The 126538-nt window shown below is 38.3% G+C and overlaps 2 protein-coding genes across 2 annotated transcripts; one reads left to right on the top strand and one right to left on the bottom strand.

The window, feature by feature from the left end:
* Nucleotides 1-26622: 26622 nt before the first annotated feature.
* Nucleotides 26623-65562, top strand: LOC149772977 (uncharacterized). The gene is made up of 4 exons (XM_089947005.1): nt 26623-26730; nt 37231-37416; nt 54253-55842; nt 57154-65562. Exons 1-4 carry the CDS (start codon nt 26706-26708, stop codon nt 58758-58760), a joined length of 3408 nt encoding a protein of 1135 aa, XP_089803131.1. The 5' UTR covers nt 26623-26705; the 3' UTR covers nt 58761-65562.
* A 55329-nt stretch (nt 65563-120891) lies between these two features.
* Nucleotides 120892-122851, bottom strand: LOC149772976 (uncharacterized). The gene is made up of 3 exons (XM_089947006.1): nt 122652-122851; nt 121573-121717; nt 120892-121134 (listed from the first exon to the last, which is right to left on the bottom strand). The coding sequence occupies exons 1-3, from the start codon at nt 122712-122714 to the stop codon at nt 120962-120964; spliced, it is 381 nt and encodes a 126-aa protein (XP_089803132.1). The 5' UTR covers nt 122715-122851; the 3' UTR covers nt 120892-120961.
* Between the last annotated feature and the right edge of the window lie 3687 nt (nt 122852-126538).

The raw sequence follows: 126538 nt of genomic DNA, 5'->3' as shown, positions 1-126538 counted from the left end.
ACGAGCAACATCGCATGACGCAAGGTCAACAACAGAAAAGTTTTTGACAATTATTGCTATTGTGCTCTACCTTTGAAAATCTCGTGCGCACCAACCTCCCCAAGTTTATAAAGGGAAGAAACGATGCCGTTTTTGTGGCCAAGGTTCCAGGAGGACGTGAAAACATATTTCAGTAAACTCTTCCGGATATTGACCAATGAATCCAGAAACCCATTTACAACACATGGAGCGAAGAAGATATTCAACATAACGGAATAGCGGAGACTTCCATTGGTATGCCACGCTGATGGCTGAAAATGTTCCCGGGATACGAAGGGCAATTTCTGCAGCATTGTAACGAATGCCCCAAAGTCATCATGAAGGGAGTAAAAATCATCACATGCAAGTGAGACAAGCAGAGTATTCAGTGAATTATTTGGCCATGCCTTTGAGTCAAATGCCTAAAACGTTTTGAATTACAGAACTGGCTATAGGGTATTTTCCCCACTTTTTCAATATTAAAGCGAATCAACACGAAGTCTCGCCCGATTTGCATGATGCTCACTATTACTACCGGACAATATGCACAAAGAACAACGAGAAGCCTTCTTCGCCTGCTACCACACTCACGTTTCCAATCCCTTCCACTTTCAGCAATAAATGTTAAAGCATTGCCGATCCGATGTGAATATTTTAGGCTATTGCTGTGGAAAAGTTTGACAATTTGTTTATGGAACACAAATGAATCGAGCCTTCGAAGGAATCCTCTACAAAAACCAAATTAAACTTCTTAGTGCACAACACATTCATGCATGAGAACACACTGGATATCATATACTCTCAGACTTTCCAGTTCATCAATCGTGGATACTCGACCGAAGCTTTGCGTTGGCTACATTACGGAGGAGGTGAAAACAAAATTTGAAATGTTTCGGTGGATCGCTGAAATTTAGAAGGCTCGAAGGGCGTCTACGAATTTCATGGATGCTTATTTAACGGATGCCCTACCTGCCACCCTCAGAGACAGGAGAAAAGTCAATTATCAGACAGCATCAACGAAAAATTGTACGAGAGCACATACCAACGACACATGAAGTTAGAATAACAAGTATACCGAGTAATAGAAATGTGTGAGCACGGCTTTACTAAACTGATCTAGTGGTATTTGGAACCTCTGGATCTCAACGACCGTTTATTTTGGGGAAGAACGAAAGCTACACGCTTGCTGAATGATGTGGACGAATCTCAAGGAGAAGAAATCAAATACCTCGTCGTTTGTTCGCTGTATCCTTGGGTGTGCAAATGTTGTTACTCTACAATTGGAAATCCTCAGATACTTTATTACCCTCGGTCCCAAACATTACGGCCACCAAAACCGCGACCAACGATGAGAAACGGATGCCAACTGCAGAGCAAAAAACATGACACTGAACTATTGAACAGATCAAATGTTGAACTTTGGCTTGCTGAAAGAGGTTCTACAGTCTGGAGAGGATAACCACCTTGGATCCCCACAAAATCGTAAGGTTAGAAAACCAACGAATCGTTAGTCACCCTTTGAAAAAAAATTTCAAATCATGAACCAGAAAAGAGTGTGATTTCCAGACTTTAACACTTTACATTACGGACATGCTGATATCCTTCGGTATAAAAAGGGAAGACTTCCAAGACTAACTCTTTATTGGAGACTAAAAACGGAGAGCTAGAAAGATGAACCATTCCATCTATTACCTCCTAAACAAGGACATTTTCTGTGAATAACTAAGGACATTCATAATGGCCTGATATGGGTATAAAAAATTGTCACCATTCCACGATCTTTATAAGAGGTGTTGCAACAGATCCCGTGGAAGGAAATCAATGACCGAATTTAGACATTGGAGGATTACCAAATTAATTGTACAGTATTTGTTTCCATTGCATGTAGGATGTCACGTGGTGTGTGCGTGTTAGTGACTACGTTTTTGGGATTTCGTTTATCATCAGATTCATTGTAGACTATTCAAGAACAGTACTCGCAACGACATCATGGTCACTAAACCTTTAAATGAACACGATATAATAATTCTGTTAAAAGCGTTGCGCTTTCTGAGTTATACTTCCCTACCTCTTTATGAAAAAAAAAATCGAGATGCTTAACACTGGAAAGATGTGTTAGTTTCGATACTTGGACGCAAGAAGTGACTGACAATATCTGGCATTGACTTAAAGACTAAGTGAACATGACATTCACAATCGTGTTATAGACAGTGGTAGAAGAACCCAACACATAGGAAAACCATGTTCAGAACAGTAACGTCGTCGACATCGACATCTTCAAAAAAAATCATTCGGAGAGGAAAATGAGAGACTGTGTGTGGTGTAGAGATTCAGACAAAAATGACAACTTGTCCCTAGAAATTCTAAAGCACACTTTAAGAAACAATAGTATTTAATAGGAGCATTTTGGGGAAAATGAAAATCCCAGTCAAAAAGGTCGTGGGACCTGTATGAAAGGCTATCTTGAGTGGGATTGGACCGAACACGCACTCAAGGTAAATAAATGTCTGTGTGTCTGTATTACTGCATAATAAGACGTATCACAGGATAGGGCACTGATGTTATGACGTCACACCGGTTCCGTGCGTAAACGCTCATCGGGGCACCTGATTTATGGACGAGTGGGAATCGGCGAACACACTCGTCTTTTAATGTCCGAATAGGCAGAGAGGGAGGAATTCAGAAAGGAGGACCAAACATCGCAGGAATGTATCTGAAACGCCACAATACTATTGCCAAATTCAACCCAGTTGCTTATATACTGGGTGTTCCCTATTACCAATTCTGTATTAGCCACAATCGTAATTACAGTCTCTTAATTAAGTTTTAAATTGTTCTATGTTAACTACTTCCAAAAGCACATAGTGTGCATTAATTTATTTAAGTCAAAACAAATTTAGGTCTGAGAGACCAGTGGAAATTTTTTAATGTCAAGTTAGGTATTGTGGTTTTGATTTTGAACGCTGATCAAAGGATCATATTAGGTTATCATAGTACTATCAAGTCGAGATTTCAAGCTAAATTGAAATATCTTTTTAGAATGTCAATTTTTTGTTTAGGTCTCCCAGGACATAGTTTTTCCATTGATGGTGTGTTTTGATTGGTTTTGTCTGCACTCCATGGAATTTCAGAAGCTCTTTTATCCCCATCACCAAGATTGTTATTGGGCAGTCATAAAATTCTTCTCCCCGGGTGCTGATATCTACGATGGCTTCCTTTACATCTTCAAATGTTTTCATGTATTTCTTTCCTCGTGTTCCTTCGTAGTAGATTTTTGGTGGGCCTCTAGTATTGTCCGGAGTGCATCATTAAAGTATGTAGCTGCTTTGGCATTTTCTAGTAAGTCAAATAGGTCGGCCACATAGTTGTCCACGTTTGTTTGTGGAGTTGTGGCTTGGACTGTCTTGGTTGGGATATTTCTTGTTTTTGTGGCATTGGTTTCTTTGTGTCGTTTTTCGTAGCTAGGTGTTGTGTTTTGCTTTTATCTCGTGTTGTTCCGATTTGTGGTCTGGCACCAGGCATTGATGACTTTGTTGTAGTTTCGTCTGTTGAGAGTGTGGTACGTTGTTTTGTTTTTGTGTATGCTCACTAGTTTCAGTTGTTGTTACTGCTATTGAAACCTTTCCAGCTTTTTTCTGCTCTCTTCTTCTCATATTAGCATAAGTGTAGTTCGCTTTGCTTGGGAGCGAAGGCTCGCTCCCGTTGCGATTTGGAGGTTTACCCCCCTTATCACATTCAACGCTTGTTGTGGGAAACATCCTTCCATCTCTGACTGTCTTAATGCTAATGCTGTACGTGCTGCTCGCCGCTGGTTTAGTCGACGAATCAGAATACTCCACACAACCATCAAAGGGAAAGCAGACGGCTACCCTGTGGGTTCCTGGGGTATGACTCGTTTTTGTTGATGATATAAGCTTCATGGTCTTGAGGTTTGCGATGAGGCAGTTCATATTTAGCATACACGACAGGATTCCAAGTAGCAGTGTACGAACTGGGGTTGAAAAGGTATTAAAGTTCCCAGGAATCTATTTTTTCTTTCTTGTGTTTTTTTCATTAATTCAATCCGAACGTTTTGCTTGAAGATCTCTGACAAGTAACCATTTCTTTGCCTTGTCTCTGCACTGTGAGACAAGAGAGCTTCGATGTGATGGATCTCTAGAGTCATCAATGGAGGAGAGGAATGTTCACGCAAATTTGTATACTACTGATGCAGCACAGCTTCTTCTGAGATGAGGATCCAAGCTTCGTCTAGATACTCGCCGGAACTTATAGGGTGAAAATGTCCCTCGTAGCTGCCTTGGTCTGGAGTGAAATCAAAAGCCCACAAAGCGTAGTCTCCTGCATAATCGCCATATGTAATACCGTGACTGGTGTTGGTCCCTAACTGTCCAGTGGCTTCGTATAGGGACAAGTACGATCTCAAGTAATTCTTCCTCTTAAAGTCAGGTTCGAAGGGTATGGTACACAAGGTCTTGCCATCGCGACTGACTTCGATCTTTTTTTACGTTGAAGTGCTAAAAATTTAAATATTTTTTTCCGAAGGCTCTGTTAAATGCTGAATTCTCGACGATACCAATGGTTAAATGTTTGGGTAACTGCTCTTGGAACAGATGATATTCGATCATGGAACGACGATTCTTGGAAATGGTGAATGTTTTCACTTCCACGCATCTTATCGGATACTTGGCGGTCGTTCTGCTCTAAATGTGATTGATGTCGTTTCCCACTTTAGGTAACACTTCCACGCGACGCACGTAGAGTTTGACGTCGTCGATTTCGGTTTTGCAATTAGAATCATCAGCCATCAAATGGAAAACGATACTGCTGCTATTCAACCTCAGGAGGACATCCACCCCGTTCAGTATATACTTCCGTTGGAACCACATGTCCAAATGCAAGCGATCCATCAGTCCTAAAATCTGCCCCTCTTAATTTTGTTTAGTCGCTCTTCAAATTCATCATTCTCTTTCAATAATGTGTCAAACTGGTCCGCGTCATCAGGTTCACAAAGCACGCATGCACCCAGATGGGTGTTCTTCACGTCTGTTCCGTAAGTCAAGAGCCTTTCCAAGTAGGCACGCTGCTGGTGACTAGTTTGTTATTCAAGTACAAGTCCACTCCGCTAAACAAGGAATGCATGAAATTGTTGACGGAAGCTAATTTCTCATCGCCGTTTATATTACCGCCATTCTTATCTACACTTTTGACTTAAAGGTACAAGTACCTGCTGTTGAGATCAATGTAATCTTCGGGCTGTCCATTGATTTCAAACTCGATTGGACCTGAAACCGTTAAAGAGGAGACGGGATGAAATTCTACCCATTGGGATTCTTGCATCGTCATCATAGTGGGTGGTATGGCAAACAGATCCAGTTCCTACTTGGAACAGGCGCAAGACTCTCCGTGCATCGTTTTCTTTCTTTCTTTCTTTTTTCTCTCTGTATTTTTTTAAATAATCAAAAAAGTCTCGTACGAACATAAAGACCTCTGAAGTGGTATTTTCGTCGTCTATTTCTGCGTTGTCCTTGCTGTTGCGTCAGCGAAGCAAGAATTCCTGACTCAGCAGTGTCCAGGGCATTTATAGGAGTTTCTCGTCGGCCCAATATGTCTTTAACAGTTTGCAGCAAGACACTTTTGCCTGATCTCAAGAAAGTTTCTTTGGGGTTTTGTTTGTCGATGATGACATTTTGGAGAAATTCTTTGACGTGCGTCAAAGTTGCATCGTTCAAGACGCACAATCCTTGTGTCACCATCGGTTTCAAAATGAAGGCCACCGAACGAAAGGCCGATTTTAACATATCTCATAAACCACGTCCTTGTAGTCGAGCGACTCCTGGGTACGCATGATACATGACTTACGAGTCGTTAGATAATCGATTTTTCGAAAATGGAGTTTCACTATGACTTTTCCTTTGGAGAATGGAATATTTTGTTCCAGATCTCCTTATATAGCAATGTTGACAGTGTCGAAGTACGACTTACTGACGGACAAATAATGAGGATGTACAAATATGCGGTGAATGTGATAGGTATATCCACCGTCCCGGTCATTGGTCGTGACAGAATCCGCTTTGAAAGGAATAAAACGCAGGAACGTTACGCAGGTGTGTCCAAAACGTTGTACTCCACCACATCGGTGTACACAAAGATTAAATTCAGTCCTTGGTTCTTTTCAACATGGGATTTAAAATACTTAAAAAATCGATCGCTGTTGTTAATGTTTTTTGAATCGGGGGCCCATATGAGGTCTCCACTCAAAATGGCAACCACTTCAGGACAAATTGTAATGGACTATTTTTTCATCCTCAGATTTCGTCAGCAGGGGACGAGCTACATTATGGTACTCAATTGTGACAGGTTTGTTCAATTTAGTCAGGACTTTGCCAAAATGAGCGTTGACAATACTGTCAATCGTGTCCACCAAATGTTTACCATATGTTTATCACTAATAAGGCAGCCTGCCGGAATTTCCATTTTATAGATGCTTAAGTTAGCTTTGGCTAGTGATGACTTTTTCTCTTTGTAAACATTGTTATCTTCAGCAATCAACTCTTGTTGCGCTTCATCGTTCAGGATTTCGACGTGACAAGTGCTTTGATTTTTAATTATGTTTTGGATTTTTGCTGGGTGAATCATTTCCACCAAAGCCACTCCCCAACGGGCTTTTTGATCTAATTAGATGGCCTGGGCATAAAGTGTTGTTGGGAAACACCTCCATGGAACGGTCACTAGGTAACTCTAGGTAAATTTGGTTGCTGTTGTATATAATTAGAGAGTTCTGCTGATGTCCAAGGGGTCACTCGAAGTCAGTGGAGTGTGCCAAAGACGATTATTGTGTTTGTTGTTGGGGTGGTGCCTGTCGTTAACACAAGACTCCTGTTGTTTCCCATTCGAGGAGTATTTCAAGGAAGGATTGGGAAGAAGGTAACCGATGCAAATGCACAGTCAAATGGTCCGCAATGTTTTGTCTCCTTGTTGCCAACTCAAATTGGCAATAGCCGCACCGATGACACAATACACCACAACTATTCGGCATAAAAAGACGATTTGCGTTTTAGGCACACGATCTCCACACCACACACACAAGGGTTGTTTTTGTAGATCTTGCAGAGGAGAACTCGGTGAAGTAGCGATCACTGCAGTGGTAACGGTTGATGATGTGTATAGGAGCATTATGATCACTTCTTTTAACAGTCGATGATTTGCGAAACGTCGATCCAAGAAGCAAAACTTGGAGGATATCCCTTTCCAACGCACATTGACTTATTTGACACATTGTTTTCCCACTTTACGTCTTCTTCGTTCGAGAATGCTTCTGATGTCATACACTTCGTCTTCTTTTTAGTTACACGTTGTAACTCGGGCATGTAAACCGTTCCTTTTAACACTTCTCCGTTCATGTCTTCCAATTTATAGACGACAGTTTGACGGCCAAGTACTCGTCCAGTGACACGAAACAATTCGTTGGTTGTAGTCATTGTAAGAGTTGGTCGTACTTTTGCGATCCATCAACGACTGCAATTCGTTTTATAACTGAGACAGCTCAGTCAAAGTCGGATTGGGAGGCAAATACGGGGTCCGCTATTCCTGGCAACGAAGGTATTCCATCCATTGTTTGTAAGACACTAGAGCCAGTTTTAGTCCTTCCATTCGATTTCAAGGGTCACGTATGAGATTTGTGGAATCCAGAGGTCCCTTTCATCTTCTTGGTCCTTTTTTTTTTGCTCCCACGAGTCCTCTCAGCATCGTTCCCATTACTCCTTTCTGCAAGGGTCCTAGCAACAGGTGCAAAATTCCTCCGCGTTGTACTAACATCGTCTTCTTTTGACGAATGGGTATTTTCTTTTGAAACATTTGGCGAAGAACGTGACAATGTTTGACTAAGCATTTTTTCTGGTGTTTGGACAAAGGCATCGTGCCTTTCAAGACGTTCAAACAAGATTCGCACACGGTATCGTTGACATCTTTGAAAGCGGTTTGAATGCGTTCTTTTCCCGCTCGGGTGGAGTAGCTTTGGACAGAACTGACAGCATGTCCCCATGTTTGACTAAACGAGGAGAACGTCATTTCTTTTTCTTTCCTTTGGGTTTAGAAGAGGAATGGATTCTGATGGGTAACATCTTTGGGTCTTCAGAAGCACAAAAACACTGATGCCCATTCTTTTCCTCGGGTCTTTTTATTACTGGAACGCGTCGCCACTGATTGTCTTTACGTCGTATCAACTTGATGAGAGGCATCACGCGTCGTGGAGGGGTTCGCAAAGGACTGAATCGTGACAGTTCTTGCTTGGACAAATCCAATAAATTCCGTAACATGACCGATCATTCTTGGACTTGGATTTTAGAAGTCGGTACTTTCTGAACAGCTGACACTACAGCTAAAGAGGAGGAGGGTTTCACCCCTCTGGATATTTTTGGAGAAGTGGGTTTCCATTGCTGCATCAAATGAGGAAAGACGGGTGTCAAATTGGGTTTGGCTGATATCACCAGCAACGGAGAAGTGGAAAAACCCGAGCCTACTGGAGACTCTGTCACCGTCGCTACAGGTCGTAGTTTGCGAATGTAAGGTTGCGTTCTGGTAGAAGTGTCTCTCTTGCGGGTAGAAGCTGTTTTCTGAGGGCTTTTCTTTTTCTGGGGACTTTTCTTTTTCTGTGGGCTTTTGTTTCTGGGACTGTGACCTGGTCTTGACACCATTGCTCTTTTTCTTCTTTGGGCTTCGTTTGGCATTTTTGGGAGTGGCTTATTCTTGTGGAGAACTTTGGGAGCTTTAGAGTCCCATTTTAAGAAGGAGGGAGTGATGGCATCTCCTAGAGAACCGCTCCCTTCAGGATTCAGAATTATTTGCTTCTTGGTTTGAGTGTCGGTGCGAGGACTGGACAGCTGTGTCAAGGCTACTTTGATCTGTCAAAAAAGCGTATGATTTGATGAGGAATGTGAACGATGCCTTGCAGTAATTGACGTGCTGTCACCGTAAACCGTCGTACGACTTCTTTGAGACTGGCTTCTAAGACGCGAGCACGTATTTGTGGATTTTTCTCGCAACTGATGCCATACAAGGCACGAATCGATTTGACGGGAAGATAAGACTGATGGGACGTCATATTGACGATGTGTGAGACAGCCCTGAAGTGTCCGAGGTTTGTATAGATTTGTGTTTGGTTAAGTCGACGACCGGGACGTGTACAGAACAGGCCCTCCGTCTTGACACCAGTGGTGGATCAAATGTGTACAAAATCGGAAATAATCGGGAGGGGGGTCTTGGTTTTAAATCGACGAGCAGAGAGGCCTGTGGAGTTTGAGTGGCATCGTCGTATGCATGAGTCAGCCAAGGTGTTCCTGACTGTTTGGCTAAGACTTGTAATTGCGATGTATATATAGAGCATTTAAACAAGACCACGTAATTAGCATTGAGATGCTGCGATGGGCTTTACTTTGTTGAAACATTTTTTGAGTAATGTAAATGACACTGGCATTTCGATGATGCCCTTTGCGCGTAAACCACAGTTTAATTTCTTCTTCGTCTTCTCCGAACATGTCGAAAATGACCAGATGGGTTTGACTGGGGTCAGACACGATTCCGTCGTCCTCGCTAGGAATGCCTTCCACAAACACGATGGAATCGCCTTGATGTTCTCGCAAGAGATTGTACGCCGATTGCCACTCTTTGTAACACCACACGATCCGTTGAGGTGGACGATCGATCAAATGATGTTTATGTTCGATCAAACTGTTGACAAACTCGGCTTTGCCTGAACCGCTAGGTCCAGCAATTAACATGTTAAAGGGATGGCGAAGATACAAGGCATCTCAACTGGCACGACCTAGGTCTTAGTCGATGACTTTCAAAGTGGAGGAAGAAGAAGTAGAGATAGCAGAGGTAGCCATAGTGCAAGGAATTTCACTTTTGACACGACGGCCGACAAGACAAGAGTTTTTATAGTGTTTTCAGGATTCGTTTATTGCAATATAAAATGGTTCAACACGAAAGACAAAAATACATAAAAGCCGAATGGTTAAGTAGAACGATAAAATACACATCAAAACATTCAAATTGGCACATAAACAGGTCACTGTACAACATGCTATTTTGGTAACCAGGATGTCCTAGAGACAGTGTGTAATGTTATTACAGTCTGTACATAGGGTACAGTCATACAGGTGTCCTCCCGGAATAGTCTTTTGGGAATATCCATGACAGTCCTGTCCTGAAGGGAGTAGGTGTCCTCGGTGACGGGTTCTTCTAGCACTGTCACTAACGCAGGTTTAAAGGTTACGGTTTTCCCTGGTCGTTTGAAATTAGGATCACAGCTCTTGAGCATAATTGGCCACTTCTTTGGTCCAAGCCTCGAAACCCCTATTTTTCCAGTCACGTAATCTATCCAATGAGGGTGTAAGTCACAAGCTACATACACATCTTCATACACATAATCGGTACCTAAAAATTGGCGAATCATTTTTCCCTTACAGGTCGAGAAGTGTCCTGATGTAAACGCAAGGCTTTCAACCAAATAAGTTTCTCTAGGACATTTAAAGGGACCACCTTCATGTTGTTTCCCATTCGGGTATTTCAAGGAAGGATTGGGAAGAACTGTCCGAGGTTTATATAGATTGTTTTGTTGTTGTTGTTAAGTAGACGACGCAGACGTGCACACGACAGGCCCTCCGTCTTGGCATCAGTGGTGAAACAGATGGGTACGAAATCGCAAATAGTCAGGGGTGGTAGGTTTTAAATCCACGAATTGGTGGGGTTCGAGTGGCATCGTCGTACGCATGAATCCGCCAAAGGCGTTCCTAACTGTTTGGCTAACACTTGCACTTGCAATTTATCTTTAGGGCTTTTAAACAAGGCCACGTAATGAGCATTAGGACTGATGGTGCGATAGGCTTTACTATGTTGAAAACAAATTTTGAGTGATGTAAATGACTCTGGCATTACGGTGATGCCCTTTGCGCGTGAACCACAGTTTAATTTCTTCTTCGTCTTCTATAACATGTCGTCGAAGCTGACCAGATGGGTTTGACTGGGGTCAGACACGATGCCGTCGTCTTCGCCAGGAATGCCTTCCACATACACGTTGGAATCAGCTTGACTTTCTTGCAAGAGACTATAGGCCGATTGCCATTCTTTGCTACAAAAATTCGGTTTTGGCAGAACCGCTTGGTCCGGCAATTAACATATTAAATGGATGGCGAAGATACAAGGCCTCCCTACTAGCACGATATAAGTGTTCGTCGATGACTTTGAAAGTGGAGGAAGAGGGAGCCGTAGCAGTGTAGGTGATGTCACTTTTGACACGAAAATCGACAAGACAAAAGTTTTTATACATTTTTCAGGGCACGTTGTTTGCATCTTTAAGATGAAAGACAAAAATACATAAAAGCTAAATGGTTAAGTACAGTGATAAAATACACATCAAAACGACCAAAGTGGAATATAAACAAGTCTCTGTACAACATGTTTGATAACAAAAGCGTCCAAGGGACAGTGTGTAATCTTCTTACAGTCTCCACATTGGGTACAGTCACATAGGTGTCCTCCAGGAATGGTCTTTCGGAAATGTCCATTAGAGTCCTATCCTGAAGGGAATAGTTTTCCTCGGTGACGGGTGTTTCTTCCGGCACTGTCACTAACACAGGTCCCTCGTCGTTTGAATTTAGGATAACAACTCTTGATCATATATGGCCACTTCTTTGGTCCAAACCTCGAAGCCCCAATCTTTTCAGTCACGTACATCTGTCCAGTCAGGGTGTATGTCACAAGCTACACACTCATCGTCGTACACATCTTCAGTACCTAAAAGTTGACGAATTTTTTTCCCGTAGACTTCGAGAAGTATCCAGATGAAAACGCAAGACTTTTAACAGAATCAGTCTCTCGTATTCATTTAAAGGGAGCACTTTCATGTTTTACTTGGTGGTAAGTACTGTTCTTAAAGAGTCCACACGGAATCGGCTGGTAAGCGAAATCCCAGAAAGCATGTCACATAGACACACACACCACACGACGACCCCAATTCAACGGACACAGTTCTTGTAATACACTTTGGTATTCTTCCACTCTTTTAATAATCTCATTGATTTCCTTCCACGGAATCTGTTGTATAACTTCTGATAAAAGTTGTAGCATGGTAGCCCGTTTTACACCCTCTTTTGTCAGAGGTAATAAGTGTACTTTTTGCAGAGAGATGATCGTGTGCTCAGAGATGATCCAGTGACGAATATAAAATTTTAGTCACTAGTTCACACACTACACATCGCATAGAATTTTCCTCTAAAGACAAAATTTCGAAAACGTAAAAGATTTTGGTAATCCTCTAACTCTTCCTCTGGAACTCGTTGTAGTATGACCAACATGTAACAAGTAGGTCGAGTATACACTAAAGTCTTCTGGTCCAGTTGAACAATGTCTGACCACTGGAACGTTTTCAAATGAATCAGTCCTCTTACAACATTCAGGTACCAGTGGTTCAAAGACGAATGTTCTCTTGTAAAGTATCCATGATCACATTAGTCAATATTATTTTATTTAAAATCTTCTCCTAGAGCGAAAGTAATGAACATAGTGTGCAATTTCTGACCACTGCCAATCAGGGTAACGGTCAAGAATGTCTATAAAATCTTCTGATGTAAACGGTCTAAATAATAGGATGAACGCATACTTGATCCAGAAAAATCTGACGCGTTTGTTGACTTTTTCTATTTTCCTCTTGTGAATTTCTCGACACAAAAGTTCTACAGTCACTCATTGAGATTTTGCTCTAGCAAGTACATGCCAAACTTCCTTGAATATTATTTTTAATGGGGTTTAAATACTTGTCTAGGTGTTGTCCAACATTTGATTTCTAGTGGTATGCTACTTCAATGACTCAATTCTACTAAAGGTAGGTAGTGCCGATTCGGAGACCATCGAGCATGTTCCAGGTATACCGAATCATGATGTTCCCACTGGTGTAGTGACACAACACAACCGAAGCACTTGACTTTATCCCCTTCGTCCAAGTATAAAAATCCAGCTCTGGCTAATTCTTCGGGGGTAGGTCCTTCTAGTTATTTAAGCCATTTTCCTTTAAAGGTTAAGAAACGACTTTCAAAGTTGCAGTATTCAGGCAAACGCACAGGGAACAAACATTCGTCTTTGACAGGTTCGTTTCGATGAGGGTAGGGTGAAATCGACACGAGTTTTATCAGCTGTGGATGAAATCTGTAGGGTGGTAGACGCATGGTCTCACGTGAAGGTTGATATCCATAATGAAAACCAGTAAAGGGTTCACGATAACGAGAGGCATCGCTTTCGCATCTGTCAGGTTTGACACGGACAGCATCACTTTCCATGGTAGGTGTAGTGGTAGTAGTAGGTATAAAAAAAATTCCCATGATGCTTTGCCGCATCGCTGAGGTCACAGCGTACGGCATCGCTCTCATCGCAAGGCATAGCATCGCACTCATCTTCAGAATCACCGAACTTGAATGATGTCTGTTTAAAAGGATACATCTTTCTCGCTTGGTCTTGGTAGTTACAATGAACTATCGGTCTTGGACATTTTCCATTTTTATACTAGCCGTAATGAAGTATCAAGCTTGTACATCTTTCCTTTTTTATGTCTAGTTTATAAGTCTTCCTTTTTTTCTTCCTGGACAACGGTACTACCTTCTCTAAGGTACCGCCATAAATGTGCCGCAGTGTTATAGGTGGAAAGGCCCTAGAAAGGTAAGGACAGTGCGGAGACCATCGAGAATTCCAGACTAGCTGAATCTTTATAGATAGATCGATCCATTCGCAATTTCAGACCACAACTGAAACACTGTACTTTGTATCCCAATCCAGTCTCAGGTCCCAAGTAGACAAATCCTGGTCTAGCTAAAACATTCGAAGTAGGTAAACTCTCCCTATCCGTGGGGCATTTCTTAAACGTTTCTAATCCACGAGCACAATTACAATAGTCAGGCAAGAAGACAGGAAAATTGTATGGTTTGAACTTGTAGTTCTCACTGAGCCTCTCATTCGATTTTTGCTGTGGCAAAGTCATCCTTCTTGTTGTTGGCTATCATCTTCGAACCATTTGTTTTATACCGACATGTGCATGCGGTAAAGTGAAGTGATTGGGAAGCCGAACTCGCTTGTAATACACGATTTGAAACACCTTTTCCAAAGGACGACTGACGATTTGGTGAGTGGGTAAACGTACAATCTTGTGTGGTTCGTAGGTGGTCACCTTAAAGCTTCTTTCAATACGCCGAAGTTCACCACTCGACTGGTGCGATAATTGAGAGTCAATGTGCACTTCTCCTTGTTTCTCCGGGCATACGTAGCCGTAAATTTTAGGACAGCCACTAGCAAACCTTAGAATCTTCACGTCGGGGTGTTGTCTGTCCAGGGTCCTAAACGGTCCCCTTCGATGTCAGGGTGACGTTGAACCGGGCGATCGATGTAGATGCAACTGTCTGGGTCAAAGTACAGGACACGATCACGTAACAGTTCTAAAGCTTCGTACAATTTTAAGCGAACATGGGCTGTCATGTAAGCCGCAATGATGACATTTCCAAACGTCGGCTTGCACACAAAGTCCAGTTCTTCTTCGTACTTGACTAAGATCAAGTCCTCATGAACTACGTCCACGTGTTTCATATATTTGGTTTTGTCGGTAATCATCTGGAAGAACCGGGAAGGTTCTGTCAAATAACCGGTCTTGGGGAAAAGAGGTCGTTGTACCATTTTGCTCCACATGCAATTTAACATCACTTTGACAAACGATCGCCTTTCTTCGTTTTTCTCCACGTGGTCTAAAGTAACGCCTTTTTGCTCCCAATGTGACTCTTTTAATTTATTTTGGTCTTCGGGAGTTTGGCACCAGGAAGGATAGTCGCTGACTTCTTGTTTCCGTTTCAAAAAGCATCCACCAAGTCTGCGAAAATACCTTTCTGAGTCTCGTCGCCCTTGTGGTACTGTTCTGTCTTGGGAAAAGTGGTAAATTTCGTACACTTCTAACAGTTGGTATCCCATGTCCAGAGCTTTTTACAACTCCACGCTGACCCACGTTCACGTCAAGGCGAGTTCTTCCTGGGTGTGTTGACAAGGCTGGTCTTGGTTGCACATTTCGGCAAGAGTACGGCACAAGAGAAACATCATTTTTTGGAAAAGTACGGCACAATGCAAACATCAGTTTTCCTTGGCAGTGTTGAGGTAAAATTGGATGGTACAAGTCCGTGGGAGGCAAGAGTTTGCACTTGATCAATCCTTCGTATTGTCGAATGTTCTCCAAGTCGATGTGTTCCGTCAGCGATTGCGGGTGTCTTGTGGGAAAGCGACAATATTCGCACACGTTAAGATACAGCGAACACATGTCCAATTATTTGATTTATTCTCCTTTCCCTTCGGCATACTCATACAGCAAACAGGTGGCATTCGTCCGTCCTCCGCACAAACTATTACGCGGGTTCAGTGGGTCAACCAGCTTGTAACTTTTCACAATGCGTTTAAACTCGGGATCGGTTTTCAAACGGTGATCGTATTCGTGTTTCCCAATTTTCCCCACTTGCTATCCTTGCTGTTCTAACTTCAAGCGCCGCTGACATGTGGCCTGGTACAAGTCTTCCATGGTCTGTTGTAAAAACTGATTTTTGGTGTCACGTTCAGGGTAACAGAGAGGACATCCGTGAAAAGCAAACAATCGTTAAACTCGGACACGATCATGGGGTTTTCTAAGTCCCAACCATCCACCGAATACGTTATGATGGTCTTTTCGCCTCCTCCACTGCGGACGTGCTGGATCCATTTGGATCCATTTGTCTTCCTTGTCGCACAAGTAATGTAGCCAGCGTAGGGCTTTGACCGAGTATTGACGTTTGACAAAGTTTGTCTTTTGAGAGCTAATGAAAGCCATCGTGTTTTCGGGCATAACTCGTTGGCAGTAAACTAAGGAACACGCTTTGGCAATGGTGTGTGCTTTTTTCAAAGGATCGACCCCTCCGTGTTCCATGAACAGTTCTCAAAATTTTCTACAGCAACCCCGTAAAATGTCCACGTCAGAACGAAACTACTTGAACACTTATTCCTGAAAGTCGAAGGGGTCTCAGGCGCAAGCCTGGTACCAAGCGTAGAAAGCATGGTGTCGGGGTCGTAGTCGTAGGCCTCAGGCAAATGGGGCAGAAATGCATGTTGATTCGCTTCGGTATTGAAAAAGTGCGGAAAGTAACCTTTGGCCATTTCTGTCATTCTAAACGTTTAATGCATCTGACTCAAAGGCATGCCAAGGGCTCATCAAAAATTTAAACTGCATTTGGCCCACTTGCATGTATATGACTCTTGGCTCCGTTCAAAGTCACTTTCGGACGTTCGGTAATTTTTTCCGTATAGTATCTCAAAAAGCCTGCCCATCGTATCCCGAGAAATCGTGAGCCATCTGTGGCATGGCGATGATAAATCTCTATAACGTTCGATGTCCACTTGGCTCCACGTCTCGTCGATGGGGTCTAAGATCCATTGGGCGATATCGGCTAGCGTGTTCGGTCCCCGAAAGATATTTTCACGTACTCCAGGAATCTTGCCACAGTGAGGGAAATGACTAAAGATAGGCTCTTGGATGCACTTCTTGCACGCTCGAGGAGCCACTCAGAAATTTGGAATGTGAATGACCTCTCTTGTATGCATTCATAATCGAAAAAGATGCAATTTCCTTTCATCTGGTCATCCTCCTCTTATTTGGGATGGTACGTTTGAATGTAGCATTCGTGTTCAAAATCCACGATTTGATGACAAACGTGATATCGTTCCTGTCCTCGACATACATAAAACTTGGCACTGTTGGTACGTATGCCTTGTCTACATGTAGGACACAATCTCAGGAGTTGACAAGCACTTTTCTGCTGTGAACCTTGTGTCTTCATATGTTGTTGTTGGTAACAGGCAGGGCTGATAAAATTGCGCTGACAAACAGGGCAATGCACTCGTGGTTGTCCTTCGTCCAAACAGGCTTGAGAGGCCAAACATCCCTCACATTTTGATCCACAATGCTTGTGTTGCTCTCGATTGTTATAGCAATAGTCACATTTCTCACAGTAAAAGCCATATCCCAATAGTGTTGTGATACTGATGATGACATCGAAATGTTCATCGTGATAATAAATGTGAATGTATTTTCCGTCTTTGAAATCTTTGCCCCGAAACAACAAAGGTCCGTGCACTTCTTGAATGTACACTTTCAAGGTGTAGCGTAGAGCTAGGACATCTTGCAATTTTTGTATTTCAGGAATACCACAGTTTGTGTCTTTGGATCGCTCTGCTTGCTGTAACAGGAGTTCTGCTTCACTTCGTTGTTTGGCTCGGTTCGATTTTTGAATGTTCCCCCCAGTCTCTTTTCCATTCTACCGTGTCGTTCTTTTCGTTGATGTTAACAAAAACCAAATGCCCACTAATATGATTCGAAAAGATTTGCTTTCTTGCCTGAAACATTATTTAGTTATTTGTATAGTTGTTTGTATAATGTCTATTGTCCGAGTTATATCTGTCTCTGTTTCGCCAGCCCCGTTCTCGTCAAGCGTTCTAGGTTTTTCCTCCGCTGTTTGGTCCGATTGAGGTCAGCCCCCTGCTACATTGTTGCTAATCGTCAGTACCGTGACGTCACCTCCCATGTTCCATTCCTATTGTCCCTGACAGTCCCAATACTTTTTTGTCCCTCTATAGCCCCACCCATGTTAAATTTCCCATGTTCAATTCCCCTTGACCCTATATCGTCGCACGACTTTTTTGACTGGATTTTCCATAGTTCCTATATCGTCCCATTAACTAGTGATATCTTCACGAATCAAAACCCAATTTGGAACTCGTACTGCCTTCAAAGAAAATTGAAATCAGCACTTAATATCAAAGGTTTCAAAGATAATCAGAAAGCTCTGTTTTATCTAGCAATAAGGAAGAGATATGATTGTCCTGATAGTGGATTATTAGAACGTTTACCTCGAGCAAACAGTGCTTCTGTGGTGGATAAGATGTCGGAACATATTTATACTATATTCCATCAGCGAAGGATAGAATAATTACATTGGTATGAAAACCTGCATATCTAAATGGGCACTGAAGCATACTTATGAAACAACTTCCTCCCAGCTTTTGACTTCTGTTCGCAGCGATATTATACCACAAAGTCCGAAAGCTTCAGTCAATTATGACGCTTTACAGAGCAAAAATGAAGAATCTGATTGAATGAGCACAATATTTACACAGCTAGCGACTATGAATTAGTAGTTTGAAGAAGAATTGTTCAAAGAAGGCAATATTGCTACACAGAGCGAAAATTAGATAGAAAACAAAAGACAGATTTAATGGGGGGAAAAGCGAAGAAACTTGAAGACGCTAACGCTCAGATAGAAGAAATAAACTTAAAAGAGGAATAACTATCGAATGATATATAGTACAGGAGGATAACAAAGGAGTGTATATCGACATATAAACAATGGCAACCAGGGAAATCGAGTTGAAAGGAATCACTACACATGTACATAAACATCTAGGTGTAATCCTGAAAAGGATAAACTCTTTTGAGAGAGAGTTAGACACAAGGATGTGGAAGAAACGTAGACTTGCAAGTGAAAGAAAATCATGAACTATCAGCATGCAAGGAGAGTATTTATAGTACCTCTCCTTTTGTTGATCAAGAAAATGTATATACGGACAGAAATAGATACACAAAGAGTCTGCTAAAGCTGTTGGATCAAATTAGTCTGCTGTGTTTACACTGAAGGATTTCCCGCCACTTTCGCGGAATGACTGGATTAACATAATAGCAAATGCGAGACATAATCTGCAAACAGAAGTAACATCTAAACACGCAAGAGATAGTAAATCAACTGAAAACCAGCAAAAGGGGTCAACATATGAAGAAAGAACCAACATACAAATGCCTAAAAATAGCACAGATAAAGCACAAAAGGGTACATCAAATCGCCAGATCAAAGAATGCTTCCGAATGACGAGGAGAACCAGGAAAAGAAAGATAAATCGCATGTACCTATTGAGACTATACTTACCATACCCAATCAGTGGGATGTAGAATTGGATGCTTTAGAACCAGTCTTAAGAAACAAACATAAGACTCATTCCTCTGTCCAATGTCAAATCAAGAAAGTATATAGATGCTGTAAGGACAGCTATAACAACCCATTGCAAGGAGGAAGGCGGGATGGCAACATTATATATATATATATATATATATATATATATATATATATATATATATATATATATATATATATATATATACTGGACAAAGATTTAGATCTGAGGATGAATAATGCATCATTTCAGAGTTCTGGCATAAAGTATATGGAATGGATATCAAATAGAAATGGCGAGATGTCACGAAACGTTTGAGAAATATAACACGTAATGCTAATGAACATAGCTATATGATTGGTAATTGCGTCCTAATTTTAATTATGCTCATCATCTCAAAATGGAATGTACGTGGTATAATGTCTAGCACGCAGAAATTAATTAAATTGTTGCCAGAACAGATGTATTTGTTATTACTTTAACATTTACTTTGTACAGAGAATTTAGCGTGTTTAGATAAATTACATGCAGATTTGAAAGCAGTAGCGCTTCCTACTGAATACATATCACAATGTTACAGAGGTGGTGGCGAAGATGCCTTATTTTACAGACAACCACTATGCAAAGTATACACTTTACAAACTAATTTGCCTAATATTATGGTGGTGAAAGTCTTTGTCAGAGAGTTCGAACCTATAATTTGGATTAAAACTTACTTTCCCTCAACAACCAGAACTGATGATGCATATAGCATAGCGTGTGTAAAATTTCATCCAAAAGAGACCGTTCTCTCAGGAAAAGGATAGAACAGAAACATTATTCTTACTTCAGTGATAAAACCTCGTGAAGATCACGTGTAGATCAAAAGACATGTTACAGACGTCACATTTGATTCTATACTAATACCTGAAATAATCATCCGTGGTGTAAAAAGACACATTGTCAACGGCAGAATTGATTTCGCGATATAGTAGCACCTACCTGTTACAGAAACACTTTGCAAAAGATATGTTGAAAGAAAATATCAAGACACGTTTATTTCCAAAAATTAAAGGGAACTTTTCGAATCCATTACAGATGAGCATGTATAAACCTGACGTTGGTACATTCTTGAATTTCACTTGTAAGAGTATAAAGGTAGAAGGTATATAGAGGTATATTGAATTAATAACTAAGAGTGGAATAACTGCATCAGACAGATATATTCCAAAGTCTAAATTCACAGTGCACTTGAAAGGATATTGGAAGAAATGTGGCCTTGAAAGTTACATCAGGAATGTGAAAATCGCGCGGAGAATGGGCCAAAGCATGAAAAGCTAGAAGCACAGACTATAACAGCATGAGAAAATACAAGGACTCAGGAAGGGTTTAGAAAGAAACACATGCTACAGATAAAGGTGCATAAAGAGTGATTATTTGAAGAGATAGGAAAGAGTGCAGAAATGGGACTACACGAATGCTACGCAGTCATACAGAAAAGTAGGAAAGTTAAGTCAGATTATGGTAATATTGTATTCGGATGAGTAGACTCAAATAATTTGGATGAATGTGTCAATCTATGGAAACTATATTTTCTTAATTAAATGTTACAACAGACGAGGAATATAGTGATTGTGTCAAGATGAAGAATATGTACGAACAAAAGCAAACAAGAGACTGATAACATAAAATGTGATCCTATTACAGAGGAGTAGGTATTGCAGCATATCATGTCCCTAAAAAAAATCACCAGTAATTGATTGCATACCGAATAGGTATTTAAAGTATGGTGGAAAATATTTAACCATACATTTAATTGTCCTTTTTAACTGCATGATCCAGTTTGAGCATTTGCCTAAGGTATATAGATGTGGGATGATTCTACCGATATGCCAACAAAATGGTAAAGATAAAAAGGGCCCGGTAAATTATCATAGTTTAACACTGACAATTTGTCATGGGAAAACTCCTTGAAAATATATTGATGACCAGAATTCAGAAGTATTTTAGACAAAATAAATTTTCCACTTCCTTATCAGTTTGGATTTCGTAAGGCGGCTGGAACTATCTCTGCTGCATTTACCAATCAATATTGTCTGATATACTAATTATAACTCTACTGCATATGCTGTGCTTTTTCTGGATAATGAAAAGGCATTCGATAGACTGTGGCATTGTGGACTATTAACAAATTAAAAGATTTGGGAATTAATGCAGACAAATGGAGAATAATCGCCCATTTCTACACACAGTCAAGTGCCTATGTAGTATGTACAGGACGTATGTCGAACACATTTCCGTTACAGAGTGGCGTTAGTCAAGGGCGTGTGATGTCTGCCTTTATCTTTCTCGTGTACTTAAATAATCTACTGAATGAACTATTAATGACTAATTGCGGATCAACAATGAATGTGATGAACACACCTGGCATGCATTTAGCATACAACACTACTCTACTAAGCTCGATCGACTACTGATACTCGTGAATAATCTTATCAGTATGCATCGAAGAGGAGTATGAAATATAATCCGTGCCTATTTGGATGATATTCAGTAGAATATAAAAAAGGAAGTGTACTCGTGAAATGGAATTACTTTGGGATTACAGGATATTTCCAGCGCAAAAACGTGAAGTATTCAGGAGTTACCTTTTCCTAGTCAATGAAAATTAATGATCGTTTGGAACATTCTTGCGATAAAGTTAAACGTGTAATAACTCACTATACTCAATTGAATTAAATGCAAATGAAACGAATCATGTACTTTCCCTGAAAGTCTGTGAAAAGGTTATATTGCCGTCTTTTTTGTATTTTATGGCTCAGGACTCTGGTTTAATATGACATATCAGAGTACCGAAATTGGAGAAAATTCAACGATATTTCGCCCGGAGAGGACTAGGTTTCTCTCAAAGATCCCTGTTGGATCTACCACTTCATATTTGGGGATGAATTCAATGGAAGCTCGCATCGATAAGCAAAAACTTGTATTCCTGTTTCGCATATGTACCACACCGGCAAACTTAAAAGCTAAAATGTTTTTTCTTTGGGCTGTTGGATATTTGATCTTTGACCCCATTATGGCTACAGTTCTTTTATATATGATAAATACACTGTACTCAAAAAGTATGATTTAAAAGACTCAATGAATTTCTTTTGACTGGAAAATTTCCAGACAAAAAGCATATAAAACTTAATTGGGACAAGAATACAGGTATTCGAGGAAAGAAAACATGAAATGATCATCAGAAATCCAACGGGCGGATTTGGCCGATTTTTAAAACTTATTCCTGGACTAAAAATGTACCATTTATGGAAAAAACGCTTACACAGAAAATTGGAATATGGGACATTTTAGTTCGTATTGAAGGAATGCATGCAAGATCTGGACCGTGTCCCCTACGTGGCAAAACATGTAATATTCGTATTACACACATTTCGATGAATTGTCCCTTAACCTTAGAAGACAGAAACCATTTGATGGAAAATCTATAATTAATGTGATCAAACTATCTACCAAGTAATTATTGGAACTCGAATCATGGATTAATGTGATCAGACTTTCTACCAAGTATTTCATTGGAACTTGATGCATGGATTAACGTGATCAGACTATCTACCAAGTATATGATTGGATCTCGAGGCATTGATTAATGTGATCAGACTCTACCAAGTATTTCATTTGAACTTGAGGCATGGATTAACGTGATCAGACTAACAACCAAGTATATGATTGGATCTAGAGGCACTGATTAATGTGATCAGATTCTACCAAGTATTTCATTAGAACTTGAGTCATGGATTAACGTGATAAGACTGTCTACCAAGTATTACATTAGAACTTGAGTCATGGCCTAACATGACCAGACTGTCTACCAAGTATTTCATTAGAACTCGAGTCATGGATTAACATGACCAGACTGTCTACCAAGTATTTCATTAGAACTTGAGTCATGGCTTAACATGACCAGACTATCTACCAAGTATTTCATTGGAACTTGATACATGGATTAACGTGATCAGACTATCTACCAAGTATATGATTGGATCTCGAGGCACTGATTAATGTGATCAGACTCTACCAAGTATTTCATTTGAACTTGAGGCATGGATTAACGTGATCAGACTAACTACCAAGTATATGATTGGATCTAGAGGCACTGATTAATGTGATCAGACTCTACCAAGTATTTCATTAGAACTTGAGTCTTGGATTAACGTGATAAGACTGTCTACCAAGTATTACATTAGAACTTGAGTCATGGCTTAACATGACCAGACTGTCTACCAAGTATTTCATTAGAACTCGAGTCATGGATTAACATGACCAGACTGTCTACCAAGTATTTCATTAGAACTCGAGTCATGGATTAACATGACCAGACTGTCTACCAAGTATTTCATTAGAACTTGAGTCATGGCTTAACATGACCAGACTATCTACCAAGTATTTCATTAGAACTCGAGGCATTGATTAATGTGATCAGACTGTCTACCAAGTATTTCATTGGAACTTGAGGCATAGATTAACGTGACCAGACTGTCTACCAAGTATTTCATTGGAACTTGAGGCATAGATTAACGTGATCAGACTATCTACCAAGTATTTCATTGGAACTTGAGTCATGGATTAACGTAATCAGACTGTCTACCAAGCATATCATTAGAACCTGAGTCATAGATTAACGTGATCAGACTATCTACCAAGTATTTCATTGGAACTTGAGTCATGGATTTATGTGATCAGACTATCTACCAAGCGTATCATTGGAGCTTGAGTCATGGATTAATATGATCAGACTGTCTACCAAGTATTTCATTGGAACTTGAGTCATGGATTAACGTGATCAGACTGTCTACCAATTATTTCATTAGAACTCGAGGCAGGGATTAATGTGATCAGACTTTCTGCCAAGTATTTCATTAAGATAAAGGATATCATATATTCGTTTGATTAGAGAACTTATACGGAATATAATGAAAGAATTAATTGTATTGAACTGCAAAGTGAGTAAAATGCTAATTATTTTCGTTGTCTAGTTCTATTTTCAAAAGTTGGAACATATTGTAATCTATCTTGTTTAGTTCTGGTATTAATTTATTTATTAGTTTGCCAATTATAAGTAATTCACAGGATTTCATAAGTAACGACTGCACTATGTTCGTGACTCTCTATGTATTCCATTTCATTTCTTTAATTTTTCTTAAAACCTTCAGAAAATGGAGGAATTAAAGAATCTCTCTCTCTCTCTCATATCCTCCGTTTTAACACCGTTTCAATCTGATGTGAAACAGTTTTAAGTTTCTCATATATTTCACTTTTTCATTTTCCTCTGTCACTTTGTCTGCATGTTATTTGCAGTTTAATAACAGTGAATGAATTTACAGTGTACGTTTTACTGACACGATTGGAATTTGTCTGCAATACTGAGCATTTCATCTATGAGTGTATATTAATTTCAGTTACTGGAATCTGACCTAAAATGATAGCCTCGTTGTCTTAGTTCAGTTAGGTGGGTATACCTTTTCGAAAGTCATTGTTATTTTCTTTTTAATTCTCCCTGCTTCATTCGTGTTCCAGAAGCACCAGTTGTCATGCAACCGAATTGATTTATACATATTTGTGTCTGTTTTTATTTTTGTGTGCTTCAAAAGGTGTTATGCCATCTGTTCATTGATCAGCGTTTAAACCATGTCTTACCGTTTGTAAAGAGTCAACCATTTAAGTTGGATTTTGCTATTTCCACATTCTAGTCTAAGGTTTTGTGTAACCACTTCACCCATGATACTATTTGGCTAAGGTTTTGTGGAACCACTTCACCCATGCTACTATTTGGCTAAGGTTTTGTGGAACCACTTCATCCAGGTTACCATACGTTGAATAGTTTTCAGTGTTTTCATTTTCAAATAATTCCTTGACGTTTTATTGTCAAACTCCTTTTTTTCTTCCATCTTTATCTTTAAGGTTTTCTCTCTTTAAATATGTATGTAAAGGCATATCTTTACTTGTTTTCGGACCAGTGATATTTGGAGGCAAAGTGCATATCTTTATTTGTTTTCTAACCAATAATATTTGGAGAAAGCATCCATCACTGTCTAAATGTATATGCTTCCATAGCTGTATTTTCAGTATTGTGCATATAAAGTTGTGCATATAAACAACGTCTGTCTGTAACAAGTCATCCACGTACCTATCAACGACCTTTTCTATTCGAAAATCTTTCTCTCGCTTGCTTCTATAATGTGTTGGTAAAATGCTTGCTTGACCATGACTAATACTGTATTAGAAACTGAACATTGGGAATTGCAGTTTAAGAGAACTTCGAATTGTACTGGATGGAATCAGCCTGAATGTTATCAGCATGACTGTTATCATTATATCTTTGTATGCTTTATTTCAACTCTTGTACACATTTATTACTTAACTAAATGTTATCAGTATATTTTAATGCCTTTTTATCAACAAATGTAAACGTTTATTCTCTTTAATGTTGTTCGTAAACGCAACTAGCTTTGACCTAACTTGAATACTGTCCAATCGAATAATAAATAGAGATTTCCACAGAAATTGATATTTTATATTAAACTTATGAAACATGTTAATCACGCCAGTGATATAATTCAATACAATGAAACTTTCGTCCATTATCTATTGTAGGAGTCTCAAACAAACGGCCCGCGGGCCGCATGCGGCCCACTAAGCCATATCATGTGGCCCGCAAAATGATTGGCATCACAAGGTGTCATGAGAGTTAACAAAGGTGGTGCGGCCCTTGGGCCATCGAAAATGTCCTCATGCGCCCTCAGGATGGTTTGAGTTTGAGACCACTGATATATTGTGTATACACAATTTACAATTATTATTTTGTGCTCGCTTTGTAGTTGTCGCCCCGCAACAATGCTTAACTATTTGGTAACATGCTATTCTCACTGTCTGGCTGCGCCATAAATTTATGGATGGGATTCTTTCGTTTAAGTGTGCTGTAGATGATCTGTAAAAAAGTTAAAACAAATCTATGCGCTAAATTAAGTATATTACGGGGTTCATGTAAAAAATAGTATACGCAGTGCCATCTAAATTACAGATAGTCATTTACAAATCCCTGCCACTAAGAAAGATTATAATTTAAATTAGTACATTTAGCAGATATATTATCTTAGATCCCTTTTATCATAGAGCCAACATTTGTGAATAGAAGAAATTTTTGGACTAATGAGTGATAAAGAAAATATGATTTGAATTATGTCGTATTCTGTAATTGGATGGTTTGCGTGATATATATATATATATATATATATATATATATATATATATATATATATATATATATATATTATATATATCTGATAAAAACCGAAAGTCTAAAATGAAAGTGGTGCATGGACATTGTAAATGGTATGTCAATCAGTACGCATTTTATTGCGAATCTCGAAACCAGTTCCTTACTTTGGTTACAGCTGGCCCGGTATCGGAATTCGAGCAATTACTGGATGTCGGTGTAATACAGATTGGGTCCCTACATGATTTATGTATATAACTATAGTGTCGTCTACATTTCTAATGATTAATGAAAGGGTCCCAGTCTGAAGTATGGATCAGAAGAAATTATGAGCGATACTTTCGCAGAGATATTTTGAGTTCTTTTTAATTAATTAGTTTTAAAAATGGATGAAACAGATAAAGATACGGGTTAGTGATATCATGTGTCAGAGCAACTGTATTATGCATAAACGATTGTATCGCTTTTTGTGAATACAATATCGTGTATCCTTTCTGATAAGGATTCAAGATGGCGGCCTTTTTGCTACCTTGATGTGTTGGAACGCCTAGTTTTCGCAGAAACGGAATGGGACTTTATTGTTTTCTTTACATATTTTTCGTTTGTGTGTGTTACACACACACAAATGCAAGTTCGATTAGTTTTCTATCATCTTCAGTCAAATCGGGTTGTAAATTATGTGTTGTATCTTGGCAATCTGTACCAATGTCACTCACTGTCAACTCGGTTAAATGGGAGGTAACTCTTATCAAAGAAGTTCAGGAAGTCACTGAGCGAGAAGCAATATTTTGTCAACACTTTGTATTCTTCTGATGGATATAGATAGATTAAATTTGAAAAAATTCCATGTTTTCATGCATTTGTATTAAAACATTTTATTTTTTTGCACACAAAGATGGCTATTCCGTCAAGAAGAAAAAAAAGGGAATTTAGATCACGAATAATAATTGCTGTATTCATTTTTTGGTTTAGAGCATATATATTGACCATCAAAAGTGTGTAAAGTATTCATCGATGTCATGTATGCTTCTTTAGTTGATGGTTCAGTAATCAGCATGTTAATTCTCACCTCAAAATGTCAGATAAAAATTACTGCACCACTTTATGGAGTGCAAGATTGAGAGTGAAAAATCTTTGTGTCAGAAATGGGACTCCGACAGAGTAAAAAACAAATATTGGCATGAAATTGGGGGTCAAATTATAAATCTGCTGATCTCTGAAACAAATGAGGGTAAGAGGAAATATTGAATGCATGCTTTAGACTTATGCAGTGGCAGACATGGATTAAATTTGGCGAAAAAAAGTGGACATCACGTCTAATTGTTATTAGTGAAGGGAATAGTTCACATTTTGTCAGACATGCAGTGTTTTCATTTTTGTAAAATCCTAGCATGTGACATTAAGTCTGGTTTACTCAGATGATAGCTTTTTATTAACCTATAAAAACTGTGATGCATTGATTTTGTCATATGTATTTCTTGGGGTGTTTATAAAACAAAAATTGTTAATTGCAGAGGAGTTGAATAAAGTGAATAATTGCCATTTAGAGGTTTGTGTAATCAGGTTCTCAAAAATGACAACACTAGCTGGTAATAGATGGTATCAAATACCTACATGACATGGCATGTATTTCATTTTTAGACATGAGTAAATTTGGACCTTCATGGAAAAATAGCATATACACCATATTAAATAGTTGTAGTTTGTATTGGCTTACAATTTGATGTTCAGTCTTTATGGATAAAAAGTTTCATAATCTAGAAAGATGGTTACTATGACTATGTTTAACATATTAATTTCAAGAGATAAGGTCAGAGATAGTGTGCATTTACCAATCATAAAAAAGATTAATTGAACTTTGTTATGCAAAAGCTGATACTCGGAAATAATGCACTGACCTAATGTCTACTTAAACTATATGCTTCATATAATATTCCAGTGGATAACAACAAGGAGAAAATGCATCTTGCAGTATTGAAAACCAGTCAGTTGTAACCAGTTTTGTAAAAGAAGTTAATCTCATTGGTCCTGAAATAATTTAGTAGGATTTATAACTTGGTATGAAACCTAAACATGTAATCTCTATAATGCAGCATCAATGCAAGTATGGCTGTCACTTTTAAAAATTCTGTAAATGTTTACATGCCTTTTATGTGAATGTGTACAAATTCAGTTTACATGTCATTTTCCATCATTGTACAGCAGACATGATGACGGTGGCTTCTTTAGCAAGAAGAGTATGTGATAATCAGTCCTCATGATGTGTCCAATCAGTTTTGATGCTGTGTCAAATCAGTCTTCATGCCATTGTCAAATCAGTCTTCATGTTGTATCCAGTTAGTCTTAATGATGAGTCAAATCAGTCTTTATGCTTTGTCCAGTCAGTCTTCATGTTGTGTCAGATACGTTTTCATGCTGTGTCCAAAATGTCTTCATGCTGTGTCAAATCAGTCTTCATGTTGTGTCCAACTATCTTCGCTAGGCAGGGTTCTGATAACCCTATATACACCTTGGCGGATCAAACAGCTATATTGGTGCTTTGTTCTAGTGACATCTATTGGATTTCATGTGTTGCCTCCCCATGTATTTAATGCCAACTAACCAATAGCATGGTGCATTGTACACGACTGAAAATAGTGGTGGCAATTGACTAAAAAAGGATGCTTTATAAGTTTAACATCAAAAGTATGACTGTGTACCAGAGGGAGGCCATTACAGGTTTATTTGAATGAAATGTATTTGTGCAAACACGGACAGGTACTGGAAGAGTGCTTATTTATCAGTCCATTCAAGTTGTGTACTCCTCTTGTCTTGATCACATAGGAACAGTGTTCAGATTTGAACAATATAATTTTGATTGGATGCAGATTCCTGTTGCATCTAATGAAATTCATAGACCCAAAGCACAGATATATTTGCTTGATATGCCAAGGTGTATATTGGGTTATCAGAACCTTGGCTAGCAAAGATAGTGTCCAACCGATAGTCTTCTTGCTGTGTCAAATTAAATTCATGCTGAAGAATAATCATATCTATTGCTAAAATATGCAAATATTTTGCTAAACCATATGTTTCTTAAATTTTGTGCATAATTTAGACAGTGATTAGCAAAGGAAAAAGAACTATTTGCTAGGTGGTTCTGAGCCACTAAGTTGATAATGATTACAGTAACCACAGATAACTCATTATTAATTGAAGAGCTTAAGAATTGCATCCATAGTGACATCAAGACTCACCTTGATGAGCAAAAGGTGGAAACTTCGGAAAATGCTATTTGTACAGGTGACAGTTGTTCTTTGACTACTAAAGTTTCATTGGTCAATAAATGTTCATCTCAGCTAGGCTCATACAAGTACATCCAGATCTCAGTCTGGCTCACAGCTTTTAAGAATCAAACTTCTGATAAGACTGATCAGAAATACTTATCTTTCCTACATCCACTTACTGTAATAAGAAAGGGCATGTTGAAAAATAAGCAACATAAGAATGACAGAGCTATTCCAAATGCTGATTTCTGAGAGGTCAAGGTTAGACTCTTGTACTGAAAGCAGTACATTAGTTGGGTCAAAGAAACCAGTCTAATTTTATTAATGAAAATTATGTACCACTTGTATCAAAAGTTTCTATATCACTTATTGTTGATTCTGCAAAGACTATCCCTGTTAAAATATTAAGGGATACAGGTGCTTTTGTTTCAGAGGGCTATTAGTGAAACTGAAGCTACACAAGTACCTGTTATTTTGTTAAAAATTGGGTCCGTTTGAGAAAATGGAGACCACCTGAGGTAGAGGTACACACTGGTGAAGAGTGGTCAGTGAACTTTTGACTTTTTGTACTTACTTTGTATAGGCTGGAAATTCTTAGTCTAGTTCATGAAACTCCTTTGGCAGGTGATTTGGGGAAAAATACAGCTTATCAGATCCTAAATCATTTTTATTGGCCAAAAATTAAAAGTAATGTTAGTAAATACTGTAGATCTTGTATCACTTGTCAAATGGTAGGTAAGCCCAATCAGAAGACACGTAGGGCTCATCTGCAGCCTATTCCTGCATTTGATGAACCATTTAGCAGAATAATGGTAGACGGTGATGGTCCCTTACTTAGGACAAAGCCTGGCAGCCAGTACTTGTTGGTCATAATGTGTACATCCACATGATTTACAGGGCTGTTCCTTTGAGGAATATTACAATTAAAACTATAGTAAAAGCGTTGATAAAGTTTCTACACAGTGTGGCCTTCTCATATCTGTCCAATCTGATTAGGGGTAAAATATTATGTCTGGAATTTCCAGCAAATTATGCATGAATTAGGCATCCAGAAACATATGTCTTAATCCTATCATGCTGAAAGTTAAGGGGCTTTAAAAAGATTTCATCAGACTCTGAAAAATATGATTCTGTCATATTGTGATGATACCAGAAAAGATTGGAACAAAGGTTTTTATTTACTCTTGTTACTGTTAGGAAATCTGTTAAAGAATCGTTAAGATTTAGTGATGTTGAATTTGTTTTTGGACATACAACTGTCCATGGACCATTAAATGTATTAAAAGATACACTTCTATAAAGTTAAGATTCAGAAATTAATCCTCTTGGCTGTTTCTGATTTCAGAAATAAGTTGTTAATGGTTTGTGAAGTAGCAAGAATTAATCTTTATTCTATTCAGTCAAAACTGAAATCAAGGTATGACATAAATACAAAGGAAAGGAGTTTTCAGCCTGGTGATAAGAGTTCAGGCTCTTGTGCCCATATTTAAAAATCTTCTTCAGGCTAAGTGCTATGTCCTTACTAAGTTAGAAAGAAAGTAAATGACTTAAATTGCATCATTAATATTCCTGGGATGTTAATATGTTAGAGGAGTATGTTGATAGAGATAGCCCTGACAATCATGTAGTCATTTTCAGATTTAAGCAAAGGAGTGCAGTCAGACGATAGTGACTTTGGTGTAACCAAACTTTGAAATTCAGAAATATTGAATAATCTAGATCAGAAACTTTCACATCTACAGCTTCAAGAAATGAGTGAATTAAAACAACTATTATTTAAATATGAGCACTTGTTTTCAGATGTTCTAGTACCATGATGTTGAAATTGTAGAATGTACTCCTGTAAAATCGCATATGTACTGGATGAGCCCTATCAAGCAGAAATGTTTGAGAAAGAAATAAAGTATTTCCTAGAGAAAGATTTCATTGAACCAAGTAAAAGTAACTGGAGTTCATCATGTATTTTCATGCCCAAACCAGATATCATTTTCCCTATGTGTACTGACTGTAGAAAAGACAACACTGTTACCAGAAGTGATTAATTTTCAATGCCAAAAGTCAATGCATTGACTAAATTCAAAATGCAGAACATATAACCAAGTTTGACCTTTTGAAAGGTTTCTGGCAAATTCCACTCATGAAAGAACAAAATTAATTTTAGCACTTGTAACACCAGCTCTACTTCATATAAAGTGATGCCCTTTGGTACGAAAATTCTGTCAGCATTCTAGCATTTAATGAACATGATAACACTTACTTAGTAACATGATTTGGAAACCATGCAGAAATTCTTTGTTGGACTCTGTGATGCAAATATCACACTTAATTTAGGTAAACGTGAGTTTTGTGTTGCATATATCTAATTTTTAGGACATATTGTGGGACATGGTCAAGTTAATCCTACAGAAGTTAAGGTCATTTTTATCTCTGTATTCTCGGTGTCCATTAGATTGAGAAAAAGTATGTGCTTACTGTTGCACAGGTTTTAGAATTAGGGTAGGCAGGTCATTTGTTTTGTTTTTTAAACATATAACTTAATGTGACATTTTTGCGATGGGGGGAAAAAGTGCTAGGGTTGGCAGTGAGAAATGGGTGGTCAGCCAACCAGAAACATATATTTTTATTTGGAGGGGGCATACCTTAGCAAAATGCAGCTGATACAATTTTGGGGTATGGCTGCACTTACTGGAAATTTTGCTGAAATTGTTTCATAAGTGCTGAATCCCTGACCAATTTGATGTTTAGCAATCCAAGTTTCATTCATCTGACAAATGTCAGGAGGCTTTTAAAAAATTTAAAGACAATATTTAAGAGGGCACTAGTTCTTTCAGCTCCAAGTTTCAGTCACTTATTTAAAATGACTGTTGATGCGGGTGATATAGGGGTTAGTGGAGTAGTGATTGAAGACAAAAAATGGTATGGATCATTGCTGTTTAATTTGTATTGCTTGTTGACATTTCTTAATGATTATGTTATGTACATCTTTATTTTATACTTGACCTTGTCCAAAATCAAGTTAATGGCATACCTGACCAGTGACATTTATTTTGTAAACTACGTAATACATAGGGAATATTTCTCAGTTTGAATAGAAATCTTCTGATCGTTATTAATGATATAGATGTTTGCTTTAATGTTAATCTAAGACATAATTTTTTCACTTGGAAATTCCTAAACTTGTTGACAACTTTGAATGTTATAGGAAGGAAACTGACCTACATCCTGGGTCAGTTATTGTGTCTTAGCTTTTTATATTATCTTGTTTACTTGAAAAATTACTCATTCTCGCCTTAACATCTGAAGCAGAATCAGTCTTAATGCTGTGTTCAGTTTTTAATGTGGGTGGATTTATATTTTCAAATTACTTACTGGAATTACAAATCGCTGATTAATATTCTTGGACTAAAACAATAATTTGGAATTAAAGTGAATTCATACGCAAAGATTTTGAATTATATTATTGTGATATATCAAAGACTGTTGGCACATCATCACACTCCAGCCCATTGGCACATTTGTGACTGCAGATACATCAACACATTCAATACTGGAATTAAGAATATCACTGGAATTCAGTTGGAACTGCAAACATTTGGACTTACGATAGAACTTTTAGTAACATTTGGGATTTAATTCACAATACTGCAAAATCTTTTTAAATTTTCTCATTGTATTCTTGGGAAATAAATTATTTGTTGAATTTTACTATACTTGTTGGTTTTCACTCTTTTCTTTTACTTAGTTTAAGACCATATAGGCATGACAATAATGATCCAGTGTTCTCTTTTTCTAAAAAGAATTTTAAAAAACCCAGATGAAATTAGTCCACAATTAGGAAGGAAGAAGGAATGTTTAGCTTTGATATTGACTTTCTTACATTTTGAAGTTTATATTAGTTCAGCTCCTTGTCTGATTATTGTATTCAGTAATTACAAAACCCTTACTTTCATTAACAGAGGAAAATAAAAAATCAGTGATTGTTGAGGTGGAGTGTTTTGTTGTTTTATGTGTCATTCACAAGATCACTTTATATGTAATTTTAATTATTGTAGTGTCATATATTCAAATAATATGTAAAAGATAACTTTATTTTTATTTTATGAATCTTTCTCTTTTAGGAGGGGAGGTATTATGTATATTTAATTTGCATTGTGTACTTGACTTTTTCCATAATTTAAGATGGGAGTTTGGACCTATTTGACTAATGTCATCCTTTAACATTCTCTGGTCTACCTGATTTTTGTCAGGTTGTTTGCTAAAATTTAAGTAAACAGAATTGACCTTGTTTACAAATTTAACTGTGATCAGTTAATGAGCCCCAACAGGAAAGGTTAACCATAAGATGTCCTGGCTAATTATTTACCACTCCGTTTGCCTAAGTGGATAGAGCATCCTCCTTGGATGTGAGAGGTTGCGGTTTAGAATCCCAGCTGAGCCATACCAAAAACTTATAAAGTGGCACTAGTATTGGCCTGCTTGGTTCTCAGCATTAAGAGGTTAGTGATTGGACTGGTTGGCTTGGTGTCTGTATAATGTGACTGGGTGGGACATGATGCTACATGTTTGCAACACAATGCCCCATTGCTAGACATCACTAAAAACTGCCACACTGCAGACATTATAGCAATATGACTTTAATTGTTAAGCTTCATTAAAAGTCTAAATCACACAAATCACACACGCTTTGCTAATTAAGGTAATTATTGATGGATGAACAGTGCTTGTATAATTGATAGGTTACGTAAGTATAGAGTGCCCACTCCTATAATTTAGGCACTTCATTATGACGTATTTCTTGTCAAGAAAATATGGTCATAGGTTCCATACTGCTGTATAGAAGTAAAATTATATGTCTCATATACTCCATTATGTGGCAGTCTCAGTGTAACCTATTAAAGCAGTGTACTCGGGTAATACTATATCATACTGACAAAAGAAAATTGTGTTTATTTATTGATTTGTCATGGTTCAAGAGGTTTCAATGATAGGTTGTAGAAATTCAGTCTTTTTGTGAATTGAAATGTAAATATATTTCAGAAATTCTTGCTAATGTACATTACCTTTCTAGGTAGCATATACCCATTGCCTGCCTGTCTGTTGTTACATGTACCCATCCCTGACAGTCTGTTGTTGTATGTACACCTCCCTGCCTGTCACAGAATTAGGCTTGAATGTGGGCGTGGGTTCAAATCCCACTTCTGACACCATTGTCACAGAATTGTAACCGAGTGGGTTTTTGGACTAAATGAACAAGACAAACACAATGTGGGAAAGATGGAAATTTATGAATGAATTAATAATGAGAAATATATGATGTAAAAATGCAATCGAAAATAAACAAAACAAATATTAAATAAAATGAAGTGCAGATCCAAGAACCCTCATGGACTGCACATACCCCTCGAACAGTATTTTGTTCAACAAGATATTCACAAAATCTCTAACAAAATTATATTAAGATTCAAAAATAATCTTGACACAAGATTCAAAATACTCTTTGACACCACTAAGGTTCAAAATAATCTTGATACAACATAAGATTCAAAATAATCTTTGATACACCTAAAGATTCAAAATAATCTTTGACACACCTTAAGATTCAAAATAATCTTTGAAACAACTTAAGATTCACAATAATCTTATCACGACTAAGATTCACAATAATCTTATCACAACTAAGATTCACGATAATCTTATCACAACTAAGATTCACGATAATCTTATCACAACAGACAGCGTTGTTCTGGAAGCTCCAGATGACTCCAAGAAACTTTAGACGGCTTCGTACAGCTTCGGACCGCTCTAGTTATATTCACAATAACGTTACATCGACATTCATGGCTACAAACACGGTCAGCTACCATAATAGTTAGCTACTATAACAGTCAGCTACAAACGGTCAGCTACGAACACAGTCAGAATCATCTTCAAACACAGTCAGAAACAGCTTCCAACACAGAAACATCTTCCAACACAGACACAGCTGCCAACACAGACACAAACAGCTATAATAAAACCAAATGGGACATAATAGTTTCTGTATAATCTCTAGATATATGATAATAATTTAAAAATCTGCGTTGTAGAAACCACATTATTACGCGATAACACAGTACAAACCGAATAAGCTTCGCCTATCAAATAAAAAGAATGTAAATTTAACACTTACCCCTAAGGCTGGAGAATAAAGGAGAGTGTATACTCCTTGACGTGATCCAAAAACGACCAGTGTGGTTTTTCGTGATTTGTCTTACTTAAATCCATAGGAGAGTGAGTACAAGTCGGGGTAGAATACCCGTGCATATCATGTTAGTCATGATACCTGACACAAGTAATCTGTGGCTAGGTACATGTTATACAGTCGCTTACCTGGAAAAACACATTCACCCTATATAACGTTGTACGCATGTACAACGAGAAATAGTCTAATTGTTTTTAAGACAAAACCAAGTTATTTCTTTGCCTAATTCTGTGACACTGCCTGTCTGTCGTAGCATAAACCCCTCCATTTTTGTCTATTGTAGCATGTATACCTCCCATCCTGGCTGTTATAGCATGTACCCACCAGGCATGTTGTAGTATGTGTACCTCCATGCCAGTCTGTTGTAGCATGTACACTTCCCTGCCTGTCTGTTATAGCATGTAGCCTCCAAGCCTGTTTGTTATAGTATGTATACCTCCATGTCAGTCTGTTGTAGCATGTATACCTCCTTGTCTGTCTGTTGTAGCATGTAACTTGATCTAAAATAGATACGGTATTTTAGATCATAATTGATGTTTGTATTTTTCAGGGTACCAAGAACTTGACCAGATGTGCAAAAACTCACATTATATCCCTCCTATATTTAAAAAAATTTCCCCATTTTATTGCCCCCCCCTCCTTTAAGGATTAGCATATTAAACTATGATGTTATATATTTTTCTGTCTATCTGTTACCAATTTCATTTCAGCACAATAACTCAAGTTGTCAATTATATACAGTTACAAACTTTTGTGAATTGGCTTGCACTTTGAGTAAGGAAAGGTAAACCCTATTGATTTCAGATTTAAAAGGCAAAATGCTATAACCGAGGGAATAAAAATGGTTTTGTATTCTAACTTCTGCTCTGAACTACTTACCTCAGTGAAACTTAATGGATGGCTTACACTTAGATAAAGGAAGAAGCCTGAGATTTGGGGATAAAAGGTCAGATGTGAAGGTCACAGACTAAATAAGAAATATGTTTTCTACACATTAACATTAGTTCTGTATCACATACCTGGCCAAAATTGACTTGGACTTAGGATAAGGAAAAGGCATATCTCTATTGCGATCAAATGGTCAAATGCAAGGTCACCATGACTAAGAGAGGAAAATTTGGTTTTGTACAAATATTTCAGTCATAGATATAGAGAACCATTTAATACAGAGTGGATGTATAATGTTATACATGATAGTCAAATAGACATTGTTCTCTCTAAACTCTGACTTTTCCATTTTTGTCAAGATAGAAAAGTAACTTCTCATTTTTCTAACTTTCGTTTTGGGTCTTAATATATTCTTTAATTTTAATATGAATGATCATTGTCCTGATGCATTTCAAGAAAAGGCATTGATTGTCTAGCCTATTGGTTTCTGCATACCTTGTTAATTTACTTTTCAGATGATGATTTTCATGTCATGTATTGCTGCAAATTTTGCCACAAACAATTTGGATCAAAGACAGGGATCATTCAACACAGAAAATGGTGTGCCCTGAGAGAACGTAGTAGCACTGCAGGAAACAACACAGTTCCAGTGGACCCACAGTCTAGCAGGATTCCAAAACCATCATGCATGTCGGGGGCAGGTATGCTTATGTGTAAAAACATTTGTTAAAGAGGGCCTTGATGTTAAATCAGTATTTGGTAATATAAAAACACTGATGTAAATAAGAAAAATTGTTTTTTATGTATACTTTTGTTCTAAACCATGTACCATGTCCACAGTTTATGGAGTGCTTGCACTTGAGGTAAAGAAGAGGTCATTTGGGGGCTTAAAATGACAAAAGTCTGCTTCATTGTGGCTCAAAGACAAATTGCTTTTTTGCAGAGCAGCTTATATTCCAATATGAGTTCTAGCAAGTTTATTAAACTTGTTCAATGGTTTTCACTTAAAGCAGCTTATGATTCCAGGGTATAGAGGTAAGTACATGGTTATGGTAAGTATAAAAATAAGAAAATAATTTTTTCTGCACAGTAAATTTATTTCATGACAGGACCTTGACCAGAGGCTCAGTTCATTGAGAGTCATTGGTCAGCAATAACCAGAATAGTTGATTAGAGGACTAGTAAGCAGCAGGCAGACTTATAATGTGACACTTTTCGGCAGTGCATACCTGTGCACCCTGTCAAAATTCTTTTTGGTATTTTCAGCGACATTTTCAGTATTTCATATCTGCTTTATTATTCTTGACAACTACGCACCATTAGTAACATACAAAGTTACCAATGCATCTTTATTACATTTTGTAACCAAATTGTCAGTGCAAGGAATGATCCATACTGCAGTCTGTTAAACATTTAATACACATTAAGAACGATCATAATTGGAGTAATTTTTCAAGTATTGTCAATCTCTTTGTGTTTCCCTGATTTTATGTCTTAAGATATGAATCCCACCACCACACCTAACTGAAATATCAGTTTCACACAGTTTGAAGAAGGCATAACTATTGCCCTTTCTGCCAGCAGAAATCAACAGCCAGGTCTTGCTGTGTGATATCAAATTGTTGTACTCGTCTCTTTGTGTTTTTGACTGATGTTGATTCTTCTTCAGCCACTCTCTTTGTCCTAGATGTCATTTCAAATTCATTTTCTGGGCCCTACACAGCCATGATGCTGTTTACACTACAGATGGAAGACAAAGAAACCTTAGACATGCGCAATTGCACATGACCCTTCTGATTAATACAGTGCTATTACTAAGGCAGGCTGCTTTTGCTTTAATTTTGTACCTCTGCTTTCTTTTCATACTTGCTAAATACAAACTTTACCTCTCACAAAAATGGATTTGTGACTTGAAAGTCATATTCACCTGTTTCCAATTTTTTCTCTACAAAATATGGAAAATAAAGAAGGTGCACAGGTCTGGCAGTAATTTTATGTTGCTGTTTTCAGAAATCAAACCCCACAAATTATAGATGATACAAATACTTCAGAGTGCTACTATCTAGTCTTTGCCACCAAGTTTCATACTGGCCGTGTTTAAGTTCATACAAAACGTCATCAGGAGTTTTTAATTCAATAAAGGAGGATTTTCAATGGGATTTGTTGAATTTTTCATTACATCTTCAGCATTAGGAGCCATAGCAAATGTCACTGTGTGAGTAGTTCTTATCTGTATATTTGAAAAGCTTTTGTACAATTTCCAAGACAGTGAACATTTTGACTTACCTGAAAATTAATATGCTTCTGTAAATGCGTTATTATGTTCCACTATAAAGTTGTGAAACAGTGTCTCAGTATGTACATCTTTATTCACATTGGATACAGATTCCATGAATGTGGATTTCATTGATGGTGTATTTGTCATATTTAATATGTATGAAGCAGTTGTTGTTCTTAATACCTTGACTGATTTAAAATCTGCTTTACAGGAAATGCAGAATGCATATACTTTGAATTTTATTTAAACAGCTGAAATTCCTGTTAACATCCATTATTGAATTTTGTGGGATATTTTGGTTGTTTAGATTTTAGTGTTTTAGCATTGGCGATAATGCATGCTTGGAAACTGATATCCCACATTACCAAGAAATGTGGAAAAAGTTAGGAGCAATGATAGATTTTTTTTCTGACTCTGAAAAATCCTTAATTTTGCAAATATAGATGAAAGTCTGGAAAACAAAATTTTCTGCCACCACTTGTCAGAAAAAAATTCATAATTGAACCAAGGCTTCCAAAAATTCACAAATGTGCATCCCTGATGCAATAAAATTAAAAATGACGTAGTAAAACCCTGGCCTAAAAATGTCCCGTAGGACACAATAAAACTTGCTTAGAGAAATGGTGAAGGTTTCTCAAAACAGGTCACCAGGATTTTCTACGCTGTCTGTTGAGGCCATGCTCATTCATTATGCATTGTGTTCATTTCCAAGTGTAGTGAAATAAGTGTTGTTCAAGTGATCTTTAAAGGATGAAGCGCTAAGGATTCAAGTTAAATTAGAATTAAACCCGACAGTAATAAATATTACTACCCTTTGTTGCTTTGACATCGAGTTTTAGACAAATGCCATTTGCAGAGTTGGATAAGTACTTTTGGCGTTAAACGCATACATGTCAGCCATTATGCTTTTGTCGTAATCACTACATCTTTTTTCAACAAATTATATTTTATGTTCTCCACTATATGGATTATGTTGTTTTGGTGAATTAAAAAATAAAATAAATAAAATTAAGTAAAAGGTTTGGAACTAAAGTTTGTGCAACTGTGTTTAGTGGTAAATAAAGTCTATGCGTATTTTACAAACTTTTCAGTTGAACATAATGTTTATAGTTGCTGCATGTTTCAAATACCAAACTTTTAATTATGTTTTCCAGCCTTGCAGTAGCAGCTGATGATATTTTGTTACACCTTACTGAAAAATGGTCAAACTTCCGGGGAAAAAAATCAATTGCCGTACTGAGATGAACTTGTCAGAGTTGGCAGGTCTGACACACACACACATAGACACAACTTACTGTAGAAATTCTAAAGTGGGACCCTTCAACATCTTGTAAGGACCCTATGTGGGATCAGGACTCCATAAAATATAAATTTAATGGAAGCCCTATGAACTGATCAAAAGTTAAATTTATTGAGTTCTGACCAGAATATTCAGAGGTTGCAGTTTGGATCATTTGAGTGCCTGCCATAAATAAATTTGTGTAGTCCATCTAAACTTCATTGGATTAGATTAGTAGACTGGTTAATTCAAAGACAGCTAGATATCGATATCTTTTCTTGTGTGGAAGGTATGAAAACCAGTCTAACATCACAAAAGTCAACAAGATGGCGAATTTAAACATGTTACATTGAAGTCGTGCTTCATGAAATTGATTAGAAGATTGTTTAATTAATTAGAAATTCTGAGTATTGCAATCATTATGCCTTTAATCTGCAGACAGACTAGATGAGACTACAGATTTGATGAAATTTGACTTAGTACCTGCCATTTGCATTGCTAGTCACACGAGTAGACAGATCTCACACCATCCGTGCTGATGACATCATAGGTACACTAGTCAAGTGATATCAACAATAACATGTTTTAAATGTTTGTAGAAAATAAAATATTACATGTAAGTTGCATTCTGTCTGTAATAATATAAAACAATGAAAGAACACAAAATTCTCAAAATTTATTTTCAAGAACAACTACATGGATAAAATTCATGAAACATGGAGCACATGTCAACATGTCAACAATGGTGGTGTTGTATCACATGACTGTCACATTGCCATGTGCTGTCAGCTTGATGCACCTGGCTCTGACCATGTTGCTTCGATTGCGACAGGTTTCTGGTCGTTCTCAGAATAAATATGTTGAGAATTATATGTCCTTTTAGGTTTTTTAGAAAAGGTATTTTGACTGTCTTTAAATATTTTTGAATTTTTGTATACAACATTAGAAAGGTGGTTGTTGTTGATGTCACTTGACTATTGGACTTCTGATGTTGTAGTTTAAGAGATTTGTTTTGTCTTGTGACTAGCAATGCAAATAGTGTGGGTCAGGTCAAATTTCATAAATGATGTAGTTTCATTTCGTCTGTCAGCGGATTAAAGACAATGATTATAATACTTGCAATTTCTGAGAAAATAATTTATTTTCCTACTGATTTCATGTAGATATGACTCAGTGTAACGTGTTTAAGTTTGCTGTGAGTGATGGTAAGTAGTTACCATATGTTGCTAATGCACGTTAGCGGCAAATTCCTCAAGATAGGCATTTGGCTCGGATCTCACACTCAACATAAATGTCCAAATATGAAAAATTTGGTGGGAGTATTCAGAGAAAACACATATTAGAAAATGACCAGCTGTGCTGTATAGGTTTGTTTTGTAAAATTTTAGTGTAAAATGTTGAATCTCAGAGCTGAACTTCGCTGCTAAACTATGACACTGACAAGTAGCATGAAGTATTGCTTTCTGATCTTATATAGGTCTCAGTGGAAATAGGAGATTGTCATTCCTTGTATTACATATTAAGAAATTATACAATCCCCTGTATCATTTCAGGTTTGGGGACTAGTTTATCACATCACACACAGATATATATTGATTTTACAAAAAATTAAATCCTTGTTTATACAGTAATTTTGAAGCTCTTGTCTCAAAATTTTAATCAATGACTTTGTAATTAGGTCTTTTTAAATGTTGTATTTTTAACCAAATCATCTTAAGGTGTTTAGGCTGTTGAAAAATCAGGTTAGTTTGGAGTATTGGCACAATTTAATTCCAGGTTAAATTTTTTTCTTTAGAAAATAAAATTAAAATACTTTGCATTTATTGTTATTTGATATTGTAATAGAAAATGTTTTCTTTGTATAGCATGCATATAGATTGCTATCTTGATTTATAACTGGATATTATGATTTCTTTGCAATTTTGGAAGAAAACAAAACTAATTTATGTTCGTTGTGTTATTGTTTCTTCATACCAGCATAATGCAGTTCAGCAAAGTAAAGTGATAATTTTTATTCTGTAAATTGAAATGACTTAACATGCCAAGTTATATGAATATAAGTAGTCAGGCTCATTTTTTGTGATTTAGTACATGGTCATATATCTGATTTGGATAGTCTTGAGATAGATATATCTTTTGATTTCAATAATGCTTGCTTTAATAAACTAAAATGTTCTTTAATTCCATTTAGTAATGCATGTTTTATAAACTAAAATGTTCTTTAATTGCATTCAGTAATGCCTGCTTTATAAACTAAAATGTTCTTTAATTCCATTCATTAATGCCTTTTTTATAAACTAAAATGTTCTTTAATTCCATTCAATAATGGTCATGTCTGAATCTTGAAAAATTAAATTTCATCCTAGTATAACCCTGGAAATGACCTGGAAATTTATCTTAAAAATGCATGGGAACCATGTGTAAAGCTGGACAAATTTTAAGTACTCCAGCCAAACTGACTTGTTTTAAGTTAATTAAGCTTCTAGGTAATCCAATCAGAAGGCTTTAGTATTTTTAAAATTTCAGACTTCTCTTTACCCACACATTGCATAATCCACATTGAGAGACTTCAAATACTTAAACCAACTATCCCTACCAGCAAAATCAAAGGGGTCTTAAATGTTTTATGCTGCTTGAAATTAGCAGCTTAATCATGTTGCCCAGCTTGAGCCAGTTGACAGTCACATGGTCAGGTAGTAGTATTGTAAATATATTACACTTGGAGCTAGGTGTGACAAAATGGGAAAAATAATCTTTGCTTATATTGTAGTTGATGATGGGAGTTACGGGAGATTCCCCTCATTTTGGAAGGAAAATTTTCCAGCCTGTAAGTTTCACATGTATGTGTACTTTAGCTCACCAAATACATAGAGTGTCATCTGACCAGTCAGAGCCAAAGGTTCCAAAGCAAAGCAGTCTTCAATTGAAGTGTATTTTGCTGGATGTTGTTAAATGGGTAGCTGGCATTGCTGACCATGATTGGACAACAGGACCAGAAACTCATTGGATCACATGAACAATGACGTGTCTATTGTATTTTGTCTTCTATTGTATTTTGACTCAGACTCGGCTAACAATGTTGTTTATTGCTACCATTGCAAAGTTAGACAGATAGCCCTGCATGTGGACATCTTGTCGCTAAAGCACTGAATGCACTTGTTGGAAGCCCAACGCCACAAGCACCTATTGATTCAGTGTTATCACACAGAAACTACGCTTGATAGAACAATGAAGCCACACCACAAAACACATGACTGAAATCTCTGAAAACCAGGAAATCAGAGACACCAATATGTTGGTTGCCTTGATCAAAGACTGGTGATGCTTCAGAAGCTGTGACTGAACATTACACAGATGTAAAAACTACTGATGTGCTCTCACCACCATGTGTGGTAACTTCATTTACAGCGTACCAAGGACTGCTGAGACCGCTGCAGAGTCCCAGTGGTAAGAGCATCAGCCTCAGATTCTGGAGGTTGTGGGTTTGAACCCCGGCTGAGTCATATCAAAGACAAAAAATGGTACTATCAGCTGCCTCGCTAGGTGTCCGCATTAAGAGGTTAGTGTTAGGACTGGTGGGTGTGCTGTCAGGATAATGTGACCAGGTGGGACATTATATTACATGTCTGCGAGATGATGCCTCAGTGCTAGACATCACTATAAACTGCCACACTGCAGACATCATAGCAATATGACTTAAATTTTTTAAAGCTACATTAAAAATCCAAATCACACACACAGACACACAAACACACACACACACACACACACACCCACCCTAGGACTGCTGGCCAGTAAAGGAAAGAAGAAAAACTGAAAGTATTGTACCAAATTGATGACTTGTTTTTACTGAGGTGGATGGTTTGATAGACCTAAATCTCACATCTTAATGGTACATAACTCCTGAACATATTTATTGATAATATATGGTTATTATAGTGGGTGGGGTCAGTTGACAGCATTGATAAATGATCAGCCTGGTACAAAGGTAATAATACATAACAATCCTGACAAAATTCCAAAATCTTTAATATATACAATATGAATATCGCCAGTGATGAAATTCAGTTAGAAATATTCCACATCTATCTATACAGGTACCTGACCTTGTGTCATTTGTGTTTAAGATTTATCAATACATATGCATAATGAATTCAGAACAGCCATATCATGATAATGTTGCAGAATATCCAGATAAGAAACTGACTGTGTATCATCAAATGACAACATCGATGCTGATTTTGTTCCACTTGTCAATACCTATCTGCATAAGTTCAAGATTAACAGATTCTCATATAAACTCAGATACAGTCTACTAGGGGTCAAGTAGAAATTGGCCATTGGGACCAGATGCACAAATACCAACTTGAGTCCAGCTTGAAATCATTGCACTTAATGTTATGACTCTATGGTCACAAACTAAGTAACAGTAAAGAGCAAAAAGCCAACAAGTTTTTTAAACTTAAACAAATAATTTATTTCCTTAGAATACAAAGTGAAAATTTAAAGAGAAGTTACATTATTCCAAATTAAAACCCTAATAGTCATCAAAATTCTATCACAAGTCCAAATGTTTAAGTCCAGTGTTTAAGTTCCAATTGAATTCCAGTGGTATTCCAAATAAATTATGATATTGATTGTGTTGATATGCCTTTAGACTTGAACCTACTAAATGTGATAGTGGCCTGGAGTGTGATGATGTGCCAGCAGTCTTTTGATGTATGACAATTATATAATTCAAAATGTTCTTGTCTGAATTCAATATAATTCAAAATGTTCCAGTCCACATAAAAACCCATAACATATCATTCAGTTTTATAAAAGTATTAATAAATAATTCACTTACGAAGCACCTATAAAAAACTAAGGAAACCGCAAAATCGGATGTCTAGATGTCCTTAACGAACCGAGTAATCAGCTAGGATTCCGATCCTAGATGTCCTTAACGAACCATGTAATCGGCTAGGACTCCGGTCTCTTGCTAAATAAAGTATAAATACCATTCAATCTCTAGAAACATTAATTAATAAATAACTTAAAGAGGTAATATCTAAAAACTTATAAATAACATAACGTAGGAAGCACACACTAAACACCTCGACAAATAATACCATAATAACCTTGAAAATCTCTCTTCATACATGATTTCTACTAAGAACCTCTATAAACAGCATAGAACATCCACCCCTCCTTTTAGAACATTTTGAAGAAGAAAAAAAATTGATTTAAAAAAAAAAAAAATCGCAAGAAACACCAGGAAAATGCAACAAGAAACTAGCGATGTAAAGCAAGCAGGACCGTTCCCGAGCTCTCCTTCTCACTAATGACAGCCAACCATTCAACTGTAGGGACCTTTATGGACCCACAGATTGAGGCCAAACTATCAGGGTTCCTTGAATCAATAAAACCATGGGGGAGGTGGCACCATCCCCTTCCCCAGGAACAACTAGCAGACTGCAGTGCAGTCAGAAAAAAGTGGCACATGCACAATTGTGCGCACGCCACTATAATTAAACTCAACAACAACAGTCCAAGAATATTGAGCACTTTGCAAATCCAGTGTGAATGATAATTTGAATAAATAAATCCACCCTAACTAAAAATGGAGCACAACAATAAGTCCATTTCTGGTTCACATGTTAAGGTAGCAATGAGTAATTTTTCAATTAAACAAGATTATATATCCCTCTACTTAACCTAGTTAACAGTTACCGTTATCTATAATGTTAGTTTCCATTCTAGAAGTTTCTACGGTCAGAATCAAGACTATAAGCATGCTTACCATTAATAATGATCTGAATATTTAATCCACAGTAATAGAGAAATATTTGTGAATATATGTTGAAAAATGTTACTGGTCAAGAACACCATAAACTCAATTTTCGACAAGGTCAAGTATAAATACAGATATAAATAACTTACAATCATTAAGAATACACTAACAAACAGTTGAAATTGAATACACAACTTGAATGTGAAAACACCTGGTCTAAGACTATATCACCAGGTGTGAAAACACCCATATGTTATTTCTAGAATTCACTGACAAATACATGTTGGTTGCAATTCTTGCCAATTATGTTGCATCAGCATTGACTCGTTCAAAAAGAGAAAAATCTTTACTGTTATTCAACAACGATGCACTTGTCTTTGTGACAGTTCTTGGGTGAAGATAAGAACGATCATTTCAGACTCCGTTCAGCGGCATAATCAGTATGGTTCTATATGAACACAATGCCAGGCCCCAAGGGCACACAATCACCAGTGATTTAAATATTGTCCAAGCAAATATTTTCTGTGATTGCATTATAGCTGTATGAATAAAAAGTGTAATTGGTTAAAAGTGTGCTTGTTGCATCTGGACATGATGACCAAGTGATTGTACAATGTGATCACATTATTGTAAGTATCATAGACCTCAGAGATATCAATATGAAAAAATTCTTGAAATCAATCAACAGCTGTGAGATTAAGTTACCAAGAAAACCATTTTACTTGCAAAATGCAAATGTATGTGTTTGGTCCTGGATGCTATTTGTGGACTTGCTGTAGCAACAGTGGTTGGCTTTGGTCTGGCAGGAATCACGACCACAGTTACAGTGATTACCACACCATTAAGTATTCTTTTTGAAGCCATATTGACTATCATTGCTGTAAAAATAATAGAGTTTTGCATTTATTCAGAAATTCTTGCGACAGCCCAAAGTAGTCTCCGCACACTTGCCAACTTTTACTCTGTCCATTTAAGATAAAATGATTACCATGGTGGAGTTGGAGGTTTTGCTGGTTGAAATGGAAAACCACACACAGATAAAGCCATCCGTTAAAATATCCATGGAAAGCACTGCTTTTCCTGCAGAATAATTTCCTTTTGAAATGCCAAGAAAGAAAGCAGACCTTCTGTTGCAAATTAATATGGAAATATAAAAGCTTCATGGTTTCATTCCTGCAAAAGAAGTCAAAGAAATATATGCAGTCAGCTCAACCAAATTATGAGATATAGAATGCTCTCAAATATTGCCCAGCTATAAAAAAAAAAAAGCCAAAACATACGTTTACAACCAGAATGATCTGTGGCTTGTAATGGATGGCTTTTAGTCTGTATAAACAAATCTGAAGCCTATAAGTAATAGTATCAAGTCTTTGATTCTTGGATTTAATGATGTTGAAAAAAAAAATGTCATTACTGGATCAAAAAGTAGCCCAGACCGAAGACAGTATTTTGATGCCATTAAATAAGTTCTTAACATTTACAGTGGTTTAATTAATATGCAGATCAATTTTCATAAAAATCATCAAGGATTTTATGGAACAGATATAGTCAAAATGAGGAATCTGATATGCAGAAGACTTAATAGATGAAATAGAAGTAGGTCTGGACACTGAAAAGGGTTCTTATTTGTTCAGAGAGCAGCAGATCAATAATAACAGTCACAGCGGCTGACCTGACTGGGGCACCTCATGAGAACTTTGCTTGGGGGATCATGCAGGTTACAATCTGTTATGAATCCATGCTTTAAGTAACAGAAAAGTGTGAAAAGTAACAAGCTTTGTAAAATTCAGGAATTAATTTATTTTTCTAAAAAGCAAAGTGAAAATGAAAAAAGAATGTAGGATATTGCCAATTAAATCCCAAAATAATCCTAGAATTAAAGACACAAGTCCAACCCTGAAGTGTTGATGTGTCAGTGATGACCTGTATAATGTTAATGTGCCAATAGTATTTTGTTGGAACATGGTAATATAATTCCAGGATTGAATTCACTATAAATCCCAGTGAATGTCTCTGTCCAGGAAAATAATCACTGAATTAAATAATTTAAAGAAATAAATTCCAACCCAAAATGAACACTATAAACACATCAATAATACAAATTGATTCTGCTAGATCTTAAGTATGAATGAATATTTTTTCAGTAACAAGATTACATAGCCTTCTTCTTGACCTCAGCTCACAATTAACATTTTTTATTGAAAAATGACATCTACAGTATAGGAAAGCTCGGGGATTTGAAGCTCATGCGAGCTTGAGCTCGATAATTTTTTTGAGCTTTCGAGCTCGAGTAGTACGAAAAATAATTTTTTTTATAATTTATTTAAACATCATTCTTGTTAATATAATAGTATTTCAAAAAGACAAGAGCATGCAGAGATTTATCCGATAACTTTCATTGCAATTTTGTACAGAAATTAGTAGCAACTGAAAATGCTCTTTCTGAATCAATTGAAGTCAGTTTGATTGTACTGATGGCATCTAATAATCGCCTCAAATTTTCAGTCAGTTCACCATTACTTTTTGACAAGGAAAATTCTTGGCGTAATTTCTTAAATCGATCGGTTTGAAGAGATCCCTGAGTGCTAGAAGCTTCCAATCGAAATCTAAGTTCATCTTCAAGTGAGAGCTCGTTATGGTTAATTGTTATTTTCTCATCATGTGCTTCTTCATTTGCAGTATTTGCCGATGGAAATAGCTGCTTCATCAAATTTGTCGCTAATTCAATAGAAGTTTTGGATGGAATATTATCCAAATGGTGCAGAGAAATCATAAGATCCATAAGTTGTTGATTAACTCTACCGTCGATATAATGATCAGTATTTTCTAGAAGAGTACGACTGATCTCTGTTCCTTGTGCAGACAATTTTTCCCTCATGAAGCTAATAGCAACATAAGCGGTTCTCAGAGAAGCTTTTTTTGGCTCATAGCATTAAGAGTAACCTCAACCGGTTTCAACGCCAAACTATGGATTTCAATAATTCTATGTTCAAATTAGTTAAGAGATGCTCGGATCCGATTTCACTCAGCACTTCATTGGTGACGTCATATAATTTAATAAAGATTTCTAGCATTTTTAGCATGGAATTCCATCTAGTTCTGCAGTCGAGGGACAGTTGTTCTTCTTTATTAAATGTTTCTGAGCTTTTAACTTTAAACGCATCCGATCGTATGGCTGAGCCTTTGAAATATTTAACGATTTCTCTCACAGTGTTTATATTTTCCTTCCATGATTCGCTTTGTATCTCAACTTCTTCAGCACTCAATTCATCGTCGCATTCATCGAAATCATCAGTCTGTCCAGTTTCTTCATGTGAAAAAACTGAAATTCCTTGACCTGGGCAATTTTCTCTGTAAAAAGTTTTTGTAACACCCAAATGCAATCCGTGATCAAGGCAGGCTTGATACAGAGTGGGCGATTTTTCTCCGAACTTGATCATGACACTTGCTCTATTACTGGTAGAGGCAACAGTAACCTGTTTGAATGAGACACCAAAAGAATTAAGATGTTCCTCAACAAGCTCTTCATTCTTTCAGCATTACAACTTCCGTATTCTGACAAGACCAAGATTGATACATTTTGATGAGACCTTATGAAGGTTGATGTTGAGAAATCAACGATTTCCGATACTTGTCCATTTGTCCGATGATATTGAAAATCTCTTTGATTCTGAGAGTTCTTTCTTAATGTCCTGTATGACTTGTTGCTTCACTTTTTCTTCAAAATCACGAATAAGGGCCATCACCGATCTTTCATCAGCAGGTAGCTTCATTCCTCTTAACGACAGCGATTGACGAATAAATTCTGAATGAGTGATTTTCCGAATCGAGAATCCATCGACTGCAGCGAGTTTTGAGACTATTTCTTCCAGTGAAGTTTTGACAACAAAGTTATCCATTGTTCTCATTTTCTTCGGCTCTATTTCAGACTCATCCTTGTAGACATCAATATGATGAATGCTAAGCAGATGTCGACGCATTGTTGAAGTGTTTCCTAGTGGATATGAAATTGTCTGCTTACATTCATTGCAAGCTGCGAAATTATCCTTTTCGCGCTTGTTAAAATAAGTCCAAACAGCTGATTTCTTATTTTTTGACATCGCTACTGCTTTAGAAATAAAATATAAGTAAAAATCTACAAACAAAGAGCAGATACAATATGAAAAATCGCAGATAACATGTTTATGTTGTTTGAACTGTTCAAAAATCAGTTTAAAAGAAACCCCTCGGGCGTCAGTTGTGCACCTACTGCCCCTCCTGCACCACTCATCGTCAGGCCAAACGCTTAAGAAGTTCACCGGCTCTCTCACTTGCAGAAGTTGAAAAACCCCTTCTCCTCATCAGCCGCAATCATAATAGTCGGAATTATTATCTTAGGAGCCCCCAGCGATGACCGTTGCAAGGCAATGACCGCCCACTGGTCGACTAACACATGGGGAAGCGTAGGCCGTGTGAATCTGTAAAGCCGCTCATTCCCACAGTCAATTAATTAACGCATGGGTTTATCCGGTCTGATGATATAAAAAAGCGAAGAATTTTTCTAGGCATAAGCTCGAAGCTCGTGGAGCTTCGACCTCGAGCTTTGAGACCCCGAAAATGCTCCAAAATTATCGAGCCTCGAGCTCAAGCCTAGGCTTGTCCCAAACTCTAATGACATCATGGAAAATAACCTTCTAGAAAGTTCCTAATATTTACACAACAAAAAAACGTTAGCTGTAGTATCAAGTCTGTTACTAAAATTATAATATATAGCCTGGACAATGTCAGGTACACCAGGTAAATTGTAGGGGAATCTCAGTAACCTAGACCCAGACCCAAATAAACATTTACTTCAGTTAATAATGATCTAGATAATAAACCCATACACATGTAGAATATTTTAGCTATATATTAGTTGTTTACAGATTAAAATAAAAATATTTTAAAAAATCAATTCAGGTTAAGTAGAAAATAAACTTGATTTTGGACATGGTTAAGTCCAACATACAATGATAAATTACAGTACCATATGATTAAATAAACAAATTAAAAAACCTTACAAACAAACAATGCAAATTAAATATACATAACAAATCACAGGTGCATGTGCAAAATTCATCAGTGGGGAAAAGTAATTGGGTATCCAGAAGGGATTTTGACATGTTGACCAATCTCAAATCACTTTATTACTACTACTTTTTTCAGATAGGAACGGTAATGAGTGTGTTTGGGCAACAGACCACTGAACTAGGTATGTTTATTTAGGTAACAGACCTTCACTGAGATTGACATGCTTATATTTGGGCTGCAGACCTCTACTGTGATCAGTACTTTTGTGTTTGTGTTCGGTCAACAGACCCTCTATTGGGATGAATAAAACAGTTTTTATCTTTAAAATCCAATGGACAGTGGAATGTAATCTTGATTAGATGTAGTCTTTACTACTTAAAATACATGTAGTTCATTTAGCAGGGTTGAAGGTAATGTAAGAGTCTTTTGTATTCATCTTTGTGCTTATTAGCAACTGGATGGTACTGTTGTTGATCTTGCTGAATTTTCTCAGCATTGAAAGTTATCTTTCTCCATCTGCATTGCTGTGAGGGAGTGTCAGACTTGCTGTGTTCAATGCTATGTCAGTGGATGTTGTACACTCCAGGATGACTAATGTCAGTATAGTGTAGAAAGCATGAACAAAGAATAAGTTGCTTTCCCTTGCACAGTGCTGCACAATTCAAACTTCATCCTAGGAGTTTACAAATTTACTTTTGTTGCACTTGACTCACTTTGCAAATGGTTCATCCATCCCTTCAGCTGTATTTCAAAATTTGCTTTAGAATGTGAATAAAACTTGTACACTATTCCAGCCATTAAAATAATCATGTTGTATGTTTCATTTAAGAAGTTAAATCTGACTTCAAAGAAACCATTAATAATAAAAATGATAATTTATAGTCTCATTCAAGGCAGTGATGTGCAATAATGTTGGCATCTCTTTGATGCTTAACTTCAAATGAATTCCACATATTGTATTTTATCTGTGCAAATTTGTCCAGTGGGCAGTCCTACAGCAAAATTGCTTAACACAGTATCACTCAAGTATTCTCAGCCATTTAAGTAATCTGTGAGATGGCGGTTGAAATATCTCACTAGACTGTTTTATTGCTTAAATGAGCAGTCTGTTTACTGTTTGTAAAGATTATAAGTTATGGACATATATTGTTGTGGTCAAGAAATATTTTTGCTTTCTCTCCCTCTCTTTTTTGTTTTGCTAAGATTACTGAAATTTGTATTTTTTCAAACACGGCCATGATTGGGAATTTGTGATTCAGAAATGGTGCTTTTTGCATGTTGTAATGGGAAAGACTTTAGTTGTTACACAACCATGTACTACATATAGCTAGCGACTGTAAATGTATGAATATTTAAATCTGGTATGAGTTTCCTGATCTTCCCTGTCACAGATTTCTTAATGTATTTACACCTTTTTTAATTCAGACACCAAACATTATTTTCATAAGCAATAATAGGTTTCCTGTTACTGATGTGTAAATAACTGTTCTAAGGACGGGACTCAGCATTTCAGGGGAAGTGATCCTTTTATTCTTTTTGGCTCAGTTTAGGTCAGGTGATGAGAAAATATAGAAAACAGTTTAATTGTCAGATTTAAAATGGCAAACAAAGGGTTCAACAACTGCTACTTTGCTGGCCCTTTTTAAGTCACATATTGATAAAATAAATCAAATAATCTTTGTTCTTTACGAAATATGAAAACTATATTTGAATGCAAAAGAATTCCTTTGTTTATAGCATTAGACATTAACCTTGATATAGATATATACAATTGTTTCCAAAATAAGGTCTCTAATACTCGTCAAAGGCAAATCTTATCAGTCCACTACTTTTTTAGGTGAAATATTGGATAAATTCATTAAACTCTTCATGGTTTTCATTCTCAATGATCTCAGTGTATACTTGAACACCAGAAGCAACTGAATTATCAGTAAAGGTTTCTTCTTATTTAGGCCTTAAAAATTAAGTTTTATAATGAAAACGTTATTCAAGAATCTCTATTTTGGACAGAATGTCAATGGATTTGGTGTGGGAAATAAGGAGGCATAGGTGTTAAGTGCTGGCTTGAGGCAAGATAAAGTCAGTTTTGTTCTCCTGGCATGTCAAATGAAATTTCTGAAGGGATGATCCTCAGTGTGACTAGTGGGCAACATGCAATTATTTTGCCGTCAATGACAAATACATATAATTAATTAATGGTCTATGATTATTTCCTGCATTGCATGTTTATCCTGATGTCTTGTTGCATATTCAGCATTGTGGTTCAGGTTCACTTTTTAATAAGTATGTTTCCAAGTTGAAGTTAGTTATTGCTTTTAACTTGTTTTGAAAGTAAATAAAAGCTATGAGAACACAGAATTACTTATGTTGTCAAAATCTGTGCTTTTAGAAAACCATGACAAGAAATGTTAGGACACATGTGGACAGATGGATAGATAAAAAGTAAAGCAGACAGATGGATGTACTGTAGCTAGCCTCAGAATGGTGCAACCGTCAGTACATGACTAGTCATGATATTTGAATGCTGTCAGGCAATTGATGTCCATTCACTTGACGTTCAGATAGTATAGTTTAAGTGCAGTATTGGCCTAACATTGTGGTCAAGTTGTGGAAATGGCTGTCAATCACTGGCCAGCATTGTGATTCTATGATCAGGCACTGATTGGTTGTATTAATTTGCCATTTCTTGTGTATAGTAGACAAGTGTCTGTAGGGCTGAAATATAGTGGTCATTATATCCTTGTAAACTTTGCAGGAAATTTCAGGGGAATTGAAAAATGTTGTGGTTTCTACAAACATGTTGTCACTAACTAGGTTTGTGACTAGTTGGCATCCGTTAGTCTCGAGAGACGATGGAACTGCGCCCATGAGAGATGTCCTGTTTGGTGGTTGTGCAGCGTCTGCTGTGGCTAAGTAGTCCAATGCGGGAGTGGCAGTCCATGCTGCACTTGCTGCACTTGAAAGTTTGTGACTATCTATGATGAATACACTGTTATATAGGTATTTTTTAAAGGTATGTAATATTTTATAACAGACTTTTAATTTGTGTACTAACATCAAACTAACAATAGGTCATGAGGTATGCTATGTAGACTTTGTATTGTTGATCAGCTGATACAAGTATAATACTTAAGTATCTGAAGAATCATCTTTTGTAGATGCTGTGGCTGCAACAAAATATATAAACTCAAAACGACCATCTTCCAAATCAAGGCCAGTCAATTCCATTCCTTTTGTACGGAGTACAGAACCACCAGATTCATTACCACTGTCAAAAAGATGCATTCATACCATTGGGGACTTGCATTTAAACTCTGCAACACAGACAGGTATCCATCAGTGCTCAGCAGTAGGGCCAACAAGACAAATAAATAGTAGACTCAAATCAGAAGTAGCCAGTCTTCAGAACTCGGGTAACACTGCTTCAGGATCATTTGGTTCCATCAGAATACCTTCTGTGGTAGCAGACAGCACTGATGATTGTTCCCTGCCCAAGCAACGTTGCCTGAAGATGGTGCAGGCCTTTCGGGAGTTCAGTCCAGTATCCAGTACACCTGGGTTTTCAAAGTTGGCTAATCGCTCATCAGAGTCAACTGTTGAGTTGGTAAGACGAAGTCGGCGTATTATGAATCGGCCCCGGTATAGTTACAGCTCCCTTGCATACAGTGGAACCAAAAAATTGAAAATTCAGAATTGGTCAATGCTCGTGAGAAATCTCTGCAGGGATAAGAGCTTAATGGTGGCTTTACATAAGAAGGAGAGAGACATGAACAGAAGACAAAGAAAATTCTTAAAACCTTATTTAAAAATTATTTCCACTGATGAATGGAAAACACGAATAGAAAGTCTTCTGAAAGATAGAAAGATGATGGCAGCCTTGAAAGTTGAAGAAAGAATGTTGAAACTCAGAGAAAAAGCAACCTGTGGTGCAGATCAAGAGAAGATAAATCTTGTGGAAAAAACAGAGAGGGAGATAGTGGCAACCCGTGAAAAAATGAAAAGTGGGAATGCAGAAAAAATTGTATTTCTTGCCTTAAAGGATGGAAAATATACTATTGCCAGGCTGGAGGACCACACTGACAAATTTCAGCTGGAAGCTGCCACATCGTTTTCCCAGGCTGATCGTGGGAAATCTGAGGGGGAAAAATCATACATGAGATATGCTTGCACTGTATGCAGCAATTACAAAACACCAAGCAGGGAGGCCATGGAAAAACATATGACATTGCATATCAACAAGAGGTTGACATGTAATCTCTGCTGTTTTATTGCTAATTCACTAACAAATTTGCAAGAGCATAATAAGAAAGAACACATAGGGGCACGCTTTCTCTTGATATGCGAACTGTGTGGCCTTGACTTTCGTGAAATAAGGACATTTAATGAACATATGGGTTTAGTGCATGATGTTCCCAAGCTCATTTGTAAGGTATGTCGGTTTAAGTTTAAGACAGATAAAGATCTAAAGGAACACACGCTTGACAAACATCCGGATCATGCCTTTAAATGTGACAATTGCGGTAAGATATTTTTGGAAAAAGTGCACTATGACAAGCACCTTGAAGAAAAAGTTTGTTTTGAGGGGACCAGTATTTGTAATTATTGTGGCTGTCTGAAAAAGTCTCAGACTTCTCTCAATGAGCACATACGCCGGGTCCATCTAAAAGAACATCGGTTTTCATGTGAATATTGTTCCTATACCAGCAGTCAGCAGTATCTGATGAGAAACCATGTCAACACACATCTAGGTAAGTAGAGGGAGTGCTTAAGTTTACTATTATGTACGTACTGTACATACGGTTAAAATGTATTAGAGTTGGGTACAACAACAAAATTTTGTTCAGCGGTATGTCTAAAACTGCTGCGATATGTGCTACTGTATACCACAACTATATTAGTGACTAACCATTATGGAGGAGGGTGTAGCTGAGATTTTTGTCAGGCAAAAATTCTAGCTTTTAAATAGCTTGAAGAAAATATTCTTGCCTGAAAAAAATCCATTCAGTTAAATCCATTTTCTTACTTTAAAAATGAAGTAAAATAAAATATCCCAGTTCAAAAAACAAAAGAACCTGGATCACCACTCATAGAAAATTAAATGGTCAGTACCTTGTAGCAAATAAATTTGATATGTGTATGTTAATTGTTGATATGTGGATGTTAATTGTTGATATGTGGATGTTAATTGTTGATATGTATGTGTTAATTGTTGATATATGTATCATTGTATGTTAATTGTTGCATAAGTTGTCATCTAAAGACTGTAACTTATTGTTCTTATAAAGGAGTACATGTACTGAACACAATGATTAAAACTAGATATTGGAAATAACATTTTTACATTTTTGTCAATCAGAAGTTTTTTGAAAAGCTGGATTTGGTCTGAATATCTTTAATAACATTTCCTTTGGCTGTCTTGCTTGCATACATGGCATGTGTCAAACATGTGATTAAAGATTTATAAATATAACTATTTTTGTAATAATAAGAATTGGTTTGCAGCAAATAACTATTTTGTAAACAAACATTTTTAAAATGTGGAAATTGTTTTTTCTTGGAAAATAACAACATTCTTTTAATATCATTAAATATTAGAGCATCTGCCACGGATGCAGGAGGTCTTGGGTTTGAACTCTGGGCGAGTCATACCAAAGAATAAAAATGTTACTAACAGCTGCCTTGCTAGGTGCTCAGCATTAAGAGGTTAGTATTAGGACTGGTTAACCTGGAGTCAGGATAGTGTGACTAGGTGGAAGATGATGCTACAGATCTATGACATGATGTCCCAGTGTTTGACTGCTATGAACTACCACACTGCAGACCTTATAGCAGCATGACTGAAAAATTGTTATTGCTACATTAAAAATTCAAATCACACACACACACACACACACTCCATACATTTCATAGTGATGGAAACTACCAAAGTACCAGCAAACAAATACAAATTGGGTTTGATCTATATGATAGGGGCCTACATATCTTACTAATAATACAAATTGGGTTTGATCTGTCATAATCTATGTTGTATTTTCTACGGTCTCTTTATTTCTCTCCAGGAATCCATCCATACCACTGTGAGCTATGCAGTTTCTCAGCCGTCAAACAAAGCCAGTTGGTGTCACACATGAGGACTCACTTGGGTGAGAAAAGATTTAAATGTGACAAGTGTCCGTACCGTGCCACCTGGCGAGTGCAGCTGAAGCAACACGATGAAGTGCATTATCTGCCTAACCCTGTTAGCTGTTCAACATGTCAGATTTTCTTCCGAGATGACCGAGCTCTGTCACTGCACAACAGCAAGGAACACAATACAGCAAAAGAGGTCAGAACTGCAAATGCAGTGCATGAAAACCAGGCATTGACAATTTGGCTCGATGATGGTTCAAAGGTGCAGGTTGAGACAGTAGATGACACCAGTGAGCAAATGGAGAAACCAAGTTGTATTGATGAGCATGTGGAAAAAGCAAATACCACTAATAGGCATATAGAGCAAGCAGATGGTGCTCAAAAGCATAAGGTAGAAATAGATGGAACAAGTGAGCAGATGGAGACAACACATTCCCCCTGTCAGCAGATGGAGACAACACATTCCCCTTGTCAGCAGATCGAGACAATAGATGAGCTGCCTAAACCTGAACACAGCAAGACATGTGGTGCTAGGGAGCAGTTTGGGACAGATACAATTGATGGCATTACTGATCAGGTAGAAACAATAGACAAAGGGACTGAGCATGTAGATAATGTGTTCATGAAGGTGAACAGAGATTGTAGTCAAGAAAATGAAATAGTCTTACAGCTGACATATGCAAAGAACAACAGAGAAATAATGAACACTCTTGAAGAGGCCTCAGAAGCCACAATGGAGAAAATAGACATTTCTAGAGAGGTCGTAGGTCAGAACAATGAAGAAGGCAAGACTGACACCACTAACACAGAAATCACAGGTAGCAGTGGAGAGATTACAGACAGCAAGGGCATGGTCACTGATGTCGGTATGGAAGTGAAAGGCATTGTGATGGTTGCAAATGCTAACAAAAAAGTTGTTGACATAGTTAGAGAGGTCACAGATTCCAAGGGGAAGGGTGCTGACAACCATCAAGATGTATCAGTTTCTGACAAAGAGGTGAAAGACACCAACAAAATCCTGTCAGCTGTGGTCAGACATTTCATTGATACCAAAGTCAAAATAATTAAAGAGGACAGACTGGAGTTTGCAGACACGAACAAAAGTAGCGATGTAAATATGCTACATAAGGGGACAGTTAAACTTCCTTGTACACAAGTCAATCCAGTAGGAGGTAGGCTTGGAGTAACTGGTACAAAAGTCAACCCAGTAGGGGGCAGTCTTGGAGTAACTGGTACACAAGTCAAACCAGGAACACCAGTAGGGGGCAGGCTTGGAGTTCCTGCTACACAAGTCAGTGCAGGAACACCAGTAGCGGGCAAGCTTGGAGTTACTGTCAAAGGGAATAATCCTGCACTGCTAAAAAATAGTGAGATAAGTGAACAGTATCAGAGAATCCCTATTGAAGGCACAAATCTGATTATTTTGAAACCTCGAAATCAGAACAGTGACACCAGATCCTTAATAAATCATTTAAAAACTTCAGTTTCCTGTAACATTTCGAAGAAGGAGGATGATGGAAATAGTGCTGAAATTTGAAAATGATTTGATTAAAATTAAGAAAGGAAGAGTGATATAAACAATTAGGATTTGCTTGAGATTTATGACTCATTCCGGTAGATGGGGCTGATTAGTACAGTATTTACCATAGTGTAATATTGATGTGCATAGCTCTGTCTGTTCCAGAATTGTGCCACTCTCAACAAACAGCTTGGACATTAATCCGGCACATTATGCAAAGTTAAATCAGATTTTATGCTGTTGATAGCAGATTATCCATGAGTAGATACAGTATTGTCATTTTTCAGTGTCCAGATCAATCTTCCAAATAATCTAAGGCAGACATTTTTTTAATCTAATTCATTTTTCAAAGAAGAGAAAATGTTACAAAATTGAACTGAGTTTAGAAAGGTCTTCCTCTTGTATTCTTACTTGAAATTTTACAGTGCATACACTTTTTAGTGGATTGTACTTTTTATAATAAAAACAAGGGCATACAGCTACTGTCTTTGGAAGCAGCATATTGGCAGAGAGTATTTCCTTACAATGTGTTTTTTCTTTCATAATTTTTGTGACTGTACCTTAGAGAAGCAAAGATGGTGCTTCTTTGTCTTTCTCTTCATTGTACAGAACATGAGATACAGGAAATGGAAATGTTATTAAAAAATCAAGTTTCTTTAATTTGCATGTAGGTCTGTGATATGTGGAGATTTCTCTTGGTAGAAAAAATGTTAGGATGTGCTGTAGTTCAGCATTATAATTTGTTCGAAAAAATGAAACAAAGAACAGCTATCATCAAAATTCAAACTCTGGTCCCTCTTTCTCTTTCTCTGTCTTGCATATATTCCAGTACATGTACATTGCCATAATACGAAACGATAAAGATCTTTTATCCATTTTGTGTGTGCCTGGCTATGATGGAGATCACGTTAATTCAATTCAGAATGGTAGATATGCTGTGTGGTTCACCTCTTGTTACAGTTGAAAAAGTTTGCATTGTTTTATGGATAGCCTCAGACTGTTTGAATGCTGACATTGTTAATTCACAGATGTTAACTGTGAATTGATTCCTTCCGTTTTTCAGTTCCAATGGACTCTTTTATGCATTTTCACTAGTATTTCAATAGCTTCAGTCCAAGTCCTGTATTAATGAAACTCCTCAAATAGCTGAGTATGCCACAAATTGTGATTCACTAACCTATTACCTAAGCTGAGGGAACCACTCGACTCACCATTTTACATTTCACTCAAATAAATCAGACCACATGCCTTACTTCAAGCAATACATTAAAAAATTACACATGCAAAGCCTTCATAGTGGCTGGATAATGGGTTTTAAAATAATTTAAGGAAAGGCTTTCAGTACAAGATGTGGATGATTTAGAATGTTTACAGTGATTTTGATTTTGAAATCAGACACTTATTTTTTCTGATATCAATGTTGGAAGGTTACCTATCCATTGAACAAATTGATCTAGACCACATTCACTTCCATGTCAGGTATTCTGCATCCTTAGATATTTAGCAAATGGAGCACATGTGCGGCTAATTGGAGACAGCATAGAGTCATCACAGCCAACAGTAAGCTTTGTTGTAATCATATTTGCATAGGCCATAGTAATAATGGCTTGCCAGTACATATGATTCCTGAGTGAAGAAAAACTGCCAACAGTAAAATACCAATTCTGCAAAACAACAGTTGAGTATGCATCCTCATTAAATGCTTTATTGTATTTTTGTTAGTGACATTCTTTTCTCTAAAAATAAATACATAATAAATATACAAGCCAGTACATCTATAAACTACATGAATAACACGTAATGGAATAGCATGGAGTGCTCAAGATGATATATAGTGACAATATGCTCATGCATACTCATTTATCATTTTGAAAGAAGTAATGTGATGCAAGTTTCTGTAATAGAACCTATTGTTTTCCTTTCTATTGGCTCAATTTTGTTTCTTCAGTTAATTGAATATATGCTTTTAGTAATTTAGATATTTGCAGTAAAAGCAAATTTACATCACACATCACTTCAAAATACAATGAAGACTGGCCCTAAAATGCTAGATTAGTGATAACTTTTTTTGTTTAAAGTTATATTATTTGAAACAGAGTTTTCATAGATAGTTATGCTTTAAGACCCACCATCACATCTTCCCGCACCTCTGTCATTTACACTCACTCACCCCTTACCACTATAACTGGGGTTGGATGGCCAAGTGGCCTGTACACTCATTCACCCCTTACCACTATAACTGGGGTTGGATGGCCAAGTGGCCTGTGCACTCACTCACCCCTTACCAATATAACTGGGGTTGGATGGCCAAGTGGCCTGTAGTAGTTTCTTATACTGATCACTGTTGTCGGTGTGGGTTCAAGTCTTGTGTTCAACCAATGTGGGAATATGAAAAAGCTTGCCAGTTATTTCCTGTGGGTCATTGTTTTTTCCTGGGGATTTTCCGTGTTTCTTCTCCACCAGTTATATTGGCCATCATGTATAGCCTGTCTTGTGCTGAAAAGTGGCATTACACCCATCGCAGTTGCAGCAACTGCCCCAACCATTAAATTTTCAGAACTATACATGTTCTGTCTAATATTGTCTTCATCAACACAACTTTCTTTTTTTCAGACCAGTTGCGTGGGTTCGAGTCTAGGATTCGGCTAATTTGGATATGTGAGAAAGCTTGCCAGTAGCTTCTCGTGGGTCGGTTGTTCTTCCTGGGGTTTTCCTCGGGTTCTTCCTCCACCATTAATACTGGCTGCCATGCATAGCCTATCGTGTGCTGAAAAATGGCGTTAAACCCAACAACAACAACAACAACACAGATCAGTTGCACATATTTTCTCCTTTCCTTGAATATCATTCATTTTTTATAACAACAAAAAACATTGTGTAGAAGAAGCTAATACAGATACAGTTCTTTTTCACTTTCTTACCTTGACATTTTGATAACTAGCCATAGTTTGAGTATTACATTACCCTCAATGCAGTTAACTTGCATTTGAGGAGAACAGTGTTTGTGAATCATAAATTGAGTGAAAACTTGTATGCAGAACAAACCTGGGTATTTTGAGTTGGGTTACTCGTTCAACTTGAGGTATTAAGAGCATATGGGCCCAGTCTTAAAGTCATTGGAGTTGCTGATGAAAAATTCGGAATCCCATTTCTAAGATCAGGATTACCATGAATAATTATTTTGCTACAAATGTTATACTGGTGCAAGAATAATTATTACACTGTGCAAAAATAATCGGTGTACTTGTATTGGTTCATTATCAGCATTCTTACTCTGTCCAATTTATATAGAAACAGAAACCGTAAGATGGTGTCAGATTGACAGAGATCTCAAGTTTATGAAGGATGTTCCTTTTGAATGAAGAGGTATTTGAAAGGTTTGCTATCAGTGTTTGAATTCACCTGCCCTTGCACAAAACCACACTTGGAGTTTCTTAGTTTGAGAATCACTGCTTCCAGGGCATTCAGTTTCTGATCCTGGGCCATCATTTTTTTCAAATTTGTTGTTTTCCGCATTTTGGTGAAATGTGATGCAGGACTTACCATTTTCAAAATTCTAGAGAGAGTTGTGTACCTTTAACATGTATTTGTTGTTTAAAATGAAGCAGTATTTATAATGATGATAACAAATCAGGCTTTTGGCCTTGTGGTTAGAGCATCTGCCTCGGATGTGGGAGGTCACAGGCTCGAACCCCACCCAAGTCATACCAAAACACTTTTAAAATGGTAGTAATAGCTGCCTCATTAGACACTCAGCATTAAGAGGTTAGTGTTAGGACTGGTTGGCATGGTGCCAGGGTAATATGACTGGGTGGGACATCATGCTACATGTCTGCAGAATGACTCCCCAGTGCTAGACATCATCACTATAAACTTCCACAGATCGGGCTTTTGTTGATTATATTTTTTGCAATATGACTTTTTACTGATGACAACAAGTAATATGTTACTATAAATATTAAAAATCCTCCATACAAATTTGTAAAAAATTTAATAAGTCTAAATTGTTGTAATGTCATCTGACAATAAATATCGTAAAATTATAATGTGAACTTGTAAGATTTTAGTTAGCTGTATTTATCTTTCTTAAACATCTCTGAAATCCAATCCATGATCTTGCATGGGAATAACAAGGTTGGCATGATTGTAATCCATAACTTAGTGTGGGAATATACAGGTTGTGATTACAAACCCAGGACTTAGTGTGGCCATGACCAGATTGGTATTACAATTCAAGGTTTTAATGCAGGGATACCCAAATTGGCATTGCATGTCAGGGCCATACTGTGGGAATATCCAGGTTGGGATTACAATGAAAGGTCATGGCATTGGAATGCCCATATTGTTATCACAACCCATTGTGTTAATGTGGGAATATTGTGATTGGCAATTTAATCTAGAGTCGTAGTGTGTGAATGTCCAAATTGGCATTACAATCCAAGGTCTTATTATGGAAATATCCAAATTGGAATGATTACAGTGCAGGGTCTTAGCATAGCAAAATAGAGTGTTAGTTTGGAAATAACTGGGTTGGCAATATAATCCAGGGAATATCCAGATTGGCATTACAATCCAGGAGTTTTAGTGTGGGAATATCCAGATTGGAATTAGAATTTTCAGAAATGTAACCATATCTGTTCCCATTAAAATTATTTTGTAGGTTCATTTATTTTATTTACTCAAAAAATGTCCAGTATTGGGATGTTACATTCTGGAACTTGTTGTCATTAGCTTGAACTTTTACCTATAACACAATATTATTTTTAATATTTTCATCTTTATCAGAATTGTTTCAGATGTAATAAATCACCATCTGAAACAGTTGACCCCATAAAGCGACTTTTTGAACAACATAAAATATGTATTTTGCTGTCTTGAAGATATTATTGTCATTATTTTTTTTGCATGAAATTAAAAGTTTGTCACTATTCTTTGAGAAAATAAATGAGTGATTATTGTCAATAATAGACATGAAGTGTATTTTATGAAAATTATACACATCTTGAAGACTGTCATTTTGACTTTTTGATGTATTCACGCGTGAAAACATGTATTTTATTTACTAATTCTTGCATAATTGAGAATCCTGCATTTAATATTGAATGTATTAGAATATTAGTCTGTATGTTATGGTTCCCGAATCCTTGTAAAGATGAAAAGTTTCCTTAATACACTTACCAAGCAATGAACTAAACTTAACATGCAACCACCTTTGTAGCTGAGATGCATAGAGATTGTGGTGATTTTACTTGAAGTCCTGCATACTTGGACTTTAACTGCATGATTAAATGCAATAATTATTTTATTTATCTTCATAATCAAGTGAAGCATGTATTTATATTGCATTTGAGGGGGCCAGATAATTGGTGCCTGATGTATATATATTTTATATTGAATTGAGATTTGCAAGTCTGTGTAAGGAAAGAGGTTGCATTTTGTAAGCATGTGTTCTTGATATGAAGCATTGATTAAGATGATATATGCTCAAGGTAAAAACATGATTATGTTTTTCTTTTGTCATCATGAAAAGTTGTATCTTTATGGCAATTTTTAATCAAATGACTGAATTAAAAATGTATATCGGGTATAACTTTCTTATTTAATGTCACATGGTGGATCAGGCATTCAGTACAGGTATTCAGTCTTTATTTCTGTATCACATACCCAGATTGGAGCGATTTTTTTATATTTTTTTTAATGTTCATTTGTCGATATTTTTAGATGCAGTGAATCCCATTTTATAAATCCCGGTTTGTATTTTACTTTTATTCACTGCATGAAAATATTTAGAAAACATGAGAGAGAGGGGTATTCATTTATTATAAAATTGCATTAGTGTTTGTTCTGCATAGGGGAAAAGAGCTTGTTTGAAAAGAAACATGAATATTTTTTAATCCGTCAACCTCGATATATCCCTACACTATATAAGGCTCATTCTTTTTGCCAACTTTAGATCTAACCTGTTTTGTACATGGACTCTTTTAATGCATCTATGTACCAAGGTGTGAAAGTTCATCTTCCTATTTTCATCATTTAGTTGTGCCTTCAGAACAATATATGCCTATTTTTATGCTAATGAACACAAGCAAGCAGTGTAAATATGTATGGGGTTTTTTTTTGTGTGTGTGTGTGTGCATATATAGCTTTTAATTTTACTATCGATTGCAAGCAAGCAGCGTACATGTATATAATGCATATATTGTGCTGAAGATCAGTCTAGGCTTAGTATTCGCCTAATGATTGCATGGAAGCATTGTACATTTAGGTAATGTACCGTATATAATGTATATTTAGGGTGGTACATTGTTCAGGTAGAGCAGTGTATGTTTATTGATTTTCTGATTACAAAGAAGCACTGAACATGTATATATTTATATGGTGGTGCATTATTCGCGCAGATCAGTCAGTGGTTATAGTTTTGCTTAGAACCCTTGATCTAGATCTGTTTATTCTTGTTCTTCTACGATTTACATCACTCTGATTTTAGTATGCCAAGATAACTTGCAAATTCCTGATGTAAATTCCATATTTTCTTAAAGAACAAACCTAAATTAGCATTTTTTTGGGCTTAACAAAATGGTCCTTCCACACTATGAAATAAGTTAATCAACAGGTTAGTTGCCTCTATCAAATTACTGTGTATTAAATAAAGGTTCTAACATGGCATTAACATCCAAATGTATCTTGGCCGTATATCTTATTAAAGTAGTACACTTTAGACGATTCCCAAATAAGCCTTTGATCTTTAGACTTTAATTTCAGTTTTTAAGTGATGCATTCAAAAATAAGTTTTATTTTCTAATAAAACAAATGTTTCTTTTTTTCTTGTTCATTTTGTTACCGTTTTAATAATCTTCTTAAAAACCTGGGTGTAAGGTCATGGGACAGTGCAGGTGCCCAAAGCTATCTGTGTATATTATAAGTACCAGGGTCGTATTATCCAATAGGCACTGTGCTTAGGGCTTACGAAAACTAAAGGGCCAACGGAAAAAAAATTGCCCATGTTTTCCTCTATGATAATAATTATAACGAAAATCTCTTCTTGAATAAATGTGTTAATGACCATTTTACTGAAAAGTGTATACACAAAGAGGCAGTCGTGCCAAAAATGTATCCGCCTAAAGGCCTACGAGACAGTAGGGCCTACGAGGACCTTAATCTGACCCAGATACGTACCTACAACATGGTGTTTTATTTAGTTATTGAAATATGATGCTGACAAAACTGTAGTGACATTAAAAATTGCTGTCCTGAAGAACTGAGCCATCATGCAAATCTTGTTACAGCAACTTCACCAGAACAGAAATACATATTGACATGGGGTATCGACTGAAGATATCCTATGATATCTAGCTGGTCATAAAGAATATGGTATCAATCTTATGTCTAATATGATCTCCACGAGGGCAGTCTTGAACATCTTTTAATACTACTCATCCTGAATGGATGTCCGTAGCAACATGAGGTTATCACTTAAAGACTTATGATGTCTAGCATGTTTCAAATGAAAATGGTGTTGATTTAAGGTCCAATATGGCAGCCACATTGAAAATCTCGTTGTTGCTACTCCTGAGCGGCTTGTCATGTTTTGACATGGGGTTTAATCGTACGTAGTTGATACTGAATGAAAATGGTGACACTCGCACATCGGTATGTCTTCCACTGTGACCATGTTGAGAATCTAGTTATTGCTAGCTATTGGATGGTCACATTAGCATGGAGTTTTATTTCTTCCAAAAGATTTCTTACGTACTCTGGTTTGTCGTAAATAAAAATGGTGCCACTCAGACATTTTGAAAATCTTTTTCCCTTTACTTTTAGATAATATGAGAATGGTTTTCAATGAATTAGTTCTTATGATGTCTAGTTGATTCTTTGTGAAAATGGCAGCAATCTGACTTTGAATATGGCAACTAGAATTGCCATCAGTATATCATTATTATCGCTACTTCTCCATGTCAACATAGTGCTTTCACCAGTAGATTTCTTCTATAATGTATTTGGTCCTATATAGATGGAATGAACCATTTACTGAATAAGCTGGCTGCTCTGTCACAATTTCAATAGTATTATGATGTCATTATCCGACTTGATGGGGTTTGTTTTCACCTCTACAGAACTACAGAAGCAGGAGTTTGGTTGTCAATAGTTGTAACTCTATTCGTTTTAACAAGTTTTTTTTTCATTGCCTAACTTTTTTCCATTTTAATGGAGACAGTATACTGATGTTCCTCATCGTATTGTGATAAGTGTTTCTCAGAGCATCTGCAGTTTACGAGCTTAAGGCATGTTCTATCCTTTTCGAGTTCAGAAACAATTTAAGGCCAGTGTTAATTGGTAGGTTTTAGTGTTATCTGTATTAGTTTAGAATAGCTATAATCTTCTAATTATGTTTAATTTTAACTTGTTACAAAACTTGTATATTAGCAGCTTCCTTAACTCATCACCACAAACCCTGTATAAATCAGTTAAATTTTGTGTTCTTAGTGCTGATAAAAACGAAATTCTTAAATATTTTTTGTTAGTAAATGACGGATCATTTTGTAATTTTCAAAAATTCTCTCATCTGTTCATATTTGGAATAATGCTTGATTACTAAGGTTTTACATTTGTTTACCGATTCTGTTCATATTTGGAATAACGCTCGATTACTAAGGTGTCACATTTGTTTACCGATTCTGTTCATATTTGGAATAATGCTCGATTACTTAGATGTTACGTTTGTTTACCGATTCTGTTCATATTTGGAATAATGCTTGATTACTTAGATTTTTACATTTGTTTACCTAACACAATTTTATTCATTAGCCTGTAGAAAACATTTCCAAAATGTTGCCTTTTCTTTGAGTCTAGTATTTAATTCAATGTTTGTTTCCAGCCAAGACTGCTGTTAAAAGAGATTTATCTGTGTATCATTTAAAACATAGACCTATTTGCAGGTACAGCTTTAGATCTATGCAGCGATCGGCTTTTCTTTAATTAGTTTTTTTATTTGTACTTTTCAGCATATTCAATAGTTTTGATGATGATGCTTTTATTTATCTTTTTCTTTATTTGCCTTGTTCTCTGTGTCTCTCACAAATAATTATCGTTTGGAACAAGTTTGTCGAGCTCAAGAAGGCAGTCTTTAAAATAATCTTACAAATCTCTTGACATTTGTAAATTGATATAAAACATGCTCCCAGTTTCAGTTCCACCCAGAACTTAAGACAAGTTGCTGACCATGCATTTAATTTTTATCTTGTTCATCACAAGTTGATATCATGGTTACCTGAAGGTGGTGTGGGGTTGTTGTTTTTTGTTTTGTTTGTTTAGCATATATGTATTGTGCAAGTTCCTAGTCATATCAGTTGTTCTGGTCTAAATACGTGATACAAGATTTTGACTGTTTCTTCCTAATCACAATCATCTCTTTTTATTTCACCTTCATTATCAGTATATAATTTACGATTTGCTTAGTGTATCACTTTGTATCATGTTAATTAATACACCCTCCAATACCGGACTCAGTCATTGGGACATGTTGCCTGAATATTCAGAACCTTAGATTTTTTAATTTGGATTGTGTTTTAAACTACATGTACTGTATTAAGGTGTTTGATTTTGCTTACAATTTGCCAAACAGACATGATACAGTTTTTAGAAAAATCACACGTCAACTTATCCGTCATAACCTTGTAGTAATGTAGGCCACAGAGACTTCTCAGTTCAGTGTTCAATTACATCATGTACATAATACCAGTCATCAACGTATCCGTCATAACCTTGTAGTAATGTAGGTCACAGCGACTTCTCAGTTCAGTGTGTTCCTTTACATCATGTACATGCTACTAGTCATCAGCGTATCCGTCATAACCTTGTAGTGATGTAGGACACAGAGACTTCTCAGTTCAGTGTTCTGTTACAATCATGTACATGCTACCAGTCATCAGCGTATCCGTCATAACCTTGAAGTAATGTAGGTCACAGCGACTTATCAGTTTATTGTGTTCCATTACATTATGTACATGCTGCTAGTCATCAACGGATGATCAGATTGAAGAGCAGTTAAGAATTTTTGAAAACTGGAGTGTTCATGTGCTGTTAAGACACTCAAATATTACTCACAACATTTGTATGGGTCAATAGTCCTTTTCTCAAGACATTTTTTCTCCATTATCGAAATGTTTAATAGTCTTGGCGAACTTTCATCACTTGATTTTTTTCACAAGTTGTTCATAGCATGAACCTATGTAATAACATCAATTCTGCGAATCTGATCTCTTTAAAGCGATTATGTTTCTTCTTTTTTCATGAATTTTTGTGTGTGCCTTAGACTCGCGTGTAAATGAATCATGATAAGAGGTGTATTATGTGCCCATTGACTTGGCATAAAGCATCACGTGACTTTTTCCATGTTAAACCTACAAGTGGCATATGGCGGCCTACAAAATGTTCTAACCCAAGATGGCGAACAAATATAAAATGGCGGTAATTTCAGATATCATCAAATTTAGTGTTAAATTATGTTTAACTTTCGGATATCCTTGGATTTTAGTGTCGTTAAAACTGTACATTGCAGATATCAGACTTAGTATGATGATATTGGAAATAGCTGATTTTATCGTTACATATTATTTAAATTTTAGGTTTTTTTTTTTTTTATTTTGCATCTGAATTTCTGAATAATTTGGATGTTATCGTTAAAATGTACGTAAATTTGTCATATCTTCAGAGTTTGTCATTATCTCTTATGTGCAAGACGAAACCATCTTTGTCGTACTGATAGTTACGTATTATAGATCCATCCACCCAAATTTTAAAGGTAGAATGCACGAGCCTAATTAGCATAAGTTTAGTGTTTGTAAATTTATACAGAAATTAAATCTGTGATGTTTTACATTTACTTTGAGATAGTTTTGAATTTTTAAAAATTTAAAACAACTGTTTTTTACGTAGTTTTTTTAAATCGAAAATAAACAGCATTGTTAAAAAACGGCACTATCTATCATACTCCCTTTCCCTTTCAAATATTAAATAAGAAATAAGCAAATAATTGATAGAAAAATTAAAGAAATAAACAGTCTAAGTAAAAATAATAATTACACAACTATCCCTCCCTCTTTCCCCAGGTGTGAGTGTGCGTGTGTGTATGTGTCGACGGGGGTGGCGGGTAAAATCAATTAAGGAAAGAAAGTTAGCACCCTTGCCCTTCAAAGAATCAAGAGGATACCAGCCCCTACCCCCCCCCCATTCCCCAAGGGACGAGGGATGATCCCTACTTTACCTTTCAGATCCCTGCGATCCCCTCCCTCCATCAACGGAATCCCCTTCCATTCCCTCTCTTAACCTCAAATCACTTTTCTTATTGTACAAAATTATAAATGATCAAGAATTATTGATATAAATGGAGTTTGAAGAGGACCTAGAAAGGTCCCTATCTACCATAAATCCTACCTTCACCTGAGAAAAATAGGAAGAGAAGAAGAAAAAAAAAATTATCAAAATGAAATTAACATTTCATCTATTTAGTCAAATTTAAATATAATATTGATTTTCTCACTTGTAGCATATAAAAGGAGAAAGAAAAAAAGATCCTATTAAATATTTTTAGTACAAATAAAAGATTGTCATGAATTTTCAACTGTGAAGAGTAAAGCATATATATATTATTTGTGGTCATTTTCAAAAGTAAAAATATCAATTGGTACGGATTTTACCTCTTGTGTGTCATTTGTGCTATTGCGTATACAGCTTGGTTTTTCTTTAGATCTATGACAGTCAAACGACTGCTAGCTCTGCTTGGTCTTTTTCACTTGTAGATTTTAGAGGTAAATTGAAAAAAAAAACTTTTAGTTTATTTTTCTTTACATTGTATATAATTTATATATTGCCCTTTCAGAAGCTTGCAATGTCTGTTTTTGCAAGTATTATTTTCATTATTTAAATTACTGATACAGTTAGTGTATTCGGAACTATTTCATGTTAATTTCTCAAATACATCAGAATTGCCATTTCAATCTGTTGTCTGTTTTGGGCAACGCTATTTGTTTCCTAATAACTGCCCCGGTGGTCTAGTGGTTAGAGCGTCCGCCTTGGATGTGGGAGGTCGCGGCTTCGAACCCCGGCCGTGTCATACCCAAGACTTATTACAATGGTACTAACAGATGCCTAGCTTGACACTCAGCATTAAGAGGTTCGTGTTAGCACTGGTCGGCCTGGAGTCAGAATAATATGGCTGGGTGGGACATAACGTTGACATGTCTGCGGCATGATGCTCCAGTGCTAGACATCACTATAAACTGCCACACTGCAGACATCGTAGCTATATGACTGAAAAATTATAAAAGCTACGTTAAAAATCCAAATCATTCATCACACTGTTTCCTAATAAAAAATCTAAAGAATTTTTAGTCAGAGTACATGAAATCCATAGTTGTTGGTCACTATGCTGTCCAGTGTGCTTGTTGCCGATGGAGACACTTTCCCCTTGTACCAGTCCCGGTTTCAGAAGTACGCAATGACACTGTAGAGCGAAACATTAATCCTTTAAAGTACACAATAGCTGTAGTGCGGAACGTTAATCCTTTGAAGTACACAATAGCTGTAGTGCGGAACGTTAATCCTTTGAAGTACACAATAGCTGTAGTGCGGAACGTTAATCCTTTGAAGTACACAATTGCTGTAGTGCGGAACGTTAATCCTTTGAAGTACACAATTGCTGTAGTGCGGAACGTTAATCCTTTGAAGTACACAATAGCTGAAGTGCGGAACGTTAATCCTTTGAAGTACACAATTGCTGTAGTGCGGAACGTTAATCCTTTGAAGTGCACATAAGCTGTAGTGCAGAACGTTAATCCTTTGAAGTACACAATAGCTGTAGTGCGGAACGTTAATCCTTTGAAGTACACAATAGCTGTAGTGCGGAACGTTAATCCTTTGAAGTACACAATTGCTGTAGTGCGGAACGTTAATCCTTTTGAAGTGCACATAAGCTGTAGTGCGGAACGTTAATCATTTGAAGTACACAATAGCTGAAGTGCGGAACGTTAATCCTTTGAAGTAGACAATCGCTGTAGTGCGGAACGTTAATCCTTTGAAGTACATAATAACTGTAGAGCGGAACGTTAACCCTTTTGAAGTACACAATAACCGTCGGGCAGAACTTTAATTATTTGGGTGATATAGCAATTCCTTTGAAGCAGAGGGGAAGATAGCTCTTTATTATTAAATCTTTTGCAAACATAATCAGAAAAATCTGATATTTTCGTTCATTGCGTCTTTTAAAAAATAATCTAAGGGGGGGGGGGCTTCAAATGCGACAATGCAAGTTATTTTAATTTTTAATATATAAATTAATAATGTAAGTAATGCCGAGTATTTGCCCTCTTTTACCGCTTCAGACGGAAATGCCATGCTTGTTTTCAATTTTCCTATATGGGTGAAATTTTAATTTTACAATTAATGAAGCCCCACCCCTCTTCCTTGGGAAAGGAAGCTTAGGAGCGATGGGGCCCTCTGATTGCTTGAATGGATGAAGGGAGATAACTGTTTCTTCTCATAACATATACACACCCAGTTCAAAGGCTGATCTTTATTTACTTATACTATTTTCTACAATTTAATGGTTTAAAACGGGAGAGAAAGGAAGCGGACGGCGAAAGATGAATGGTAGTTAGTTTATGTCCATTCTGTTTTTTATTTATTTATTTATTTTTTTGCAATTTTTTTTTAATATTTATTTTTTGTGTGAAAAAAATCGAAGAATTGCAAATAAATACCAAATTTGGAGTCTCTTAATTTTGCAGTAAAATGTTTTCATGAATCATTAAGAGTAGAATAATATTCAAAAAATACTTATGCTTAACGATAGAAACCAAGATAATCCGAACTTTTATAAAATAATTCGGATGCGCGTGGTCGCAGGTTCGAATTTCCGCCAAGTCATACCCAATACATAAAAATGGTAGCAGGAGCTGCCTTGCTTGGAGCTCGGCATTAAGAGGTTAGTGGTAGGACTGGTCAGCCTGGTGTCAGGATAATGTGACTGGGTGTGACATCATGCTACATGTCTGTTGCATGATGCACCAGTGCTAGACATCATGGTAGCGATATGACTGATGTTATGTATATTTGATTTAATTATATCTGATTTAATATATATTTATTTCAATTTAATTGTTTGTCAGGTTGTTTTCTTTTTAAATTAAAAAATCATTACAGTTAAGACTACAAAAACTTTATTGTTGGATTATTTTGGATATTATTCTATAAAACCGTAAGTTCATATACTTTTTTCCCCTCATTTTTCCAGAATTTTTCCAGGGAAATAAATTATTGTATTTTTTTCAAAGCTTGTTGTTTTCACTCTTTCTTTTGTTAGTGTTTATTCGATCCTAAACACGTGACATACGAAATTGGGCGCTCGTCCTAAGGAAAATTTTGAATTTTGGATACAATATCTAAGAAATCTTTTTTTTTTTTTAAATTTGAAATCCCCATGTTTTTGAAATCTTAGTGAAATCGGCAAGCTTTTTCTAAAATGTCATCAAAAGTGGAAATCTTTCTTTCAAATCCTACCCAGGAACAATTTGATCTTTTTAAAAAAATGATGATTTGATTCCACTTGCCAGAAAATACGATCTATCTGAGGTAATGACTTCCTTAACGAAAGAGGAAATAAAAAATATTTTGGTTCAGTATTTGGTAGAAAAGAATGTTTTGGATAAAAGTGCTTCGTTTTCGATCAGTAAGTCTGTATCAGACTCTGACACAAAAATGAAAGAATTAGAATTAAAATACAAAATGGAATTGGAGTTGAGGAAGCTGGAACTTCAGAAAGATAAAGAAGAAAAACAAACAAATGCAAATGCAGTTGCAATTGGAAAAAGAAATGAAATTGGAGAAAGAAAACGAACAAATGTTATTACAAAAAGATCAAATGAAATTGGAGAAACAAAGCGAACAAATGTTATTTATTACAAAAAGAACAGATAAAGTTTCAATTTGAGAAAGAGGAGAGAGGGATAGGAAAGAGAGAAAGAAAAACAGATGCAAATGCAGTTACAAAAAGAACAAATGCAAATGGAAGAAAGAGAGAAAGAGAAGGAATACCAATGTAAAATGAAAGAAATGGAACTGGCAAGTGAAAAGCACATTAATACTTCAAATCCAAATTTAAGTTTTGACCTTGCAAAGAATAGCAAAAGTAGACAAATATTTCACTCGTTTTGAAAATTTGAAATGACCAGGGGAGCGTTGGACTCGGTTATTACAATGTGTACTCACTGGTAAGGCTAGTGATATTTACAATTCACTGTCAGTTCACCAAAGTGGTAATTATGATGTGGTTAAAGAATGCATCCTAAGGGGTTATGAGTTAGTCCCTGAAGCTTATCGGTAAAAATTCAGAAACTATAAAAAAGGAAGCTGGACAAACTCATGTCGAATTTGCTCGAGAAAAAGAGTAGTTATTTGATAGATGGTGCTTAGCCAAGAACGTTGAACGAGATTATGAAGGTCTCAAACAACGTGTATTAAACGTTCAAAAACTGTGTTCATATTGACATTAAGTTTTATCTTGATGAGCATCAGATTGAAACCTTGGGAAATGCTGTTCGAGCTGATGATGAGTATTCTTTAACTCATAAAGTTCCTTTTATAAATAAGACTTCTATTCAACAGTCTTCTCACAGAAAAATATTTCAGCCTAATACAAGCCCTTCTAAAACCCAAAATATCACAACTTCTAAAAATCAAACTTCAGGAATGCTTGATTCAAGATCGTTGTCTCTTTCTACGTGTACCTATTGCAAGAAAAAAGAACACGTTTCTGATTGCTACAAATTGAAAAAAAGGCATCAGAATCAAAACAGACCTATTCCAAATGCTTTTATTCCTAAGAGGTCAAGGTCACGGTCATGTATTTAAAGCAATACATTTGTTGGGTCTAATAAACCTCAGTCTGATTTGATTATGGAGAATTATGAACCATTATCTCCATCACCTTTGTCTTCTTCTTTCTTCCATTTTCCTGCTTCTTCTCCCCCTTCTCCTCTTCCTACTCTTCTTTTCTTCTTTTAATTTTCTTCTTCTTTCATTAACTTACCATTGTAGACTCCGATTTGCTCTTTTCGTCCTCATCTTCCTCGTCCTCTTTTACCTTCTTTATCACATCTTTTAACCCGTCTTTAGCCTTTCGTAAATTATCAAGCTCCATCTTGACTCAGTGAGTAGTCCACCATGACTAGCATTTCTTCAATCATATTTAAGTTGTCTAGAACGTCTTGCAACTTATTCATTTTGTCGATGTGATTACTCGGCATCTTGGATTATTCAGTGTTGAATGGCACGATTGACTGACTATTAAATTAAGGTTACATGCGCCACCAGTGACATAATACACCACAAAGATTTGGCAGTAAAAGACGATTTGCATTTTAGGTACATGTTTTCCATACCACACCCATAAGGGCTGTGTTTGTGGTTTTGCAGAGAAGAATTCGGAGAACGAATGGTCACTGGTGGCCGAGGCTGTATTGAAGTGCATGATGGTAACTTCTTTTTATAGTCGATGACCAAGAATGAAAACTGGGTTGATATCCTTTCCAACGTACTTTGACTTCTTTGACACGTCATTTTCCCCCTTTACGGGTACTTTGTTTGATAAAGTTTACTATGTACACTTCGTCTTCCTTTTTGCTCAATCGTTGTAACTCGGGGGAAGTATAACGTTCCTTTTAACACTTCCCCGTTCATGCCTTCCAATTTATAGACGGCAGGATGACGGCCACGCTCTCGTCCAGTGACACGAAACAATTCGGTGGTCCAGTTGGGTAAATAACCTTTGTCGAAAGTGAATTTGGTTTAGCCAATGCGCATCCAATCTCCCGTTGTCAACACGCCACCTTTCTTGGGGACAGACACAATCATGGATGTACCAAACAGACACTCAAGACGGTCACTTCGTTGTCGGAAGTCACCTCTTTGGTAAGGGACGCATCCGATACTCAGATCGTAAGACTGGTTGTACGATTTGACCAGGTTCGATAAGACTTCGATTCCTTGAGTGTGTTGCTGCGTAAAATATTCCCGTATGCATTTTTTCAAGGGGCGTTGAAAACATTTCACGATGCTGGCTTTGGTTACGGTATTCTTGGTTGTGCAAGCATGAATGTTTCGTTTATTTAATTCGTTTTGGAAAGCTTGGTTTATAAATTCGATGACTTTGCCTGTTTGCCGTCAAAGAGGGTGACGACCACTTTGTTTTAGGGCTCGCACTAACTAGGTGCTGGATTTGGAAGTCAATGGCACGACCCAGGCAAATTAGGAAGAGACGTCGATGACACAAAACAAATATTTGTACCTAAGATTGTAGGTGGCCAAATGAGAGACATCGGCTTGCTATTGATGATCGCTGCCCTGCCCCCTCGGGTGCGATATCTGGAAACATTTTGTCGAATGGGTTTGTGTAAGGTGTACGTCGCTTGTTCTTGTAACCATCGTTGCACATGAGGTAAACGGACACTTTTTCAGTCTGGTTTTTGCAGTACATTACCATTTCTGAACTCCACAATATCCCGCAGGATGGGCTGGATCGTAGTAAATTCTAGCCAACAAATTCTCTATCAGAATTCTCGATTCCCTCTATTCAATAAGTCAACCACTCTTAACTGATGCTACTCTGACTGGGGTGAGATGGTGGTTTGGAAACGGCTTTACGTGTCCAACGTGCCACGGAAGTAGAGGTCGAGGGTAGTAGTTGTGGTAATTGGATGGATTTTTTCGCTTCTTTCCCGTCGTTCTTTTCCACTTATGTTAAAGGTGGAGTGGACGTCATCTTTTTAACCCAAGCTTTGATTTCTTCTCGTTGGATTGTGGGGGATGGGTTCTACAAGGACTGAGCAATCTTACTAGGGATGTGAGCCACTGGTGTTTGAAACATTTCTCGTGCTTCTTTTTCCTCAGGTATCCTTGGGGCTACATCTGTCTTGGTCACTGGGAGAGGTGGGGGTGATGGCTTTTTCACCAGAGTCTTAAAATCTTTCGCTTAAAGTCGCTGCATCCCTTGACCGTTCCGTTACGATTTTACCGGTTCTAACAAATCGTTGCGATCCATCAACGATTGCAATTCGTGTTGTAACTGGGACATCTCGGTCAAATGAGGATTGTTAGGTAAATGCGCGGTACGCAGTTTTTGGCAAAGATGGAACTCCAGCCATCGTTTGCAAGATGCTAAAGTTAATTTTCTTTCTTCCATCAGATTACAAAGGCCACATCTGAGATCTTTTCACCCCTTAGGTCCCTTTTATGTTCTTGGTCTTTTATCTTTGACCCATCCCTTGTAAAGCAGCAGCTCCCACGAGTCTTGTAATCAGTGATCCCAATGTAGCTTTTAGCACGGGTCCTAAAAACATATGCACAAATCCTTCGCATTGCACTAACATCGTTTTCTTTTGACGGATGGGTATTTTCTTCTTGACCATTTTGAGAAGAACGTGTCGATGCTTGTTTAAGCATTCTTTCTGATGTTGCGACAAAGGTACCGTTCCTTTCAAGACATTCAGGCAACATTCGCACACGGTATCGACGACGTCTTTCGAAGCGGTTTTAATGAGTTGTTTTTGCATGTGTGGAGGGGCTTTGGACAGGACGGACAAAACGTCCCAATGTTCGTCTAAACTGAGGCGGCAGAAGTGGGATAGCTTCTGGGGGTGGATGGGGTGACATCTTTGTTTATTTCCGAGCACACACAAAAAATACACTGACGTAGATACTTGGCACACGTCCGTTTATGATATTTTATGGGGAGGTATCTTGTGAGTAGGTTGTAGGAATTGTAACCACTCGGTTTGACAACCTGTTAGATTATTTGAAACGAACAAAGACAAGACAATAGTTATTTTACCTTTTAGGACACGTTTATTTCAGAATTTTTAAATTTGAACGCGAAAAAAAATTGCATAAAAGCCAAATGGTTAAGTACATCGATAAAATAAACATCAAAACAATCAAAGTGGAATATAAGCAAGTTACTGTACAACATTTTTTGTGACGAAGGTGTTATGTCCAATGAACACCGGCTAATGTTGCAAGTCTTCCATTTTTTATACTAGTTGTAATGAAGTCTCGAGTTTGTAAATCTTTCCTTTTTATGTCTAACTTTGTTAGTCTTCCTTCTTTTTCTTTCTTCACAACGGTACTACCTTCTGTAAGGTACCGTCACAAATGAACCGCAGTGTGATGGGTGGAAAGATCATCGAAATGACAGTACGGAGACCAAATAGTATGTTATAGAAGAGCTTAATCTTTATAGATACGCAACGTCAGACCAAAACTGAAACACTGTACTTCGTATCCCGATCAAGTATCAGGTCTCAGGTCCCAAGTAGAGAAATCCTGTTCTGGCTAAAACAATCGGAGTAGGTATTCGCAGTAGGTCTCTCTCTCGATTCTTGCTGTGTCGACGTCATCCTTATACTTGGTTTCTATTGACTTGGAACCGTTTTGTTATAGCAGTGTGTCCGTAGGGGAAAGTGAAGTGGTTGGGATGCCAAACTATCTTTTGGTACAAGATTTGATACAGTTTTTCCAAAGGTCGACTGACAATTTGGTGTGTGGGTAAACGTACAATCTTGTGAGGCTCGTAGGTGGTCACTTTAAAATGTTGAACCTCTCCAGCTTGCAAGGCTTTTTCAGCACTCTAAAGTTCACCACTTGACTTAATTTAGAGTAAATCCTTTAACTTTATACTCGGTGTGCTCTTCTCCTTGTTGGTTACTGTATTCGTAGCCGTAATTTTTTTAACCACCACTAGCAAAACGTACAATCTTGTCGTCAGGGTGCTTGTCCGTACAGGCTCCTAAACGGTCTCATTCGATGTCAGGGTGACGGTAACCAAGACGATCGATGTAGATGCAACTTGTCTGTATCAACGTACAACACACGATCTCCTAACTGGTGTAAGGCTTCGTACAATTTTAAATGAGCATGGGCTCTCATGTAGACTTCAATGATGACATTGCCAAACTCGTCTGCCTTTACAAAGTCCAGTTCTTCTTCGTAATTGACCAGGACCAAGTCTTCACGAATAACGTCTAGGAGTTTCATGTATTTGGCTTTGTCTCCAATCATCTGGAAGTAGCTGGAAGGTTCTGTCAAAATACTCCGTCTTGGATAAACACATTGATTGTGCCATTTTTTCCTACAAGCAATTCAACACCACTTTAGCAAACGATCGCCTTCCTTCGTTGTTATCAATGTGATCTAAAGCGATTCCTTTCGGCTCCAAGTATTTCTTTTTGAATTTATTTTGATCTTCGGGGATTTTCAGCTATTGTCTTGTTTCCGTTTTAAAAAGACATCCATGTAGCCTGCGAAAATTCCTTTCTGAGTCTCGTCACCCTTAGATGTCCTGGAAAAGTATTAAATTTCGTACACTTCTAACAACAGGGATCACAAGTCGATATCTTTGAAAAAAATCCACGCTTATCCACGTTTCTGTCAATGTACATTCTTCTGGATGTGATGACAAGGATGATCTTGGTTGCACGTTAAGGGACAAGTACGACACAAAGGAAACATCAGCTTTCCTTGGCGCAAGGTAAAATGTGATGGTACAAGTACGTGGGAGTCAAGACTTCGCATTGTCGAATGTCGTCCACGTCGATGTGTTCGGTCATCAATTGTGGGTGCCCTGTGGAAAAGTGATAATATTTGCACACGTAAAGATAAAGTGAACACACGACCAGGCATTTAATTTATTCTCCTTTCTCCTCGTCGGCGTGGTACAGCAAACAGGCGTTATTCGTCCGTACTAAATACAAACTGTCCCGGGGGCTCTGAGGGTCCACCAACTAGTAACTTTCCACGATGCTCTTAAATTCGGGATCGGTTTTCAAACGCTGATAGTACTCGTTTTCCCATATTTCCACCACTTGGTATCCTTGCTGTTCTAACTTTAAGCGTCGCTGTCAAGTGGCCTCGTACAATTCTTCCATGGTACATTGTGAAACTTCATTTTTGGTGTGCCGTTGCAGGTAGCAGATCGGATATCCGTGAAATAATCAACAGATAAACTCGTACACGATCTTGTGGGTTTCTAAGTCTCAGCCATCCACTGAATACGTTCCAATGGTCTTTTCGCCTCCTCCGTTTCGAATACAACCCTTGCGCAGCTTTGATCGAGTATTGAAGTTTGACAAAATTGGTCGTTTGAGGGCGCATGAGAGCCATTGTCTTCTCGGGCATGAATCGGTTGCGGTACACTCAGAAACACGCTTTGGCAATGGCGCAGGCTTTTTCGAAAGGATTGATCCCTCTGTGTTCTATGAACAGTTCTCGACATTTCCCACAGCAACGTCGGGAAATGTCCACGTTCGATCGACCATACTTTAACATTACTTCCTGAAAGTCGAAGGGTTCTGAGGCGTGAGTTTGCTGCCAAGCGTAGAAAGCTTCTTGTTGTTCGGTGCGCATCTTGTCGGGGTCGTAGTAGTGAGCATCAGGAACATGTCACGGAACTGTGTGTTGATTCGCTTTGGTATTGAAAGAGTGTGGAATATAGCCTTTGACCATTTCTGTCATTCCAAATAATGTAGGCATTTGGCTCAAAGGCGTGGCTAGGTAACTCATCGAATCTTGAAACTGTACTTGTCCCACTTGCATGGAAATGATTTCGGCTCCGTTCAAGTCACTTTAAAACGCTCGATGCGTTTTTCCCTATAGTATTTCAGAAGAAATTGCCCATCGTATCCCGAGAAATTGTGAGACATCACCGTGGCAAAGCGATGCAAAGCTCCAGAACGTTCGATGTCCTCTGGACTCCTCGACTTGTCGATGGGGTCTAAGATCCATTGGTCAAAATCGGTCAACGTGTTTGGTCCTTGAAAGATTTATTCACGTCTACCATGAATGTTGTCACAGTGAGGACAATGACCAAGGATCAGTTCTTGGATGCACTTTTCGCACGCTCGATGAGCCACGCAGAAATTAGGAATGTGAATGCCGGTCTCTTGCATGCATTCGAAATCGAAAAAATTGAAATTGCCTTTCTTCTGGTCCTCTTCCTCTTTCTCCTCCTCCTTCTGTTGGGGTTGGTATTTTTGAATACAGCATTCGTGACAAATGTGACATATTGTCTTTCCTGGACAAATGTGTGCCTTGGCATTATTGCTACGTATAACTTGTCTACAAGTGACAATCTCAGGAGTTGACAAGCACTTTTCTGCTGTGAACCTTGCGTCTTCAGATGTTGTTGGTAACAGGTATGGCTGAAAACGAAATGAGCTGACCAACCGGGCAATGTACTTCTCTTTGTACTTTGTCAAGACATGGTTTAGAGACCAAACATCCTGGACATTTCGATCCACAATGCTTGTTCTGCTCTCGATTGTTATACCGATAGTCACATTTCGCACAGTAATAACCGTATCCAAGAATCCGGATATATTGGTAATGGCATCGAAATGTTTATCGTGATGATAGTCGTGAATGTATTTTCCCGTCTTGAAATATTTTTCTCGATACAACAGTTTTCTACGTACTTTCAAGGTGTAGCGTGGAGATAAGACGTCTTGCAGTTTTTGCATTTCATTAATTCGCTGGACTGCTGAACGTGTTGAATCTTGACAGTAACTCTGCAAGATGTCAGCTCTGCTGGGCTGCTAAACTCTGTCTTACAGGGGACATCAGACTCTCGTAATAAATGGAAAGCATCAAGCGTTCGTCTTATTTGGCTTCACATTGCCTTTTCAGTGTGGTTAACAAAGAATCCCACAAATCGTTGATGAACCCCTCTGCTCTCTTCAGCGGTACATCTGACTTGAAATCCTTTAATTTCACTGTGTATGTGGTGAACTTTGGTTTGACGTAGACTCTCTGGGCTAGAATTCTGTCTCACTCATGTCATCTTCAAAATCACTGGCATGGATATGAGCCAAAAGACTTCAGTTACTGTGCGAGGCGATATGTCACGTTTCTGCCTCTTACGTTCTACTCCTTTCTCCACGAAATGATGCGATCGTCTCATCTTGATTGCAAAATGTCAAATCACTACATTTTAAACACCATGGTCCCCTATTTTCACTGTATGGTCAGTGTCTTCCCTATTTAAATGTTAGTGTTTTCCCTACCAGTATTCATTTCACTATCAATCCTACCATAAAGATATAATAGCCAACACAGATCGAACTTCTGATCAAAGCTTTGCGAGGTTTTATTAGAATATTTTCTTCAAAGAAGCCGACGGACTACTCCCCCTCCTTTCAAGATAAAAATTAAGATACTTGCTATTTCTGTATAACGAAAGGGCATTGGTCTTCAGAATGTCCACAACGTCAAAACAAGACAGACATTAAGAGAGACAAAGGTCATGAAACCTGTTATTAATGTCAAGAGAAAGGACATTGTTCTTCAGACTATCCTAAGAAAACCGAGAACTGAATCAAGAAACAAAAGGAGCAGGAGAAGAGGGCTTCCGAGCATGAAGAAGAACACTGCGATAAGGAAGAACAGCCTATACCCCTAAAGAAAGAGAAGAAAAGAAGACGAGAAGAAAGTAAGGAAGAAGTGGAGAAGGAAAACATGTGACACTGAAGAAATGTAAAAAAGGAGAGAGTGAAAAAAAGAAGCTAATGAGCTTTTTAAAGTGATGTTTTGTGAAATTTGTAATTTGTACCAGATAATATACCAGAATAAAAGAGTAAGTGTCTCTTGGTTTTGATTTTTAAAATTTTAAGAACCTACACTCACGCACTCACACACGTCCATCGTGGGAAAAAGGGATCTGAGTTTTATTTGATTTTGGCAAACTTGAGTAGTCACTTTTGGATAGAATTGGGTGGCCTGAAAAGGACCGTTGTTTTTTATTTTTTTATTTTTATTTTTTTAAAAACAAACTCAGGAACGGGATGTAATGATCTTTAACTGCCTTATCCCTTAGCCACGACCAAAGCCTATTTTTGGACCTGCTACTGTCGATGATTTGGTAGAAATCACTAATGTTGGTACCTCAGGGGTAGAGGGAGTGTTGACGAGGTTGAACTATTTGGCCCGGGAAGGTCTTTTTCTCTTGGGTCGTATAAAAGAAGTCTGATTTCTAACAGACTCCTGAACTCTGCCAAAATGTCTAAGAGTACTATCACCATTTGACTTTCACTGTCCTCCTTCTCTTTTAGACCCTGCTCCTTCTCTGCTTCTTTTTCTTCTTCCTGTCGTTTTTTTCTTGCCTCTACTTCTCGCTGTTGCTGTTGAATGAGAAAGGCTTGTTCTGCTTCTTTTTGCTTGTGCAAAAATTTCTCCAATTCTTCTTTCTGTCTCTGTTTAAAATCCTCGACGTACGTTAAGGAAGGAGAAAGCGGAGAAGGTACTGGTACCGGAAATATCCTTGTGAAGAGAGAAAATCCGCTAAATCCCAATTAAAATCGCTCTTTTCTGAAGTAGGACCGCCGCTGCTATACCATCACTTCTCGTCTCCACGGCCGATGCACCCCAATTCATCGTCTTCGTAGTTTCCGTCATGTTCTCTGTCGTATCGATTCACTGCGCACAGACGCTAGAGCACCCATATAGAGAATGTGACGTAACAGGAAGTTCTCTTCGGATTGGAAGATAGACTCCGCACTGTGACTGAACTGTAACGCGTGTTAGAATTGGTGAAAGAACTCAATCCGTTTCGATCCGCTCTTCCACTATACATAACCGCGGTTCACCTCATTCCCTTCACCTGTTCTCGTCACAAGATGTGTACTAACGTAGAATCGTCTACCCTCATATCATCAATGCTGTTCCACCCGGACTATCCCATGTATGTAAAATCAATATGGGCTATCACCAAGATTACAGAGACGGCCCTTTGGAAACGAAGAATCTATGTGGAGAGGTAAGGTTGTCTGAAGCGAGTCTTGATCTCCGGTCCTGATTTCAGACGAAGTTTGAGGAAGAGAAGAAGAACCATGCTGTCAACTCTATGTTAACTGAATGGTGTTATTAAAAAAATGAACAAAATTTTAAAAAAATAAAGGCCCATTTTAGGGCCACTCAACTATCTCGAAAAGATATATATCGTCTTCTGCCTAAAATTTCTTTTAGTCTGTTGTATATTTTTGTTTGCTTGATAGATTTATTGATAAATATATGTATGTATATGTCTCTGTCTATGTCTCTAACAATGTCTCTATGTCTATGTCTATATTTGTACCTAGAGTAGTGCGTATTCAGGCCAGCCCCTTGCAACACTGTTCCGCACGACTGATGTCAGCACATTGCAAAATTGTTGCCATGGTTTCCCCAGTGTCCAGTACCGTGACGTCACCCATGTTAAATTCCCTTTGTCCCTAGACAATCCCAATCCATTGTCGCTATGTTAAATTCCCATTGTCCCTAGACAGTCCCATGCATGTTAAATTCCCCATAGACCCCATAGTGCAAACTCTCTATTTTAACACTAAATTCCCATAATCCCCAGGGTATCCCACTCTACTACTTACAACCGTTGCAGATCTTAGGCCGATTGGACCGCAAATTCTAAGGCTGATGCTGCCTAGAATGCTGTATTATCGCAGTACTTAGTATTGTCATCGGTACATATTTTTTTTACAACCGTACTGCTTTTTCCGCATTGTTACAAGTTGTAAAGTTTATCTGTCTTTCCCTCTCTCTGTTTCTAAAATAAATTTTGGTCAATCTAATCGCGTAAATGTAAATAAAATCGCTTAGGTGGCAGGGGCTAGTTTCGTAAATTTGCCCTTGGCAAATTTCTTAACTTAAGGCTATGGTGTGACCTTTTCAGCTATTATTGTTTACTAATTAAAGATATTGATAACTTTGTGAACTAGGTGCTTCGATCTTGTGTTTTTCTTGAAATTGATGTCAGGCATGTACACCTTCCATAGTTACTCTGCAGTATGTAGATAGTGAAATACCAATAATTGGCTAGGAAGAAGAACTAGCCTCCATAGCAGTTAACACTTTTGTTTGGGGGAAGTAGAATATCTCAAAAACGGCTAAGATGACAAGTATTTTCAGTTGCATCAGCCTGTTTAGTACACACTTTTTTGCAGAATTATCATGTAGGTAAAGGGCTTGTGTTTGCACTGTGAACATCGCACGCTAGTCAAAAATGACCTTCGGACGTGATAAATGCAGGTATAAATTTGGTGTCGGGGTGCATACACTTCTGCTATGAATTTCCATTGACTTCTGTAATGAAATGGATAATATTCTTGTACATTGTTTTAATATAAGTATCCAAAAATATGGACCTTTTCTTACCTCACTTGTGTATTTGATTTGTTATGATTTTGTATACTAGGCCAGTGATTGTGGCATTACATTCGTACATAAAACTGGCCACTGTCCCCTTATAGCGGCTTTCCCAGATTACCGTACCATGAGGGAACAACTCTATATTATCGCGTTATTAGCCTAACTTAAGTATGGTTGCATGGTCGTATTATAATAAACAAAAATTTCAATTTACCGATAAGATGGATTGTCCACGTTTGCACTGGCTGAAAAGTTATACATAAATAAAGGATGCAATGATTCAATTGAATAAACTAATGTCAGTTAAGTTGAAATCCATGATGACAACCGCAAAAATTAAAATTAAAAAATGTTATATAATTTTGTCTGAATTTTAAGTGCAATGTGGGGAAAAACACACACACACACATATATATATATATAGAGAGAGAGAGAGAGAGAGATTCTATCCCTGACACACGTGCTCCCTTGCTGAATCCAGTGCGCTTGCAAGGACTGTTGTTTGCCATATGATTTGTATTCTTTATATGTAGAATATTTGTATAGTATGTACGCATTATTGATGATATTACACGTGATGTATACATTCGTCATTATAAAAACGAGGCTAATTTGTCGCCGTAATAACAATGATGTAACTAATATTACAATGACGTCAAATTGTTTATTTACAAAACTACTGTAAAGAAATGACGTATTCAACTGTAGAGCATCCATAAAGATGATGCTCGAAGGAATAAAGCATGGATATTTTTCTGATATTCTGTTACATTAGCTAATTTTTCTATATATTATGTGACACATTACTTTTTTCACACACACACACAATTTATTAACAAAAAGAGATAAACAGTTTTAGTAATATTTGTATTATGTATAATACACGCTTATTAGAAGAAAAGAAAATAAATTAAACAAAAAAAAAAAATTACAAAGATAAATATATACAACATATATACTAATATAATCTTTATAGCTATTAAAGTGGTCATCAGAACTCAATTTATTTAATAAAAATATAATAAAAATATGGTGTGCATTACGCTTACTACCAAGTATTTTATAAATAATTAATCATATTATATTGATAATTAATTACAAATTAATTTCATTATTAAAGAGTTAGTCAACTTATTTTTATGTTATTAGATTATACTTTTACCAATTAAGATTTTCTGCAAAGTAAAATAATATGAAATATTCATATCCAATTGTAAACAGGGGATATAATTCAGAAAAAAAAATAAATAAAATAAAATAAAATAAAATAAAATAAATGATAAACATAAAAAAACAAATTACTAAATGTCATATAGTGTTTTTGAATTTAGACCTTTTGGATATACCGTATTAAGACGGTGAATCCAATAGGTTTCCTTTAGTAGACGTTCCATTTCAGAATCAGCTTTAACAATAGGTTGGAAGGAGAAATCTTGCAATGTATGGGAATTTTTGTTAAAATGTGCGGCAACATGAGATGAAAATGATTGATCGATATAATTTTTTATATCTGATCTATGTTGGTTCATACGTTTAGATATTTGTTGACTGGTTTGTCCAACATATTGGATGCCACATTTTTTGCATGTTATCAAATAAATAACATTTGATGTTGCACAATTAATGTCACAACGTATATTAAAAGTTTCTTTCGTATTATTACTATTGAAAGAAGTATTTTCATTAATAAATGAACAGTGTGAACATCTAGGTCTATTACATTTAGTTGATGATCCTATTTTATATGATGGTTTTTCTAACTTGGAATTAGTTAGGAAATCTTTAAGATTTTTAGTCCTTTTATAAGCAAGTGTGGGTTTGCTTTCGTGTAGCGATTTAACACTTGCTTTACATGATAAGTTTAATAAATCCCAATATTTATTGATAATCTTACCTATATTAGGCAGTCTGATGAAGCATTAAAGCGAAACCGGTCACACATTCTACGTGTTGGTGTTGTTTATTTTATAATATATATATATATATATATATATATATATATATATATATATATATATATATATATATATATATATGTGTGTGTGTGTGGGGGGGGGGGGGGTGAGTGAGTGAATCTTTTATTATTATTATTATTATTACTGAAATATTACAGATTTTACAAATGTTTAATTATTATTTATTTAGTATTTACATAGGATAAGTAGGATCATAAGCAATGTTTTGTCATATTTGGTTCATAAGGCTACCATGGAATGAAATTCCAAGCGTAACCTTGTAGAGACAAGTACGTCACCATCGGTATATGACCTATAATCATCCAAAGATCAGACAATACACTGAGCATATTTTGTAATCAAGATCAATGCAGACATAGTAAGTTCGACAATAAGAGTTTTGTGTATGATGATCAATGGAATTGCATATACTTAACAATAGTAATACTCATTGTTTTTCAATGTAGAATGACATTTTGGAAGCAATTGTGCAATGGCAGATTTGCCTCCTTCCTGGCTATAGTTTTACGTCAGTAAATGTCCGATATACGGCGCGTGTTCAAAATTATTCGGGAAATCCTGTTTGCCGTGGCCATAGTTTTACGTCAGTAAATGTCCGATATACGGCGCGTGTTCAAAATTATTCGGGAAATCCTGTTTGCCGCGATAATAGGGTTGGAGTATACATGAACGTGCTTGAAATCTCCGACTATATTCCTATATTTTGCAATGACAACAATCAAATCCAATCTCCGATTATATTCCTATATATTACAATGACAACAATCAAATCAAGAAAGTTTGATAAATAATTTTCATAACATATATCTAATACGGTACAACATTTTTCTGTTTGCTCCACGGACTGGTAGCAGCGGAATATTAATTTGTTTTTTCGGGGGGTTGGAGTTTGGTTGAAATCAGTACGGATGGCTTTGCACGAAGAAACCTTTTAACACTTTTTTTTTTACTTTACATAATCCTCCGTATTCTCCATTATAATGGAAAACATTGTCAGCGATAAAATATTCCTCATTTATACATGCTGTTTATATGTTTTATTATTCTAGATTCAGAGTTATGAGACGTAACAGTCACATGATGGCGTTGCAGTGATCGCTTGGACCAAGGACAAAAAGAGTTTAACTTCAAAACCTATTCCTATTTTCTTTCTTTGATTCAGCGCCTGTCTACGCCTGAAACGCAATTCACAACCTCAAGCGATGGGAAGGGGGGGGGGGGCCTCTAAATTAATTGCTGACGACAAAATCGGGAACATGCGATAAGACATTGAGGATAGGTGGTAGTACTTTTCGTGCTTAGACCTTTAGCCGTGTTTACACACAATCATATTTGCTACAACGTGATGTGCCAAACTCGCTCAAAGCAAAGCTCGCTCAAGAACAGTACTAAAGGCTTTTTTTAAAAAAAAAAAGGATCAAAGTGTTTTGCTCTTTGCTTGTCACTTTAAATTCAAAGGGGACGTCCATTAATTATGTCAACAATTTTTAGGCAATTTTTTACCCCCCCCCCCCCTTTCCCCCTTGTTAACAACTGTCAAACTTTCAGTGACCCCCCTAATAAAGTCCCCCCCCCCCCCAAAAAAAAAATCTAACAATATTTTATACGGCTGGCTTTTATGCTAATTTCCTATTTTTTGATTTATTAAATTTATTGTAAAAAAATACGTTTTGACGTCAATATATCTTGAACTCCCCCCTCCCCCATGTCAACAATTGTCAAACCCCCCCCCATTTTGTTGACATTTTTAATGGACGACCTAAATTAAACTTGGCCATTTTTCTGAAGGATGTCAGAAGTTCGTGCAGTGTAAATTACTTAATGTAAGTCACCTATGACAATTACTTTAACAGCATCATACTTGAATCACGTGATCTTTTATCAATAAATTAATAGCCATACAATACAGGTTTGTGATCTAGCACGGTTAACTGCCTTGTAAATTATTCAGTAATGCGCATGCCAGAAAGGCACATACCTGATTTTCTAAGTGTATAAAACTGTACCCTAAATATGTATGGGGTTGGTGTAGTTTGCGACTGAATGTCAGGAGAGGGTCACTTCACGTTATTTAAACTGGTATCAACTTTGATTTAATTGCCATGCATACACTCTACAAAGCAAATGCTCTACGTTCGGCGTCTGTAGTTACAAAAGATTAAATTATATGCTGTGTTTTTCCACTGCAATACTATATTAAATAATAGTAATCCCTTGTCTTATTAGCAAATTATGATCTTTTTAAATCGAAGGTTACGAGCAACAGGGGTGTCATAAACAACACCCTCCTAAGTTCTTAACTTCCGTGGCCTGTATTATCGACAAACAATAATTGTATGGTCAACAAACCTCATAAAACCTCAAATGCCTTAACATATGTGATCGATATCAGTACAATCCAATAAGTGTATAGTAAACAAAACCTCATAAAACCTCATAATATCGTTTACAAGGATGGTCTGTATTAATCTTTTAATTTAAGACCTCTAATAGATTTAAAGATTGAACCCTAAATATTAGAATTGCTTACATGTCTAAGGGTAATCAGCTATGTAAAAATCTTTGTTTGAAAAGGATACCACCGAAATGTGTGTGTGTGTGTGTGTGTGTGTGTGTAGATTCATACATACATATCTTTCTAACTATGGTCTAAACCTTAAGAAATCTGGTCCCGTAGTAACGATGTGTCTCGTGTAAGAAATATTTGAATAAAACTGCAGGAATTTTGATTGTATTATTTAATACTATAAACAGTGATAGAACTGTATAAATTTTAGCGATTGCTGAATGTTGCTTTTCAAAATTGTACGTGTTTAAAGAAAATGTATTAATGTTCTCTTATCTTGTGTCTTGAGTGATCCTAATGATTTTTGTCCAGAAATTTATCTAATTATGGAGCAAAGTTAAAGAGAATCATTTTCCTCTGGCGAGGTATGCACAGTATTGCAGCATGTCAGGGACCTCACAGCGGCCTACAGAAGACATAGTAAGACCTAGCACAGAAATCGAATCCACTGAGTGTGTGACGTGAGGTCGATCTTTCTCCCATTTGTAAGGATCTCAAGACAACATCGACTACCAATTGAATGGCTTTTAAACTTGCTAATAAATCATTTTTATCTGATCAAACCTAAAAAAAACACACATACACGAGACTATAACTTCATACTTATATGTGGTAGATTTTGTTTTGTGAAATACGCATGAGTTATCAGCACGCATTACTTTGCTATATATTGGTATTCGATGCACCCTGCTACGAGACATCACCCAGACAACGAATACACAAAATTATTCCTATTATCTCAAATTGCTAAGCGTTTTAACGTGAGAAAAAACTCACTATATCAGTGGACTTGGAGGGACCATTGTATCAAACTAATCTAGGTTACCGGAAAGTCGCGTGAATAGCGTTCAGTGTGAATGTCGCCTGTAACGAATCATCGGATAATTACTAGGTTTTAAAAATATCTTTCAAACAGCGTTTCCCTCTTTTGTCAACATGTAGTCACTAAAATTTAAGAAATCTGTAAGCGAAGACGTAAATAACTATAGCAAATACACAACGTTTATTGCAATATATAAGCCATTGATATATGGAACAAGTTACTTATATGGAACAAGCCACCAAGACTTATATCTTAATTTATCTCATTTTATTTCATTTCATTGTATTCCAAATTTACCACTGACATATTTTTAACAAAATAATTTTAAGAAAACCCAGTATATTTCGAAATTCATTTTTATCTACTATTAAAGATTCAGGGGTAACAGAAGACGATGCCTATACCATTTGCGACCATCATCTCTCATCACACTGTTTCAGCACATTAATAAGTTCCAGGCAATAGCTTTCTGAGGACAATTGTGGGGAAGGCTTGCACACTCGTCAGGGTGGTTGGAGGAGTGTGGTGACAGTATAGCCTGTGACCACACCCACAGTGTCCATTCATCTTCTCCAGTGGGTTACAATGTTCGCCTAGGGTCCTATATCGTTCGCAAGTGCCTGAAAATGGTTAGCTTGAACTAATTTCATCCAACAATTAAATAACGTGACATAGCATGATTGTATGAAATACATACTTCCAAATACAGTTGGCATCTAATGGCAGCATTATTAATATAAAAAAATTGCTTCAGATATTTTAATCTTTATATTTTCGTTTTGGATCACATAATAACTTACACAACGTAACTCGAGTTTTTAGGTTATAAGCTCGAACTTGTCATCATTTTTAAACAGAAACATTTCAGCTCTAATACACACCGGGATTGTAATCATCTGTAAGTCTCTTGTTTAAAATGCCTGTTATTTCGCCTAAGTACCATCTAGAATGCAAGCGCTCGGTGTATGGAAGAAAAAAATGACACCAATGATGAGAAAATATATTGCAATCTCTGTTGCCTTAACAGTACCAGATTTACTGGTGAGGCCGATCGGCTGTAACGGCAGGACGGCTTGTCTCTTGCTCATGACCTGGAATGGACTAGGGATGTAACAGCACTCTCCGTCGCCGCAGTCAAAATCTGAGTGACACACAATTCCCTGCGTTACATAGGAAAATGTAGTTGTTTAGTGTTACTGTGAACAGCAGTTTCCTACACACAGACTATGTTGCAGAATCTCCATACTTACAAGCCTCATACAAAGAGATTCTTCTGTTGAAATTATGTACAGTTTCTGGATATCAAACAAAACCTACCTATCAAGCGCAAGAACTTCGTCATTTTATGCCACATCTCTCATATTTGAAAGGAATCACACGAAATCAAACTAAATTACATCTCATTGTCTACATTACCAAAAGAGTAATTGCAGCAGCATACCTTTAAATCAAGGATCAGAGAATTGTATCATTTAATCTAGTAGTCACCAAATAATGTATCATTTAACCCAGTAGTCTACAAATAATGTATCATTTAACCAAGCAGTCGACTAATAACGTATCATTTAACCTAGTCATTGACTAATAATGTACCATTTAACCTAGTTGTCGACTAATAATGTACCATTTAACCTAGTAGTCGACTAAAAATGTACCATTTAACCTAGTAGTCGACTAAAAATGTACCATTTAACCTACGAAAGCGTAACATTTAATCATGTAGTCAACTAAAACAAATCTTTAGGTTTCTATGATCTCATATTTTCTTGATATGAATTTGAAAATTGAGTCAAAATTGACCTTTTTCTTTTATCGATAATCTAGACAAATAAAGAATTCCATGTCGCACAAGTTCATCATATGTCAGAGTAATGACCAAAAGTGAAAATGGATTTGTAAGGACTTAATTAACTGTGTAATGTAAGATGTCAATTTTACATATTGCTTTGTATCTGCAATGCCAACTTTGGCGGTTTTCTTAAATTGACATACTGGTAAGGACTTTCTGGCTCCACCTTCCTCCACATTCGGTGCAACTTTATTCGTGTAAACTTTAATGATTATTTTACGTGCTGAATTTAAGTGTCATTTGTCTTCTTTGTTTTGTTGCACTATCTGTACACTTACTTGCTAAACTCACATTTTCTTGGAAGACAATATGACCCCAACAAAATACGTACTTCAATTTACTTATCATACCAATGGCATACCAGCCTGTTCATACAGTCTACCATACCAATAACATGTGAAAAATTATACGTTGTTGAATACAAAATGCCTAGGTTACCATGTACAAAGGCTTTAATCCAAAATAATTCGACTATTAGTTACATCATTTTGGTAATCAAACAGTGACGGTACTCTTAGACATATTGGCAGAGTTAAGGAGTCTGAAACAAATGTATCAGACTTCTTTAATACAACCCAAGAGAAAACAAGTTTCCCCAGCCAAAGAGCCCAGCCCTGTTACTACGCCTGAGATACCCACCCTAGTGATTTCTATCAAATTATCGACGGGTGCAAGTACAGAAGTATGCCGTGGCCAAGGCCAAGGCTTAAGGCAGTTGAAGCTGATTACGTCCAGTTCCTGAGATTTGTCATTTTTAAAACAAACATCCAAAGGTCATTTTCAGGGCCACCCACCTCTCTCGAAAAGAAATAGCATCCATTTTGCCAAAATCGGTTAAAACTCAAAATCCATTATTTGCCCATGATGTACGTGTCTGAGTGAGTGGGTGACTGTAGGTCCTTATTTTCAAACATAAAAGCCAAGAAACACTTACGTTTTCTGACTGGTCTATTCTGTTACAAATTTTACAATCCAATTCAGAACACAACAGTTTAAAAAGTTCATAGACTTTTGTCTTTTTTCACTCTAAACGTGAAATTAAAAATCTGATTTTACAACGGACCATGGAAGACCTGTATCAGACCACTTGTCAGCGACGCTTTAAGTTAGAAAAGCAGGGATACAAAGTCGAAATATGGGAATACGAGTACGATTACCGTCTGTCAACCGATGCCGAGTTTAAACGCATCGTGGAAAGTTACAAGCTCGTGGACTCATTGAACCCGTGGGAGAGTTTGTCCGGAGGACGGACGAATGCCACGTGTTTACTGTACCAAGCAGACGAGGAGAAAGGAGAAGAAATCAAATACCTGGTCGTATGTTCGCTGTATCATTATGTTGACCGAACACATCGACCTGGACAACATTTGACAATACGAAGGATTGATCAAGTGCAAACTCTTGCATTCCACGGACTCGTTCCAGCCTGTTTTACCTCACCATTGCCAAGGAAAACTGGTGTTTCCCTTGTGCTGTACTTGTGCCGAAATGTGCAACCAAGACCGACCTTGTCAGCACAACCAGGAACAATGCACTTTGACAGAAACGTGGGCCAGAGTGGAATTGTTCAAAGCTCTGAACCTGGGATACCAACTGTTAGAGGTGTACATGCAATATTTACCACTTTCGCATGATAGAACAGTACCGAAAGGGCGTTGAGACACAGAAAGGCATTTTAGCAGACTACCTTGATGCATTTTTGAAACTGAAACAAGAAGTCAGCAGCTATTCTTCCTGGTGCCACACTAGCGAAGGCCAAATGGAATTCAAAGAGAAATACTGGGAGCAGGAAGGCATCACTATATACAGAGCGATGGAAGGCGATCGTTTGCCAAAGTGATGTTAAATCAATTGTGGGTTTAAAATGGCACAACGACCGTGTGTAACCAAGACATTGTATTTGACAGAACCTTGCCGCTACTTTCAGATGATTCAAGACAGAACCAAATACATGAAACACGTGGACATCGTTCGTGAGGTCTTTTGATCTTAGTCAACTACAAAGAAGAACTGGACCATGTAAAAGCTGACGAATTTGGAAATGTCATCATTGCGGCTTACGTGCCAGCCCGTGCTCGCTTAAAATGATACAAAGCTTTAGATCTGTTAGGAGATCGCGTCCTGTACTTTGACACGGACAGTTGCATCTACATCGATCGTCTGGGTCAACATCATCATGACATCGAAAGAGACCATTTAGGAGCCAGGCAGGACAAGCACCCAGACGATAAGATTCTGAGTTCTGCTAGTGGCAGTCCTAATATTTATGGCTACAAATACCGGGACAAACAAGGAGAAGTGCACGCCGGGTGTAAAGTGAAAGGATTGACTCTGAATTATCACACCCGTCCAATGGTGAACATTGGTGTGCTGAAAAGAACTGTGCAGCCTGGACGGGATTGAAACTTTAAAGTGACCACCTACGGACCGCACATTTACCCACTCACCCTATTGTCAGTCGACCTTTCTTCAGCATATAAAATGTGGCAACGTCCAAGACCGATAGCTCATTGTAACTACAAAGACCGAGCGAGAAAGATGAATACTTTAAAACAGACATCGTTCAAGTTATGTGATTCTCAAGTTGAGTTCGATACTGTTCCTTGCCATGAGAGCGATGCCGTACGCTGTGACCTCAGCGATTCAGTACTACATCATGGAGACTTTGCTATGACTACTACTACCAGTACACCTACCATGGAAAGTGATGATGTTCGTGTCAAACCTGACGGATGCGACAGCGATGCCACTCGTTATCGTTGACACTTTACTGGATTTCATTGTCAATGCCATCCTCCACACAAGACCATGCCTCTACCACCCTACAGATGTCATCCAACTAATAGCAAACACCTGCGGATTTCGCCCTGCCCACATCGAAATGAGCCTATGAAAGACGAATATTCGTTCCGTTTGAGTTTGCCTCAATACTGCGAGTTTGAAAGTAGTTTTCAAGCATTCCATGGAAAATGGCCTATATATCTGGGAGGACCTAACCCCGAAGAATTAGCCAGAGCCGTATTTATTTACTTGGGCGAAGGGGACAAAGTCAAGTACTTCAGTTGTGGTGTGTCCCTTCACGAGTGGAAGTAGAAAGATTCGACTTACCCGGAATATGCTCGACGGTCTCCACATTGTCGCTACCTACCTTAAGTGGGACCCAAGTCAATGACGTGGCATACCATTTAAGAAACCAGACTGGCTAGGAGTCAACCGTTTGTCAACACCTAGACAAGTATTTAAACCCCATCTAAAAATAATATTCGAAGATTGCAAAACGAATTGCTAGATCAAATCTCAACAGGTGACTTAGGAACCTTTGTGTCAAGAAATTCACAAGAGGAAACTGACAAAAGTTAACCAACTCGTCAGATTTTTCTGAATCAAGTCTGCGTTAATCCGGTTATTCCGCTTTAGACAGTTTACATGAGAAGATTTATTATCATTCTTGACCGTTACTCAGAAATGCAGTGGCCAGGAATTACTCACTATGTCCATTACTTTCACTCTAGGAGAAGATTCTTTTAAAAAGTAAGTACAATTAGAAGTGACCCCAACTTGGGCATAAATCCTAACTTACATGATCATGGATACTTTACAAAAAAACATTCGTGGTGTGCCCGTGGAGTTAGAGAGAACGCATTTACCTAGATCTGATCAAAGTACAAGTGAAACGCAAAGAACAACTGCATCCGTTACGTCACCGATGTTTAAACCACTGGTACCTAATGCTATAAGAAAACTGATTCAGATGAAAGTGTCCTAACGGCCAGACATTGTTAAACTGGAAGTGGGCGAGAAGGATTGGTTTGTTGTGACTGATTATGTTTACTATAAGGTAGACATACTGCTACTAGTTCCAGGAGAAGAGTTAGAGAATTACCAAACTATTTTAAACAATGTAAGCTTAGTTCAAGAGGAAACATTTGAACGGAGTGTGATGGGCTAGTTAGTGACTAAACCATTTAGATTCGTCATTGGAGTACGAAAATCTCTGCAGAACGTACACTTATTGCCATCGTCAAAAAGAGGTACAACAACGGGCTACAATACCACGACCTTTGTCACTAGTGATACGACAGATTCAGTGGAAGGAAATGAATGAGAGGATTCAAACGATGGATGATTGCCATCACTTATTACGAGAACTGTGTCCCATGAATTGAGTTCGACGTGTCGTCTTTGTCTTAGTCACTTCGTTTCCGGGAATTCGTTTACCAGCAGATTACATGTGGACTCTTTGCGAGCAGGACTTGCCATCGAATACAACATGAAAGTGGTCCCTTTAAATGTCCTAGGGACACTCATTTTGTTGAAAATCTCGCGTTTTCATCTGAATACTGCTCGACCTCTACGGGGAGAAAGATTTGTCAACCTTTATGTACTGAAGATACGTACGACGATGTGTATGTAGCTTGTGACCTTGACACGTGACTGGAAAAATTGGGGTTTCGAGGCCTGGACCGAAGAAGTGGCCAATTATGCCCAAGGGTTATGGTCCTAAATTCAAACGTCCAGTGAAAAATGTAACTTTTAAACCTGTTTTAGAAACACTGCCAGAATAAGAACCCGTCACCGAGGACAATCACTCCCTTCAGGACAGAACTGTCATGGACATTCTCCAAAGGCCATTCATGGAAGACACCTCTCTGTTTGTACCCGATGTTGAGACTGTAAGAACATTACACACTGTTCCTAGGACACCTTTGCTACAAAACACATGTTGCACAGTGACTTGTTTATATTCCACTTTGATCGTTGTTATGTTATTGTATCGCTGTTCTTAGCCATTCGGCTTTTATGCATTTTTGTCTTTCGTGCTGTTCCATTTTAAAAATCAATAAACGTATCCTGAAAAAAGAATAAAAACTCTTGTCTTGCCTGTCTTCGTGTCAAAAATGACATTCATTACCCTATGGCTACCTCTGCTGTCTTTGCTCCCTGTTCCTCCACTTTCAAAGTCATCGACGAACACTTAGATCTTGCCAGTTGCGAGGACTTGGATCTTCGCCATCCCTTTAACATGTTAATTGCTGGACCTAGTGGTTCAGGCAAAACCGAATTTGTCAAACGTTTGATCGAACATAAACATCATTTGATTGATCGCCCACCTCAACAGATCGTGTTGTGTTATAAAGAGTGGCAATCTGCGTACAGCCTCTTTCGAAAACGACAGGGCGATTCCATCGTGTTTGTGGAAGGCATTCCGGGCGAAGACGATTAACGGGACCATATGGATCAAGAGACCTCAGAAGTGACCTTTTAAATTTGATGGAAGGACGAAAACTGACTTACAAGAGATGGGTGGAATTCCATCGTTGGCAAGAACAACGGACCCACATTTGCCTCATAATCCTCAATTGACTCAGACGTCCCAGTTTCGATACGAATTGCAATCGATGACGGATCACCGTGCTTCATAAACAATTCTCAAATTTTTCCACAGCATCGCCGTAAAATGTCTACGTCAGAACGAGAACAGTTTAACATTTCTTCCTGAAAGTCGAAGGGGTCTGAGGCGCGAGTGTAGTACCAAGCGTAGAAAGCTTTTCGTTGTTCGGTACGCATGTTGTCGGGGTCGTAGTAGTGATCCTCGGGCAAATGGGCTAGAACGTCATGTTGATTGGCTTTGGTATTGAAAAAGTGCGGTATAAAAAACGTTGGCCATTTCTGTTATTTTAAATGTTTTAGTCATTCTTGATGTAGTGAGGGCAATGGCTAAAGCTAGACTTTTGGATGCACTTTTGGATGCACTTCTCGCACTCTCGATGAGCCACGCATAAATTAGGAATGTGAATTCCGGTCTCTTGTATGCATTAGAAATGGAAAAATATGAAATTGCTTTTCTTCTGGTCATCTTCTTATTTCTTCTGTTGGAGTTGGTATTTTTGATTGTAGCATCCATGTTCAAAGCCTACAATTAGGCGACAAATGTGACAACGTTACTTTCCTGGACATAGGTGCATCTTAGCACTATTGGTACGTATGACTTGTACACAAGCAGAACAACATTTCAGGAATTGACACACACGTTTCCTCTGCAAACCTTGCGTCTTCAGATGTTGTTGGTAACAAGTAATGCTGACAAACGTGCGCTGACAAGCTGAGCAATGCACTCGTTTTTGATACACAATGCTTGTGTTGCTCTTGATTGTTATACACATAGTCACATTTATCACAGTATTACCGTGCCCCAGGCATCCAGTGATTCTGGTAATGGCATCTAAATGTTCATCGTCATGATAGGCGTGAATGCATTTTCCGTCGTTGAAATATTTGCCTTGAAACAACAGGGGTCCACGCACGTCTTGAGGGTGTACTTTCAGGGTGTAGTGTGGAGCGAAGAGGTCTTGCAATTTTTGTAATTCAGGAATACCACTGGGTGTGTCATTGGATAGGCCACCTCGCTTTAATAGGACTTCCGCTTCACTTCGTTGTTTGGCTCGGTTAAATTTTTTAATAGTTTGGCAAGCTCTTTTCCATTCTGCCTTGTCCTTCTTGGCAGCATACGTTCGTCCCCCACGATGGCATGGGCCATCTTGTCTTGATGATTAATAATTCGAACGAGACTCGTTTTGGTGCTGCGAAGGTCTACACATAACATACTTTGCGTCCGGTCCCTTTGAGAAGAGAAACGTGGGCCATGTACATGTCGCATTTCCATCGGTAATGCGAAACCTGCCGTTGGACTGCTGCGCGTGTTGAATCTTGTCGATGACTTTGGAAAGTGTCAATTCTGACGGCCTGCTAAACTCGATCCAAACGGGTGATTCAGACGGTCGTGGTAAATAGAGAGTGTGCAGCGATCGTCTTCTTTGGCTACACATTTTTGCTTCTGTGTGGTTAACAAAGAATCATACAAATCAGTGATGAACCCTTCTGTTTTTTCCAGAGTACTTCTGGCTTGAAATTTTTAAATATCATAGTGTACATGTAGGCTGTGGTTTTATCTTTTTTGGAGAAGCATTTATCCAGCTCTTAATTGTGGTAATATTTTTCGGGTGATACTGGATGACTTTGACTTGGCGTAGACTCTCTCGGTCTCATCTCAGTCGTAGAAGATGTGGAGTCAGTCTCATTCATGTCGTCTTCAATATCGCTGGTATTGATCTGATCCAAAACTTAAGCTCGTGCGCTAGACGATATATCACGTATCCGTCTCTTTCTTTTTTCATCTTTCTCAGTGAAATCATGCGCTTGTTTCATCTTGATCGCAAACTTGCAAATGACTAAATTTTTGACTCAACGGAGTTCCTATCTATAAGGTTTGTGTTTTGAGACTATAAATATACTTGGGTTTTTCCTTAGAAATTTCCTACAAGTTGTGACTATACATATATATTGGGTTTTTCGATAGACTATAGACTATAGATAGATACTAGCGTTGTCCATGCAGTATTTTGGTGGTGTAAGAGATAGTCTATTTTGCGAGATTTGATCTCAGTCACTTATAGTCTAAGCTAACACAAGGCGTTTGGTGTGTGTGTGTGTGTTTGTGTGTGTGTGTGTGTGTCTGTATGTATGTATGTATGTATATATATATATATATATATATATATATATATATATATATATATATATATATATATATATATATATATATATATATATATATGTGTGTTTTGTCTTTCTTTGTCCCTATAAAACGTCCTTTATCCTTAAATTTATTTCACCTACCTACCTACAGTAGCGTGTATCCAGGTGAGCCACTTGCAACACTGCTGTCATTACTGTCCTGTTGTCCAGTACATTGACGTCATTGAAGCTATAAAGGCTATAATTATAGACTTGGGTTTTTCCCTAGGAATTTTCACACGTTGTAACTAGAAATAGATATTAGGTTTTTCGATAGAAAGTTCCACAAGTTGAGGTTAAAAATAGATCTTAGGGTTTTCCATAGGATCGTCACACAAGTTGAGGCTCAGCATGTATGTAGGGTTTTCCACAAGATTTTCCGCACGTTTTAGCTAAAAAAAGATACTAGGGGTTTTAAACAGGATCGTTAAACAAGTTGAGGATATGAATAGATACTAGGTTTATCCATTTTAGTCTTAACCAATGTAATTTAATGTTTAGGGATAAATTTAATCTCTGTTAAATTCTGGGACAATTTCGTTATTATAGCGTTACTTTTAGTCACATCCATTTTGTCAATGATCTTTTCCTTGATTATAGTTATTGAAAGCATCAAAGATGCAAATTTCTGAACACCACCAACATAAATTCAGGTCTAGATAATGCTTTATATATAAATTACGGCTTGTGTTTGTATATGTCTGCCTCTGTTGTGTTTGGCCTTCTACCACCCTTGTCCCTCGAAAAGCCCTTAAATGTAGAAGGCCCCTTTTGTCCCAATCCATTATCGCTATACATTACTATGTTCAATTTCCATTGTCTGTAAAATAGCCCAATCCTGTGATATTCCCCTTGTCCGTCTATATTCCCACCCATGTTAAATTCCCCTTGTCCGTAGGGTAAATCACAATAATTTAACATAGAAGTCTTCTTGTTCGAAGAATATCCCCACTCACTACTCCGGTATCCATGCATATTATTAAAGTTTATCCTGCAATTGATTGGTTTTGCTTGGTAATGAACTTGAAGCCGTATTTTCGTTCTGACTTTGATCCATCTTCAAATAAATGCCTGTATTTTGAAGATCTTGCATGAATTCGATAACACGTGAGATTCTTACGTATTAATAAGTCGAGCTTTCATGTGATTGGCTAAAAGTTTACGACGCTCTGTAGACTATTTTTGCAAATTTGACTAACACTATGATGGTGGATAAGTATAATCATGACACATTTATAAAGTGATTTTGCATCTGATTGGATGAGTTTGTCAACACTCTAGTCATTGTATTGCTGATTATAAGTAGTGAATGAGGATACATTAGCCTCAGTGGGAATTAGCATTACAGAACCCTTTGGGAACGTTTAGCCTCAATGGAAATTTAACATGGGGAAAAATCGTGGGACAATATAGCCTCAAGGGGAATTTAACATGGGAAAAAGTCTTGGGTCACTCTAGCCTCAAGGGGAATTGAACATGGGGAAAAAGTTTTGGGTCACTCTAGCCTCAAGTGGAATTGAACATGGGGAAAAAGCTTGGGTCACTCTAGCCTCAAGGGGAATTGAACATGGAAAAAAAAAATCTTGGGTCTGTTGAGTGACAAGGGAAAATGGAACAGGGTCGGGACCCTATTTTAATAGGGTTCCGACCTGATGGATCTATGAAAAGGGAACATACGAAAATTGAAACAGGGAGGATTCTCTCTTTTCTTAAAAAATAAAAAATAAAAATATAAAAGGGCAAGCAATTGAAAGTCTATCTCTTTTCGAGAGATGTGGATGGCCCTGAAAAGGGCCTTTGGATTTATGTTAATATGCCCTTAACATAAAGGGCATCTGTGGCATCTTCTTGTCATCAAGCTGCGTCTTACCGCAGAGCTATAACTCAGAGTCCTCTTGAGGCATCCTTGTCTTTCCACATACACTCTTCGTATCCACAGACCGGTGTCTGACTTGTGGACAACTGTCCACTTGGATCGGACATACATTAGCATGTCCGTCCTGAACATCATTGTTGAAACAAGGGTGGAAGATTCAACGTCAGTCCACATGCTCAGGCGACGAGAACAGGTAAATCAATGCAGTGAACTGCGTTCATTTATAGGTAGAGGAAGGTTTGAAACAGATTGAGTTCATTGACCAATCCAAACACGCGTTACAAAATTCAGTCAGCTCGCATCCAATCCAAAGAGAACAGTCTGTGACGTGACATGGTCTATATAGATTCGCTACCGCCTGTGTGCAGTCAATCGATGCGAGACAGTGATTCAACATGACGGAAACTCAGAAAACGATTTATTGGGGTGCACCAGCAGTGGAGACTACACAAGGGAACCCGGACTTACTTTCAGAAGAGGTACATTGGGATTTTGTGGATTTTCTTACCTCGCAAGAATTTGTTCCGGAACCTTCGTCACCTTCATTACCACACGTGGAGAATTTTAGACAGAGACAGAAAGAAGAATTGGAGAAATTTATGCAACGACAAAAGGAAGCGGAACAAGCTTTTCTTTTACAGCAACAACAGCAAGAAGAGGTAAGAAAAAAACAACAACAACAACAAGAAGCAGCAGAAAAGAAACAAGAGGGTGAAAATCAAACGGTCACGGTACTGTTAGACATTTTAGCGGAGTTAAGAAGTCTGAAACAAATGTATCAGACTTCTTTATCACGACCGAAGAGAATACGAACTTCCAGAGCTAAACACGCCAACCCTGTGACTAAGCCCACCGTACCACCCTTAGTGATTTCAACCCAATCATCATCATCAGAAGTAGGCCTCGGCCGTGGCAAAGGCTTAAGGCAGTTAAAGTTGATTGCTGAAACTCACCCCTACACCAAAAACCAAAGGCCCTTTTCAGGGCCACCCACATCTCTCGAAAAGAGATAGACTTTCAATTGCCAATAACTCAAAAAAAAAAAAAAAAAAAAAAACCCAACCCATTTTACCCCTATAGTACGTGTGTATGAATGTGTGAGTGTACGTTCTTATTTTAAAATCAAAACCCAAAGACACTTACCTTTTTATACCTAATTTATTCTTTTATCAATAGTTACAATCCAATTCACAATTCACAACAGAGCACTTTGAAAAGTTCATAGACTTCTTCTGTCTCATTGTTTAGTCTCTCTGTTTTTTGAATTTCTTCACCGTCACAGTCTTTTCCTCCTCTTCCTCCTCACTTTCTTCCCTTCTTCTTTTCTTCTCCTGTTTCTTTTTCTTCACCTGTCTGCTTTCTTCCTCCTCTTCTTCTTCCTCTGAAGAATCCCTCTCTTCTTCTGACTCCTCTTGTTTCTTTTTTGGGCAATCTGGAGACCAATGTCCTTTTTCTTGACAATAATAACAGGTATCTTGACTTTTGTCTCTTTTAACCCTTTTTTTTCTTTTTTGACGGTCTGGACACTCTGAAGACCAATGCCCTTTTTTCTGACAGATATAGCAAGTATCTTGACTTTTATCTCGAAAGGAAGGAGAGTAGTCCGTCGGCTGGTCTGAATAAAATTTTCTAATGATCCCTCGCAACGCTCTGATGAAATGTTCGATTTGGGTAGTCTCTTCCATCGTTGTGCTTGGTTTGAGAGTGAAATGAATAGTGAAAGGACAAGACACATACCCTTTTATATACGCTGGACTGCCAGGACTATAAATTAGTCTGTGGTGTTTAAACTTTAGTCATTTGACGTTTTGCACTCAAGATGAAACGATCCAATTCATTTGAGAAGAAAGAAGAAGAAAGTAAGAGGCAGAAACGTGATCTATCACCTCGTACCAGAGCTGAAGTCTTGGCACAAATTCATGCCAGTGATTTTGAAGAGGACATGAGTGAACCAGAATCCAAACCCTCTAAACAAAGTTCACCACCCTTAGTTAACCCTGAAAAGTACTATGACATTCGAGAGACAGAAAAGCGCTCCTCTAGAAAATTTAGAACCACGGCTTACAAATGCATGGTGAAGTTTAAAGATTTCAAGTCCGAAGTACCGTTGGAGAAAGCAGAAGGGTTCATCACCGAGATGTGGGATTCTTTACTCACCACACTCAAGCGACAATGTCAACCCAAAGAAGACGATCGCTTGAGACTTTCCATACAACACGACGGCTTGAAATCCCCTGTTTGGATCGAGTTTATCAGCCCTGCAGAATTGACCGCTTCCAAAGTCATGGACAAAATTCAACACGTACAACAATCCAATGACCAGTTTGACATCACCGATGGAAAAGCCACAGAGGACATGACCCACGTCTCTCCTCCTCAAGGGACTGGACGCAAAAAGATGTTATTGGTGGACGAGCTTCGCAGCACCAAAAAGAGTCTCGTCCGAATTCACAACCCTGAAGACCAGATGTGTTTAGCCAGGGCCATCGTGGTGGGACGAACCTATGCCGATAAGAACGACACGGCAGAATGGAAAAGAACCTGGAAAACTATTCGACAATCGGACCGAGCCAAACAACGAAACGAAGCAGAACTCCTGTTACAACAAGCTGGCTTGCCCAAAGACACACCCTGTGGCATTCCTGAGATGCAAAAATTGCAAGATGTCCTAGCTCCACGATACACATTGAAAGTGCACCCTCAAGAAATGCGTGGGCCTCTGTTGTTTCGAGGGAAAGACTTTAAGGACGGAAAATACATTCATGTCTATCATCACGATGACCATTTCGATACCATTACCAGTATCACTGCATTCCTGGGATACGGTTATTACTGTGAGAAATGTGACTATGGCTATAACAATCGAGAGCAACACAAGCATTGTGGCTCGAAATGCTCAAGATGTTTGGCCTCTCCACCCTGTCTGAGCGAAGGGCAAGAACCAGTGCATTGTTCAACTTGTGTGCGCACGTTTGTCAGCCCTGCCTGTTACCAACAACATCTGAAGACGCAAGGTTCACAGCAGAAATGCGCTTGTCAACTGCTGAGATTGTGTCCTACGTGTGGACAAGGCATACGTACCAACAGTGCCAAGGTACACGTATGTCGAGGAAAGAAAAAATGTCACATTTGTCACCACATCGTGGACTTGGAACACCAATGCTACGTCCAAAAATACCAATCCCCACCAGAGAAAGAGGATGGACACAAGAAGAAAGGCAATTTCATCTTTTTCGATTTCGAATGCATGCAAGAGACCGGTATTCACATTCCAAATTTCTGCGTGGCTCATCGAGCGTGCGACAAGTGTATTCAAGAACCTATCTTCAGTCATTGCCCTCACTGCAGCAAGATTCCTGGAGGGCGTGAACAAATCTTTCGAGGACCGAACACGCTAGCCGACTTTGCCCAATGGGTCTTAGACCCCATCGACAAGACGTGGAGCCAAGAGGACATCGAACGTTACGGAGATTGTCATCGTCATGCCACAGTGATGGCTCACAATTTCTCCGGATACGATGGACAGTTTCTGTTGAGGTACTATACGGAACATGGCACCGAACGTCCTAAAGTCACTTTGAACGGAGCCAAAATCATTTTCATGCAAGAGGGACAAGTGCAGTTTAAAGATTCGATGAGTTACTTAGCCATGTCTTTTAGTCGAATGCCTAAAACGTTTGTAATGACAGAAATGGCTAAAGGGTACTTTCCACACTTTCTCAATACGGAAGCCAATCAACACGCCGTCCTACCCAATTTACCTGAGGCTCACTATTACGAACCCGACAACATGCGTACCGAACAACGAGAAGCTTTCTACGCTTGGTACCAGGCTCACGCCTCCGACCCTTTCGACGTTCAGGAAGAAATGCTAAGGTATTGTCGTTCCGACGTGGACATTTTACGGCGATGCTGTGGAAAATTTCGAGAACTGTTCATGGAACACGGAGGGGTCGATCCTTTGAAAGAAGCTTGTACCATTGCCAAAGCGTGTTCCTTAGTGTACCGCCAACGAATCATGCCTGAAAACACCGTGGCTGTCATCAGTCCTCAAACGACCAACTATGTCAAACGTCAATACCCGGTCAAAGCCCTACGTTGGTTACATTACTTGTGCGACAAGGAAGACAAATGGATTCAGCATGCCTGCAACGGAGGCGGTGAAAAGACCATCGGAACGCATTCGGTCGATGGCTGGGACTTAGAAAACCCCAAGATCGTGTGCGAGTTTAACGGTTGCTTATTTCACGGATGTCCCGTCTGTTACCCTGACCGCGACACTAAAAATCAGTTTTTACAACGGACCATGGAAGACTTGTACCAGGACACTTGTCAGCGACGCCTAAATTTAGAACAGGACGGATACCAAGTGGTGGAAATGTGGGAACACGAGTACGATCACCGTTTGAAAACCGATTCCGAGTTTAAACGCCTCTTGGAAAGTTGCCAGTTCATGGACCCGCTTTACCCGAGGGATAGTTTGTACGGAGGAAGGACCAATGCCACCTGTTTGCTGTACCAAGCCGACGAAGAGAAAGGAGAAGAAATGAAATACTTGGACGTGTGTTCGCTGTATCCCTTCGTGTGCAAATATTGTCGCTTTCCTGTAAGGCACCCACAATTGTTGACGGAACACATCGACCTGAAAAGCATTCGACAATACGAAGGTCTGATCAAGTGTAAAGTTTTGCCTCCCACGGACTTGTACCATCCCGTGTTACCTCACCATTGCCAAGGTAAACTGATGTTTCTTTTGTGCTGTACTTGTGCCGAAACGTGCAACCAAGATCAACCTTGCCATCACACCCAGGAAGAACGGGCCTTGACGGGGACGTGGGTCAGCATAGAATTGTTCAAAGCTCTGGACATGGGATATCAATTGTTAAAAGTGTACGAAATTTGTCACTTTCCCAAGACAGAACAATATCACAAGGGTGACCCCACGCAGAAAGGCATTTTCGCCGACTACGTGGATGCCTTTTTGAAACTGAAGCAAGAAGCCAGCGGCTATCCGTCCTGGTGTCACACTCGAGAAGACCAAAAGACATTCAAAGAGAAGTACTGGGCACAAGAAGGCATCCCTTTAGACCACATCGAGAAAAACGAAGGCAGGCGATCGTTTGCCAAAGTGATATTAAATAGCTTGTGGGGAAAAATGGCACAACGACCGTGTTTACCCAAGACGGAATATTTGACAGAACCTTCCCGCTACTTCCAGATGATTCACGACAAAACCAAATACATGAAACACGTGGACGTCGTTCGCGAGGATTTGATCTTAGTGAATTACGAAGAAGATATGGACTTTGTACAAGACGACCCCTTTGGAAATGTCATCATTGCGGCTTATGTGACAGCCCATGCTCGCTTAAAATTGTACGAAGCTTTAGAACTGTTAGGGGAACGTGTCCTGTACTTTGACACGGATAGTTGCATTTACATCCATCACCCGAGTCAACAGCACCCTGACATCGAAGGAGACCGTTTAGGGGCCTGGACAGACGAGCATCCCGATGACAAGATTCTAAGTTTCGCCAGTGGCGGTCCTAAAAATTACGGCTACGAATACCGGGACAAACAAGGAGAAGTGCACACGACGTGTAAAGTGAAAGGATTGACTCTGAATTATCGTACCAGTCGAGTGGTCAACTTTGGAGTACTGAAAGAAGCCTTGCAGTCTGGGAAAGATCAACACTTTAAAGTGACCACCTATCATCCCAACAAGATTGTATGTTTACCTACTTACCACATCGTCAGTCGACCCTTGGAAAAAGTCTATCAAATCGTGTACCAGAAGCGAGTGCGACTGCCCAATCATTTCTCCTTGCGTATGGACACGTCGGTATTGGTCTGTATATAAAAAGGAACCCTAGGCAAGATCGATAGTTCATTGTGACTACCAAGACCAAGCGAACAAGATGAATACTTTCAGAGAAACACAAAACAAATTTAGAAAGGCACAATTCAAGTGTGGGGCTTCTGAAGTGGAATGCGATTGTGGGTCTTGCGATGGGAACGATGCTGTACACTGTGACCTTAGCGATGCCGTAAAGCATCATGGGAACTTTGTTTTCACTGCCCCTATCATGGAAAGTGATGCTGTGCGTGCCAAACATGAGGGATGCCAAAGCGATGCCGCTCGTCCTTTTGGACACTTTACTGGGTTTCGTTTTAAAGGGGAATGTTCACCTTCACGTCTACCCCCCTACGGATGTCATCCAGGACTGAGCAAACTCCTGTCCATGTCACCCAACCCTCATCGAAACGAACCTGTGAAAGACGAATATTCGTTTCCTGTGCGTTTGTCGGAATACTGCGACTTTGAAAATCGTCTTCAATCGTTCAAAGGAAAATGGCCTAAGTATCTGGGAGGACCGACCCCCGAAGAATTAGCCAGAGCCGGATTTTACTACTTGGTTGAAGGGGATAAAGTCAAGTGCTTCAGTTGCAGTGTGTCACTTCACCACTGGGAACCGCAAGATTCGGCCTACCTAGAACATGTTCGATGGTCACCGAATTGTCATTGCTTACCCTTAGTGGGACCAAGACATTGAAGTAACTTACCATGTCGTTGAAAAAGAAACCAGACTGGCTAGGAGTGAAATGTTGGACATCACCGAGAACGAGGATCTCTGGCTAGAAAGTAGGTGTATTCTTTCCGAAACAAAGAGACTATAAAAACAGGCTGCCATGCCACGACTTATGTCACATGTAATTGAACAGATTCCGTGGAAGGAACTCAATGACCATATTCAAACCGTGGATCATTACCATCGATTATTACAAGAACTGTATCCATTCAATTTGGGTCGACAAGTGGTGTGTGTCTTAGTGACTTGTTTTCTGGGATTTCGTTTACCAGCTGATTCCTTGTGAACTCTTTACGATCAGTACTTACCACATCAATGGCCTTAAATGGTCACGAAAGACTCCTTTTGCTCAAAGCCTTGCGTTTTCATCTGGATACTTCTCGACCTCAACGGGAAAAAAAGATTCGTCAACTTTTAGCTACCGAAGACGTGTATGACGATGTGTGTGTAGCTTGTGACTTACACCCCCACTAGACAGATGTTCGTGACTGGAAAAGGGGGGTTTTTGAGGCTTGGACCCAAGAAGTGGCCCAGTATGCACGAGAATTGTTCAAGGAAAAAAGTTACTTTTCAACCTGTGTTAGTGACAGTGCCAGAAGAACCCGTCACTGAGAACAACCACTCGCTTCAGGACAGGACTGTCATGGACATTCCTGAAAGGTCATTCCGGGAGGACACTTGTGTGACAATACCTAATGTAGAGACTGTAAGAACATTACACACTGTCCCTAGGACATCTTGGTTACCCAAAACATGTTGTACAGAGACTTGTTTATATTCCACTTTGATTGTTTTGATGTGTTTTTTATTCCTGTACATAACTATTTGGCTTTTATGTATTTTTGTCTTTCGTGTTGTTCATATTTGAAGCATTCAATAATCGTGTCCTGAAAAAGTATATAAACTCCTGTCTGGTCTGTTTTCGTGTCACAAGTGACATTCCTGACACTATGGCTACCTCTGCTGTCTCTGCACCCTCTTCTTCTACTGTCAAAGTCATCGACGAACACTTAGATCGTGCCAGTTGGGAGGCTTTGTATCTTCGCCATCCCTTTAACATGCTCATTGCTGAACCTAGCGGTTCAGGCAAAACCGAATTCGTCAAACGTTTGATCGAACATAAACATCATTTGATCGATCGACCACCTCAACGCATCGTGTGGTGTTACAAAGGGTGGCAGTCGGTGTACAGCCTCTTGCGAGAAAATCAAGGCGATTCCATCGTGTTTGTGGAAGGCATTCCTAAATAAGACGACGGCATCGTCTGTGACTCCCGTCAAACCCATTTGGTCATTTTTGACGACATGTTAGGAGAAGACGAAGAAGAAATTAAACTGTGGTTCACGCGCAAAGGGCATCATCGTAATGCCAGTGTCGTTTGCATCACTCAACATTTGTTTCAACAAAGTAAAGCCCATCGCACCATCAGTCTCCATGCGCATTACGTGGTCTTGTTTAAAAGCCCTCGAGATAAATCGCAAGTGCAAGTCTTAGCCAAACAGTTAGGGACACCTTGGCTGACTCAGGCGTACGACGATGCCACTCAAACTCCACACGCCTATTTACTCGTCGATTTAAAACCTACGACCGCCGATGATTTGCAATTTCGTACCCACTTGTTTTACCACAGGTGCCAAGACGGAGGGCGTGTCCTGTACACGTCTCCGTCCTCGACTTAACTTCATTCCATAAAAAAATCTATAGAAACCTCAGACACTTTTCGTCTGTCTCACACAACGTCAACATGACGTCACTTCAGTCGCATCTTCCCGTCAAATTGATTCGTGCCTTGTATGGCATCAGTCGAGAAAAAAATCCACAAACACGAGCTCCTGTCTTAGAAGCTAGTCTCAGAGAAGTCTTACGATGGTTCACGGTGACAGCACATCAATTACAACAAGGGATCATTCAGATTCCTCATCAAACCAAACGCTTTTTCGATCGAAACAAAGTCGCTTTGACCCAACTGGCCGATCCCCGCATCGACACTCAAACCAAAAAACAAAACATTTTGAAATCTGGAGGGAGCGGCACTCTAGGAGGGGTCATCATTCGCTCTCTCTTAAGATGGGATCCTAATGCCCCCAAAGTTCTCCCCAAGAAAAAAGTCAAACCAAGCTCCAAGAAGAAGAAAAAGATCAGGTCCCCAAGGAGAACTTCTCCAGTGGCGGGACCCTCCTCTTACCAGACACCACCCCGGAAAAAGAAAAGAAGCCTCCAGAAAAAGAAACAGAGAAAAAGTCCCCAGAAAAAGAAAAGTTCACAGAAGAAAACTAGTCGCAAGAGAGGCACTTCGGCCAGGAGGCAACCTTACACTCGCAAACCACGACCTGCCACGGCGGTGACTGCGTCTCCGACAGCCTCAAGTTCATCCACTTCTCAGTTGATGACACCAAGAACTGAAGAGTACTTGGGGACGTTGATCACACCAGGAACTTCTCCGTTGATGACCCCAGGAACTTCCCCAGTAGCAGGACCCTCCAATTTAGTGGCAGTGGCTGCTGCTCACAAAGTACCTTCTCCCAAAATCAAAGTCCAAGAAAGATCAGGCATGTTACAAAGTTTACTGGATTTGTCCAAGCAAGAACTGGCTCGATTTAGTCAGTTGCGTACCCCTGCACGACGTGTCATGCCTGTCCTGAAGTTGATACGAGGTAAAGACAATCAGTGGCGACGCGTTCCAGTATAAAAAAGGTGTGTGACCAAGTAGGGTATCAGTGTTTTGGTGCTCCTGAAGATGTCACCCTCCAGAAAACATCCCTCTTCTAAACAACCCCAAGGAAAGAAAAGGAAAGGACTGCCTCCTCGTTTAGTCAAACATGGGGACATGTTATCTGTCCTGTCCAAAGCTTCTCCACCCCTACGAAAAAAACTCATTCAATCAGCTTCCAAAGAGGTCATCAATACCGTGTGCGAATGTTGTTTGAACGTCTTGAAAGGCACAATGCCTTTGTCCAAACACCAGAAACAATGCTTAGGCAAACATCGTCAGGTTATTCGCCAAATGGTTCAAAAGAAAATTCCCATTCGTCAAAAGAAGAAGATGTTGGTCCAACGTGGAGGCATTTTACCCCTCTTGTTAGGCCCCTTGCTGAAAGGTGTCTTGGGAACCATGTTGGGAGGACTGGTAGGAGCAAGATAAAAAGGCCCTCGGAAGTCCCAAGATCTCAGAATCGACCCCATGGAAGGACGAAAACTAGCTTTAGTGTCTTACAAACGATGGATGGAATACCATCGTTGGCAAGAACAACGCACCCCGCATTTACCTCCCAATCCCCATTTCAGCGAAATGTCCCAGTTACAACACGAATTGCAGTCCTTGATGAATCGCCAAGATTTGTCCGAAACAGAAAAATCGCAAAAGTACGGTCAGCTCTTGCAACGACTACAACTCTTTCACCAGAAAGTTTTAGACGAAACAGCTCTACCCACTCTGAAAGATTTTAAGACCTTGATGAAAAGTCCAGCACCATCACCAGTACCACCACCACCACTACCAGTGACCAAGACAGAAAAGAAGAAGAAAAAGAAGGGTTTCAAACTCCACCAGAAAAAGTACGCAAGTTAACAACACCACCTACCTCCAGAATTGGATGGATTAAAAAGATGATGACCACCCCTTCTTCATCACAAGAGAAAAAGAAAGTGAAGACAGAAGTGAAGACAGAAGTGAAACAAGAACCGATATCCCCTGTTCCGACATCCTCCTCTGCGACACCTAATGCTGGTCGCACACGCAAAGCATTGCAAGAAAGTACCCCAAGAGAAAAAGAGTAGCATCTTCCAAGAGTGGATGCCTTATTAACACACAAACACAAAATGGAAAAAGTGTTAGCCAGCATTTACTACGATCCCTCCCATCCTGCAGGTTACGCAGGAGTTCAAAAATTGTATCGTGCTGCCAAAACTCGACTGAAAAGTCTCCGTTTACCTCAAGTGCAACGATGGTTACAAGAACAAGCTACCTACACCTTACACAAACCCATTCGACGCAAGTTTTCCAGAAGTCGCACCCAAGTGGAAGGCATCGATCATCAATGGCAAGCCGATTTAGCCGATGTCTCTCATTTAGCCAGCTACAATAATGGCTACAAATATTTGTTTTGTGTCATCGACGTCTTTTCCAAATTTGCCTGGGTCGTACCCTCGACTTCCAAATCGAGCAGCGAGTTAGTGCGAGCCCTGCAACGAGTGTTGAAACAAAGTGGTCGTCACCATCTTCGATGGCAAACGGACAAAGGCACCGAATTTCTGAACCAAGCTTTCCAAAAAGAATTAAAGAAACGTGACATTCATTTTTTTACCACCGAGAATCCCGAAACCAAAGCCAGCATCGTGGAATGTTTTCAATGCACTTTGAAAGAACGTATGTGGAAATATTTTACGCATCACCACACTCTGAAGTACATCGACATCTTACAGCACCTGGTGCAAACGTACGACCAATCTTACCATCAAAGCATCGGACGTGCCCCGCAAGAAGTGACTCCCGAAAACGAAGTGCTGGTGTTTGAGCGCCTGCTTGATACGTCCCCGACGAGGGCTGCCCCCAAGAAAAGTGGAGTGTTGACCGTAGGAGATTAGGTACTCATTGGCAAAACCAAACGCACTTTCGACAAAGGTTACTTACCTAACTGGACGACCGAATTGTTTCGTGTCACTGGACGAGTGCATGGCCGTCATCCTGCCGTCTATAAATTGGAAGACATGAACGGAGAAGTGCTCAAAGGAACGTTTTATTTGCCCGAGTTACAAGGTGTCACCAAAAAAGAAGACGACGTGTACGACATCGAAAGCATTCTCGAACGCAGAACCCGTAAAGTGGGCAAACGACGTGTCAAAGAAGTCAAAGTACGTTGGAAAGGATATCCACCCAGTTTTGATTCTTGGATCGACGCTTCGCAAGTCATCGACTATAAAAAGAAGTGACCATCATGCCCTTTCACGCAGACCCAGCTACGTCGACCACTCCTTCACCTAGTTCTTCTGTGCAAGATTTACAAAAACAACCCTTGTGGGTGTGGTGTGGAGAACGTGTGCCTAAAACGCAAATCGTCTTTTTCTGCCAAATCTTCATGGTGTATTGTGTCAGCGGGGCAGCCATTGCCAATTTGAGTGTGCAACAAGGAGACAAACAATTGTGGACCATTTTATTAAGCAGTTGCATCGGTTACCTGCTTCCTAATCCATCCCTGAAATTCTCCTCGAACGGGAACCACGGGAACCTTGTGTCCAGTGCCAGTGCCAGTCACCACTCCAACAACAACAATAACCCCATTTTGAGCGGAGACACGCCTCTGACGTCCAGTAACCCCTCGGACAGCTACAGAACTCTGGAATTATGGGTCACCAAAACCAATTTTACTTAACCTTACCCAGTGACAGTTCCATGGAGGTGTTTCCCAAGAACACGTTGTGCTGTTACACGGCCAAATTACCTCAGACCATCCCATTAGATCACGAAGCCCATTGGGAAGTGGCTTTAGTAGAAATCATTCACCCGACCCAAGTCCTCAATGTCCTTCCCAATCAAAATTTTTTTGATGTGGAAGTTCATGACGAACAATTGCAACAGTACTTATATACCCATGGCAAATATGACAAGAAAACCCCTGGCACAAAAAATCAAAAGTACACCACTTATAACTTGTTCGTTCCCCTAGGCTATTATTTTAGTGGTCAACATTTGGTGAGCACCATAGCCTCCAGGTTTAATGTCGTGTTTCTGAAAGCTTTGGAAAGTGTCAAAAAAAGTGTCACCATGGAATACCACAAAGCAGCTCGTCGCTTCTTGATGAAATTTGACGGGAGTAAAATCGTGTCCATTTTATTTTGTCCTGAATTGTTTGAAATGTTGGGCGGAGACATGGACATGAGAAAGGCCATGATGAAGAAAAACGAATTGCCAGTCATTTACGACAACGAGTCTTTTAGCAAGTTATTTCGTGCCCCGGTAGAACTGAACCAAGGACTGAATTTGATGTTTGTGTATTCCGATGTGGTGGAGTACAACGTGGTGGGACACACCTCTGTGCCGTTACTGTGTGTCATTCCTTTCAAAGTGGATTATGCCACGGTCACTGACGAGGAAGGTGGAAACACTTACCACGTTCACCGCAAATTTGTACATCCTCACTATTTGCCTGTCAGCAAGTTGTATTTGGACACGGTCAACATTGCTATAAAAGGAGATCTGGGACAAAACATTCCATTCACCAAAGGAAAAGTCACGGTGAAACTCCATTTTCGAAAACGGTTCTCTCACGATTCGTAAGTCATGTATCCAGTGTACCGAGGGGTTGCTCGACAGCGAGGACACAGTTTAGGAGATATGTTAAAATCGGCCTTTCGTTCGGTGGCCCCGGTGTTGAAACCGATGGTGACACGCAGATTGCACGCCTTGAAAGATGCGGCACTGACACAAGGCAAAGAATTTCTCCAAAATGTCATCATCGACAAACAAAATCCTAAAGAAGCCTTCATGAGGGTAGGCAAAAATGTCTTGCTGCAAACGGGCAAAGACCTTTTGGGCCGACGAGACACACCTATAAATGCCCTGCACGCTACCGAGTCAAGCATTCAGCAAGGACAAGGCAGAAAGAGACGACGAAGAAAACACCCTTTCACCAGACTTCACACGTCTAAAGCTAGAAAGGCAAAGAAAAGAAGAACCGTTCGAGACTTAGACGTTTTCGATTATTGAGAAAGAGAATAAAATGATGCACCGAGAGTCTTGCGCCTGTTCCAAGTCGGAACTGGATCTGTTTGCCATGCCCCCCACCATGATGACCATGCAAGAGTCCCAGTGGGTGGAATTTCATCCCGTCTCCTCTTTGACGGATTCCGCTCCCATCGAGTTTGAAATCAAAGGACAACCCGAAGATTACATCGATCTGAATAGCAGTTACCTGTATTTGAAAGTGAAAGTGATCAAAACGGACAACACCAATCCAGGAGGCGATGCTAGAGTAGCTCCTGTCAACAATTTCATGCATTCCTTGTTCAGCTCAGTGGACTTGTACTTGAATAACAAACTGGTCAGCAGCAGCATGGATACTTATCCATATCGTGCCTACCTGGAAAATCACTTGACGTACGGAAAAGAAGCCAAGAATACTCATCTGGATGCTTGGGTGGTATGGAAACCTGACACGGCAGGTGTAGGCACGTTTAGCGACACAGTCCTGACAGAAGATGACAATCCTCACAATGTGGGGTTTAACGACCGTCGTAAGAAAATTCTGCAAGGGCGAAGTTTAGAACTGATGGATCGTTTGCATTTGGACATGTAGTTACAAGAAAGTATTTGCTGAACGGGGTGGATATCCGTCTGAGACTGAATCGTAGCAGTGCCGCTTTCCATTTGATGGCCCATGCCAATGAATACAAAACTATCATTCAAGAAGCCCGACTTTACGTGCGTCGTGTGGAAGTGTTACCTAAAATGGGAAACGACGTCAGTCAGACGTTGAGCAGAACGACCGCCAAGTATCCGATACGACGCGTAGAAGTGAAAACGTTCACCATTCCCGCTGGACAGCGATCTATGATCGAAGATCATCTGTTGCAAGGACAGTTACCCAAACGTTTGATTGTTGGTATCGTCAAGAATTCAGCCTTCAACGGAACACACGATCAAAATCCTTTTGAGTTTCAACATTACAATGTGTCCAAGATCGAAGTCAGTCGCGACGGCAAGACCTTGTGTACCCGACCCTTTGAGCCCAACTTTGGTGTCGCGAAGAATTATTTGAGATCGTACTTGTCCCTGTACGAAGCCACCGGACAGTTAGGAACCAACACCAGTCACGGTATTTCGTACGACGATTATGCATTAGGCTACGCTTTGTGGGGTTTTGATTTCACTCCAGACCAAGGCAGCGACGAGGGACATTTCCACCCTATAAAATCGGGTCAGATTCGTGTGGAACTTCAGTTTGCAAATCCACCTCCAGATCACACAGTGAACGTCATCCTGTCTGCAGAATTTGACAATACCATAGAAATCAACAGTTTGAGAGAAGTCATTCTAGACTATTAGAAGCCATGGAAGACTGTTATCCCTCTTTACCTAGTGGAGAAACTTTGAAGATTGAATGTGAGGAGACCGGGGAAGAAGAATCTCAAGACAAAGACGAAGAAGTTATCATGATGAAGTCAGAACAAGAAGCCCATTTAGTCTCCTGTTTTGCCAAACACTTGGTCGAAAAAATGACGGAATTGATCAAGAAAGATTGCTATGGATGTCAAAACGATCATCCCAGTCAAATTCAACATGATAAATGCCTAATGCTGAGTCAAGAAGAAATATTGAACGAGTATCTGGACGAAGCTTGGAGTCTCATCTCGGACGAAGTCGTGTTGCATCAGTGGTATAAAGACTTGCGTGAACATTCTTGTCCACCATTAACCACTCAAGAGATCCATCGTATCGAAGCTCTCCTGAATCAGAGTGGGGAGACGAAGCGAAGAAACGGTTATTTGTCAGATATTTTCAAGCAAAAAGTCAGGATCGAATTGATGACTTATTATTACCTGTGAAGAAGAAAAAAATACACAAAACATGGATACCTGGGAACATTATTACCTTTTGAACCACAGTTCGTACACGGCTTCTTGGAATCCTGTCGTATGTGCTAAAGATGAACTCCCTCATCGCAGACCTCAAGACCATCTAGCTTATGTGATCAACACGGACGACAGTCATCTCCCAGGAACCCACTGGGTAGCCGTCTACTTTCCTCAAGAAGGATGTGTGGAATATTTTGATTCGTATGGATTGCCCCCTTTGGAAGACGATATCATTGACTTTATGAGAAGAAATTCTCAGACCACCCGATTCAATAATGTGAAATTACAAGGCACAGATTCCTTGGTGTGTGGACAATATTGTGTGTATTTTCTGCATCTTCGCAGCCTGGGCTATTCTTTAGAACATTTAGTGACTCATTTTGATCCTCGTTCTTCTTCTAGAAACGATGTGAAAGTAGATCAATGGTTTTGTGACCATTATGCTTATCTTTTGTCTCAAGCTAGGAAACGTAGTGTCCATCAATGGCCTAATGACTTCCATCAGTGGAAATTACAATTTCATTCACAACGTTGTCAACCCTGTTTAAAGTAGAGTGTTAATTGAAAAAAATGTTTGTCATTAAAAAAAAAAGTTTGATGTTATATTGTTGAGTTATTGTTAAAAAATCTTAGAGTTGTTGGTTAGTGTTAAGTGATTTTGAATAAAAAATGTTGTGTTTTGAAAAAAAAAAATGCCTTTGTCTTTTGTTTGGCTATAAGAATGTTGATTCATACTCTTTGACTTCTTACTATCCCTCTCATGACACTCATTGAACGTTCCGGTTCGAAAACCGTGTAGGGATATTTTCCTTCACGTCCGCGCTTTGATTTAAAGCCGGGGTAGCCTCCAGTCTAACCATCCATTGTCGACTTATCCTCCTACGAAGATGTGCTCCAAACTAGCTAAGCTAAACGAAGCCTACGTGAATTTGCATAGGGTCAGACACAGTCTGATACCGAAGCCAGAAGAGATAGAGAATGTGAGAATGCTAAAAGTCACTGAAGACCTGATAGAAGAGCTCTTCAGAGAAGAAGTGAACAGGGAGAAAGAAGAATGGACAGAGAAATACAGACTTCAGAAACAGCAGAGAGAGCAGCAACAGCAGCAGCAACCTGAACCTGACAGAGGTTTTGTCGATTGTCGTATCGACACCAAAGAGTTCTTCTTCTCTTTCCGAAGAAGCAGACCTATCGTCAGAAAGTCTATCGTCAGAGGACGTCGCATTCTTAGAAACTAAAAGATTGCCATAGCAAACAAAAAAAACCAGCCCTTTTCAGGGCTACCCAAATACTCTAGAAAAGAAATAACAATCCATTTGCCAGTGTGTGTATGTAGAGTAGTGTGAATATAAACACCGACTCTTTTTTATAGTGTGAGTGTAATTGTTTGTGTATATGATTGTGTGTTTGTAAGTGCTCACGTACGTTTGTGTGGATAGTAGATTAAGATCATGGGTTTTTTTTGCTGTTTGACGTGTGGGGAGAGTAGATTTGGGGTTTGATTGCTTTGCGTATGTGGATAGTATATTGAAGTGATTAATGAAAATTTTTAAATTAGTAATGGGTAGTATAAAAAAGTCAGTGAGTGTTTCTTTTAGGTCCGCGCGCTGTTTGGTCATGATCTAGGTAATATCAATTTTGTTTTAGGGGATGTTTTCCTTCACGTCCGCGCTTTCACTATAAATTGAAAATCACTCGGCAGTCTAGCTACCCTTGTTGATTGATCAACACCAGAATGAACACCAGACTAGCAAAACTGCTTGAACTTCATGTACACCTGGAATATGCCAGGCGTATAGTGAATGAGCTGGCTGCAGAGGCCATAGTAGAAGAGGGAAGAATAAAAGAGGAGGAGAGAAGAAACAAAGAAGAGGAAGAAAAAGAGAGAGGAAATTTCAGAATCCCAGAGACAGAAAATTGGGATTCTGAAGCCACTTATCCCGCCTCTGCTCTCCCTCCAAAAAGAGTGAAAAGAGACTGGGGAAGAAGATGTGTGTGTGGTGCCAGGTATGGAAGGTGCCATCATTAACCAGGTGCCATGGAGTTCAAAAACAAACAGCCCTTTTCAGGGTGTGTGTAGAGTAGTGTGAATATAAACACTGACTCTTTTTCCGTGTGTGTGTGTGTGTGTGTGTGTGTGTGTGTGTGTAAGCGATCACGTACGTTTGTGTGGATAGTAGATTATTGGGTTATGTAAAAGCTTAAGTTGGTTTGTGTGGATAATAAATTTGGGGTTTGATTTTAATGCTTTGCGTGTGTGGATAGTAGATTTTGGGTTTGTTTGTTGTTGATTAAGGTATGTGGATAGTAGATCATATGAAATAAGAAACGTAGGGGATGTTTTCCTTCACGTCCGCACGTTTTAAGTGATGATCTAGGTAATATAACTTTTGGGCTTTAGGGGGATGTTTTCCATCACGTCCGCGCTTTTCGTATAAGAACCCACAGTATTCGTCGTTCAAACCATTCTACAGAGAATAAAAAAGAAGATGGCTTCAAACCAACTTGATAAAATGAAAACATTGCAAGACATCCTGGACAATTTGGGTATGATGGAGCAAATGTTAGTGAGGCTAAACGAGGATCACTATTCTTATAGTCTCCATCGAGTGAAGATGGAGATCAACAATTTAAGAAAAGTAAAGGACATGATCAGTGCTCTGATGAAAGAAATAAAGGAGGAGAAGGAGGATGAAGAGGAAAGGATAAGGATGAGAGAATGGAACGAAAAAATTGAAAAAGAAGAAGAAAATGAGAAGAGGAAGAAAGAAGAGGAGGAGAAGCAGAAAGAAGAGAAAAAGGAGGAAGAAAAGAAAGAAAAGAAGAGAAAAAGTGTAGGACAGAAAATAAGAAGCTGGTGGAGAAATAGAAGAAATTAGAAGAAGAAACCCAAAGGCCCTTTTCAGGGCCACCCACATTTCTCGAAAAGAGATAGACTTTCAATTGCCTACCCTTTTTTTTATTTTTTAAAAAAATAGAGAATCCTCCCTGTTTCAATTTTCGTATGTTCCCTTTTCATAGACCCATCAGGTCGGAACCCTATTAAAATAGGGTCCGGACCCTGTTCCATTTTCCCTTGTCACTGAACAGACCCACGATTTTTTTTTTCATGTTCAATTCCCCTTGAGGCTAGAGTGACCCAAGACTTTTTCCCCATGTTCAATTCCCTTTGAGGCTAGAGTGACCCAAGACTTTTTCCCCATGTTAAATTCCCCTTGAGGCTAGAGTGACCCAATACTTTTTCCCATGTTAAATTCCCCTTGAGGCTATATTGTCCCACGATTTTTCCCCATGTTAAATTTCCATTGAGGCTGAACGTTCCCAAGGGGTCCTGTAGTGCTAATTCCCATTGAGGCTAATGTATCCCCATTCACTACTATCATATTACTATCACACTTGGTAAAAAGGCTGTATCGTGATCATGATCTATGCATATGAATGAGGTGATCGTGCATATGATAGGATGAGGTTGCAGCCAATTAAGAGACTGTATCAGACCCGATTTTAATGAAGCTTGGTAGATTGGGTGCTAATGCATGATGCTTTAACAGCTAACGTCTAAAAATGTACTTTTGCAAAAATGAATTTTTAAAAAAAAAGCAGAAGTATGTAAAATTTGCTAAATTTATGAAATAATAATTATGATATTTGACTTTGATTTTGAATGCAAAGTTACTGATATAAATTGGTCAAGGCATGAATGTTCCTTAATGTACATAGGTGAGCATATTTGGAATGGAATTACTTATATATTTACTAGTATAACAAACAGTTCTTTACTGTCTCGACAAGAAAGTTCCATGTATTAGTGTACCTAGACTGAGTTAGTGTATTTAAGAAGTGTATTCATCGTTCCATCCATCATGAGACAGATAGAAAGAAAAAAAAATTACTTACTAATTTATATTCCCTGACAGTCCCATAAACACGCGAGCAAGTAGATGTGTGTGGGGTGGGGGGTGAGGATGGGGTGATATTAGCTTTCAAAGATCATTTTTATATATCGCTTATTCTAAAAATAGTTGAGATTAATCATTAACGACTAATTTTACCAGTTGAGATTAGTTATTAACAACTCATCTTACCAAATGATTTTATTGTATACTTCAAATTAAGCACAACGTCGACGGTCAAGGCAATCTATTTTCATTATGCATCATCCGTTACGCACTCTATTGTTCCGGGCCCCATGTTTGTGATAGATCGCGTTTGGTTGTCAGGAACGAACATGCAGTGAAGCCCTTGTCCGCAGCTGCAGTGACCGTATGCCTTTTCTACTAAGGAGCAGCTTTCGCCCTTTAGTTTGTACAACTCACATACTCCTGAAAATATAAAATTCTCTTAAATCAAATTCGATAACTATTGTAGCTTTACGCATAAAAGTTTGTTGTTATATTTCACTTGATCTCTTCAGATACTGTCTCCAAACGTTCTGAAATTTATCATGGCGTTTACGTTTTGAAATATTTGTATAATTCTTGTAGGAATAGAAGACTATCATCTTAACCTTCTCCGTCAGTTAATTTTGTTGTAACGTTTCTGCTTATTGTAAGATGTGCCTTTTACTAAGGTTACTTACAATTTTAAAATATGAGATATTGTTTCAAGTCTCCTCTTTTTCTCCTATTTTATCAGAACGAATAGAAATCCAGCCAAACGCAGAAATGTGCAGAAAAACAATCACATTACTATAATTTCAATTACTGACCAGTGTCGTATGCCAGAAAAACAAATAAAGTACTATAATTTCAAGTACTTACCAGTGTCGTGTGACAGGCCAAATGGCTGAAAAGGTAAGTTGTCTACATCAACTGGTGCCTCCCTCCTGCTGACGAGCCAAAAGGGTGATGGTATATAACAGCACTCTCCATTCCCGCAATCAAGGTCCGACTTACAAACGGTACCCTATGTTAGACAATATTCAGGTTTCAATAAAGATCTAGCATATTTGGAGTGTGTTCACCATTTCAAAAACGAACGAAGAAAAAAAGAAGAAAAGAAAGACATTCAAACAAAACACTTTTCGTTAATTCTCTAGTGTCTGTTATTGTTTCGTCACTGTGGCTTGGTTTAATGCAAGATTTAAAGAAATACTTGTAAATTGGGTTCTTCACGACAGATGGTGGCTTTTGAACGTCTCAAGAGTTCAAACATGTATTTTTGCTGTATTTAATTTTGACCAGTAAGACGCTTACAATTAAATGTATTTTTGCTGTATTTAATTTTGACCAGTAAAACGCATACAATTAAATACAATTAAATATTTTCAAGAATATCTGATTTATTTATCTTCCACCCAACTTACAAATACATATCTTTTTATTTAAAAATTCCACAGTGACAGTTTCTTGGGTCACTTCAGTTATTTCTAGCATCACATACATATTTACAACAAATAGCTGAATAAATCCCATTCTTATTACAACGTGTCCAAAGCAGTTCTAGGCTTTGCCTACTAGTATGATCGTCACAGGAGTATGCTTCAAGTCAGCGATAATATTGGCATATTTTATAATTATAACAATTAAATGAAGACTGTTTGATTAATGTTTAAATCATACATCTGGTACAGTATAAAATCCTACACTCTTCACTGAGTGGCATCAACGAAACTTCTTTGTTAAAGGAATTTTAATTTGTAACAATTTCGACGATTTTGAAATTGGAAACAGTTTGTTTTCTTTCCTTCTTTACCACGTTCTTATTCTCCGGTATAAAGGATAACGTCACCAACGATCAGGTATGTTTCCCTGATTTATAAATATTGCTCGAGTCTACAACAGGTTTTTATGTTTTAAGAAATTAGATGCAAACAACATGAAAAGTAAAAGTCATATACCGGTGTTGCTGTGATCGCAGTGACGATGGACAAAAAAACGAAAACTCCAACATTCTTTCCCATTTTCAAAACTCTTTTCCTTTTTTTGATTCAAAGTGTATATCCTGCTGGGATGTAATTCACAAAATGGCGTCGGAAGGGAACAGCTCTGTGAAATAAATGTTGAAGACAGATCGAGAGGTGAAGATAAGACTGAGGATAGGTGGTACGACCATTGATGCGTAAGGCCTTCTATTGGATGTATGCCAAATCTTGTACAGTATGTTCTTGTTAGTGAATATATAACAAGGCGTGTTTTGATCACAGACTTTGTGATGTAGTGCCACGGAACCATATAATTCTCTTATATGTAGAGACAGTGGGATGATGAACTCTTGTGATATTTATGTACAATTTATATATATATATATATATATATATATATATATATATATATATATATATATATATATATATATATATATATATATATGTAACGTTATCCAGAAGGCCCCTCCCCATTACCTACAAAATGCCCCATTTTCTCTAACATTTTTTTTGTGGGGCGGGGCGTTTATAATAAATGTGAATTTCGCTACTTTTCTTATATACATATATATTGGAAAAAAATATGCAAAGACGAAATAACCTATGGAACTGATTACCGAATACCAAGAATTGTCAGGTGCAAACAAATAAGCGAGTTATCGATCCAAGTAAGATTTCTAAAATAAATACTTGTCCTATTTTAACGACTTATATATTACAACCCCTCAAGGTCCGCATCTTTTAAAATATACGAAAGCCAAAATTAATGACCCTTGTCTTTCTTTAAAAAACATTTCTTCATATTTTAAATGTATATTTTGTACAGAGACAAAACATCGTATATGGTTACCGAAATACGTTGTAACATGTAATAAATAGCTACAATTAACTACCCATGATATATTGATTAATACAATTTGAGTCCAATCGTGTATTACATTTTATATCTATAAAATAAATGAATATAAAATAAAAAGATACCCAAAAGTAGTGTATAGGGCCACCGTAGCGTCAAGGGGACTTTAATGTTAAAATAGGGTATTTCAATTATAGCGTCTATGTAAATTTAACATGGGAGCACAGGATATCCACTATAGCGTCATGGGGAATTTAACATGGGAGCAAAAAGATATCCATTTTGGCGTCAAGGGGAATTTAACATGGGAGCAAAAAGATATCCATTTTGGCGTCAAGGGGAATTTAACATGGGAGCAAAAAGATATCCATTTTGGCGTCAAGGGGAATTTAACATGGGAATATATCGTGGGCTTGTATAGCGTCAAGAGAAATTTAACATGGGGAAATTGTACTTTGTACTTTGGCGTGAATGGAAATTGAACATGGGTGATTGATCTAAAATAGACAAGACTTGCATTATACATATATCCCATTTTTTATATATAAAAAATTGTTGAAGGGGTTAGGCATGAAAGTCAATTTCTTTTCGTGACCTATGAATAGCCCTGAAAAGGAACTTTGGGTCCTTCTTCTTCTTTCTTCATTTCTTTATCCATCCCCAGACCTTTCCCAAAAATCCTTTCTTCTTCTTCTTTTCCTTGTCCGGCATCCATTCGGGGTGACCCATGGCTCTAAATTTCTCTTGGATCTTTATCCAGTTGTTATTCAGTTGGTCAAACTCCAATTTCTTCTTTCTATTCTCTTCTTCCTTTCTTTCTATTGACCATTTTTCTTTGATCTTCGTTACCTCTACCTCCATCACTTTTCTCATTAATTCCTCTCCTTTCTTCGGTCTGTCCAGGCCTCTCTGCAGGTAAGAACACTCCGTCCCATACAACATATCTTCAAGAAAGCACCTGACTTTGCTTGCATTGTCAAGTTCTTCCTTCAAGCTTCCCACTCTGACATGGGGGGATTCATCATACCTCTTAACCTCTTTTCCTCCTCTTCTATCATTCCTGCTACCACGTCATTTGCTGCGTTTAGGCTATTAGCATAGTCCAGGTACTCTGCTATCTTCCATTCTTTTTCTAATCTCTCCACTACATAGATAGCATCCATTATCCAATAGTATATATGTAACAAGTTGATGAACAACTCCGTTGCATCCACCATCTTCGTTGTCTTTATTCCGTAGAATGGCGCGTACGACGAACGCTATGAGTTCTTATATGTAAAGCACGGATGTGAAGGAAAGCATCCCGTACTTTTGTCATCCCATATTATATACTATTCACACAGAGGTGATAAGCCATATAATCTAACCTCATTATATACTATCCACACACGGGAAGCAGCAAAATCAAACCCAAATATACTATCCACACACGTTAAGCAGCAAAAACATAACCCAAATCTACTATTCACACACGCGAAGCAGCAAAATCAAACCCAAAATCTACTATTTACACACGTAAAGCAGCAAAATCAAACCCAAATATACTATCCACACACGTCAAGCAGCAAAAACATAACCATAATCTACTATCCACACAAACGTACGTGAGCAGTTACAAAATCCAATAATCTATCATCCTCACAAATGTACGTGAGCACTTACAAGCACACAAAAACACATACACTCACACCAGGAAAGGAGTGTTTATATTCACACTACTCCACATTCACACATTGGCAAATTGATTAATATTTCTTTTCTACAGTTTTGGTTAGTCCTGAAAAGGGCTGTTTTTATGGAACTTCAGAGGTATCTGTTAGTGGTGTAACCTTCCCGGCCTGGCACCGCACACGCATTTCCTACTCCAATCATTTCCCAATTCACCCTTGTGACTGGAATCGGCAGAAGGAGGATGATTGGCTTCAGAATCCCAGTCTTCACTCTCTGGGACCCTGAAGACTTCCCACTGTCTGTGCCAGAGCCGTAGACGTTGTTGTGGTCTCCTATTTTCCACACGCACTTCTACTGGTCTTTGTACTGGCGGAAGAGGCTGTGTCTGTGGCTGTGGTGCAGCTACTGACTGGGGAGGCGTCCTTACCTCTGGTTCAACCTCACACACACCTCTCATCATAGGGTAAGGCAAGGTTGTTCTCTTCTTTTTTTCTCTTCTTTCCTCTTCTTTTCTTCCTCTTCCTCCTCTATCCTAGCTTGTTCTGCTATGGCCTCCATGGCCAGCTCGTCCAACAAGCGTCTGGCATATTCCAGATGCAACTGGAGTTCCATTACCTTTTTAAGGCTGCTGCTCATTTTTTAAGCTGTTGACAGGTCAACAATGCGTAGCCAGACTGCGAGTGTTTCCGTATTTACATGAAAAGCACGGACGTGAAGGAAAACATCTCCTAAGACCTACAACTTTTGTTGTTGTTGCGTTGAATTATAGAGGTGTTCGTCTACAATAGACATGTACCTCTTGTTTATGGTGCCCATGGCACCTTATTGATTATTCCTGGGGGAAGGAATGGTGCCACATCCCCTAGGCTTTTTTGTACTCAAAGAGTACTTCTTGATTGTAGCCGTTAGACTGTATAAACATTATGTTCTTAACAACCTAAATGTAAGGCTCTTACATGAGTGGGAACAGTGAAAGCACGCACTCATGTTAGTAAAAATTCAGTCTGCATTAAAATTGCCCTAGGTGTCAATCCAAGCAGTATTTAACGTCCGCTGCGATTGGTCGGCAGCGATGACGTCACATTAGGACACCTGGTCATGGGGCAAGTGGAAATCGTTCCACATTTTGCCACGTGTATGATATCCGAGCGTGGTGAAGGAGGAAAAGGTACTCGGCAAGCCAGCCATGGATGTTGCATACTTCCTGAAACGCCAGCCCGTACTTACTTCAGATTAAGTCCAGTTGTACTAATGGACAATAAAAAATACCAATAATGTGCAAGCCACCTGTGCAATTGGTTAAAATCGTACAAGTCTAATAATTTTCCAATCT

Source organism: Sinohyriopsis cumingii, unplaced genomic scaffold (assembly GCF_028554795.1).
Source record: "Sinohyriopsis cumingii isolate HCF-2022 unplaced genomic scaffold, ASM2855479v2 utg000940l, whole genome shotgun sequence".
Lineage (NCBI taxonomy): Eukaryota > Metazoa > Mollusca > Bivalvia > Unionida > Unionidae > Sinohyriopsis > Sinohyriopsis cumingii.
Note: the sequence above shows the minus strand (reverse complement) of the source record. Positions and strands in the feature narration are given on the sequence as shown.

Bases quoted from the DNA above. Each gene is read 5' to 3' on its own strand.
- LOC149772977 (XM_089947005.1), top strand. From the start codon at position 26,706: ATGGATGAAACAGATAAAGATACGG. The intron at 37,417-54,252 runs GTATGCTTATGT...CATCTTTTGTAG, and splicing joins ATCATGCATGTCGGGGGCAG to ATGCTGTGGCTGCAACAAAA. The intron at 55,843-57,153 runs GTAAGTAGAGGG...ATTTCTCTCCAG, and splicing joins CCATGTCAACACACATCTAG to GAATCCATCCATACCACTGT.
- LOC149772976 (XM_089947006.1), bottom strand. From the start codon at position 122,714: ATGGGAAAGAATGTTGGAGTTTTCGTTTTTTTGTCCATCGTCACTGCG. The intron at 121,718-122,651 runs GTATATGACTTT...TGTCTAACATAG, and splicing joins CTGCGATCACAGCAACACCG to GGTACCGTTTGTAAGTCGGA. The intron at 121,135-121,572 runs GTAAGTACTTGA...TTATATTTTCAG, and splicing joins TGGCCTGTCACACGACACTG to GAGTATGTGAGTTGTACAAA.